We start from the raw sequence: 128,018 nt of genomic DNA, 5'->3' as shown, positions 1-128,018 counted from the left end.
GATAGATAGATATTTCATTTGCCTGTTGTAGTGCCTTTCGGCCTATGTAGGTCTGTTTCTATGTATTGTTTTTTGAGGTAGGAAACTAACTTAGTTAGTAAAAACCTCCCTCCTGTCCTATTTATAAGTGTTAATCTTCCTCGTTTCCTTGTTTTCCTTCCTCTAGGGTATACTAGTGTTATAGTTGTTACCCTCTAACTACCTTGCCTGCTGCCCTGCCCTTCTTTCCCCCTCTTCTTCCCTCCTTCTTATCTACTCCTTAGTTTCCCTTGCTAGTACGAATTGTTGTACAAATCCCTGTTTAATAATCCACTTTACTATCCTCTTTAGGTCTTCTTTACTCTAGATTAGCTTGTCGTATTCCCTTTCTATTGCTTTTAGTCTCTAATTACTTCTGCCTTCTAACTATTAAGGGCAGACTAGCAGTATATACTTAGGGTTCTAAGATTAGTAGCTATATTAGTAAGCTCTGCTTTCAATTCCTAGGACGTTTCTTCTAAATAGGTAAGATCTGAGTCTAATATGTTTAGATCTAATTTAGATAGCTAGGCTTGCCTCGACCCTATTTAGGTCCTTATAGAGCTAGTAGTTGTGTTAACTAAATTTGATTAGTGCCTTTAGGGTTCCTAGTCTAACTTGTATTTTGTTCTATTCCTACTCCTATAGGTATCTAGCAATTGATTCTACTAGGCTTTGTTTCTCTCCCTTTAGCTTGTCTTCCTTTAGCTTTATATTTGGTCCTTAAAGCTCTTTCTCTAGCATTTCTCTTATTAAGACTCTATATTGCTCTAGGTCTTTAACTTTCTAGGGAGTTATTTATAGTCTGTCTCGCCTCCTAGTCCTAATATACTAGGCTTTTATCTTGTCTAGTGCCTTTTAGATAGTCTATTAGGCTAGGTATTCTATTGTCTTTGCTATATATTAGTGTCTTAGTCCCTTAAAGTATTGTTTGACTAGTAGGATCCCTAATTCCATTTCTACTACCCTTATTAGTATAGTTTTATATACTCCTAGGATTTTCTTTAGGCTTTGGGTTTAGGACCTGCTAACTAGTTGCTTAATCCTCTTTAGTGTTTTCTCCTAGGCTGTCTATATCTGTACTCTATATAGTATTGCTAGCTTGACAATTGCTTTATATATAACTTTGGCTTTCTCGAATATAGCCCCCTATATAGAGGCTATAAGCCTATTAATAGATTGTATATTAGCATCTGCCTTCTACTTTGCCTTCTTTACTTATAGTCCCTAATTTAGTTTTGGATCTAGCTAGATCCCTAGTACCCTAAGCTCTGCTAATAGTTAGGTTTCAAAGCCTTAGATAGTGATTGATTGCTTTATATTATAGGTTAATTTAGCCTTACTAAAGTGGATAAGCTAGTACTTTTCTAGGGCGAATTTTGCTCTATACCTCCTTACCCATTTTTTATACTCCTAGTGCTTCTCCTCTAGGATCTTGCAGTTGGTTTCTATTGTCTTAGACTAGGCTAGGATGTTTGTATTATCTACAAATCCTAATGCTAATATGTTTTTTGATTCTAGGAGTAGGAGTAGGTCTACTATAAAGATAAGGAAGAGGATTAGGAAGAGTATAGATCCTTAAGGGATTCCCTTTTTAGTTAGTATTAGGTCTAATTTAAATTTGCCTAGAATAAGCTATGTTAATCTTTCCTATAGGAAGGACTAGATGAATTAGACTATCTAGTTTAGTATAGCTTTCTGTTTAAGTATATATAGGAGCCTTTTATAGGAGACATTGTTAAAGGCTCCTAAGATATCTAGGGAGAGGAGGGTTGCTACCTAGTTTTAACTATAGTACTAGATATGCTTGATCTATTCTATAATTAGTTCTATAGCTATTAGTGTTAACCTCTTCTTTCTTCCTCCTATCTAGCCTTTAGGAAGGATATTCCTTTCCTCGGCAAAGGTTGTTAGCCTTTTAGCGACAATTTTTTCTAGTACCTTGCCTATTATATTAAGTAGGGCTATTAGTCTATAGGCCTTAAGCTATATATAGTCTTCCTTCTAGGGCTTTCTTAGCACTACTATTAGGGACTTCCTAAATAGTCTTAGGTAGTGTCCTAGTACTAGGCTTTGTAAAAAGATATTAGCTAGTACTAGGGCTAACCCCTTCCTATATACTTTTAGAAGTTTACTATAGATCTTGTCTTCTCCTAGTGCCTTATTGCCTAGAATTTTCTTTAGGATCCTTTCAATGGTTTCGGGTTTAACCTAGGTGTCTCTTAGTGTACCTAGTAGTAGAGTCTCTTATTCTGTCTCCTTTATATCTAATAGGTCTGCTTGTACTTTTCTATAGAAGAAGTGTTAGCCTAAGGCTCTTACTTTCCCTTCTATTGTAGTCTGTATTTGTCCTTATTAGTCTATAATGTCCGGGAATTGTAGTAGTATATCCTTATCCTGTTTAGGTCTCCTTACCTATTTAGCTATCCTCTATATCTCCTCTAGTTTCTTTGTAATTATTCCTATTATAGATCTCTATTCTTGTATCTTGTCTTTCTTAATCTAGATCTTCTTTTCCTAGTAGGCTTTATTATAGTTGTCCTATACTTCCTAGGTATAGGTTTGTGTCTACTGCCTCCTAGCCTTCCTTACTACTTTAACCTTCCTTATATACTTACTAGTCTAGTATAGTTGCTAGTATAGTAAATGTTTCTTTGCTAGGGTATACTTTCTAGCTACCTGTTTTAGGATTCCTATTAGTTCTTCTACTGCCTTGTTAATGTCCTCTAGCCTTAGTAGGTGCTTTATTAAGAGTTCCTCTAGTTTTAGGTCCCTTTCTAGTTCCTCCCTAATCCTGCCCTATTAGGCACCTTTCTAGTTAAGCTTCTCCTCTAGTTCCCTTTCCTAATTGGTTTAGACATTTAGCTCAATCTATACTAGGAAGTAGTCTAATAATTCTTCTAGTTCCTAGTTGATCCTATATCTTATAATCCTGTTCCTAATCTAATATAATACAAAGTATAGGTCTAGTGTGCTACTGCTTCCTCTTACCTCCTAAGTAATTAGTCCCTTTAGGGTAACAATTTCTATTCCTTCCCTCTCTAATATATCAATCAGTCTTCCTACTAGGAAGTAGTAAGCTAGGGTAAAGTCTAAGCCCTAGAGGGGGTAGTAGAGGTTGAAATCCCTAAGTAGGATTTAGTAGGTATTCCCCTAGATAACTCTAGGTATTCTTTCTAGGGTTTTCAGTTAGGTACTACTTCTTAAGTCTAGTAGTAGGTTATATATATAGTAGACTTAGAGTATACCTTAGGATGTCTCTACTTAAACTAATATTAGGTCCCTATCCTCCTATAGTATAGCCTGCTAGATTTCTATATCTATCTCCTTACTAATATAGATACATATCCTTAGGGCTCCCTAGTTATAGATAATTAGGTAGTATCTTAGGTCTTTAACTGTTACTAGTCTCTTTATGTATAGGTTGAGCTAGGGCTCTTAGATTGCAATAATGTAATGTTCTTTTAGGTTTAGTACTTAAAGGAAGCTCCTCTATACCTTGTCTTTGCTCTTGTTAATATTGTACTATATAATGTTTAGTAATGTTGCAATGTTTATTAGGTTTTATCTATATCATTTCCCTATAGGTTTTCCTTTAGTCTTCCCTTACTTTAGACTAATATTTAACTAAGCTTTATCTGCCCTGCTTCCTTTCCTACAATATTAAGGTATCTTAGTCTCCCTAGTTGCTAGTAACTCTCTTATACTAGTAAGGCCCTAAATGTAAACCTATTATCTTGCCTAGACCTCTTTTATAGCACTTAGCTAGGTTGCTTCTGCACCTAGCTGCCCTAGCTTGTTGTATATCTTTTTAGTATGTTAATTCTAGCTTCCTTTGCTTTCCTAGCTACCTATATTCTTACTAGGCATTCCTTCGCCTAAGAGGGGTGTCTTTTAGTATAGTATATATATCTTGCTTCTCCCTTATATGCTTTGCATTCTTTAACCTAGTAATCCTCTATATAATAGGAGCAGGTATTAGTTGTCTTTATGCACTTAGCTACTAAGTGTCTATAGTGTTGATATTTAAAGTACTGTATTATCCTATAGTTGCTTCTATATATCTCTGTTTCCAATCTTTTAAAGTCCTAAAACAACCCCTAGTCTAGTACTATGTTAGCTTGCTCTATACTCCCTACCTAGATAATTAGGGAAGACTGCTTCTTAGTCTCTTCGATTTTCCTTTTAATCTATACTACTTTTGTAATCTTTAGGCCTAGGTATATAGCTTAGTTTTGTCTCTATAGGCTCTTAATATCCTATTCTTCCTTAAAGCTTCTTATTATACTATAGGCTATAATTATAAATTGCTATTAGGAGACCTTTACTGTTTTCCCTATCTTAGTTGTCTATTCTTTTTGTATTTCTAGCTTCTTTTTGTCCTGCTCTTATACTATAAATAGCTTAATTATCCCTTTACCTTCGTTCCTAGCCCTAATTACCTCTTTAACTGCAATTCTTTCTACGATCTCTTTCCCTATAAGTCCTTAGATTTCCTTTTGCTCCTATAGGTCCGTAATATAGACTCTAACTACTGTCCTCGGGGGTTTTAGCGCCTCCTAACTAGCTACTGCTGCCTAGGTGCGGTAGTTTAGGCTTGTCTCCTATTGTTTCTTCGTAATCCTTACTACGACTATATTAGCTACCTTTGTAATTACGTAGCTTGCCTAGTTGTAGATTGCTTTTAGTCCTCTAAGGAGTTCTAAGATTATTATCCTATATACCCTCTTAGGGGTTCTTCTATCTTCCGCCTTTAGCACCTCCTCTGCCCTAGTATATAGTGCTTTCTATTCGTCCTCCCTTCCTTCTTAACTGTCTTCCCTTTGTCTCTAATTGTTCGCTGCCATTTTTCCTCCGTTAATAATAATAATAATAATAATAATAATAATAATAATAATAATAATAATAATAATAATAATAATAATAATAATAATAATAATAATAATAATAATAATAATAATAATAATAATAATATTAATAATAATAATAATAATAATAATAATAATAATAATAATAATAATAATAATAATAATAATAATAATAATAATAATAATAATAATAATAATAATAATAATAATAATAATAATACTAATAATAATAATAATAATAATAATAATAATAATAATAATAATAATAATAGTAATAATAATAATAATAATAATAATAGTAATAATAATAATAATAATAATAATAATAATAATAATAATAATAATAATAATAATAATAATAATAATAATAATAATAGCGTCCCGTATATACTAAAGGTCGACGAGGTTATATTAGTAATAGTATTACTAGCTAAAGAAGGAAATTAGGAGTAAGGTAAAGTTAGCGCTAAGATAGCTAGCGCCGCTATTGCTAATATTACTTGCTATTATTACTATACCTATAGGAACAACCTTACCTATACTACGTGCCTAAGGCTAGAGCCTACTATACTAACTAAGCTAAAAGAACGACTATATTGAGGGTTTAGTTAAAAGAGAGAGAGCCGCCTAAGGACTAATTAGTTAATAGACTAACTAAGGGCAAAAATATAGAGCTAAGCTAGCTAGGGTCGATCTTGCAAATAATAGGTTACTTCTCGATCTTTCTAACCCTTTAAGTAAGGCGAACCTTAACTACTACGCTTATAATAGCCGTTACCTATAGAAACTAGACGAACTGTGTTTTAGAAGATTAACAATTAAAGGCTGCTAAACCTAACTAATTAGGGCTAGCGAAACTACGATAGTAAATAAATAGCCCTCGTAATAATAAGAACAATCCCTCGGAAGCGAATATTGCTAGGTCTTTTAGAGTAGACGTAAAGAACTCGAATAATATTACTTAGAACAGAGGCAGTACTATAATACCTCGTACGTCTACCTATTATAGTAGGGAAGACGCGCTCGTATTATAATTAGCGAATAGCCCTTAATTCTTATAGATATATATTACTTTATTGTATATAAGGATAGTGCAGTTAGAGTTGAGCATTGTATTACGTTTAGAAGGTAAGGTTTAATATAGTTATATAATTAGGTAGTTAAGTGTTTAATTTAGCGCGGCTAAGTAGCTTATTAGATTTACTAAGTTAGCAGTAATAGAGATCGAGATTAGAATATAGAAAGGCTACGAGGGCGCGGCCTTTAGAAGGGAAGCGTATATTAGGGCTAAAGAGGCTATACGTAATTAGTATATAACTAGGCCGAGTAAAGCTAGGGTCTCGATACCTTAGGTAGGGCTTAGCGCTTAGCGTTAGGCTAACTTGCCTGCCTTCCTCTCTCTCCTTCTAGATTCTTATCGAATACTACTTATACCTACTACTACCCTATCTACCTGCTAATATACCCTTCTTATAGATATCGTAAGAGGCTAGATTTACTAGCGGTAAGACCTTATATAGGCATTATCGTACTAAAAGGTATAAAGAAGTCTAATCTTCGAGATCTACGAGGATTACAAACCCGGGTTCTTAGTATTCTTAACCTTCTAAAAAAGTATAGTACTCGCGCTACCGCGCAATCTAAACCCGTAATAACTACCTACTAAAGGACAGAAACTAATACTACTACTACTACTACTACTACTACTACTACTACTACTACTAATAGTATAAGTTACCGAGGGTAATATAACTAATAGCAATATAGGCAGCTATACTTAGTAAGATAGGATAGCAAACTTAGCGTTTAGGCTAGTAACTAGAGCCCTATAATATAGGTACTATAGAATTGTAATAGGAATAGTATACTATACGAGGTTAATAATCTATCTACGCTATAGAAGGAGGCCTCTTTTATAGGCTTAAGGCTTAGTAACTAGCCTATAGGTATAGGGCCGGTTACTAGCTAATACTACTTAATAGACTTTACGGAACAAGCAAGTCGCTTTAGTAACTCGATCGGGTCTAGTATTAATAGAAGCGCATTTGTCGAGATCTCGGAATTTACTAGGAGCGTAGAAGAGAGGGACTTTTATAAGAAGAATTCTAAATCGTAGTAGTACGTAAGGCTAAAGAAAGAGGGATACGACGATACGCCGTAAGTAGGCAAGATTGTAGATACTTAGGTCGAGGTACGTACGAGATATTTCTATATCCTAATAGAAGGCTTATGCCTAAAGCAAAGAATAAGGATAACGTTAACGAGCTATAGAATATATACGGCGACCTATAAAGCTAGTATATTAGTCTTTAGTACGTACGTTTAGTATTTATCGGTTTAAAGCGCTATAGGACTCTTAGCTACGACGAGTCGATCCTAGTATAGATAGCGAGACGTAGATACTAGTATATATAGCCCTTAAAGATCTCGGGCTTAGTAATAGCTTCTTCCTAGATTTGTACGCTAGACAAGACGTCTATATTAACGGAAAGGATAGGATTATAGTACTACTAATAGGTAGTAGATTAGCAATATTGTTCTAGATTAATATTTAAATACGCTAAGTATAATTCTACGACCGAAGATTGTACTAGCGTTACGAACTTCCTCGTAAATATTACTACGGATTGTCCCTATAGTAACGATAGTATATTGTATCTCGCCGCTTAACGCTAAGACCTACTACCTACGCCTCGAAGTTCTCTACTCCTAGTAGAGTACTCCTAGTAGAGTACTCCTAGTAGAGTACTCCTAAATATTAACTCCTAGTAGCTTAGTACTTCTAAGAAGTAACCGCCTTAGCTATTGTCTTCGAAATAGCCTATGCCCTCTGCTACTAACCCGAATAAGCGATAGACTCGTTAAGATATACGAGCTAAAGCTATATAAACCTAGGCTCTTATTAATTAGTTTAACTAGTAGGGTCGTAGTAGAAACTAAGGTAGGTAAGGTCGTAGAGGAAATTAAGATAGAGCGATAGCTCGTAGTAGAAAGAAGTAAGTAGAAGGTGTAGTAGCTAGCTAGCTATAATACCTTTATAGTATGACTAGATCGGTTCTTATTCCTTTTTTAGACTTCTTAGTCCGGGAGGTAGAAAAAACATTAGTCTAAGAGTAGACTTCTTAGTCTAAAAGGGAAGATATAGTAGAGTAACCTAGCTTAGTATAGGCGTATACCCTATTTTCTTTTTGTGCTATGCTGTATATGTGTTAGTATATATATACGACTACGATTACAATATAGCGGTAGATATATATAAGAATAACACCTTATCCCGCTATAATACAGCTCTCGCTACTATCCTTCCGTTCTTATAAATACTTATAATACCGACCCTCGAAGGTATATAATACTGCGTAAAACCCCCCGCAGTTACCTAAGATATACTAAATATAAGGCTTATTAGTTTTATTAGTTTTATTAATTTTAGTTAGTAATTTTAGTAATTTTAGTAATTTTAGTAATTTTAGTAATTTTAGTAATTTTAGTAATTTTAGTAATTTTAGTAATTGTAGTAATTTTAGTAATTTTAGTAATTCTTATTTTACTAATTCTATTAATCTTATTTACTTTACTAAATTTATCTTCTCTAGTATTCTACTTATTAATTAATATATTAGTTATACTATTGCTTTCTTTATAAACCTTACTATATAAATGTTTAGCGCTCTAAGACTTAAAGTACTCTCTATATATAATTAAAATATATAAAGTATATTATATATATCTATAATGTATTACTTTTAAGTTATTTTAATTATTTTAAATAAAAGAATAAGCTATAAAAGCTAGTATATAGACTAGCTATAATATACTACTATATAAAAGCTAGATACCTAAATCCTTATTATACTATTAGTAATTTTTTAAAACATACCTAACGTTTTAAACTAGCGCTTTTAACTATTAAAGAGCTAGGTATAAATAAATTTACTAACTAGATACTAAATACTAATAGTAGTAATAGTAGTGGAAGCTATCTTAGTAGAGAGGAGGCTTTGCGTGTTTATCTGCGAAATTACTAACTATACTATCTTAGACGTCCTCCGTCCTCCGCTATCGGATTGCGGATTTCTATAGTACCGGACGAGGACGAGATACTGGAACAGTCGCGCCTACTACCCACTGATCCAACTACCGACAGATTACTGCTGCGACTAGCGACCGATCCACGACTACCGATCCACGACTAGCGACAGGAGCACTACCAGCGACCGGAGTCACCACCGGCGCCCGGAGCCACCACCAGCGACCGGAGCCACCACCAGCGACCGGAGCCACCACCAGCGACCGGAGCCACCACCAGCAACCGGAGCCACCACTAACAACCGGAGTGACCAGGAACCAGAGCCACGACTAGCGACCGATGGACGACACCAGCAACCAGAGCCACGACCAGCAACCAGAGCCACGACTAGCGACCGATCCACGACTACCGATCCGCGACCAGCGACCGGAGCCAAGGCCTAGCTTACCTGGCTATTCGCGTGACGACCTTGCTCTAGCTCTTCGAGCTACGATAAGCGACCGAGCTACGACCTAGCTGACCTAGCTATTCGAGCGACAACCTAGCTATTCGAGCGACGACCTAGCTCGAGCTCTTCGGGCGACAACGTAGCTATTCGGGCGACAACGTAGCTGTTTAGGCGACGTGGCTATTCGAGCGACGTAGCCATTCGAGCGACGTAGCCATTCGAGCGACGTAGCCATTCGAGCGACGTAGCCATTCGAGCGACGTAGCCATTCGAGCGACGTAGCCATTCGAGCGACGTAGCCATTCGAGCGACGTAGCCATTCGAGCGACGTAGCCATTCGAGCGAAGACCTAGCTATTCGAGGAAAATTCCTCGCTCCGGGGAGAAGGTAGGCCCTCGTAACGCACAGTCCCGTAACGCACTTTCGAGCGATCTTAGATTTAGGATATCTTCTTAGATCCTTGATATATTTAGCTAAAAATTAGTATAAAGATTATTTATTAGTAGGGATTTGATTTATAATAGTAATATAGTTCTATAGGTTACTATAAAAGTTATAAAATGCTCGTATTTAAAATACTACTTTTATATTATATTACTAATAGATTGCTCGTAATAGTAGACGAATATAGTATTATTTATTAAAACCTACTAGGTAAGGATAGGCTTAGTACTAGAATTTAATAGCTATAGAATATAACTAGCTAAAGAATATTATATAGCCGTCTAGTACTTTAATACTCTTAGTTAATCCTGCTATATTTTAAAGATTTCTTTATAGATTATACTTATTACTTTATTTCTATTAGTTCTATATACTAAACTAAGTACCTAAACTCTAGTTTACTATATAAAATTAGCAATATTTATAATATTTACTTACTATTAGGTTAACTTTTAGAGAAAAAAAGTATTTATAGTTTTAGTTAACTTTACGCTCTTATAATAGCTATAAAATTAGGTAATAAAATATTTTAAAGTATAGAAAGTAAAGTTCTTAGACTTTTAATATCTATATATTAATTTTTACTAGTATCTTTATATTATTAAGCGTATTTAGGTACCTAAAGCTAATAGAGATAATCTTTATTAAATTTACTAGCAAATTGCTATTTATTATATAAGGCTACGTATTACGTAGGCCTAGGCCCTAACTTCTAGCCTATAGGTAATCTATATAGACTAGAACTTATAGCAATATAGCCCTCTTAGGTTATCCTATATATTAGGTAGACCTGCTATATATACCTAGTAGTTTTAGATTTCTAGATTTTTTATTTAGTAGAACTTAGGGACTAGACTTCTTAGAGTTTAAGTTAGATATATTAAAGTATATAGGATTCTTCCTAGGTGCTTAGTATTATTGTTTAGTGTATTCTAGTAACTACAGAAGACTTACTAGAGCCTAAGCTAGATATACTAAAGTATATAGGATTCTTCCTAGGCACTTTGCACTACTACCTATATCCTAGCAACTGCGGAATGCTATACCTAAAGAAGGCCTCTAAAGGACCAAAGAGGTCCTCTAAAGAGGTCCATTTTCCGTACTAGAGGCAGATAAGGAAGAAAGTGCCCTTCGACGGGGGCAGAGCCCCAGAAGTGCTTACGCAGGTCCTTCATTCACCTACCACTGCAACGGCGCCGGACCTACTCGCCCTCCTATCGGAGTGTGCAGAGCACGCACAAACCGGTGCCAGCGGGGCCCTGCATGTGTTACATACATGCAGCGGCCTTCGCTTGCCCATTTCTTGCCCATTTATTTACCTGCCGTTGAGACCGTGTCGCTTAGAAGGTGGTATACGGTATGTAGTAGAAGGTAGACGGCGTGTGCAAGCCTACAAAGCGGGGCGGCGCCTGGATGGATGTAGAGTACTCTATCGATGTTCCTCGACCATCTCCTACTCCCCAATCACTTGGAGCCATTTCATGCAAATCACTCGTTTGACAGTGCTCTGCTCAGACGATCGGGGACAGCTGCTTGTCCCCTGTCAAAATTCGTCCGCGTCCGCTCGGGGCGTTAGTCGGCGCAACTGGGATGTCGACTAGAGTGAGTGATCTGATTGCACGGAACCATCAGATTTAAGCCGTACGCAGCCTCTACTTCAGTTCGTCGGACGTAACCCAGGACTTTGTTAAGGGGATACATCTCTTCGGGTCAGCCTTGTTCAAGGCAGGCTAGAATGTCTCTCTTCGACAATTCTGGGACCTTGCGTGGGAATAGAGCCGTTCGTTGCTCGAAATCGTCCGCATCAATAGAATCTGGCGCCCATGATCAAGAATGGATATATTCAGCACCGACAACAAGATTTGATCATGTTACGTCGTGGTTAAGCATTTCGCCGTCCACGAGTGCTGGAAGCTCTCAGCTTGACGTATCCATGCCCCTGGGTGATGAGGTCTCCCCCAATCAAAGTGTAGCCAAGAACAGCCAATGGCTAGAAACCGAGTTTGATACGGACGACACAGCACAAGGCTCCGACCAGGCTCGACACCACACAGTGTTCCAGTCTGAGAGCTTCTTCGACATCCCACAGCGACCACTCTTGAAGCTCAACCCCTTCAAGGCCACTTTTAATCTGGTGCTGGCATTCGGACTAATTGGCGCATTGATTGCCGGCTACGCAATCGGTCTTCAGGTCTTCGATCTTGGGATCACTTCTATCGGCCTTTACGGAACGGTTCTTCTTTCCGAATACTTCGTTCAAGTCGTCTGCGCAGTCTCCAATCGCTTCGATGTCAACCGGATTGCTACTCGACTGAGGGAAAGGGATCGCAGGTCCGATGCCACTATCGAATGCGAGAAAGGAGCCATGGGTATCTCACCGTCCATCATGAATCCTGGCAGCGAGGTATCTATAGCTGTGGTCGGCTACCGCGAAGACGAGCGAGCCTGGCGGCACTGCCTGCGAAGTTTGCAGATGCAAACCCTTGCGCCCAAATGCATCATCGGAGTCGTAGACGGCAACGATGAGCCTGATCTGGCCATGGCGGAGGCCTTCGTCAGTGAGTTCCGATCGTACAATGCACCACTCATCGACCTTCCCGTCTTGCTATCAGACTTGCATCGCGATGTCTATTTCGACAACGTACCTCATGACACTCGATCGCGGGTGGTCAAGTTCTGGCATTATCTCGCCGGCAAAGGTCGACCGGGCCATGCGCGAGCACTCTCTCTTGCCAGACAGGCCGTGGTCGATCAAGTGGTCGAATGGAATTGCAGATGGGGCATTGAAAAGCTCGATGCTGTTTGTTTCAGCCAACCACATGGACACAAACGCACGGCGATGTTCACGGCTTTTGCGATGAGCATGTACGCTGTACGTACACGAGACGCCGTTTTCACGACCGACTCGGATACTTTGGTGCAGGACAACGCTCTCGATGAAATGCTAGCACTCTTGCGCTCTGCTCCAGACATCGGCGGCGTGACGGCAGATGTCAAGATCTGGAATCGCGCCGAAGGCCTTCTCACAAGACTTTGCGCTGCGCGATATTGGTTTGCTTTCAACATTGAGCGAGCTTGTCAATCAACATGGCGATGCGTCGGTTGCCTGTCTGGCCCAATGAGCATGTACCGCACCTTCGATCTCGAGACCATTCTGGGACCTTGGAATCTTCAGACGTTTGGTAACAAGCGAACAACGTTTGGAGATGATCGTCACTTGACAAATCAGCTACTGGCTCACGGCCTCAAGACGCGCTACACTCACCGCACGTGGTGCGACACCGAATCCCCTACAACCTTCGTGCGCTGGGTTGCCCAGCAGACGAGGTGGAGCAAGTCATTCTTCCGAGAAGCCTTCTGGTTCCCAGCGAGTTTCGCATATCAAAGTGCATGGATGCTTGTCGAGATGACCATACAAGCACTCTATCCTTTCATCCTAGTCGCGACAGCTTTCCACCTCATCTTCGATGCATCGGATGAAAATAAGTGGCGAGCCTTGATATGGCTTGCTACCATGTTCGGCATTGCTCTCCTCAAATCTCTCGTGGCATTATTCATCTGCTGGGATCCCTGGCTGCTACTGTTCGCGTGCTACGGCTTCATCTACTTCTTTGGCCTCCTGCCCTCGAAGCTCTGGGCATTATTAACCATGAACAAGACCGGATGGGGCACTTCCGCGCGGTCTTCCGCTGAAAGGAAGCGAGGACAATCCTTCCTCCAGCGCTCATTCCACGTTGGCCATCTCGTCGTCTGGTATTTGGCTATCTTTGTCGGAATAGGTTTCTTCATGTACAAGATCTTGGGCAACGCACTCTTCTTCTTGATCGGCGTCACAGCGGTCCTGGCAAGCATCTCCCTGTACTGGAATCCCAATTGGATAGCGACACTCAAGATAATTCGGTGGAGCAGGACAAGAAAAGTAAAAAGTGCTGACGTCGAAACCATGGACGAGCGAAAACTTCCAGAGAAGCCATTGCCTGCGCATACGTCCACCAAAGTGAGTTCTGAGAGTGTCGATTCCGAGATGACGCCGGCAGTATCGATGATGGATTCTAGAGAGAGCATTGAAGTGCTGCCAAGAGTCTTCATATTACCTTGACGAGCAATCAGATGTAGAGTGGTAGAAGAACTTGGCTTGTGCGATGAACGTTCATTAAATCTTTAGCCTTTCCTTAGCCCTGTTTACGTGCAACCGACCCGAAATACAGTAGCAATCGTGGCAGACGCTGTGTAACCCGATCATTCCGAATGCACAACACAAGGTATCTCAGGCGAATGTTGAGCGCCACCACCCCAGCCACGGGACAAAAATGTAGCACATCAGGAGCCATCCGAGAGCCCCATTGCTTGTTCGAGACCCAGCATTCATGTGAGTTACTACAGGTGGTGGACTGGACGCAGAACCTCCTTGAGACGTTACGCTGGGGCCTCCTTGAGACGTTATGTTGGGGGCAAGGCTGCTCATAATTGCGCCATCGGCAATGAGACATGCAGATGAGCTGCGCTCACAAGGAAGGATAGGCATACTCGTGTCGTTGTAAATCGCCTGAAGGAAGGACACCGTGATCGTGGTGTTCTGTTTCGGGGGTCCAAGTGAGTAGTGTGGATCACCATTGGACCAATGACTGAGGGCGATGCGGCCAGGTGCTTGGGGCACATTGGCTGTAATATTTTTCAGGTAATTCGCATCGATGCCGAAATAGACGATGTCAGGAAGCCATGTCCAGGACCACTCATGGGGTTCTTCACGGAATTCGTCGTCTAGTCCTGACCATCGTTCCCGCTGGTACGTGCTATCGTCGGGGTTGCCGCTTGGTAAATAGACCTGCGGCTTGACGGTGTACAGTAATGTCGGCTCTGTCCAGGCGCTGAGATATTCGATGTCAATTTCTGAGCTGTCATTTTTGTAGATGTAGAAAGCTGCGACTGTCCCAGGCTCGGTCGCAACGCGTATTCGCGCACGATACGAGCCATAGAAGAACGCTTTCTCTTTGGTAATGATCTGTGCACAAGGTATGTTTTTGCCATCGGTGGAAGGCGAGACGGTGAGATCAAGTCCAGTACTGGAATACTGCAATTGGTCGACTGAGTAGTCCCGAGTGTAAGGCGCGACGACTTGGATCACATCGTAGTTCGCAGGCATGAAAAGATCTTCCAGTTGCTGAACTTTGGCGGACGTGAAGTTCACCGCGAACAGATTTGCAAAGATGCTTCGTGTAGGGTCTTTCGAATCAACGAAGCCACAGTCACAATCATCTGCATTCAATGTAGCCATTGGAGAGTGCATTAGCACGGAAGATCAGCCCAGAATGCACTCCGGGACACTTGGAGCCTCCGCCACTGCCGAGCTTTCATCCCTTTAACCGCCTCCGTGGTCAATAACAAGTCTGTATCCGGGGTTTCGTCAGTGTCACTTCACCCTTCGCCCAAGCTCGGTGTGAAGTGAGAACAACTCCTACCCTGGCAGTGCCCTTGTCCGGTTCGACAGAACATACCAAATGTAGTGTAGCGCTTATACAGAGCGTGCTTAGTGAGATAAGCGCAGCGATCGAGTCCGATTGGGCGAAGGGTTCGGCCGGAGTAGAGCTTAGGTTAAGAAGCCGACACTTTCACGAGTCGTGCTTCTATGGCGGCTCAAACTCGACCAAGTAAAGGTACAAGATACCCTGAGGACCATTCCGGTCTATATGGGTTGCCCGAGGGCCACCCGGAAACTACCAAAAGGTCGCTCGAATAGGTTGCTCGAATAGCAGTAGCTAGGGGGTGTCGCTAGTCGCTCGAACAGCTCGCTAGGTCGTGTCGCTGGTCGCTCGAGTAGCCAGCTGGCCGTATTATTAGCTGGTCGCTCGAACAGCCAGGTCGTATCAGCTAGTCGCTCGAACAGTCGTATCGCCAGGTCGTATTGCTAGTCGCTCGAACAGCTGGCTACAGTGGGCAATGTCGCTGGTCGCTCGAACAGCTACCTTGGTCGTGTCGCCGGTCGCTTAAACAGCCAGCTAGGTTATGTCGCCGGTCGCTCGAACAGCCAGCTTGGTCATGTCGCTAGCCGTGGCTCGCTCGCTGGTCGTAGGCCGGTCGGTCGGTCGTGGATCGGATGCTCGTAGATCGGTCGGTCGTGGATAGGATGCTCGTAGAGCGGTCGGTCGTGGATCTGTTAGTCGTGGATCGCTCGCTGCTAGTCGCAGCTCGCTAGCCAGTTGTGTCCGTAGCTTCCGTCCCTATCGCTACTCCTATAAGGTATTTATAAGCTATTTTAAAGTTCCTTCCGATATCTTACATTACAATAGCGAGATATACTATATAGAAGATATTTTAGTAACTCTACTATATATAAAAAACTATTTTTAAGTTCTTTTTCTATAGGACTAAAAATTTTTAAAAAAATATAATAAGAAAGCACCTATATAAAGAAAGCCTCTTTTTAGGGTTCTTTTACTTTTCAAATACTACTCTTATAAAATATTATAAAAGTATACTATATTCCCTATTTATAAGTAATATAACGTACTCCTATTTTATAAATATAATTTCTAGCTTATTATACTTATATAAGAATAGCGAAGAAATATTACTATAGCATATTGTCTTTAAAATAACTCTATAGATTTAGGCCTATATAATAGCTATACTAAGTTTACTATCTAGCTATAAATAGTAAATCCGATTTTTAGAAATCTACTATAGCGTCGTTCTAGCTATAATTTATTATAAAGAGCTTTAGACTATTTAAAGAGTTAGGAGCAACGCACAATCCGAGAAACTAGGGAGAAAGATAAGCGGACCGATATATCCGACTTCTTAACCCCCGGCCGTAATCCTAGTCCAGGGAGGCTGGGAGACCGCCCGCTATATTCTAGAATCTCGGCATCTTTCTTCACTTCGTAGTGGCTCGTACATGTAGTCGATGCAATGCTTGTCTAACGCACATCTTTTCCACAAATGTCGCAATATTCCCACCTCATCACTCCGGACTTACAGTACAAGAGCAAGTGGAAGCGTGCGTGCCAGTCAGCCTGCCTCCGGGGGCCGATCTCACTGATTCCTATGTGACGAGTCCATTGATCCACAATACCACTTCGCTTCAGTTCTCATCGAGCTGGGCGTCAAGATTCAAAAGCGTCTACGCAGGCGAGTGCTGTCTGCGCGGTGTTATCTTGGTTCATCTTGAAGTGCTTTCTGATCCCTCTTCTGAAGCCGAACGACAGCTACCCTTGCCCGTGGCGATGGCCGTCTATGCCGGAAGGTTCACTGGACCAGACCGAGCCTCGAGAAATTGACGAAGGATGGTGTCAGGAAGAGGTGGTATGAACCATGATTATGTTATGTGATCTGCACCCACCGGCCGTCTTGTGCCGATGGCATTGCGGTTCTGGTCACCTGTGTGTGGGTTGGTCTGCTTAGTGTGCAATCTTTCAAGAGCAATCTGTTTGGTACTGTCATCGCATGTGCGGCCTTCACGACGACAGCATGCTATCAGATCTGGATTGGCAAGACTTGATGTAACTGATGTATTCAGAAGAAGGACTATCTACGGAAAGTCCAAAGATGAAGTGCGTCAGTTGCAGCCTCAGGCATCAGGCACGTAATGGACCCTGACACCTGGACATACACTCCAAGTTACCCCCTCAGCACGTGCATATCGCCATAGAATAAAGCAAACCAAACACAATAGCCATTCAGTTAGCAAAGCAAACAGGGGTATTAGGTAAGCAGAAACAGGTAAACAAACTAGACTACTCTTAGGTTAAACAGACAAAGCAAACAAAGGCCCTTTTTTCTTAGTATTTAGTAGCTAGTTTTATAGCGCTCTTAATAGCGGCCTTATAATCTACTAGGTTTAGTTGTTTAACAAAGCGGCCGTACTTAATCCTATTAAGCGGCTTAGTAAAGCTATCGGCTATCTAATCGTATATACTAACCTATTAGACGATAATAGTACTATTAGCAATCTTCTCTCGAATATAGTAGATACGAGCATCTATATACTTTGTACGGCTATTAATAGTAGACTTAGTAATAGCGATAGCGGACTAATTGTCCTCGTAGAGCGTAACAGGCTTAATAGTGCCCTTATAACTAATCTCTTATAGTAACCGAGCTAAAGCAACGGCTTCCTTAGCGCTAGTTATTAACTAAATATACTTAGCTTCTATAGACGATAAAGTAACTAAGGTCTAGCGTCCTAACTTGTATAGTAGCGGTCTACTAGCGAGTATAAAGTAGAAGCCGCCTATAGAGCGGCGAGTAACTAGATCGTTAGCCTATAAGGCATTATAGTAATCCGCTAGATTAAGCTTATCCTTACTCTATATACCTTAGAAACATAGACTACGGCTTAGAGTGCTAACTAGGTACTTAATAAGCTAAAGAAGTGCGGCATAGTGTTCCTTAGTCGGGTTAGAAATATATCGTAACAATAGGCCTATAGTATAGCAAGCATTAGGCCGAGTAATTATCGCTAGCTATAGTGCTTTACTAACTCCTTCTTAATACTAAGTCTTAAAGGCAGCGCTAGCAGTATAGCCCTTAGGTGCACGCTAAATCGATATCTTAACGTATCGAGGTACTATTAGTATAGTAGGAGCTACCCGGCCCTATATACTATACTTCTTACTAAGCCTATTTAAATAGGCATCTTAAACGACGTAAATAGTACGCTAATCGCGGTTACGAATAATCCGCATACTAAGATAGTAGTGCAGGTCGCCTAGCTCTCGTATATTAAAACGGTCCTTTAGTAACTAAGCTACTGCCTCTAGTGCTAATAGAGTATAGGCGATAATAATTATATTATCTACGTAAATAACAATAATAGAGCCGCTAACAATGTGTTTAAACACATATACATTAGCTACTATCGGCACGAAGTCTAGGCTCTTTAGGTACTTTCGAAGCTCTTCGTACTATAGCATTAGTAACTGCTTTAGACTATATAGTACCTTTAGCAATAGGCAAACTATGCCCTTTCTACTACGGTCCTTAAAGCCGTATAGTTGTTCGACGTAGATCTTATACTTATTACCGATAAGTGCATTAAGGAAGGCCGTTAGAATGTCGTATTGCTTAGCCTCTAGGTCGTAATAAGCAATTAGGCCAAACAGTGCTCGCAGCGTAGACAGCTTAGCTATAGCCGTATAGGTCTTATTATAGTCTTGTCCTTTAACCTATATAAACCTACGGACGACCTATCGAGCCTTAAACCGGCTTACCTTACTATTAGCGTTACGCTTAATAGTAAACACCTATCGGCTACGGACAACCTTACGACCTCTAGGTACTTCTAGTCGAGAAACATATACCTATATATAGTTATCTATTAATAACTTGTATTTAGCCTTATAGGCCTCCTTCTATTATAGCTAGTACTACGACTCCTTAGCGGCCTTAAAGCTCTTCGGAATTAGAATAGTATCGTTAGGCTTCTGTTTAGCAATATAGCAGGCGGCTATAAAGCCCTTAATATAGGCTATCGGCATATTAGCAAGGGTGCGGCGCTCTTTGCGATAGAGAGCGCCTATATCGGCTAGATAACTACGTAGCAGTTTACGAGCGCTCTTGTTGCTTCGTATCTCACGTATAGAACGACTACTAACAGCCTTAGCAGGTCGCTTAAACTTAGGCAACTAGCCTAGCTCGCCCTTCTTAGCGTAAGGATCGTACGCTAGTTCTTCCTCGGCTAACTAGAAGCTATCTTTATTACTTAGAGGTTGAATAGTCGGTAGGTTATCCTCGAGCGGCAATAGATTAGCGACTTTATTAGCAACCTCCTAAGCTAGTTCTTCTAGAGCATCTTCCTATTAGACTAGAAGCTGCTAGACTATACTAGCGGCTTCCTATAGCGACGGTGCCTTATTGCTTGTAGAATTAAACAGAGCCGGTATAACGGACTCGAGTATAACAAACTCGTTCTTAGCTAGGTTATTAGGATTGGCGTATAGGTTTATACTCTCTAGAAGCGATAACTTGTTGTCCCCTAACTTAATAAACTAGACATCCTTCGAGGCAACAACCTTGTATTCGTTAGACAAGTAGATTATATATTTGCTAGAGTCTACTAAGTCCTTCGCATAACCAACTAGTTTGCTAAGCCTTCTACGAGCGTTAAACTTCTTACTACGAGCTATACTATAGTCGTAGACAATAGTAGTATAGCTATAGGCTCGAAGGTATTAAAGGCGTAGCTGCTTCCGAGACTAATTAAGCTCCCTAGCTATAATAGTATAGGGACTAAGGCCTTCTAAGGTTCTAGGAGTAATATTAAGAACCTGTGTTATAGTAGCGACTATATACGGCTATAGAGCCTTTAGCAAATTCGCATAGAGCATTATCTTCCGAGCGGTCGTATATACGATGTAGTTACTAACCTTAGCTAGGCTATTCTAAGTAGAAGAATAAGGTGCTATAACCTATAGTATAATGCCCTAATTACGAGCCTAGCTTAATAGCTAATTTCCGCTATATTTACCCCCTCTATCGAGGCGGTAGATTAGGATCGAATAGCTAGTTTATATACGGACGTATATACGATAATCTTTAATTACTACTATAGCCCCTAACTTTAGTAAGCTAGTATATTCGTGTCGATAGCCTAATTTGGCGTATATAAACAACGTGAAGTAGCGTTCTTATAGTAGACTAGGGTTAGTAATAGTAACTACATCTACATAGACAATATAGTAAATAGTAGATAGTCGTAGTCGTAGCAGTCGGTTATATTCCTTATATAACGTTGCTATACGACAAGCGATACAGTTTCGGAAGCCACTCTTATTCTTGTTACTAGTAATAATAATCTAACCCTTAGCTTCTATTCGTAACAGCTTACGGTAATAAATATAGCTATATCGTAGATGCTATTCTTCTATCGTACCTATTAGTACCCCCTTCTTCGATAGAAGCGTAACAACCTAGCTATCCGGACTAGAGGTTGATATATATAGATAGGGGAGACTATTCTTGCGGTATATCTAAGTAATAGTAACCTTAGAGCCGTTAATAACAGTAAATAGCACTCGCTTATCATTCCGATAGAAACAGCCCTTATCGGCAAGCTTCTTAGTAGACAGAAGGTTAGCTACTAGACCTAGCACATATAGTATATTAGACAACTTTATACTGCTTACACTACGCTTATTAACTACCTTAGTCTAAGCCATTCCGACTATCGTAGCGTGCTTCGTATTGCTACTAAACCGGACAGGAATATAATAGCCTTTATATTTAATAAGCAATAAAGGGTCGTTAACTATATATATACTAGTACCTAAGTCGACAACCTAATTAGTAGTACAAGTGCTAGCAGTAAGAGCCGTAGAAACTAGGTCGCTTATAGTAACCGTAGCTATAAAGGCGTAATTGTAGCTTAGGTCTAATAACACCCCTAGAGTAGCATTAGCCGTATATAGTCCCTAAGTACTATTCTAACTAGATAGTAGTTGCTATTGCTACTAAGCAGTTAACGCCTGTTATTGCTTCTTCTTAGCCTTCTGCTTCTCGCGACGAAGTCGGTCTTCCTCCTTTAGGTAAGGGTACTTAGTATAGTAGCAGTTAGAAGGGTATAATCCCTAATAATAGACGCACTTCTTATAGTTAGACTAATAACTATTCTAGTTGCTTCTACCGCGGCCTCGACCGTTGTTATTGTTTCCGCGGCTACTACGACCGCTACGGTTCGAGTTACCTCGACTATTGCTATTGCTATTACCTTATAGTTGCTAGCGCTAGAGACCGAAGAAACTATTATATTAGGCCTAGTTTAATTAAGCTACATTCTTATTAAGCAACGCGCTAATAATATTGTTAAGGGTACTGTCGTTAATAGTGTATTCTAAGGCGCGTATCTGCTTACGTCGCATCTATACGAAAGCCTCGTAGAATAGTGCGATTTATATAATAAACATATAGATAGCCTAGTATTAACTAATAGCTAATTTAGTATCCTTTAAGGCACCGAGCTTCTTCTTATATTCGTTATAGAACTTCTTAACGTCCTTGCTATTATAGCGAAGGGTAATATAGTCCTAGAAGAGTATAAATTTAGTAGACCTACCTTTACTAGTGTATTTCTTCTTAAGGAAGTCTTATACTTCCTAGGATATAGACAGACTAAGCAGTAATTATTAAATGTTACTAATATAATTAGCAAAGATCTAGGTACGTGCTGTTTAATCTTTAGAGTCCTATTTATCTTAGTAGTCTTTAAACTCCTTAGAAGACTTACTAGAGGCCTTAGAAAGGGGTCGCTAGTAGGTACCTTATATATAGCGCTAGACTAATATACCTTTAAGGGCGCCTTTAGCGGCGTACGACTATAATAGGTAATTCTCCTTATTCTTTAGCTTAGGAACGTTGCTTATATAAGCGCTAGAGGTTATAGAAGGAGCTATTATAGATAGCGACGGCGATAATATAGATAGAGACTATAGACTTGTTTTAAGGGGCAGCCGATAGGCGCGCCTATATTCTAGTATAGCGGACAGCTAACACTAATAACTCGAGTCGGACTAGCACCTACTAGAACCCTCGAGGACGGCGGCGACGATAATAGTATTAGCGCAATTTTTTAGTAACGAGCGCTATCTATATAGTAGTCGGATTAACTATTAGAAAAACGTATAGAATGCGTTAGAAACGCAGGGGGCTTATAACCACTTGATGTAACTAATGTATTCAGAAGAAGGACTATCTACGGAAAGTCCAAAGATAAAGTGCGTCAGTTGCAGCCTCAGGCATTAGGCACGTGATGGACCCTGACACCTGGACACACACTCCAAGTGCAAGAAGATGGAAGATTTGGAGGTTGATGCGCCTCAGCTGCTACTGAATCAGTGTGCGACTGTTGATTCCAGTCTCGTATGCATTCGACGTCTTCCCGGACTTTTGCAAGTCTGTGACGATCTCCTCGCATAAGAAAACCAGGCTGATGCTTTCCAGCCACCATCCCAGCCCAGACCCTTATGTTCCTCTTCGGAGGAGGCATTGTGGCCAGCTTCCTCAACCTGTCCCGATTCATGATCATCGGGCGAACATCTGCACTTACTGTGAGTTCATATCCAACTGAAACCATATCTTTGAGTGTACGTATTGACAAGTCGCAGTTCAACATCGTATCCAACGTCAAGATGCTTGCGATCCTCGCGTTGGGCTGGTATAGCGAGGGCAGGCCAGGTATGCTATTGCATTGCGTGCGTCCTAGAGGCCAACCGACATGACTTGATCACTTCCCGGCTCTGGGTGTTTCAAACCTGTTCCACTCAGCACCGTTGCCTCTTCGCAAGCAAGCATCGCTGCCCCTTCGGAGCCGTGACAAAGAAAGACACAGGCTTCATGTCATCCGCCGTGAACCCGTCCACCCACGCGGGCCTCATACCCTGGCTGAAAGTCCTGTAGAAGCTCGCCAAAGCGTGTCTCATCTCGAGCATCGCAAAGTGCTGCCCGATGCACACACGACTACCTCCTCCGAATGGCAAAAACGCGCTCTGCATATCCTTCGTCGCATCATTCCATCGCGAAGGATCAAACTTGTCCGCGTCTCGCCAGATCTGTGGAAGATGATGCATTGCGTACGCCGGAATGGCGACCGTAGTGCCTCCTGGAACGAAGTGACCTTCGAAATCGGCGCCCCCGTCTGGCACTATGCGTGGGAGTCCTTGGCCAACTGGTGGACGGATACGAAGCGTTTCCGTTATTACGCCGTTGAGCAGCGGAAGCTTGATGAGATTCTCTTCGGTGAAGTGTTGCGGGAGCATTGCAACTTCCTCCGTCAAGGCGTTTTCCAGATCGGGATCTTGGGACAAATACCACGCAGCGTACGTTGCTGTAATAGCGGACGTATCGGTGCCTGCAACGATGCTGGTCATATCCATCAGTAAGAAGCATTCAATGTGTTCCCAGACATTCCTTACTTGGTCATTGCATCTGATGTAATGGCCACTTTCGGAAGTGTTCCGTCTTCGACAGCAGAGAAGGCTTTGCTCATGAGAGTTGGCTTGACGTGATCAGGGTCAGCTCGATACGCTTCGAAGTATCGAGAGATACGATCTTCAGCATAGTTTTTCATCCTCTCCAAGCCGGCCGATACCTCGTTCGCAGAGCCAAACATCAGATAGGCGACCAGTTTGTTGAGCAGCGGCAACTCAGCTCGAATGAAGCCACGCAGGCCATCATTCTCCAGGTCAATGATGTACTGTGTTTTCTGGCGAACATTATGATTAGCAAGATACTTACAATCGAAGACTTAAATGCGCTGACTTCTCCACTCTGCAGAGTATCAAAGCTCTCTCCAAACGCCGCCTCAGAGACAATATCGGTGGCCTGGAGACTTGATCAGCGTCCTTCCGAGATCGTCGGATTTCCTTGCCTACCATGAAAGTAAACCACTTCTTGACATCTGTATATCCTCTCGCATCCAAGTCAGCGACCATCTTCTTCGCTGCGACTCGCGTCTTCTCAGAAATATACGGTTCCATCTGCTTAATCCAATTCTCCGAATAATTGTGTGCAAGGAGTCTTCGTCGAACTCCATGAGCTTTAGGATCTCGAATAGTGAAGAGAGCCATGTCGCCAAATCCTGTCGCAGTCCCGTACCAAGTAGGTTTGTGGTATGGACTGCCAATCTGGTACACGATCTTGGCTGCAGAGATAGATGCCAACGACACTTCTCCAAGTCCGATCCGCACCACAGGACCTGTTTAGATTTAGACTTTGATTCATTAGTCCTTTGTATTCGCTATACCATAGCGCTGATGGAGCGCGTGCTCGTAGCTTGCTCGCTCGCCAGTCATTACGGCCCATTGGAACCGCAAGTTGGTCCACTTCGAGATCCATGGTCCCGGCAAATGTCGCAATGGGTTGGTTAAGGCAGTATATGTCTTCCACTGTTTCCAAAGTCAGCGGTACTTTATCAATGATTCCGCAGTGGGTTGAAGCAACGTAGACCTACCGAGACGAAGGCAACTATTATGGTGATCAGTAGCGTCAAGGCCATGGTCGTTCCAGGATGTGTGAGGTCGTCCTGGAGTGCGGAATCGTGGCGACTCTCTTACAACCTCTGCAATGCAAATGCTTGACTGATGTGCCTCCGTCAGCAGGTCGTGGTCGTTTTCAGCCGCATAGGTGTGCCCCAAGACACAGGAAGTGGTATGACATGCATAAGTTTGATTGGCATAGCGTGAAAGGATCAAAGCCAAGTCGGTCCCTCGTTTGCATTCAGCTGGAGGGCTGATCCTTTGCCCGCGTTCGCTAGGCCGCATCGTTGAAATGCATGCATATTCGCTTCTTTACTGACATAGAGTAGACCCGAAGCCTCATCGACATGTGATGCAGCCTAACTTCTTCACGCGGCTTCTGCTTCTGATCAACCCAGTTTTCGGCCTTCCAGCAGTCATGTCCGTGTAGACGTTCGTTGGGTGCTTCTCTCAAACTTTCAGGTCTCCGCTCCTCACCTTCGCTCATACTCCCATTGGCATTCATAATTGTGGCCGAGCACCTGCAGTATTCCTGTCTATCATCCCATATTCCTCTTGCCAGTACCTGTGACACCGATCCAGGGACGCCACCGAAATTCTTCAGCTCCTGTCACAACGACATCCTGCCCTGTCCTGTGCCTCCTTTGTCTTCTCTTCAATCGCCTTCATGGTCTTCTGCGCTCGTGACATTCGAGCACGGGTCGAAGCCCTTGCGTAGACATCTTTGTTGGACTTCGATCTAGAGTAAGGATTCGGTGATCATCAGATCGTGGTAGCTCTGAAGAAACAAGTTCGCATGTGAAAGTCCTTGTAATGGGATTCGGAAAGAATGGATGTGGACGCGACCAGGTTCGCGACGCAGCTGAGTCAGCAGTGAACAGTGAAGATATCAATTCTTTTGACATTTTTCCGGGACTGTGATCTCTGCCCATGCTTCTATCGCTGCTTATCTACACATATCATTCATCGCTCATACGTATGCTTTATCGCTTTTTGATTCACTGAAAATCACTCGGAAACAATTCCACGCGCCGCCTATGTCTTGACATCTGGCTCAGTACGGCCGATGTACTCCTGCAGTTTGAGCAGACCAGTCGCGAGCTTGACATTGTCCTTGAGATAGTCCTGGGCGTCAAGACCGTAGGTCTTCTCGTCCGTTTCGTGCTTTTCGATGTATAGACGGATGGTGGCGCCAGACGAGCCGGTACCGGAAAGACGGACAACGATTCTGCTGCCATCGTCAAACTTGACGTAGATACCCTGATTCTTGCTGACTGAGCCGTCGAGATCAGTGTACGAAAAGTCGTCTGCCTCGAGCACCTTGCGGCCAGCGACTGAGGAGCCAACGAACTCGCTCTTCTTTGGTCCGATCAGCTCCTTCATGTGTGCCACAACCTTATTCGCACCCTCAGTCTCGCAGCCTTCGTAATCGTATCGAGTGAAGAAGGTGCGGCCGTATGTCTTCCAGAAATCGTGCTGAATGCTCTTGATGCTGGGCGTGCTGCCGGTCTGCTGGCCGACACCGGCAATGATGTTGAGCCAAGCGACGATGGCCCAAAGACCGTCTTTCTCACGGATGTGGTTGCTGCCAGTACCGAAAGATTCCTCACCGCAGATGTTCATCTTGTTCGAGTCGAACAGACCGCAGAAGAACTTCCAGCCAGTTGGCACCTCGTAGCTTTGAAGACCCTTCTTCTTTGCTACAAGATCGACAGCACCAGAAGTGGGCATGGAGCGTGCGAGACCGTACACGCCCTGCTTCTTGAAGTATGGAATGAGCTCGGCGTGGTGTGCGATGATTGCAAGCGAGTCACCAGGCGAGACGAAGGAGTTCGCGCCGTAGATCATGTTGCGGTCACCATCACCATCGGAGGCCGCACCGAAATGAATGCCCTCCTTATCTACACGCTCGACCAGCGAGTGTGCGTAGACCAGGTTGGGATCTGGGTGGTGGCCACCAAAGTCTGGCTTTGGTACGCAGTTCTGTGTGCTCCCCTTCTGTCCAAGCTCTTTCTCGAAGATGTCGACACCGTAGTTGCCAGTGACACCGCTGAGACCATCGAAGAGGATCTTGAAGTCCCTGTGCTCGCTGAGGAAGCTCTTGATCAGGTCAAAGTCGAAGATGTCCTTGAGCATTTGAACGTAGTCTTGAGTGCTGTGCACGATTTCGACCTCGAGTGGGCCGTAAGTCTTGGTACCGATGGTGGAGAGGTCAATGTCTGGAATATCGGCGATCTTGTACTCTGTCAAGCTCTTGGAGAATTCGTAGATCTTGTTCGTCACGCTCTCGGGAGCGGGGGCACCGTTTGCGAGGTTGTACTTGATACCAAAGTCCTCATCGGGACCGCCTGGGTTGTGCGAGGCTGTGAGAAGAATGCCACCAGTGGCCTTCTTGATGCGGATGATGTGTGATGCGGCAGGTGTGGAGAGGATGCCGTTCTGGCCGATCAAGAGCTTCTTGACGCCATATGCAGCTCCTATCTTTGCAATGATCTGAGTCACTTCGGGGTTCCAGTAACGACCATCGCCACCGACGACCAAGAAAGCACCTTGGGCGCCTTCCGGGATAGATTGGATGATCGAAGCCACGAAGTTCTCAGAGTAGTTCTTCTGCTGGAAGACCTTGACCTTCTTGCGGAGACCAGACTGTGAAGCACATTGCGTTAGCCTCGGAGCTTTGAAATTGGAGGGTGGAACTCAGATATGGCGGAAGTGGCTGTGATTGTTGTGCTGAAAGGACTGGATTTTGTCCAGCACCAAAAGCCCCAACTCTGCCGTAGCAATCTGAAGCTCACGGGGACATTGATGGCGACGGCAAGATACTCACAGTGCCAGGTTTCTGGTCAGAAAAGGCATGCGTCTGAACAGTAGAAACGCTCATGGTTGCGGTATGCTCAAGGAAAAGGCGGAATCGTTCAATCGTGAAGTTGGATGAAGGAATCAAAGTCCAATGGCAGCCGCTGAGGTTTTGTTTCCGTCACAACCAGATGAACAGAGGGCCCCGCACTAGTACGAAACAGGCAATGCAGACAGGGGTCAGCCAGAGATTGAGAGCTCGACGACTTTTTTGGTGGGCCGTCTGCATGGCATGATGATGATGTTGAGCTACATGGAAAAGGTACATTGGCTCGGCGTTTGACGGCCAATCGAGACTCTTGCTTGACTGCAAATTTGCTTGGAATGCTGCGAAGATGCAGAAGTACGGTGTGCAAGTGAGTGCTTCCGCAGTGGGGGGGGGGGTTTTCTACAGCGTTCTATTCGCTGGCTCAATGTGCCATTGCATTCGATATCAAGTGAGAATGCGCTCAACAATATTGCCGTCGCTTTTGCCACATGAGCGAGGTCAAATGAGACTTGCTGAGGTCCAGGGCCATGGCCGCAGCCCAACATGGAGCGCATGCTTGAAAGCTGTACACAAGAACAAACAATGTGAATGGCAATGCAATCCACCCCAGACCACACTAACGGGTACTTCAAGGTGCATGGTGTTGTTCCCAGCGAGCGAGGCCACCCTTTCGCTGGCCCTGCCACTCCACTCCCCTCTTGCATCCGAAGAGTACGGGTCATACTTCTCGCAACAATCCCAAACATGTTATCGAGGGTATGTGATGGAGGCTGATTCAGGTGGATGTGGATGCTTTGCGATATAGCGTTTGACCATCGATCCGTCGGGGCCACAATGTGTGCATCCGCGTACATAGGTTCGACTGCTTGTACTGGAGCAGACATGTATTCCTGAAGGAGTTCGGTTGGGGTGTAGGAGATTGAGTAAGTCTCGTTCTCACAGGTGAAACCAACGTCCCTTCCAGATCAATGGCTTCGCCAGTCATCGACTGGTATAGTGTGGCTTCTTCCATAGAAGCTGTGTATCCTGCGAGGCACCAGCGCAACACATTCAGTGCCAGCGTGCTGAGAAACCAGTTGGTCCTCTCGCAGGGCATTGGAAGCACCAAATACGAGGCTCTGGGCCGGCAGACCGACAGTCCGCATCACTGCCTTGAAGGAACGTGACCATGCTCAGTATTAGGTGCTTGTCCACAATTGACGTTGACGCATTGTCCGCGTTCCTACGTCGCAATATCAAAACTCGTCCCACAGCCACAACTGCTCTTCGCTCCAGGTATGCCAGTGACCTTGAACTGACTTCCAATCAGCTCCATCGTATAGTCCACCGAGCTTCCCTTCAGAAGTTCCAAGCTCGGTTCATCCATGATGACTTTTGCCTTGTACCCATCTCCACCTTCCGCACTGCCCTTCTGATTCACTCTTTCCTCATTCTCGAATATCGTATCCTCTTCTGGATCTATATCCTTCGTCGAAGTGAGAGACATGAAGTATTGGAAGCCGTGACATCCGCCGCTTTCGACGCTCACTCGTAACGCCAAGTCGGGGTTCTGATCCGTCTCAGCTATGGTCTGTAATCGATGCGCAGCTCGTGGCGTTATGGTAATCGTCATGTCATTACCGGAGTCATCTTGTCGGGGATTCGTGATGGCGACGGCACGTCTTTTGGCAGTGCTGCTTAGAGTCCGCCTCTGCGGTATTCGCTTTGATACAGGATTCTCAAGCGTCCCAGATATTCTTGCGATAGATCGGCATGATGGAGCGAGAAAGTCTAGGAATAGTGGCGCTGGTGTGTGAAAGCTGCGTTGTCTCGGAGGCTGAAGCCATGTCTTCGCCGTCCCAGAGCCCGCGAGGGTTCTTGATGATCGTAACGTCCGAGCGCAGCTTCTGCATATACTAGGAGTCGCCATAGTGGTATCGTGGTACCCCGTAGATGTTGTTTGCTTTGCGCATTCATTTGAAAGAGCATCAGCGTGAGCGAGCATTGGTAAGCGGAGCGGGTCCCGGAGGTTCGGCCCGAGTTTTGCCGATGTTTGTCTCGATCGCAGCTTGTTAAAGCACATGTTTCCTTGATCGACATGCCGCTGAGGCAAGAGACGCCACTGCTACGATTATCAGGATCTCATTCTCAAGACAACAGGTGACTATCCAGCTGCTATGGAGCGCTTGAGCACGGCCGGCAATGCTGAGAAGCTGTCACGTTGCCTCAGAACGCTGCCCATTTGCACAGGCAAATACTATTCGGCAATTAACTCGATAATATTTAGCAATTCTCAACCCTAATACGGACAAGAGTGCGCACGGACGATTTACAGTATACTTTCCGGGTTTCAGTCTCTTCTAAGTAAGCAGGTAGAGGTGCTTACAAACTACTACCTAATAGTAGTAGTTAGGGTTAAGAACGAGGTATAATTAGAAGCTATAGACTAAGTAGATATAGATTTTAGTGCTAGTTGCTATAGCCTATATACTAATATTGTCGTAGGTAAAGCCGTAGCTCCTACTACTATAATACTAGACCTTACTACCCTTACTAACCTTGCTAACCTTACTAACCTTACTAACCTTACTAACCTCCGCGGAGTAGAGCTATAGACGGTAGTAGAGCTATAGAACCTAGCATATGCTAGTTAGATAGCGGTAGATAGTCGAATATAGTATATTATATCGCTACCGGTAGACCTAGAGCCTACGGTAGTATAGGTTAACTACTATAGAACTAGACAAACTATCGCTCCGAGTAAGGCACTACTAGCGCTATTAGACGTTATCGATTAAGTGCTATAGCGGCTCTTTAAATACTAGCTAGATCGTTACTAACAAAGCCGTAGCGCTTAGTAGGTATATAGACTAGCAGAGCTAAAGGTCGTAGTTATTATATTGCCGTACGAGTACGAGGTTGTTATATTAATGCCCTCGTACGCCGTCTATAGCCTCTTTAAGAAGCTAGGTTTAACTAATCTACGTATTCGAAGCTAGAAGCCTCTCGTTAATTAGTACGTACGTATCTTCTAGCAGGTATAGCCGCTCTACCTCTTCTACCTCTTCTACGGCGGTTGTTTAGTAATACTAATAGCTCCTAAACTAAGCGATTAACCTTAATAATAGCTCGTAGCGGAGCTGCGGCTTTATTAATATACTAGTAGCGATTAAAGTGCGTATAGGGGTTAAACTCGAAGGATCTAGTTAACTCGATTAAGTCGATAATACTATACTTATAGACTATACCCTATACTATCCGGAAACAACCTAAGCACTAAGAGCGCTGTTTGCTAGGCTCCTTAGCAAGCTTAGCTATCTCTTCGTACGCTAACTTTAGCTAATCGAGTGCCTTCTATAAGCCCTTACGGTAGATCTTTGTATTAGCCTTAGCAAACTTAGGACGGCGGAGACAACTAGGTATAGCTATTCGTTTAATGCCTATATAGGCAGTAATCTTAGCATAGCAAATAGCCTACTATAGCTTTAATTTAAGGAAGAGGGTAAGGATATTATACCGCTTGCTAGCAAGCTAGCGCTTTATCGTTAAGTAAGCTCCTTCTGCCCTCGAAGTAACTAATTAACCGTAGAATAGAAACTTAGTTTGCTAGAAGCAGTGTACTAGCTTCTCTTTATAGGTCTAGTATTTACGGTAGATATATTCTCGGAGGGCAACAAAGTAAGGGTTCTCGTAGTTTGCTATCTAGCGGTCCTTAGTATTAAATTCTTCGAGAGTCTTAGTATAGATATACTACCTAAAGTTGTCGACGAATATAGTATAATCGGGGTTATCTTGCTACTTATTCTTGCCTATCTCTTTATTAAGAACCTGCTTCTATAGTATTAGCTTCCGGGCCTACGCCTATACGTTCTTAAAGATATGCTAGGCGCAAATAAGAGCCGGTATTCGAGGATAGGTCTTGTCTAAGGTATTTATATAACTACGGTCTCGGTCGGTAACCTATAGGCCTAGTAGAGGCAGGTTGTATATCTTATATAGAGCCTAGAATTGCAGCTTGCTTAGCAAACTACGTAAACGCAGCTTCGTTCTTATTGCCTATAATATAGTATCTAAAGGGGATAGTATTACTAGCTCTAGTGCCTGCTATAATGTTTAAAAGCGGTCGATTATAGCGGTTAGTTTTGTATATATTGTCGATAATTAAATACTCTAGATACCGCTTGTATAGCTCGGCCATTTATAGGTTAAGAACAAGGAGCTTGTCCAATTTGCTATTAGAATCTACCTCCTTTGCGAAATAGAAACCTAGCTCGGTTAGCTACTTAAATAGGGCCTTAGATATAGTTAGGTTACCTTGCGCTGCTTTCTTAGTATAGGCCCTAACATTATAAAGGTCCGACAGCAGTTGTATACCTGTTTTAAGGGTGTTAGTGTTAGTATACTGTCTTATAAAAAGATTAATATCGAATATAGAAGAGGGCTTAGTAACCGGCCGAGACTCGGCCGGTTACCTTTATATTCGAATAACACCTTTACACTTATATTATTTGCCTTCTATTAGTCGATATAACGTCGTATAGACACTCGTATTAGCATTTATATTATCCGTTATTATCTTCTTAATAGCGTCGTTACGCTTACGCTGTCGATGCGCCGCAAAATAGGCAGGCGCTTCTACTAGATAATTATAGGTACTATAGACTAATCTAACTTGCTAGCGGCTATCTAGATCCTTCGAGTTATAGGCGCTTAACGTAAGCGATACTAGACACTTCTTACGAGCAGAAGCAGCCTTTAGTCGCTTTGTATTTTTCGATAGATCTAATAGCTTGCCTCCTTAATTATAGAGCAACTAGCGAGATACCTACGGAGCCGTATTCTACGCTGTTTTAGCCCTCGACCTGTTTCCGGACTTAATAGCCTAGCAAAAGCCGGCTCTTATTAAGTGTTGTTATACTACTAGAATAGTAGCATCTATAGAGCGATAAGTATTCTTCGGTAGCGCTAATAATAGCAAGATAGTATCCTTATCCGACTTATTAACCTCCTCGCTACCTTTATCGACCTACTAAGAAACAGCCGCTATTTCGTCTTTCTTTTTAGCTTCTATTTCGAGCTCGTACTTACGCCGTTCCTCCTTATTTAGAAGCGCTAAATCTACCTCCTATTTATCTCTAATTCTACTATCTGTAGCTAGTATATTAGCTTCTACTTTAGCTTTATTAGTCTCGTTAATATCTTAGAATAAATCGTCCGGTTAGCGGTCCCTAATACTATTTCCGAAATATAGGCCTTACGATAAAATAGACGACTCGTAAAGAGCTTAAGAATATAAGGGCGGTAGAACCTCTGCTTATAAAGAGAGCGATATAGCAAGATAACAATACCTTAGTTTAGTCTATACTATTAAATTTCTATCGATATAAGATAAGGTTTCTAGTAGAAAACACGCGACGCACCGCATCCCTTAGCAAAGTACTATTTCCAGCCATTTACAGTAACAAGAACGCTAATAGCCGGGCAGTAGCGCGTTGCCCTTTATGGGTTGAGAATTGCCAAATATTATCGAGTCAATTGCCGAATAGTATTTGCCATTTGCACATAGCCATCCTCAGCTTCAGAGGACTAAACGCCAGAGACTTGCAATGGCCAGACCAGAACGTGAGCAACCGAGCAAGTCTATCCTGGATCGAAATTCCATTGAGAACTTCGTGAAGAAACATCTTGGAGATGGGCGTGGTGAGTAGAAACTCATCATTCAAGAAATACCTCAACCAACACCCGGGCACAGTGAAGACACAACACCTGCTTGGCGCCGTTGTCTTCTCAATGTATGCCGCCAAGCATGCGACTCCATGGAAGCTGGCAAGCTCAAGCTCAGCATGTCCGGCAGCTTTCGAGCGGCGAGATTGCACAGTACACAGGACATTGCTACGTCGACCACTACTGCGAGCGCATTGATAACACATGGATATTTGCAGGAATCAAACCGCACGCACCACTTCACCGCAAAGGTTGGAAAATTGGAAGACGTGATCGGGAACTTCAACTGGCACTCAACCACTCGTACATCAATCTCATCACTCTTTGATCAACCACCAATACCTCTCTCCTCCAAACCTTTGCCGATACTGCCCCTCCAGGCCTCCACCCTCGCGTTTGCCGTTCCCGCCGCCACTTCCTTCATCTCCCCAACCCTCCCATCCTCCAACTTCCCAAACTCCTCATCCCCAAACTCCTCAAGCGTCATCGGCGCCGGGAACGTCTCCGCCAACTCCTTCTGCGAAGCATCCAACTCCGTCCCCACAGCCAGCGGCACAATCTCGAGAACATGTACACTACTCCCCTCCAAACTCTGCCGAATGCCAACCACACACGCATGCACCGCCGCCTTCGTAGCGCAATAAACAGAAAACACCCCTCCCATCGGCACGAACCCCAATCCAGACCCAGAAATCATAAACGTCGTCTCAAACCCCTTGCGCCAAAAAATTTCGGAACAACATGTCTGGCAATCACCATCGGACTCGTCACATTTTCCCGGTTCATCCTCTCATCGGAACTCGTTTCAATCTCGTGGAGATTCGACGTAGACTGAATTCCAGAATTGACCCAAACGGTATCGATGTTTGGGTATCGCTTGAACAGCGTGTCAATGTGTGTGGGGAGTGCTGAGTTTTCCAGACCTGTGCCTAGCTCGGATTTGAGCTCCTCGAGACGTTCGGTGCGACGACCGGTGATGATTACGGTTTTGTTCTGTGCGTGGAAACGGCGGGCGAAGGACTCGCCTATGCCTGACGTGGCGCCGATGATGAGGTATGGTTTTCATGATTGAGAGTTGGGAAGACATGATGGGTTTGGCGCGCGTGTGTGTTGATGTTTGATTGTTTGTAGGTGTCAAGTCATGTTGAAGGCCGTATATATATATGTGTCTGAAATTCTGCTCCATCTGCGGACGTACAGACGACTACGTCCGCTGCGATCGACGACGAGATTCCCCAAAATGGCAACACGTTGTTTCAAAACGGATTTTGAGATTCTGGCGACCGTGCCAGAGGATGCGAAGCTCGCGAAAATTTTGGCGAATGCGCAGAAGAGCGGTATGGCTTATGGCTCGAAGCTTGTCCTGGGTTCGGTCTTGGTGTCCAAGCTGACATCTGAAGCCATTCTGCCTTTCCACTGGCACAAGATCAAAGGAGTCGCCTCCTATCGTTACGATCGCAGGACACTTCATCCCACCAGGATCTGAGCTGAGCATCAGCCCTATTGCCCATAACAGGTGCAAAGAGATCTTGGGAGATGATGCCGATGCCAATGCCTGGCGACCAAATCGCTGGATTGCAGATGGCAGCGACGCCAGTAACGAGTATTTCCGAGGAGTAGAGAAGTTCAATGCCCTGGTAAGTATCGTCTGATCGCCCAAGCAGCGATGACTGATGACTATATGCATAGTCCGGTTGTGGATCTCGAGCATGTACATGTACATTTGGCAATGATCGAGGTGCACAAATTCGTGGGCCAGCTGATCCGACAGTTCGACTTCATCGTGGAGAATCTTCTGGGCCCATTTATGAGATCTCTGCAGGAGAAGCTGCTAGTGAGGGAGCGATTTGTAGGCATCCATGTGGCGTCAGGACTGCTCGTTCATCCGGGGCTCGCTCTCTCATAAACATTCGCGAGACTGCGGTAGATAGCACCCATGCGTGCCACGACGCCCCAGACCCAAGTGTCTTCGTAGAAAGTGACCCAGAGGCGTAGCATGGATGCAGCCTTCGACCTACAGGTACTATCGCCAAAATCGCAAACAGCTGTTCTCAGTACGGTGATAATGTGGTCAAGCAGTTGAACCTCTTCGTCGTCCATGTCTTGGGGAGCGAGAAGGTCCATATGATGTAGCCATCTTGAAACAAGAAGGACCGTGTCCCAAGAAGCAATTGCATGCTCAAAGCTCCATGTCAACGCCACGGTCTTCCGCAATAGCAGCAGAGATCTTCTGTCTGACGCACAAAGCCCATCAAACACTCCAGCGATGGTCTCTGTCATGGTTTTACTTCGTGTCATCGGCGCTGTAGCGTATTCTTGAATAGCGATGGACGCATCTTCGGGCTGACCGCGAAGCAGAGCTGTTTTGTCCGGCTGAAGTAGCTGTGGATGCGATCTTCCATGGCATATTCGCAGTATACAGGATGCGTTGAAAAGAAAGCTTGGTTTCGCCTGTAGCCAGTCGCCACATTGAGCTTCACCGGTTGCTTTGATCAAGTCTCGACATCTTGCAAGGGTGGTCCCATACAGCGAAGTATTTTCTTGGTCGGCGTAGCCACCGTGCCACATATGGATCGCCATCGTGTGCATTACGACAACCACGGCGAAGTGAGACCAAGTGTACGCGCCAGGCGGAAGCTCTTTGGCCGTTGCTTTGAGAGTCAGGATGTTCACGGAGTCCCGAAGCGAGGGCAGTGTATGCTCAGCTGGGCGGAGATGGTGCCACTCATCAGCGCTCTCGGCCTGCCAGAGATTCTCCGAGCAGGGCAATTCTACATCGCCATGGTATGGAACGGAGAGGGCGGGAGTCACGCCATAAGTTGTGGCAATCAGATTGCTCAGGATCCAGATGCCGTGTAATAGGCTGTACACTTGTCAGCACGAAATGCTGCGAGGTTTCTTGAAGGCGTACCGTTTCATGGATTCATGCTCCACCCACTGGAGCCATGATAGCGTAGTGACAATACTGTTTGCGTTCTTGCTTCTCAACTTTCGCAGTAGCAGTTGATACGCCTGTCACGATATTAGTGGTCTGCCCAGCAATCAGAGATGGCTCGAGGCGTAAACGTAGCGTACATTCGAGAGCTTGCCAAGCCTACCAAATGCACTTTCCACGACTTCTTGGTTGCCACTGAACACAGCGAAGAATGAAAGAAGGAATTGAGTACGTGCAGCAGCCAGATCGACACCGCTGTCAGGGCCTGTATTGGGCTGGACCAAATCCCCTGAATAAAATAGCTCGGTATACGTCAGGTCAGGTGGCAAAGGATCCTTCAATGTCCGAGACTCGGCCGCAAGGTATACGTCAGGTCAGGTGGCAAAGGATCCTTCAATGTCCGAGACTCGGCCGCAAGGTATAGGTAGGTAGCCGTTTGACGTTCCAAGCGGTATAAAGCTCCAATCGCACCTATCAACAGCAGCAGTTCCGGAGGCTGGCTTGCGCAATCAAAGGTACGTGTGTGGAAAAGCGGAAGATGTACATTGAAGGTCTGAAAATAGGTGCTGATGCAAAGACGTAGCTCGTCCAAAGTAGGAGGTGGATATCCCGAGGTGCTTGAGAGAGTAATTTGGTCCAGTGCAGAAGACAGCGCGTGGTTTGAGATGTTGACTTCGGGGCAAGGCGAAGGTGGCTCAGGGGCTACACTCGGCGACATTGCTACCGCGGCGGGAATAACTTCGCCTTGCGCCTGAGCATCACCTACTGGTCCAACAGAAGTAAGTGCCGGATCAAGCAGCATTTCCACATGCTGTTCCCGTCGGTCGACAGTGTTGCCTTCATCGTGGTCAAGTTGGAATGGCGACAGAGAAGCTCCCGGTGCCAATTCTGATTTGTCCCATAGCGAGGGGTCTATCTCAATACCTAGAGCCTGGAAGTCCAGATCGTCCGCCGCTGCAACTCCCGGCCAGAAGCCATCAACGGCTTCTGAAGGCGTCGCTATCATGGCTGACGCTGACGATGACCTGCGTCGATCCGCATGCAAGGTCTTCTCATGCCTTGCGACTAGATCTTTTCGACTGTAGTATTTTGCACAGTACCGACACGCAAACGGCTTCTCGTTGGTATGGCTTCGCACATGTCGCTGATAGTGCTCTCGTCTTTTGAACGACTTGGAGCAAAGCGAGCAGTGATGAGTCCGATCGCTGCTAGTCTGCCGTTCGAGGAGTGAGCCAGGTGATCTCAGAGCTTCCTGTGCCGCTGAAGATGCCATGCTGCCAGCAAGATCGCCATGGGTGTAGTAGTAGCGTTATGCTCCTATATAGTGCGGATGTCAGCCAGACAAGAGGAGAGGAGAGGAGAGGAGGTACTTAGCAGGGCAGGGTCCAGGCGGCGCTCGGCATGCGGGTTGGCGGGATGGGAGCCACCCAGAAAGCGGGGATGGATACTGCCGGCTTAGCGGGAGGTTGAATGAACATTTGATGGCCGAATTGACGCTTTCAATCAAATGCGCAGCGCAGTCCCCTTCCCTCCAACATGGCTCATCTTTTGACTTCACACATCTGCGCTCGCAGCTTTGCAACTTTCTTGCGATGCCGAAAGCATTCCGGAAGGCCCAGGCGAAACGCTCCCGCTCTTTCGGAGGATGTGGAACGTGTCGACGACGCTAGGTGAAGGGCGACCACGTCGGACCGACTAGATTTGCCTGACTTGCAAAGCTGTCGGAACAGAACGCGAGGACTTTTCTGCTCAGATACGATAGAGGAAATCGTCCCACGACAGCAAATGAGCCGGAAGATGCGATGCTTGTGGGTCAACGCGGTGCCACACGCCGGCATCTGATTCTCTTCTCAGGCAAGTACTTATTGGTCGCGAGCTGGGAGAAGCTGGCCTTGAAACTTACTCGCAGATCAAGGCTGTATATATCAATATAGACAGCAAGCTCTAGATACCTTCACCAACAATGTGAGCCAATGCGATCTGGACATCGATGGCATTGTTTCGAGGCCCAAGTCGGAGCGTGGAGATGCTCTGTCTCACCTCCCAACGTCGATGTTTCCATGGAATCTAGCGCATTGCATGATCGCAAGCGAGATAACGCTCTGCTATGCTGAAGGTGCTCACGGAAGGATGATGTGGTTCCAAAAGCCCTCGATGATGCCAGGGACTCGTGGGTCTCATGGAAGTCCAATGATGCTGCCCATTGTAACCCCGCGATCCCGAAGTGCAGATGTTGTCAGTGTTCTGGATACTGTTTGTTTGGGGAACTTCTGGCCGCCAAGAAATGGCGCCGCAAGTGTGAACCTTCGTGCCATCCTCATCACAGCATGCTCTCTCATGAACAGCGCGTCGCCAAGTCATCACGAGGCTCCGAGCGCACATGGCGAACCTAGCAAACACAAGTGTGCCCGCAACGGATCCTTCCCACAAGATACAGCAGATGAAAAGGGGCACTTGGGGCCTGGATCATGTCGCCGAGTTGATGTCCAAGGAGGCATTGGCAGCATTGCTTGCCTATACGCCGCAGCCCTTCTTCCTGGACGTCGCCACGACACCGCCCCCCGTCTACCTCCAGATCATGGCACAACGACTCTTGGAAGCACTGGCCTGGATGTCCCCTAGAGACTACGAGATCGTGCTCCGCCTCTTCTGCCCTCCAACCTTTCGTTTCCGTGCAGCATTCCCGGAGACACATCTCATTGCCATGAATCTAGAAGACCACATCAAGAATTCTTACGCCTTTCGTAGGGCAAACCCGGATCATCGTATCGAGGTCAGGAACACCTCCATATTGCTGGACGAGAGAATGGGCAAGGCTGCTGTATTCATGAGTACCCGGGTCGGTGGCCTGTTTGCGAGCCACGGAACGACAAGGGAGTCGGTTAATAAAATGCATTGGCAACGACTGTCCAATGGGCGTTGGCATATCGTAGAGCTGTCCTCGTTGCGCGGTCCAGGCAATTTTCCCTTCTGAGATCACGCCTTCTATCGAGCCGAGCGTCACAGCCTTGTTGGGACCGACTCTCACCAGCAATCGACTCTCGAATCTGCAGAATGCGGAAACACTCTTCTCAATACCATCCTGCATGCCGATGAAGACTGCGCAAGAGAGCATCAATTCTCCTCCAGCGGAGACATTTATCACCACACCAGGATCTTTTTGGCAGAGAGCAAATTGCGTCAGCTCCAATGCTCCTCGTGCCTGCCGATCTCAGTGGGGCCTTCACGAGGTCGATTTATCCGCAAATCAAATACTAGCCAAACTTGACCTCCACGTCATTGAAAATGCGGAGAAACTCCAAGGATATCAACGAGGTCCACATGGTCGCGGAGGATCTCATCCGTGGTCACGCCATTACCCGGGCATCCTCTTGTCAATATATGGCGTGATATCTCACGAATCCCTCGGGATCTATCACAACTCCAACTATGGCCTTCTCGACTTTCGCAGCATCCTTGCTACTCGCAGCGGCCGCTCAGGCCCTCGACAATGGCTTTGGCAGAAGTCCTGTTATGGGCTTCAATACTTACAACGACGTGGCCTGCACGCTGAATCAGTCGTATGTGCAGAACACGATAAATGCCTTCTCTAGCAAAGGATTCGGTGATCTAGGCTACAAGTACTTTCAGATCGACTGTGGATGGCAGGGCCGCCAGCGGCAAAGCAATGGCTCCATCACGTATGATGCCAGCGTCTTTCCAGATGGCATAACTCCTCTTTCGAAGTTGGCGATCAGTAAAGGATTTCAATGGTCCATGTATACCGATCAAGGAATATATGCCTGTGACACGGCCAAGGAGTTAAGGCCTGGGAGCCTGAACTATGAGAAGCAGGACGCTCTCATGTTCGCAGCCTGGAACACTGCATACGTCAAGGTACATTCGAAAGCCTGTGGTCCAGTACATCAACTGACACAATGCACAGATCGACAACTGTTACGTGGATGGAGGAAGTTCCGAACAGAACGCACCCAAAGATCCTCGAACCGATTTTCCGTCGCGATATCAGGTCATTTCTTCGGCAATTCAAGACGTGGGCATCAAAGGCATCTTGATTTGCCAATGGGGTACGCCATACCAGAGCCCGAGTGGATTGCAGGGCCCTTCCGCGTGGACTCCCTCTTTGTCTAATTCCAATCGAGTGTCGGATGATATCATTCAAGGCTGGGCCAATGTCATGCGTATCATGAACGAAGCCATTCACGTCAATTTGCGAGGTCTGTCTGGGCCAAGTCATTTCGCTGATATGGATCTACTCGAGGTCGGCAATCCTGGGATGACGGTTGACGAACAGGCGAGCCACTTCGCTATCTGGGCATATTTCAAGAGTGCTCTGATGGTTTCGACCGCTATACCCACGATGAGCACTGCGACTCAGAACATCTTGCAGAACAAGGACCTGATCGCGATCAACCAAGACTCGCTTGGCGAGCCCGTGAAGCTCGTGCAGCGCTTCACCGACGATAGCGACGTATATGCTGGCTGTCTTGCAAATGGGGACCGGGCTGTCCTGCTTCTTGACCAGTCTAACCAGACTCGATCGCTGGCAATCAATTTTCCAGATCTTGGAATTGCTTCAGCGACGGTGAAGAACTTGTGGACTGGTCGCACGAGAACTGGCCAAACCTCGTATACAGCGCAGGTCAATGCGCATGGCTCGCTTCCACTTCGACTCAGCGACATTCAGACCGTTCCAGTTCCTGCACCTAAGCTCACCTGGATTGAAGCAGAGTCCGGCACACTCGCCGGCGGAGCCAACATTCAATTCTGCTCTGGCTGTTCCGGCTCTTCGAAAGCAGGAAACATTAGCGCAGAAGGTGGATCTCTCACCCTCAGCGGCATTCGAACGAGTCAAGCGACGCAGGACGTGCGATTCGATTACATTGACTGCGAGATCGGCTACTTGGCGGATCAGGGGACGAACGTCCGAGGAGCGAGTATCAGTGTCAATGGAGGTCCAGGGCAAAATGTCCTGTTTCCGCTGACTGGCTACAACTGGGACCGAGACGTCACGAGGAACCACTTGGTGAGGCTGAGCGGATTCAGCACAAGCGGCATAAATACGATCAAGATCAGCGGCCTCAGCGGAAGCTCGACGTACGCTCCAGATTTCGATCGTATTGGCGTTGTAGCTTGATAGAATCGAATGAGCTCTCTATGATAAAAATAAAATATTGCCATAGCTGCCTTCGCACGTTTGTGTCGTCCTACGAGCTGAACGCTTCCTATAATTCGTCTTGTAGCCAGACATTCTGACGTGCCACGCATCAGCCTGCAGTGGCGAGGAAGCTCGAGCCTCGCGTAACGCTTACTGATCCTTCAGAGTTCAGCTATAACTTCTATTTGTATGCCAGCTGACATACAAAGCTCGCAAAACTGCCAGCTTGATACAATACCGTCAAACATGCGACCATCAACATGGGGGGGGGGATGAATTCTAAGAAACGAAGCAACGACACAGTCTCCGCAACATTCAATCGTGTGGTTGAATGAGTGGATATAGGCCGGTTGCCTGAGTAGATAGCGCTTGAATGAGATTAAATAGCGAGCGACTAGCGTATAGTTGAATAAATAGACAGGCTATTACATGTAATAGCGTATAGTTAAGGTTGATTAACTGAATAATACAGGTTAGCGGAAATAAGTAAATACTAGCTATTCAACCTCGCCGTTGCTATTACGTCTACTGCTACTGCTACTACTATCGTCGTCTACTATTAACTAGGTTACCTATCTATTAGTAAGGCCTCGAATAAGCCAATTCTTTAGGCACTAGTCGGCCTTAATTGCCTATATAGTAAGGTAGTGTCTATAGTCTATAACTATTAATTTGCTATAGCTAAAGACTCGCTCGCATTCTAAGCTTATTACTAGAATAGCAAACAGCGTAAACGCTAGCTATACGAGTGTTAGATACAGCCCTTCGCTACGGTCTTGCTACTAGTCTAGCGGCCGAGTATTATAGAAGTTATTGTCTAGTAAGGTGCCGCTATACTTATAAGTTGTTAAGTCGTCGCTTAGATAGCGCTCTAGCTCATTTTCTATCGCCTATCGCCTCTTACTATTGCCCTTAGAAGTAAAGTCGGCGAAGGCGTCTTCGAAGAAGTCGAGGTCGTTGTCTTACCGGCGGCAATCGCGCTCGTTATTACGGAGCTCTTAAGGTAATAGAAACTAGTAAGAAGGCTTATCTTCTAGCTATAGAAGTGAGGCAATAAAGTCCGTATATAAGTCTACTACTGCTTGCTTTGCCTTAGCAATCTCCTTAACGGCCGTCTTCTTATTACCGTTCTCGTTAGTCGCGTCTTTGCCGTACTTAAAGCCTACCTATCTCTTTTTGAAGAAGTCGTATTTCTTTATAGGGTAAAGGATAACGGCGCTACGTAGAAGGCGGCTAGAATTAAGGTCGTTATAGAGCTGTTCTATGCGTAAGAAGCTAGCGTCGACCTTAGCTCTATAACTGCTAAAATTTAGTGTAAGGCGCTAAGAATAGCAAGAATAAGTACTTATACGTCGCTAAAGTCGTTACGGTCGATACTATAGGCTTCTTCTTACCGCCGAGTAAGCGATTGATATAGCGTATCTAATATAGGGTAAATCTCCTATAGAGCGCTAAATAAGCCGTATATTACGTTACCTTTAATCCGCTTCGTAGCCTCGAGGAAGGGGATTAATAGTCGCTCGTACTACTACAATTCTTTCTAGTTAGAGTTAGTTAAGTAGTCTTAAGCGAGGTTGTAGCTACTATCAGGTTTCTAGAGACGGCAGAAGCGTTAAATAACTGGCTTTAACTTTAAAGCGCGTTATATTATCCGGAGGGTTGAATTCTATCGTATACCGCTATCTTTAACAAGGCGAAGAAGGACGTTATTAGCTTCTAACTCTAGGTTAGCTAAGTCCTTCTAATACCGTACGAATAGCGCCGAGCGCTTTAGTGACCGTATAATGTATTTAACAGTGTTGTAAAGCCGTCTAATATTGCCTGCCTTCTCGCGCTATAGCCGGAAACTATCGTCGTCGCTCGCACGTTAGAGTTCTTTCTCCTATTAACCTATTCCTTTACTAAATAGCATTGCGCGGACAATAAGGTTAATACTGTAACCTATATATCTATAGCGAGCGTCTGCTTCGTAGAGTAGTATACCGAGAGCGATAAGCTTAGTAATAGTCGTATCGTTATTAGTTGCGTTATCTGTTTGAAACGCGGTAATTCTATCCTTAATCTCGTATTCTTAAAGGACTTCGTAAAGGACTAGAGCAATAACAACGCTATAGTAGCTTAGAAGCGGTCGAAGGGCGATAAGAGCGACTTAAAGTTGCCTATTCTCGTCGATCTAGTATACTATAATAGCTAGCAACGACAGATTATTAGGTATTGTCTAGATATTAAAGGAGATACTAATCTTCGAGACAGCCTTTAGAATAGCCGCCTTTACGTCCGGTTTACGCTCCTTATAAGCACGGAAGAGCTAGTTACGTATAGTACGCGGACAAGGCAAGAGATCCTTAACTAATAGACTACTAGTTAATATTATCTTGTATAGCTCTTTAGAAGCGGCGTCTTCGAAGGAGATATCGCGTCTTGCTATCTAGTTTATAAAGTCTTAAACCTACTAAGCGGCGTACTCTAGCGGAAGCTAGTCGTAGCTATTATTCTTCGGATAGTTGTCTTGTTTATCTGCAATCTTCTTCGCTCTACGTTTACTTAGAGGTTTATAGCCGTAGTAGACAACATAGTACCTTGCCGGAGTGCCTATAGAAGCTACGCTCTATACCTGTTTATCGGCGTTATTAAGATAGCATTGTTTATAGAGCTAGAAACGACCCTTATACTTCTGCTTCTTTAGACACTACTTTATAAGCTCTATACCGTACTTAAATACCTATAATATGCGTTTGCCGATAGAGTGTTTAGTACGTGTACGTAGTCGAAACTAGCCTAGTAGGCGGTCGTAGAATACGTTGAATTTGACGCGTTAAGAAGCCGCAATAAAGCTGCCTTCGTCTCGTTCTATAGCGGAAGAAGTTATAGTCGTAGACTCGGTCTCGTTGTCTCCGCCGCTCTCGCTGCCGCTCGATAAATCGATAGGCGTTTCTACTATCTCGGCGCTTCGTATCTGTCGCTATAATTGTTGTATTAGGCGAGGCTATAAGGTCTAGGTTACTAGAGGTATTTGTTAGCTAAAGGCGAGAGTACCTTGTAAAAGACGTGTTTTCTTTCGTAACGGCCCTAGTTTGCTATCCGCCGAGGAAACCGTAGCAGGTCGTTTTCCTAATAACTTCGGAGGCATATTAAATAATTTTCTAGATGCGTAGATAGTGTATAAAAAATGATAGTATACGTTAAATAGTAGTGTTTTAATTAGGAGTTACGAATTCGGAGGAGGAAGCGGAGATTTTAGGTGTATAGCTATAGTGGATTTACTTTAAACCGCGCCTAATTTACGTGTATCTATACGCGGAAAGCTTAATACACACTCTTTCTACGCGCGTCGAAAAATCGGCTGTATTTATAAACTTAAACTTCTACACCAACTTCTATAGCTTCTACTACCTTATAATCGACAACCTAACCTAGTATTATGCTATTTATAGCGCTAGCATCGACAGTTATATAGCTAAATCAATCCGTGTATCTTAGGCGTAGCTTTAAGTATTTCTAGCCTTTCCTCGGGACTTCTACTATCGTCTAAACCGTATAGAAACATACGGAATTAGAGGTCTAATAGCTTCTTGCTTATGCGAATGCCTAGTTTATAATACCTCTTCTTTAGATACTGCATTCTCTTATATAAGGACTAGCGCTTATATAACCCCTTCTTCTTAGCTTGCGCGGCTGTGTCTTTGCTGCTAGAAGTGGCCTATTGTTGTAGCACTTCTAACAAGCTATTAGCCTGCTTTGTCGGCTTTGCTAGACTAGCTTCGAGAACGATAGGGTTCTATTACACTACTGTTATTCTATATGCTTAGATTAACAAGGTTGCAATATAATACTAACCTCTCGAGATCCGGAAGCCATACTATACTGTTAGAGGTATAGTTATCGAGAAAGAGAGCCTCGCAGTATAGGTAGAAAGCTAGACCTATAAAGCCGGAAATTGGCTTCTCGGAAGAGGCCTTATCTACTACTGTATACAGCGATCTATATGCCCTCGGAGCCGTGGAACACTGCTGGATATTATATTACACTGTCTACTTAACCTATAGATTACTGTAGCTCTTAACCCTTAGTATATACTATAGGGTTATCGAGGACGACAACGAGGCGGACTAACTTTACTTAATAGACTCCAAATTCTTTATATAATTAACTGATTGAATGACGATATTATTACGTAGTTGTATGAGCTAGAAGGAGCATAATTGATTGAATAAAGACGTTGTTACTCATTCACATGCTCATGTAATTATTCATGTAATTGAATGTTGCGGAGACTGCAACGACATCCCCCCATCTTTTTTCATCGACCCACAAAATCAACAGACATAGAGCTAAACGTCAGGCAACACAATGGCGAAATCCAAAAAAAACCAGCTCCCAATGCAAGTGACGCATGTAGCCCTCAAAATCCACTTCCCCACGAGCTAAGACATGCACTCCAACCCCCGCAAGATACAGACCTGTAGCTCAAAGCCTTCCTTCGAAACAAAATCCTCCTCCAATGCACAAGTGATGACGGGACGAGATGATGCGCGAAATTTTTGATTCGACAGGGAGAGGATCTCGGTGCAAGGGTGATTTGCATTCCAAGGACGTACGTCGCCAGGCGGAAGGATGCGAGACAGAGTGTATCGGAGACATTATGCAGAGATTCGGGAATGGGATCGGGATGGGATGGGAGGCGCTTTGCGAGTTTTCTTGGGAAGCAGGATCCTGAGGTTAATGAGAGTGCTATGCATGATGAGATGCTACGGGTGATTGGGTTTATACTTCTCAGAGGGGCGATTTGGACGTTGGTGGTTTGGAGGAGCGCGGTGATGGTGGCAATGGTGATATTGTGGTATTTGAGGTGAGATAATTACTTGTAGGGACCTCAGGAATGATGATCACTATGCCTGTTCTTTTCTCACTCTTATCTAGCTGGAGGGTGAAGCCATGACTCCGCGTAGCCTGTCCATTGTGGCACCTCGCAGAATGATATGGAACGCTCCGAGGTGATATTGCTGTGGAAGGGACCTCTCTTACACTGATCCCAGGTGAAGCCCGTCGGCAAAGGTGCTTCAGGATCGCAGTCAGGATTCTTCTTTCACTCTCATGGAGCTGGAGTGTAGCAGGGACCAGGTGCGTTGGATCTTCGCGGTACTTCTTTTGGCGCTTCTGCCAATCGCGTGCGGCTGTGAGTGGCTCCGTCTCGCTAGGGATGTCTAACGGGACCTGCGAAATCATCGCCTAATCTAGGGAGTTGTCGATGGAGGTGGCCTCGACTTAGTGCGCTGCCTTGCGTCGGAAGACTGTACTGCCTATAAGGATGTATCGGCTACAAATCAGTGCGATCTTGTACTTGCCGTCCGCATTCGCTGGATAGTATAGGTATAGTAGTCCGATTAGCTTGCGTTTTGTGCATAGGAAACCGTACGCCTCTACTGAGCAAGTGTACTAGCTGCCGACCTCCTTTATCGTAATCGTGGTATCGTCAATCATTTGGAACATGTCGCCTAGCTTGACGTCGGCGAGTCGAGTGCCTGTAGGCGGCATGCAGTCGATTGTGACAAAACCCAGTGCGTTGTAGATTGGCACCGAAGTGTCGGCCTAGTAACTGGACTTCAGCCATTGCTCGACATCGGAGTATTCCATTCCGGAGCGCCAAAGGTGAGTATCCTCATTCACGTTCGTGGCGCCTCGGCGAACCTTCTTGTCTGCTTACACTGACCCCAGTCGAAGCCCGTCGCCAGCCCTAATAATGATTCACTCAGCAAATAACACCTGACGTTTACTAGTTCACTTACACTCGACCGATTCCTAGTATTAGAATTGTCTATCCACCCCACGGCTTCTCCGGCACAGTTTTCTGTTCCGTAGACTGCTATCTCACACCTGCCGTAATCACCAATTCTTTCCGCATCACCCCCAACGCGAGAAACCCAGCCATAAGAGAAACCCACGAAAGGCAATTGGTCTTTCCATTCGAAACATCCGCCTTCTCTGATCTTGACTCCATGTTTCCAATAAAATGGGTCGATTCTTTGTTCGTAGGATTTGTAGTGGCATGAAGTAGTGTCAAATCGACGGAAGGATATGCGGTAGTACCACCAGTCTGGGATCGCGTTTGTAAGCATGTACAAATACTCGGAGGGACAACTTGCATTTCCAGCCATTCTACAATTCTCTCCCGCCAAGAGGTCCTCAAAACAGCCAGTCCGATTTTGTTGTAGACGCCGACCAGTCGGCTGGTTGGCTACCAATCGTCGAAATGCTTCAATACTAAACTTCCGATTTGATATTGCAGTGTAGAAACCACCCGCGTGGCCATCAGCGTTGATCGGAGCGACTGTCTTCACGAGGTCCTCAAATGTCTTCGTAGGTCGGCGCCCTGAGGTCAAAATAGTCTGTCAATGTCAGCTCAACATTTGGGTAAGTCTCGTGTGACATGCCGATCAACTCCGATAGCAAAGCCGGATGTGCAGCCTCGCAGAATGACAGGAGCACCATCGCTTCATCCGCACCGCAGAGGCGAGACTCATCCACCGGTGTTAGCCCGCATTCGAATCTGTCTAGTCTGTTTTGGAGCTCACGACCATGGTTATCGAGACCTGTGAGAGCGAGAATCCAGCGAGAGCATTTTGAAGGATAATGATCAGTATTGGGGTCGATCCTGGGGCAGCCATCTCCGAGAGAGCCACTTCATCGCATACATTGAGATTTGAAGAGCGTGGCATGGCGGAGGCCGCACAGGCGAGTGATTTGGTCTGCCTCCGCAAATTACGTTAGCGAGTGAAAGTGGCGCAGAGATAAACGGCTTGTCGAAAGCTTACATCGTTATTGCGCTCCGAATTCGATGTCAGACTCCACGTACTAGAAAGGAGCTCGTTAGCGTAATAGAACATTTTGAGAGGAGCGCTCGTGTGAGTTTCATCCAATGTCACAGCCCGCACACCAAAGAATACCATTCCAAAAAGTAAACAAAGCTCGCAGCAGTGCGCTCGCCACGCGAGCTCTCAGTGGCCCTAGTGGCCATGGTGGCCATGGTGGCCAGGCCGATGCTGGAGTCATTAGGGCCAGCGCCCAAGTCCTCCTCCTCCTCCCCCACCCTGTCGCTTGGTCTGTAGTTCCAGGCAGTCCTGGCAGTGGCTCAGGTATTTCTTCAGTCGCTTGGCCAGCTTCCGGACATAGTACTGGTCGTTTATGCGAGCGTAGGCACGATGGAAGCCAATATGGTATTGATCGTCGTATACACTACTGAAGATGTCGCCTTCCAGTGCCTTCGGAATGCACAATCTTCGGTCGCCAGAGTGTGGCTTGTCGAGCCATACCAGGCCTTTGTCGTCGACAGAGAAACTTGTAGAGCCTGGCTCGGCGTTTTGGACCATCGCCTTGATGTTGCTCCAATACTCGTCTTCCTCGTACGCCTCGATTAGCTATTGCTTGAAGGCGTCATCCATTTGCAGCATCATCACTCCGCAGACCAGTTCCTCGAAGACGTCGCCTTTCGGCAGATGATCATCAGTCGTTTCCAAACGTGACAAGGCATCTGGCACGATGTGCTCTCGTCCTGGCTTGTAGACATCTTCCTCTCCACAACAGCAGCTAAAATCTGGGCCAGCGGCCCCACCCAACACAAAAACAACGTATTGATCAGGCCCTGGGTGAAGAGGGTCCTCGGCATGGCCGCGCAGATCGCAACGATCACCTCCACGGGAGTCTGAGCGCACGCATTTAGCAGGCTCACGGCCAAGCCGGCCCACTTCACCCAGGACCATGACTATTTCCCCCAAAACATGCGGCCAATCCGAACAAAGGCCTCCAGAGTGGCCAGGAAGCACAAGGCCGAAAAGAGCCAGCGGAAACCAATGAAGAGGCTCTTCTTGTCCTCACGACACATGGCTACAGAAAGTTAGCACAGTTTTGCAAACAACTCCAGATTGCAATATGGCACAGGAACATCGCAAAGACTCGAGGTCTGCACGGCTGCAGCTGTTCGGTGGAAATACTTCTTGGAAAGGGCACAGTCCAGACCAGGTAAGTGAGGTTGGTCAAGAGCAGAAGTGACAGCTCAGGTGGGCTGCAAAACAACCAGCTCTGTCGCTACGCCAGGATTTCATCTTCCCAGAAGTGAGATCGAGGGCGTAGCTATACTCCGATGTAGGAAGCGTCTCAAAGAAAGAGCGCAGTCCAGACCAGGAGTTGAGGCTGGGCAAAGGCCAGTAGCCACAGCTCACGTGAGGTGCAAATCGGCCAGCTCCGTCGCAGCAATCGAATCAGGGCCTCCGAGAAGCGAGATCAAGAGCGTAGCCGTTTGCGAAGCTTCGAAGCGCTTCGTGGATAGAGTCCAGTTCCAGCTGACGTGTGAGGCTAGTACGACAGCAGTGGAACCACCACACCTTGGGCAAAGTGCGAGTAGCTCAATCGCAGCATCATAGTTGCGGCCCCCTAGGAATGAGATTGAAGGCGTAGCCGCGCTCGAAGATAGGAAGCGTCCCCAAGAAGTACTCCTGTCTCGGCCGACAGGGAAGGCAAGCTGAAAAGTAGAAGCGCTCCAACTGGGCTGAGATCATCGAGCAGCTCGATCGTGTCGACGAGAGGATGACCCTACGGATGCCGCACGAAGGGCGTAGCCAGTGGGAGATTGTGAAGCCCGATTTGTATGATGTATGGCAAGTGAGACTGCGCGAAGATCAGGCTGCACTCTCACACTGCCTGCTAGAATACAAGCTCGATTGCGGCGTTCAGATGCAAACATCTTGGGAGTGAGAAGCTTGTTGCATAGATGCGAAGCGTCATCTGCTGAGTGGATAGGAGCGTGGCCTTGCGCTCCATCGAGGCGTACAGGTTCCCCTCTCGGGTCACAAGCTTCACCGCCGTGCCTTCTGGTTGGTACAGCTCGAAAGTCCGCGGCATCGAGGCAGGAGAGAGCTGCTAGCAGAGCTGTGGGCTCTGCTCGCTCGTATGCGGTGCTGCGATAGATGAGTTAGGCTCGCGTCGAAAGATGCGGCCGCGCAGGATAGCATGCTTGGCGGCCGTTTGCCACTCTGCAAAGTCGTCGACGGCGATCGTGCATTGCTGAGCCGTATAAGGCGGCAGCCTGTCGGGTTGGGTCTTGCTTGCCTCGTCCAGACATGCAAGCAGCTTGGGCAGCGGTACGGCATTCGTGTCTACGCCTGGCATTCCTAGCACGAGAGCAGCCACTGCGTTGACTGAATCCGCGCCGAAACTGTGACGCACCAGCACATGACTAGGCATAGAGTGTGGGCGAGATCTCATTAGCTCCCGGTGCACTGAAGCTCGACCGAAAAGACGGTGGTATCGTAGATGCGAAACGAGTCGAATCGCCTAGATGACTGCGATATTGAGAGTTGACACATGCCGGGTAGCCAGTTGCAAGGCCTTGCCGGCTCCAAAATAGAAGTGCTGAGCATGGCAACAAAGCTCGAACGGAGGGTTGGCCATGGATTGAGATGGCGATTCGCGCATTCGAACGCAGAGTTGTAGCCCGTTTCGAGCAACGTCAAGCCGTATGGAGACACGAGTCGCGACGTGGCGCGCACAACACCCAACCACAAAGCAGAAGCGTGGTGTGGGAAGAGGAGTGAGTAAGGGTACTCCGAGCCTCGTGGCGTTTCTGCCGGCGCTCCGGACGCTGACGACTCTAGGATAGAAGAGCTGGGTGTAGTACGGAGGATCGCAAAGGAGCGCGAACTCGCACCGGAGATGAGTGAGTATGCACTTTGCTCACGGATGGGTGCCAGTTGCCGTGTGCTTCAAGCCGATGCCTTTCTGGTGGAGGTCTCGGATCAGACGTGATATGCAACGCGCTGATATTGCGAGCGAGGCTGAAAGTCATGTAGTCTGTCGCTTCGAGAAATGCGGGCGCGCGAGCGAGCCCAAGATGGGAAATAGATCGCAGAGTGCCGATCGTAACGTGGAGTGAAGCCCAAGAGAGAGCATTGGTCTTTCCACCTAGACTCCCCTCTCGTATCAAGCTCTTCGCCGCTTCCACCAAGACGATGGTGACAAAAATGTCCAGAAAAGAAACCGATAGTACAGCCTCAATTCCAGGCGATGAAGCAAATCCCTGAGAGGAGAGAACAGGCCCTGTCATGCTCGCTCCGCTTGTCATATTAGGTCGGCCCATACTTCCACTCTTCAAGATGCTCCACCAGAGTCCAGAACCAATGCCAGTAGCATAGACACGGGTCCGCCTTGGAAGGAAGGCCAAAACCATATGAACAGCTGCATCGTGAAACCTCGAGCCTACGGGAAACGTCAATGTCACATGAAAGAAAGGGTCTGCGTATTTCCCACGGCGAATCGGGCATGGACCCAGTTGTCGGATGCGTGGCGTTTCCGCCCGCACTTGCCGTGCCAAAAAGTGAGAAAAGGTAAATCACTCCATACTATAAAGCGATGTTGCTATCTAACACTGATCGAATGAGGTTCAAGTGAGGTTTCTCCTCACTTTTCTCGGCCATTGGGGGAGGTACGAGCGCCTTTTTCTCCAGCGCTCTGCGGTGAGCTTGGCTCAATAAGAGCCGCAAAGCGAGGACGGCGGCTTCGCTGGCGTTGGAGTGCGGAAGCGACTCGTGTGAGGTGAGGTCGTCGAGTGGGGTCAACTCGACGTCCAGAGTGTGGTCGTGCAATGGAATTTTGATGCCGCTGCTCATCTTGACATCGTAGGAGCGGAGCGTGCGTGCTTCTCGGAGCATCTCGTGGTATAATTCTTCGTCGAAAACACTGTCGCGAGCATGGCGTATGCGGGATTCGAGAGTGGATTCGTCGGTGTCTGGTAGTTTCGGTAGTGTCGACTGTCCAATGACTTCTCCATCCTTCTTCAAGATTGCTCTGATTGCCTTTGGTTTCGTTCCCACGCCTCTCTCCAGCTTGATATTGCCCTCCGAATCGGTCATTAGTGCCGCGATGCCTCTTGTAAACTCTGGTCTGCATCCTGCAAATCCGAAATGTACTCCTAACAATCTCTGCTGTGCTCTCTGTCCCGTTGGTATGCGACTCACGCTCCATCCCTTGTTGGTGACATCCAAGATCTGATCCCAAAACATCGTCTCTTTCCGCACATTGTCTTCAAGGCGCTTGCTTGCTGTAAGAAGATCATCTGCGCTCTGCTGGAGGTACTTCATTCGTGCTTTGCTCGCCAATGCATCATCTTGCGCTTCTCTCGTCTTGTCCTGCGGCATGCGGTGCCAAACGTCTGCTGCTAAGGTTCCTGTTGGGGTAGCTGCGGAAAGTGCTGGTGACATGGTGGTCTTGGCCTGAGCTGGGGCATACTTGCTTTCAAGTAGGCTCATCATGTCGAGGGAGAGCAAGATCTGCTGGTGCGCGTCGCTGGCAAGGGTCCAGATGTCGGTCTTGAGAGTGTATAGCTCCTGCCGCGTGGTGGGTTGTTTCTTCTCCTTCACAAGGTCTTGATCTTCGTCGTCGTCACTGCTATCGGACAGCTCAATTCCGCCATCGGCAGCAAGCTCTTCTTGGAGCGAAGCCTCGGTGACGTTTCGAAAGTGGCCGCGCTCATTGTGAAGCTGGGCGAGGACGTCTTTGAGTGGTGGTGTCTGCGTACCATTGGTGGTGGCCCATGGCTTGATTGAAAGCACTCCAGTGGAAGCCATAGTATGGTATGACTGTCAGTGCACAAGTGTGGTAGAGCGTGTCGGAATGAAGTCGAAATTGAGCTTGTGAAGCAGTTTTGTATGGTATGGGTGTCGGTGCAGGCAAGTGCGCAGTGTCGTGGAGCGTATCGGAGTGAAGTCAAGGTTGAAGTCGAAATTGAGCTTGTAAAGCAGTTTTGTATGGTATGGCTGTCAGTGCATGCAAGTGCGCAGTGTCGTGGAGCGTGTCGGAGTAAAGTCAAGGTCGAAGTCGGAGGTTGAGGTTGAGGTTAAGCTTGGAGGGACGCGACTTGAGCTTTTCGCTTGTCGGAAACGCTATTCTAGTCTAATGCACGTCATCAGGCCCCTGCTCACTGCAGCAGCATGTGATAAAGTGGAACGTTATGCAGCTGCGCGGCCATCTCCGTCTCCGACGTTCCTTCACACACCGTCTTCGATATCATGAACAGTGACACCCTCATCAAAGGCTGCATAACGCTGCAGCAGAGTGCCCGGTATGACCACGAGATATCGCGTTGAGTGTGAGTGGTCGCAAGACTGGGTACAGACGGCTGGAAATCGCTAACATCATGGCTGCCCAGATGCACTCAAGACTCATCGCCGCGATCAATTCGTATGCAGAACCGCAAACTTCGTTGGTTCGATGGTGCTGATGCTTGGCAGATCGAATGGATCAAAGGCCTATTGGCCGTGCCTTTCGTGCTTCTATCACAACCTACGAACCTCCACGAAGATGACAAGCCTTCTGTGGACCAAATGGCCAAATCGGCGCACGAGCGATATGCTCAAATCATGAAAGACGTCGAGGAGCTCATAGTCGACCACATCGCTCACCAAAAAGGGGGCTTGGAGAACAAGTCGAAGTTGAAGCTGCTTGTGCCATCGATAGGCACGTTTTTCACGCCCCTTCCACTCCAAGCGGCATTCTTGCTGCAGGATCACAAACGCCGAATCTCCAGCCGTCGCTTCGTGGCACCCTCGTTCAATGACGTCCGTCAGGTCCTGAACACAGCCCAAGCAATGGCTTTGGTGAAAGCAAGCAAGCTGGAGTTGGTCACTTTCGACGGAGACGTAACTCTATACGATGACGGCGACAATCTGAATCCTGACAATCCTGTCATCAAGCGCATCTTGGCTCTAATGAGGTCGGGAGCTAGAATCGGTATTGTCACAGCAGCAGGCTATACTGAAGCCGAGAAATACTACCAGCGCCTTTTTGGTTTGCTCGATGCCGTGGCTGATGCAGACCTCAGTCACGATCTGGAAAAGAGACTTGTGGTTATGGGCGGGGAAGCCAATTTCCTTTTCACCTACGATCCCAACGTGGACTGCAAATTGGTTTCTGTGCCTACAAAAGATTGGCACTTGCCGGAAATGCAGACCTGGACGGAAGAGAATGTCAAAGCTCTGCTCGATGTCGCCGAAGTCGCACTACAGCACTGTATAGACTCCATGAATCTACCTGTGCAGGTGCTCCGGAAAACCAGAGCTGTTGGCATATTTCCACCTAAAGGTGTCAAGCTTGCAAGAGAACAGCTCGAGGAGACAGTCCTCGTTGTGCAGCGAATTCTGGAAATGAGCGAAGCCGGGCAACGCATTCCATTCTGCGCATTTAATGGCGGCAATGACGTCTTCGTGGACATCGGCGACAAGTCATGGGGTGTGATGGCCTGCCAGAGGTATTTCGGAGGCATCGAAGGAGGGAGGAGTCTACACGTTGGCGATCAGTTCTTGAGTGCAGGTGCCAATGACTTCAAAGCTCGACTTGCATGCACGACGGCATGGATAGCAAATCCTACTGAAACGGTAGCATTACTCGACGAGATATTAGAGCTCATCTCTTCGAAATGAACGACAGTCTTGACAGCTTCATGACTAAATGAAACGACTTACACGGCAATTCGCAACATTTCCAACATCATCGCAGGTCATGACTAAATGAAACGACCTACACGGCAATCCGGAATGTTATGTTATGAACCGACAGACATACTCCGAGCTATTTGTGCTTCGTCATATGCCCGGCAGCTTGCTTGCGATGTTCCTCTCATCATCTCCCAAACCCAAACCAGAACAGAAAATCCGCAAAATTTCCTCTGGCAACTCGAGTTCCAACGTTGCCGAGCTTTGATTGCCGTAGTTCTAACGTGCAGGTTCTGTTCAATATGAAGCCTTCTTCAGCCACGTGAAGGTTAACATGCTAGAATCCGCCTTGACCAACCCAGACGATGAATGAGTGCATGTGCAATGCTACAAGCCGAGACTTGTCGTGAATCCACGCGTCATGTTGCAATAATATCATTTGTCTAGCCTATCCTCAACATCATAACATCATTAGATATCAGAGAGCGTGAGCGTGAGAAAAGGAGCTCATCTCATCTCTGCATCAACGAATTCGACATCCGCTAACCATTCCATCGAAATTGAATCCACATATCATCTACCCGAACGCCAACCATCCCAATCCACAAACCACATCCACTATTACCATGTCTTCCTACGCACCTCTACCCAAACCCACACCCACACCCACCGAATTAGCACTCTCACCAACACGAATACTATCATCCTCCGGAATGCCGACGCCCCGGCGACTCGAAGCAGTCGTGCTCTGACTCTCAGATCTCTCGCGCGGACCGGCAACTCCACCCACGCCTCCATCCCAGACACCCAGGCCTGCTGAGTGCGGTGGCGAGGTGAAAGACGGCACACGTGTGAATTCGCGGCTGGCTCTCTCCAAAGTGTTCGATGGGGTCAGGTCAGCAGGGCGCTGAGCATCAACCGATTGCGAAGAATCACGTCTTCTTTGACGTAAAGCTCGTTCCAAATCCCGGACTCTCTGTCGAAGGGCGTCATTTTCTCGCTTGACATGCTCGAGTTCTTCCCTCTGAGCACGCGTGTCTGCGAAATGCTGCATGGCGTTCGAGACCGAGACTTGAGAAGCTGGACTCTGAGCTGGACTTGGGAGTGGGTTTGGCACAATATGATGGCTTGGCGCAGGGGAACCGGCTTGGGCGTGCGTACTGGAGATTGTGGTTTGGGATGGATCACGGGAGAGTGATGGTCGATGTGGGAGGGCATACTGTGCTGAGCGAGAAATCTCCATCGATCGTCGGGCAGGGGTGTTATTGCCGCTTGCATTGACGCTCGGGTTCCTGCTCAGCGAATTCCGTTCACCTCCCGCCGCAGCGGCTCGATCTGCGCTCGCTTGAGAGATCGAGCCGGGATGAGCGTGCGTAGAAGCGGATGTGCTTGGTGTAGGGATGCCTCGTGATGAAGCGCTCACACTGGAGGAGCTTCTGTGTCTCCTGCTGGGAGTGGGATGTGTTGCGCCCATGATCTGGTGGGTAGGGTTCGGATCGGTAATGTCGACGGGTAGCAGGGACGCGTTGGCGGAGGTCGAGGATACTGAGCTGGCATTCGATGCGACCGAGGCAGACTGAGCACGAAGGGCAGTCAGTTCACGTGTCAAGCGGTTGACCTGTAGTATAGTCTTCGGTCAGCGAATGTCCTGAATCCTTGCTACGTGAAATGTGTCCAGCAAGGCTGAGACATATGTGCAACTACTCACCACTGCCTCTTGCTCTTTCTCGCACTCCAAATATAGTTCCGCGGCAGTGAGAGGTCTCGGATGTCTGAGGGGCAAGCCGGGCATTTGTTCGCTGCTGGTCAATATCGGAGATTGGTTGGTTGATGGTGGCCTGGGTGCCGACGCGCTCGCGCTCGCTGGATGGGTTGGCGGCGGCATGATTGCGCTCGTTCGTCGTGAAGGATTTCTGCTGGCGTTTTGTGAAGGTCGATGAGATACGCGTCCGCCGTCTGCGCGGGGCGAGGTCGGGAGTGAATTAATGTCCTTTTTGCTTTGCGAGTCAGAAGAAAGCGTTGAAGACTAGGCTTCAGGTTGCGGTCTGACGCACCGGTGCCATGTTGCCTCCGCTACTTTGCTCTTTCGCAGCTCAACGAATACTGTCGTCGTCGTCAAAGGCGAATGTTTGTCCAAATTCCGCTTTTGTTCGGGGGAGTGGTTGGAATGGTCGGAGACGCGGTACCCAGCCAGTCACGTCGCTCTTATGTCCTCATGTTGATCTTATGGCGGCCTTGTTGTCGTCAGCGACCCAACAAAACTTCGCGGCACGGCACGGCGTGCTTGTGTGCACTGTGCAGTCACAAAACACTGCCTCCGCACAGAAGAAGGAGAGGGGAGGGGAGGTAGGTGAACGTGAAACAGCGGTAGCGGCAGCGTCATCCCTGCATTCACTCCTTTCGCGCCAGGATGCTCTTGCTAAAGAAATCTAGCCCCACTTGATTGCATTTGCATGTGAGAGCCTTGACTCCAAAAGATTTGATTTTATTACAGAATATTGAAAATTCCGAGGCTGGTTATAAGAGCCTGTATGTAGCGTATGTTCTCACTGCTGTCGTCTACATATTGGACACCTTGCGAACTCATCAGCCCGCATCTACTCACTCCGCAAATGATGTGGTGCAGCCAACTTCAACGCCCCCTGCAGCATCTCACCAGCATCGAGCACCAGCTGATCGTCACCAAACTGCCCAACGATCTGCATTCCCACACTTTTGACATCGGTTTCGTCCATCATCTCCGTAAGGTCGGGCGATAATGGAGTGGGAACACTCATGGCCGGCAGACCAGCAAGCGAGGCTGGCACCGTGAACACATCATTCATATAGCTATCCACCGCGCTCTGCAGCTTCAGATCCTCGATCGTTGGCGGTAGAGTCGGAGCTGTAGGCGTGAGGATGATGTCCACTTCTCCTGCTGTCCCAATCGCATCCACAAGTGGGTTCGGAGAAGCGAACACAGCATTGAATTCGTCCTGCACTATCCTTCGCACCTTCTGCGCCTGAATAAAGTAGTTGTCCATCGCCTCGGAACTCAAAGTGTACGCTCCGAGCAGAATTCGACGTCTAACCTCTTCCCCGAACCCTGATCTTCTAGTCTCCGCATACAGCGGCAGCGGAGGTTCAGCGTTGGGTGACGCGTCTGAATTCGTAGTTCGATGCCCGTACCGTATTCCATCGTACTTGGCAAGGTTCGAGGATGCTTCAGCCGGTGCTAGAACGTAGTATGCGCTGAGAGCTGAGCGGGTTGATGGCAGAGAGATGGGATGAAAAGTATGCCCCAGCTCCTCGAGTACAGAAAGCACCGCCAACCAAGCCTGGCGCACGATGGGAGAAAGTCCGGCAATGTTGTACTCGAGCGGGATGCCGATTCGAAGCTTGTCCGTGTCACGCTTGATTGCACCGGAGCTGATTCTCTGTCGAAGCGATTCTGACAGCGAAGTTGGATCTTGCGCATCATACTTGTCCAGGACCTCGAATACCCTCCTCACCGTGTCCACCTCTTTGCCCAGAATGCCTACCGTGTCCAGAGAATTCGCATATTGTATCACGCCCCATCTCGAGATCCGCCCATAGCTGGGCTTGAAGCCAAGAATTCCCGTATAAGCAGCTGGCAATCTCACAGAGCCACCTGTGTCCGTTCCCAGAGCTGCCACACAGTCTCCTGCTGCCACGGCAACTGCACTGCCTCCGCTACTTCCGCCTGGCGAAAGTGGTATGCCTCCTCTGCGATACATGCTCTCCACAGCTCCATCATGCGAGTACTGCGAATGAGAACCCATGCCAAATTCGTCCATATTCTGATGGGTCTGCAGGACGGCCTTGCGATCCTTGAGAAGTTTCACCGCAGTCGAATCGAAGGGAGAGTTGTATAGCGAAAGCATGCGAGAGGCTGCAGTAGATCCAGCGCCGGCCTCATCTTTGGCGACTATGTTCGCCTTGATACCAATAGGCTTGCCATTGAGCAAAGCTGGCTCATTCTGTCTTGCTATCGTGGAAGCACTGAAGCTTGCGGCATTTTGGATGTTTCGTCTCCTGCAGGCACGAAAAGTGCTCTGACGAGGACGCTGATGGCATAGCATCACATTGTCAATGCATTAAGAAGTTCAGCAACAGCAAAGCTTCGAAGCTCTGATCGTTCGGTTCAAATCGGCCCGGCGGTGGCCTGTTCCTCGCTGCTACACGTGTCATGTCAAAGCTCCTTGGCAATCTCGAAACTCCACTCCTTTCTTTCTTAGACCTAATACGAGCTAAATATCAGCTCCAAGTGGACTGTTGTCACGTTCTGCCTCATCATATCGATGGCTTCTAAATGCCTCTGTGCGCGAGGAAAGCAGCGGCGTGCGCACCCGGCGTGGACGGAAACCTGATAGCGCAAGCAAAAAGCGTCTGGCATACACTGACATAGGCTACTTGGCTACTTCTACGATCTAGCGATACTTGACCTCTCATGTCCAATCATGCAAGGTCTAGCCAACAACCTGTAATATCCTTCGCCCTTGCTGGAATTAGGGATCGCTACTCGTTGTCGCAACAATAATACTACGTTGTCTTCTCCCTTGATGATGGAAGCACATCGGGGACTCCTCTTTTGGCTGCTTCTCACAACTGTCTGTTCTTCCGGCTCCCATATCTAGCCGGTCTGGACTTCCTCACCGAACTTGGGCTGTCCATGAGTGCGTCAATCCTAGCCTGGTCTGACAGCGAAGCACGGTCATCGTTTGAACTGCGGCATTTTCGATTCTCAGCGTCGGATTCGTTTCCGGAGCAGAGTGAGCTTGAGTCGAAGGCTTTCACGCTCTGAGCTCGACCGTTACGAAATGTTGAAGCAGTGTCGACTGCCTGTTGCGAGGCGTTGTAGCTGATGTACATCTCAAGAGCGTCATCAAGGCTATCCTCCACGTGACTGGTCGACATTGGTGCGACCACTTCACCCGATGTGATAGCAACGGGATCTGGCTCTTCAATAGATTTCGCTCGAAAGGTGTAGACTTTGGAGTCTTTTGACGATAAACTTCCGGCGGCTGAGTCACTTCGCGGTGTCGGGCATGCAAGGCTTTTTGGTTCTGCTGCATCAACGTTCTCCTGGAAAGGCACGAAAGGGCTTGAGGTTGGTCCGGCAGCGCAAGCTTCTCCAAAGGAGTCGCTCAGATCTACTCCAGACATCGCAAGTTGGAAGGCATAGTTGTCCTGTATTGCCTCCTGCAGATCCGCCTCAATGCTGTCTGAACTCAACTCCTTGGAGTAGTGAAACTCATGGGCAATCTTCTTGCGATATGAAGAGGCAAGGCTCGGCGATGGTGCTGCTCGACCGTCTTCAAATCCTTCTGCACCACGCTCGCTACCTTCTTCGTCACTGGTAATCAACTGGAGGACAGGTCGCAGCGAGGAGGGGATCTCGCCCGGATCCGGCCAACCCTCTCTTTTCGGGGGCGGCGACTCATGTGCCGCCATTCTTAGAGCATTGTAACGCATGTTGCGATCCGACCTCCTCGCATCAAAGTCTAAGCGGTCACCCATGCTTGGCGTTATATTGGGGGTACTGTCTTGAGGACTAAGCGGTGGGGTAGTCCTATCCTCATCGATGGAAATCGAGACCACGTCAGGATACTCGTCAGAGTGCCGTGGTGAATGCTGGACCCCTGGAGTGCCCGCATCGGTTTGCTGAGTTTGCACCCATTGCTGGACTGTCTTTTTCCGCTCCTCCGTCGACTTCTGCGGAGTTGGCCCAGTCACTTCCTTCCAAAACGCCTTGCCCATATCTGGCGAATGCGTTGTGCCCGGACGGCTGCGATGCGGGCTGGAGGAATGCGATGAAATAAATTGATAAATGGAGGTAGCCACGGGGCTGTCTCCGGCTTGCTCCTGAGGGCGTGGCTGCTCTGCTTTCGTTGTCTCGGCATTCCCGCCTGATTTCTCGCGATGCGATTTGCTGCTCCGCTCTGCGTAACCCTTTTCAATATCGTTTGTGTGTTCCTGCAGCTGCTGCAGGCTATCGGCCACGGATGGCTTTCTGCGCAGCTCACGCTCAGATTCATCGAATGGGGTGTTGATGCAGATCTTGGTTGAGGCCTCTGACACAGACCTGGAATTGGCTCTCTGCTGTGCCAAAAGTGCGAGCGGGAAGTTGTCCTCCGCGGATGCTCGGTCTGGCGACATATCGATGGTATGTGGTCGAGACCCATTGACAGACTGGACGCGAATTTTCGGGCGCAGTGGTAGTTCAATAGTCCGTTCTGGAGATGGTACCCTAATACCTTTCACCGCCTTAGCAGGCGCAAAAGGGTCTCCGCTCTGCCATGGTCCACTGATTGGATCACGATGCTTGTTGCTTGGGCCTTGAAGTTCTACGATCCTTTGATTCATCTGTCGAGTAAGCGGTGGCATGTCCGAATGGCAGGCACTGGCCGTAGTCTGCCTTGACATTACTTTGATCTTATCACCCCGTCCTAGGCTTGTGTCGACTGGGGATCCAATAGCACGAGCGCATCGGTCGGCCAGGGCATCGATTGATCCCATCTTCTTGAGCTTTTTGTCTTTTTGCTTTGAGGCGCTGTGCTTGGACTCCACACTTCGTTCAAATACTGCAGTCTCGTCATTGGCGCCGTCAAGTCCTCTGTGGACGCTATTTCCAGGCAGCACTGTAGCTGGCGTGGCAGGCTCATCGGGCATGCTCAATCCGAAATCATCGGTGGGAAGGTCGAGTAATTCAGAGGGAGTCAGAGATGCATCGCGAGAGGACCTCGCTGACAAGAGCGGCCGATCTTCCGGGCCTTCGCCAGGCAGCTTGGTGTAATAAGTAGGGACTCTTTGGGTGTGCTTCCAGGGAGGATCGGTCAGTGCCATCAATTCACTGTGACGCTCAAGCCCCGGAGAGTGGATGAAGGTCGTGCTCATCGAGGCGGACGATGCCAAGTCTAAACGGTTCAAATTTGGTGCCGGGATCTTCACGGGCGAGGGGGGTAGTGAAGTTCTGGTGGCTTCTTTCGTCGTTGGCGACAAGGTGTCGTCCCACGCTGCCTTGGCTGGCGACTCGCACTTGGTCGACTGATTGCCTCGCCGACGGAGTGTACGAAGACTGCCGGCCAAGCTTCGAGCGACACTGGACTTCCTACGGTGCGCTTTGATGGTGGCGACTGGCGTCTTGGTTGTTTCAACGCCGTCCAGTGGATCATGATCAAAAGCCTCGGGTCCGGTGGGGGTGGGAGCAGAAGTGATGATTTTCGCCAGTGCTCCTTGCTTCTTGCGATCTGTCTTGTCCGTCTTTGCAGCACCTTGAAACAACTGAGCGCTCAAGCTCTCCGCTGCAGTCTTGGGCGTGAAAGGCGTTTCCCTCTCCGCGCCGGTTTGTCGCAGGGGCGTCGCCGTGGGCAAAGCGCGGGCCGAAGACGACTCTCGTGATGATGCGGCTCCATCACCCGCGTCTCGCAGTCGATCGCCGTCGCTTGTGATGTTGTCAGTACTGATGGATGAGTGGGGCATCCGAGGGGGGCAGCCGACTCACTCGTCAGCGTCGCTCAGATAGCTCTTGCCGCCCGCCACGTCCGCCCGCCATTGATCAACAGTCGTTCGCGCGAGGATTGCGCTACGAGCCACGCTGCTTTTGACACTGCTGAACCATGACTTCTTTTTCGCAAGTGACCGCTGGGGGCGGCCCTCGTGCAGTCTGGCCCAGTCATCCTCGGGAGCATGGCCGATGTCTTGGTCATAGTCGGGTAGCGTGGAGGCCGGCTCCTCCTCGACGGTGGAGGGGGTGACGTCTCGCCTCTTACGAAGCATCGCAAAGTCTGTATGGTGCGCCAAGCGCGCGATGCGGTGTCTGGAGTAAGGTATGGGTCTGATATGCGACGGGTGGAAGGCTTGGTGTTGTTGCGTTGTTGCGTTGTTGCGTCTTCTAGGGTGGCAATGCAATCAGCAGGTGACGGGACGGGGCAAGTAGGCACGGCGTCACGGCATCACGGCACAATGCCAGATGCATGCTGCTTCCCCGTACATGTAGTTGTGCAGAGCAGGCGCATCCAAGTCTGAGGGACCTGCGCGCAGAGGCAGCCATGACCGAGCGACAAGCCCACCGACACCGACAAGCACCCACGGTGAGGCTGAGGGATAGGCAACGGCAACGGCAACGGCAACGGCATAACGTGGATGGAGCGGCGGACATGGCCCGCAAGCACGCCATCATCGACGCTGAGACGGGAGGTCATCGAGAATGACGGACGTTGGGGCGGCAAAAAGAACTTCATCTCCGAATCCACCACCGGGTCTCGAACCCACGACCATCGACGCGCAACCCTCCCACAAAACGACAAAAGAGACGCCGCACTCCAAGCTCTCATAACCATCAAAGCCACCCAGTCCTCTAGAACCGAAGTTCATCTAAGAAGGACCAAATCCAAACGAACCCCACTCCGAAATGTGGTCAAGCAACTGCACTCAGGGGGACGCTTCCAATTTAGAGGAGTCTGACTTGATTGGATGCTGGCAATTCCATCAGCTATATGAGTGTTGCAGCTTTGATGCGGCACCTCCCGAAGGCAAGAGCGCGGACCCGCAGAAGTGATGCCGGCAGCCACGAACGTGCAGTTGGGCCTGAGGCAGACGCCCAGCGAGTGCATCGATTTATACGCCCGGTCTGTCATTTGGGTGCATCAGCCCTCCGCTCTGGTGGGACAGGGCATTCAGATCGGTCTCGACATGCTGCATCTCACCACTGATCGCCTCCAACTGCTGGATCTGCACGGCTTGGCCGTTCTGTAGCGCCTGCAGTGAAGCTTTTACTCCCTCAATCACGTCCATCTGACCTTTGGCTCTTGCCGTTTCGTCCGCGAGCCCTTGGCGCAAAGCAGAAAGCACTGCCAGCATCTTACACGCTGTCACGGCAACTGCTTACCATTGGACTCGCTTCGAAGGCAATACGCATCCCCCAATGAGCTTTGACCTGCGGAGATCGGCCCGTCTCAAGAGAGCAACAAAGTGGAACAGCAGCGCCCAATGAGGCTCATACATTCGCCAGGCAGGCAACTTGGTGTCAGAAGCAGCGATGCACGTACACGCGAACCATCAGCTAATCTCACCTTCTCTAAAGGTCGGGAGAATGGCAGTGAGCAGACCAGGACGTATTGAAGATATGGAGGTCGTTCAATCACAAGAACTACACGTGGTAAATTGAATCACAGCTCCCATGAGGCAATGGCTGGGTGATGTTTTGTTCAAAGCACAATTCGCCGCGGTCGCTGGCAAGCGATACGACAACATCATATCTGCATTTGTCCAGCTGAGCGGTGAAGAGAGGGCTGGCAATGCCAAGTGCAAGAACTGCGCGAAGGTTCCTATTTATCCTCAATGCATATCCCGTCCCGATATCCAAAAGGGCTCGTGTGGATGTTGCATCTACAACAAGAATGCCAGTCGATGCAGTTTGCGAGGTGAGTGATGTCCGGTGAAATAGAAACAAGGCGGGACTGATTCATATCTAGGCGATGACAACGATGCGCCATTACCAGGGCACGTTGAAAGTACAACGGCGCATGCTGCAAGAGATCCGTCGTATGAGCTCTTCAGTCCTAATGAAAGATCTGATGGCGGTTCCCAGAAGATATCTGGTTCTGTGAATGCGCCAGAGAGACACACAGCACGGAGTAGTGTCACTACCCTCAAGTCTCGCGTGTCGACCACAGGCTCCTCTCTAGAGGAAATTCCCGCAACCGGTCCTTTGAAACGTTCAAAAGCAGTCGAAAACAATTCTAGTCTGACGACAAGGACCGCGGCCAGTGTCACTGATGGCGTTGCACAGCAGGCCTCTGGAAGCACTTCCCACCATACCAAAGCCGCCGAGACCCTGCTTGCCCGTACCATAGGCGTATCATCCGACTCAATGCGTGTGCCAAGCAACGCAACCGCGAATCAAGACACCATAGTTGTTGCGCCTAGGCGATCTGCCTCATTCGAGCCTGGATCTAACACCGCTCAAGAGAATCTCGAGTCCCGGGCCACCACAACCTCTGAGGATCTATACACCAGCACCCCAGCACGCGTAAAAGATGTCTCCAAGGCAGAAATTCTTGTGAACAACCAGCGCTCTCCATCACCGGAAATCGAGATCATCTATCCCCAACCCGCTGCATCCAGCACAACTCTCGTCCCAAAACCAAACCACAACACTGCCTCAACATCTGGCACAGCACAGTCCCAACCCTCAAATTCTCACGTCATCCCCATCCTCAGCAAAGCAGACCAACGTCGCATCCTCTGTCGAGCTTTCTGCACGTTCAAGAAGGGCGAGACAAAGATCAGAAACATGAACTTCCGCGGCTGCGAAACTTTCGACCGCTTCGTCAGTCAACTAACAGAGACCAGAAATCGCGCACTCGACTTGAAACATTTCTGCTATAGCTTGCCACCACACGAGGAGGATTATGTCATTGATGCCGAGGACCTGGAAGCTTATCAGGATCTTCTTATGCAGGCGAAGGAGCTGCTGAGAGATATGCCAGACAATGAGATATTGCGGATACGTGTTAACGCAAGGCTTTGAGGGTTTTGATATTGGGTTTGGGGATGGAGAGTTGTTGCAGGAAAAGGAAGCGAATGAGGTTTCTTTCGAGTGTCTCGCCATGCGTGGCTATGGACACCTGTTTCAATGTACGTATGGGTTTAGCGAGCCAAGAAATATCAAGCAAGTCAAGTTCATACTCCATCAGTTTGAACATCCACGACATGTGAGTTTTCACAGAATATCGAGACGATGATCTGAGAGGCCTGGTGCTCGATTGTGTGAGGAGACAAGTTCAACATTCTGGATGGTGTGGAGCTAGCTGTGGTTTACGAACGTGCCTCTCAACTCGTGAGAAATAACATTGGAATTGAATATCGAAACAGCTTCAAGAATCAAGAATCAAGCTTGGGAAGGGTATTCTAGGGTCGAGATGAACTGTGCAACCAACCATATGCCATGAATCCTTTCTCTGCGTTGCGTGCTTCTGTACGATTCTGCATTTGAGCACGTCAAAAAAAATTCTTGATAGCCTTGAACGCGGCGAACGTGGCTGACTCCGACCTGTGTGTACTGTGCAGAACAACGGTATAGGACGTGAAGTCGGAGATCAGCACGTGCCACCGAGATAGTTCTAAGCTTTTGGACCCTGCCACAGCCACCTCTTGAAGAAGGAAGTCGCGAGTCGAAGCTGCTTTCTGAACCTCATCTTCGTCGAACATCATCACACTACACCACCCCTCACAAACGAAGGCACGCTCATATCCATTTTGGGGCCTCTGTTCATTGCTGAAGCGCGCACACCATGGCGAACAACAAGACCCCCGCGCCGTCCTTGGACTTCATGCTTCAGGAGAGTCAGTTTGACCCGACAGAGCGTCAATCCACCAGTAATTGACCCCATTGTTTAGGCCGAAAGAAGCGAGAAGCGCAGGAACTCGCGCAGCAGATATTTGGCAAGAAGAACCGCTCCCACACACCACAAGGGCCGCGCTCAAAACCGGGACCGGGCGCCAGCCTTGCGAGTCGAGTGGGTGTAGCGAAGGTATGGCACTTACGGTATGATATACCGCCAGCAGATCTGACCATCCCGAAAGCGCACTGCATCCCTACCTCGATCAAATACTGCACCGCCGCCGCGCAATCCACGTCCAGCTCCCGCGACAACGCGCCCGCCCCTAAACGATAACTACCGCACCAGATCCGCCTACAACCCACCCTCATCGGATCCAGTGAGCGATGCTAAGAGCAATGGTCGTTCGAGGTATGATGCGCCGCCTCCTGCAGCCAATGGCTCTGGTAATATCAGCTTCAGAGGTGCTGCTGCTAGCAGTGGGCCGCATGTGGTGATTGCGCAAAACTTCGCGCCAGGTACTTCGGCCGAGGACATTGCCAGCGTCATGTCAGATGTTGGTGGCCAAGTCACAGAATGCTTGCTGCTTTCAGAAGCACCCACTGTCATCGCCGAGATGACTTTTGCCGACAAAGCAGGAGCCGAAAGCGTCATCAACACATTCAACGGCAAGAAAGCAGATGGCCGAACTCTGAACGTATATCTGAAGTCAGGCGGCGGGGCGAAGCTCCCTGCGCCCGTGGAGGACGTTGTGCCCGCGGCGGAGGAAGTGATGGAGATTGACGAAAACGCCCAGGCTCGCGAGGCCGAGGACAGGTTACGGGAGGAGCGACGTGGTAGGAACGATCGTGGCGGATTCCCGACCGGCCCTCGAGTCGAGCGACCATATGAGGATGACTACTACGGACGCGGACCACGGCGCGCAGAGCCGGCATACCAAGACGGTCGGTATGGCTTCCAGGGCGGATACGGCAACGGCGGCGGGTATGGCAATGGAGGAAGATACCGTCACGACGGAGGACGTATGTACTCGGATCGTATCGGTCGCGGCTCTGGACAAACCTACAGGCCGTAGAGAATAACCAGGTGGGCTCAGGTCACTGATTATAGGCAAGTGGACACCTCCAGCAAGTCCACGCTAGGACAGATGCTACTACACGTTGAGCGTTCAGTGAGAGTAGACGCGAAGGCTTCCTGATGGCGATGGCGTTGCACGGTTGCGTCAAAATGGATGTTGTATGAATAAAATCCCTAAAGTTCGGGTGAAAGCCGATGGAAATAAACATTCCAATGCCTCTAGCCGACCTCGACTGAAGGCTACTGCCACATCTGCGAAGCGCAGTCTATAAGACATCTCAGCACTACGCAGTCGTCTGGACAATTCAGCTGGCCCGCGGTCCAAAGATCTTACTTGGTGTCTTGGACTTGAACAGATCGACATCCTCAGCCCACACAAATTGGGTTGAGGGGATCTATGCCGATTTGCTATGTTGACCCAGAGCGCATACTTACGAAATTCATCTGCCAGCATATCGATTCCTTGAGGGAAGTCTGCTCAGCATGTGCAATCCTCAGCTCACGGCTTCTGCTCGGTGACGATTTCCGAATCGGGAGCGTGTAAGCGACTACACAAGCTACATCTCTTGGCTGCCAACCCGCGTCGACCTTGACCAAAAATTTGACAGAATGCTGCTTTCCTGCTCGCCATTCGACAGATTCAGGCCAGGTGAATACTGTACTTCACATGCAGTGATGTATATGTCGTGGCTACGCAGCACAACAGTCCGATACGATTGCAATTTGCGCCGTTTCTAACACCCACGTGAAGCCCATGCTTCTCCACCACGCCAAGATGATACCCGGCCTTGGTCTGACTTGGCTGCTTGAAGAAAGACCAAGACCATTGGATACGATACTGGTAAAGTGCCACTACAGGACAATCAACCGAAGAATGCAGTGCCACACCTTGGAGTGCCGGCTGACTGACGACTTGGCGCGTAGGATACATAGTACGTGTGGAAGAGTGATAAGAGCTCACTACTTCGCATCGCGATCCTGGCTCGCTCTTTACAGCTCACAATTTCTTCAGCTATATCATAACATGACAAAGAATTCTCTCCTACTGACCGCTCTCGCAGCAACTCCAGCATGGAGTCGAACAGTTCACAGCGTGATCGTGTTCAATCGACATGGCGATAGTAAACACATCCTTCAACAATACAAACATCTTTGACGTCACTCACACGCATGACAGGAACATCGAAGTTCTTCCCCAATTACCAAATGACCTCGCTCGGGGCACAACAATGCTACAACTCCGGCTCCTACTACCGGTCCCTCTACCTAAACTCCTCTTCTCTTTCCCACATCTCCGGTATAAGCGAAGACACCGCAGACTTCAGTCAACTCTGGGCCTCAGCACCAGATCAGCCAGTTCTCTTCCAAACTGCCTTGAACTTCATGCAAGGCCTCTACCCACCTCTCGGTTCGAACCAAGCACAAGTCCTGGCCAACGGAACCACGATCGAAGCACCACTCGATGGATACCAATACATCCACATCCACGGCGAAGACGACAAGTCTCCAGATACGATTTGGCTAAAAGGCGACGACGAATGTCCCGCTTACGAGAAAGCTTCGAAATCCTATCGCCAATCATCCGACTACCTGTCTCTCCTGGACTCAACAAGAAATTTCTACTCCCAATTCTCCCCTCTCCTCTCCTCCATCCTCAGCGGCGCCCAGAACCTCACCTACAAAAACGCTTACAACATCTTCGATCTCCTCAACACAGCCAAAACCCAAAACTCTTCCATCTCCAACCAAATCTCTGAACAAAATCTCAACGAAGCACGATTCCTCGCCAATACCTGGGAATTCAACCACAACTACAATCCTTCGCAACCAGACCGTATGATCGGTGGGGAAGCGCTGGCCGGCGGAATTCTACGACAAATGGAATCTGTCGTTGCCGATCACGCGAGGACGAAATTCTCGCTTATGACGGGGAGTTATGATACTTTTCTCGCGTTTTTTGGACTTGTGGGATTACCCGACATCAATTCTGATTTCGAGGGTTTGCCGAATTATGCGGCTTCCGTGGCTTTTGAGATTTTCTCGGAGGCTGATGAGGCGGGATTTTTGGAGGAGGATTTGAGGGTTCGGTTTTTGTTTAGGAATGGGACGGAGGGGGGTGAGGAGTTGAGGGCTTGGCCGTTGTTTGGGACTGGGCGGGAGAGTTTGGGGTATGGGGAGTTCGTTGAGAGGATGGGGGAGATGGCTATTATGAGTGTTGGGGAGTGGTGTGGAAGGTGTCAGGCTGAGGCGGAGTTTTGTTTGGCTGAGGGGGAGGGGAAGGGTGCGGTGGCTGTGCAGGATGAAGATGGTGATGAGCGTGATGGTGACGGGCTGAGTCTTGCTGGTGCTGGAGGTATCGGTGCTGGTGTGACACTGGCAGTTGTCGCGATTGTTGGGTTGTTGGCGTGGATGGTCTTGAGAAGGAAGAGGGTGGCGCCGGTCATGGCGGAGCGGAAGATGAGTGATTCTGAGAGCGACGGTGGCAAGGAGAGCGTGTGAATAAGTGAGGACGTGGTAGTCATCCACCTTCAAAATTTCGCTCGCACTCCGCTCCGCACCGCTTTCCCAAAGTCATGCATTCATTCCTTCGCGGTGCCACTGCACCTGACGCCAACAAGAGTGATGCCTACCAAAGCTGACAGAGGAAGCCTGCGCATAACTACATCGATGAAGAATCCAAATTCTCAAATGTGCAAAATGGCTGGCAATCACTTCGCCGCCGACCCAGAGGACTTGTCCCAATTCAGAGGCTATAAATGCGACAGCGACGAGAAAATCATCGACATCGCTGCATGCTGATTTCACCGGCAAAGAAAAGAAAAAGGCCCAGGGCTCAAACCATTCGAGAGTCTTCATACACGAAGTCTTTGCTTTGTTCGTAAATGGAGAGCGGCGTATCGGTAGAAACCAATCCGATTATTCACGTTGGATTGTGGTGGCACCGATGTCGAATCGATCAAGTCGGAGCATAAGGACCAGCACGTGAAGAACTATGCAGAACTTTTCGTGCGTGAATAAAGCTCTTTCCGCGCTTCAAGAGCACACAGCTTTCTGGAATCAATTACGCTAAATCTGCACTTTTCCTGACAGTGATCAACGTCTATCGGTTCGATTACACACCACCAGACGAGGTCAAGGAAGCTTTCGGCAGACTTCTTAGCAGCATGGCGTCAAGCAGCAGACAGCCAACGCGAGCCAGCGTCCTTCCATCTTTGGAATGGGGTTCTTCTCTACCTGTCGCTAATCTAAGCACCGATGTATATTTAGCCGTATAATCTGTTTCTTTTTCCTCGATGCCTTAGACCTTAGTATATATAAATTTCTTATAGGTAGCTACGCGTCCTATAATATACTAGCGAAGCTACCGGTCTACTATAAGCTCTAATTATAATTATATTCTAAATTTTTACTATCGCTATATCGACTTTAAAGTATAATAATAGTAGTTGCTATTGTTTTCCTAAGACTTCTATAGTATTTAAGCTAGTAAAAATATATATACTAGTAACTCGAAACGGATTTCTAAATAGTTCTAAGTCTAGCCTAGTATTATTTAACTTGAAATTTTAGTACTAAATAGTAATTATATCTGCTACTATTAGTAGTATAGAAGTGGTAGTATAGTAATAGTAGTCTGTATTGCTATTTTCAAAATTCTATAGTAGTAGTAATTGCTAATACTAAAGGTTAGGACAGTGCCTCGGACCCTCGACTCCCGACTTGGAGCCTCTCCTTCCCTATCACTGGCTTAGAATACTAGCTAAACGGAATGTGGATTCATGATGTAGCCAGCCAGTGCCCAGTGGAGAACGGTATGCGATTTGCGATGGTGTAACACGAAGGCAGTGACAAGTGAAGGAGAAGTATTAATGTTTCGCTCTTGTTCTTGTTCTTTCCTCACATTCGACTTGACATGCAGCGCGCGCGTTGCCTAACCATTGAAGCACCACCACTGCGAAACACAGCACCAACCAAACCAACACCTACAATCACAGCCTACAGCAGCCATGCGCGCCATCACATTGACCACCGCCGCTCTCTCGGCCGCCTTGACCACCGCCGTACCAATAGCACAGCAGAACCTCACCAACTTCCTGCTCGTAACTACCACATCCTGCGAGCCAGCATCAAACTCCTCCCTCCTGCCGAATGTCAACGCGACATCCCTCTTCGACCCAGACAACACCGATGACGAGCTCTACCAGCTCCGTCTCATCCTCCCAGGCTACAACAGCTTGCCAAAATTCAATCTCAGCGACTCAACACTGCACACCTACGCGTATGGTCCAGTGGGCTTCAAGGAGTACGAGTACAACAGCACCAAGGTAGAGGTGGGGCAGACTCTGAACTTCGATCCGACGCCGGAGGGGAGCGGAAACGTGGCATTGAAGGATGATTACCTGCTTACTGTCAACGGGGACGCTGAGGGCTGGACGGTCTGCGAGGGAGACCTCAATCAGGCTGTGGTAGGTCACGCCTGTTCTCTTTCCCGTTCACATACATGATTCTGACTGTCCACAGATCTTCTGGAAGGGCAATGGAACCAAGTGCGAGAAGCGTTACATCCAAGCTGTGACGACTGCGCCCTACTAAAATCATATACCACGATGAAGACGACGTCGCTTAAGCGTACGATATGAGAGGTTGCTCCGGCATGATAAAGGACACTAATGATTACGAAAGCATTTGCATGGCATGGGACATAGCGTGAGCATGAGAAGAGGGGGGACGATGCCAAGTACGTCTCATAGATTAATAAATGAAAAGCAACAACTATCGGTTGCACAGCCACCACGCACTCGGGAAGCTGCTTGAAGGCGATAGTGATTCTCTCGGCATATTGCCACAAAAGACACATGACCAATCACATGCCACGAATTCAAAGCCCTCGCATGACCATCAATGTCACGGTCACGATATTAGGCGACCTCAACATTCACAACCTCAACTTCAATCATTTCACCATGGACACCGCAACACAGCCCACACATTCAAGAACGGGGATGAAGGCTATCACTTTCTTCTCGCTTCCACGAGAGATCCGAAGGATGATCTACGAAGAGATCTTGATGCTTTATTCCGAGCTCCGAAGGTCTTTCAAAGGACGCCATGTCGAAGATGTCTTACGAACTGCAAACGGGCGACTTGCGAGAGAGTGCTCGGAACACTTTGAGACAACGCTACCGGAGTTGATATGACCTTCCCCCTCCGACCTGGGCTACGGGATAATGGGAAGCCGACAGGATAAAAGCTTTTGGGGGAGTCCTTCCACGTACCCTTACTACCAGTGACCTTCAAACGCACTTTCTGAGATGGTTGCGTTTCTCTACGGGAAAGGAATCGTTTTCCGGAATTTGCACATTTCATGAAAATGGGACTGGGATGGTTCGAAATACACCGGGATTTCGGATGTCATTTGGTTGTTGCCTAGAAACAGCTTGAGCCGATGCTTGTCCTGTTATAAGCATCTGCAGCAACCTTGGAAAAAGCTTGACACAGACTTTTCCTACGTGCGGAGAATCCTTGGAGACCTTCTCAAATCCCCGCGCATACCAGGCAGGGAGAGAAAAGCCACTATACCGGCCCTGGCTAGGGAACTCAACATCCTCGACATGTAATCCACAATATGCGTGGACTATCAATTACTAGAATCATGTGCTCGCAAGATCGCCTGTTGTTCTCACACGGAAGGGTAGCAATGATTGCCAACAACGCTTGCTCGTTAAGCCATGAACCCACTCTTCCCTGCATCACGCTACCTGTATGTATCCCATCACACTCCACGACAAGGGCTGAGGCGCCACATCATGGTCTCTCGAACGGAGGATGTGAACATCCGGATGACACGGGCGCTTAATATGAGCGGAGACGTTTGGAACTACATCACGCTGTACTCTACGATAAATTCTCTGGGCAAGAAGAATACGGCCGTACGAAAGGCCCCAGGTCCCGAAGAAGAATCGATCAGTATACCTGGAAGTATCCTCTGGCTAGTGGCGACAAGGTCCTTGGAGGAGAAGGTTAATTACGTAGCTTCGAAGGGAAAGAGGGTTTTCATGGATCGCGCGAGAAATTCGGAGCAACATCGCATGTACGAATCCCTGGCTGAGACCTTTCCAGACTATACGATCGGATACGAGCAAAGGCTTTATGAGTTTGCGGCCAAGACGAATTGAGCTGTATACTGGTACTAGGGGAAGTAGGCATGTGAAGTCAGTCGTGCACAAGCGATAGGTGAACGAGGAAGCGCACTTGTCGCGCAACCCCAAAAATCCAATACACTGAGAAGCAGAAAAGGGCAAGGATGAAACAAGCGCCAAGAACAATTCGAATTTGGAAAACGTGCCATCTGGGACTGCAGCACACGTACGATCTCGCCCATCGGGACGAACACCTCGCGCACGCAAGAGATTGACTTGCCAGCAGATTTACGAGCATTGAGTCCAGACCTACACCTGGCGTTTTACTCACGCTAGGTGAGGACAAAGTCACTATCCGGAGGGCCATTCACAACGACTGCTAGCCGTCAAATGGCGACGTTTAGTAATAGGCGGAAGAGGAAGATAGTTTTCCTCCTTTATGAATTCAACTTCACGTGTGCTTCATACTCTTACTTAATACTACTATTCTCTATCTAAACCAGATTATAAAACGCTCTAATTGAAGAGCTAGCTAACATATTTAAAAGACCTCTATATTTACTTTCCTATTTGTATCCCTTATATAATCCTTAATTAATTCTAGCTCTACGTACGAATACTTCTAAATATAGCAATAAGCATATATACCGCTAACACAAACGTGCTAGCGCTACTTTTTCAAACCTTCTTTATATAAAACCTTTCTAGAAAAATCTTAGAATCGAACGGGAAAGGCTACCTCGGCAAATTTATATTACTATACTAGTAAGAAGAGGATGAAAAGGCATACGTATACGACTCCGTACCTAGGCAAGATAAGTCAGAGCGTGGGATGTGTGTTTACTACCTGCCTACCTGCCTAGCGAATAAGTCTCAAGCCTTGACAGAACATGAACCTAAAGATCACATGTGCGCGCTTGACAGAAGCTTACTGGTGGGCAGAGCTATATAACTTCACCTCAAGGGTCATAACTCTTTCCTACATGCGCACGGAATCTACCACTCATCATGCTTTCAATCATGCCCGAGCATCTCCGGTTTGCATAGAACCGCACCTACGGGACCAGGTTGAGGTCGAGATCGAGTAAAGTCAAAGTGTTGTTCACATTTCGATGATGGTATGCGTCTAGAGCATCCTAAAGCCTGGTTGCGCTTTCCCAATAACATGCCACCCACAAATCTCAGAAACTTTTTCGGTCCTTCCTATGCTCCAACGCTTATGCATGCAAACGCCATCCAGATCTTTATCTAATATTGTTCATAAGCTTTTCGTCAACTTGAAGTTTAGCGAACTCCTTCGCCTGCTCACGCAGATGCTTCATGCTCAACTCCTAGTCGGCACGTTCGCTCGCTGTCGCAATCAAGGATTTGACGGCACTGATCATGTGGTCCACATCGAATGCTTCGGCAGCCTCGGCGTACACGCGAACGACATCTTCTGTGCCGGAAGGTCGTACGAAGCAGCGACCGTCTTGGTACTTGGCGACTTCGCTGTCGATCTTCTCTTGAAGACCTGGTGGGCTTGCGAGCTTCTGCTCGGCAGTACCTGGGACGACCTTGAAGTCCTCCCGCTTCTTTACGCTGGCCTTGGCGAGCTTGTTTGGCATGTCGGTATACGTTGATAACCACTCCTTGACAGTCCACTGCTTGTGAGCGAGAATGGCTTCAACGAGGAGGAAGTCGGAGATGGCATCGCCAACGGTCTGGTTGATGAGATCGGTGGCGCCGCGAAGAACTTCCAGGTTTTCGAGTTGCGCGGGCGATTCTGGTTCTTGCTTCCAGATCGTTCTCAGCGCATTGTTGCTGAACAGAACGGTACCGTGACCGTTCGCTTCGAAGTAGACCCCAATATCGTATCGCGCTGCGACGTGGTGGAGATGCTTGACACCAGTTGGGGTAAGCTCCGACTTCAGCTTCAGTCGGTCCTTGATGTACTTCATGCTGGCACCATTTGCGTAGGCAGTCTGCACAACACCGACCTTGATCTTGTCCGAAAGCCCGCATTTACCGACCAGGCCGCCGAGGAATTCTGCAGCTAGCGTCGCGATGCGATCACCATCAAGCAGACGGAACATGCTGCCTTCCTCGTTGAAGTAGTATACAATGCGGTCGGCGTCACCATCGAAAGAACACCAGCGATCGTATGGTTTGCCGTTAAAGCCAGCTGGGACCTTCTGACCGGTCTTCACAAAGTCAGCACCGCAGTCCTTGTTCAGAACCTCAGCTTGTTCAATGCGGTCGTTCTTGACAGTGATCTTGAGCCCAGTCTCTTCCTCGGATGGAAGATACTCAAGTAGCTTCTTCAGCTTGGGAGCGCCAACGCCATTAGCGCAATCGACAGTGACTGGGCTGGAGGCTTTGGTGTTCTTCATAACCTGCTGGAAGGCAGCAGCGAGCTTCTTGTAGTATCCCTCCTCCGAGACCTCTCCATACGGGTTCTTGTCCTTCTGAGTGTTTGTCGCACGAACCAGGTAGTGCAGTTGTGGTGTGGTGAGAATGCCATAGTCCGTAGCAGACACACCTGTTGCCTTCATGCCCGCCTCAAGCGCCTTCACCAGTCGTGCACCTGAAGGTCTCGTGTCTCTCGCGTAGATGACATTAGCCGGCTTGCTCACATCGATCTTGAATTCCTTCACGACTTTTGCATATGCTTCCAGAGTCTCTTCTGGGTTCTGTCCATTGACGATGTTGGTGGCCCACTTCTCCCAATCTTGCTCTAACATGTCTCCCATCGGATCGACAAGCTTCACACCATTATCGACAGCGGGATTGTGGGAGGCAGTGATCATGACGCCGATTGTCTGGCCGTTCAGCTTCCTCGAGCGCAGACCAGCGAGTAGACCCATTCCGTACATGACATGGTCCAGCCAATCTCCCTTAGTACGGAAGCCAGCCGTGCCATAGGTAAACTTGTCGACGTCAGCGGGACGAGGATAGTCCTTCACGGTCTCGAGAATGGCTTGCCCAAGGCTGGACTTGGTGTCGAAATCGCCGGAAGGCATGGTCATGGGTATGCAGGGTGGTATTCGGAGTGAGTAGGTGTAGTCAGGCGAGGCTGACGTTCGTATCGGCGGGAGTCGTCACCTCTGCCTCCAGCAAATGGTCTCTCAACGAGAAGTGGTCTGTAACTCGAGTGTCTGGGCGCTGTTGATGTATGGCAGAGGATTGAGAAGCAGCGATGATGGCTCCGTGAAGGTGACGGTAGTTGTATACAGCAGTGTGAAAGACAAAGAGAGTGTATGGAGAAATTAGACGCGGGTGTTTTGAGCTCGCTATACAAGTTTCAGAAGGCGCTCTTGCACTTTGCCAGCTGCACCCCACGTAGAATAATGCGGCTGCACCTGCAGCGGGTGAGCCCGCGAGGCTCGATTTCCGCCCGATGCTTAGAACTATCGGCCATCCTTGCTTCGGGGAAAGAACTGTCGGAGGTGCCTCAACAACCACATCACACCGATTTCAATCAACAGCACGGCAACGATGAAAGCTCCATCAGTGGCTTTGCTACGCGCGTTTTCGCCGGTAGTACGGACTGAGACCTTGCCATGGACGGCCAGAGGGTGTCTCGCGCAGCAGCAAAGCGCACACTTCTCCAGCACGGAAAGGAGGGAGAAGAGCAAAGGCAATGTAAAGAGAGATCCTAGAATCAGTATGGCCCATCGCGTAGAACATACAATGTAAAGTGGCTGATAGAATTCGTGCAGCACAAATACGATACCATCTGCAACACCCTTTGACACCACGACCTTTGCGCTTCGGACGAAACAGATATCTTCGACATTGGACAATCCATCGCGCGTGGATGCGGTATCAGGACAAACTGCGGAACGAACGCGAATTGGAGTTGGAACGGCAATATAATGCCATGTCTGCGGCGTGTGAGGAATTGAGACTGATAGACCACGAGGGCATGACGGCGGAAGACAGAGTACGGCTTGGGCAAAGCCAGAAGGCGAACGATGCGAAGGAAACCGGAAGGCTCTACAGAATCGCAATGAAGAAGGATGGGATCTGGAATGGAGTGCCGATCGAGTATGCGCGAATACAGACAGACACGCCTCCGAGAGATGGATGGAATCATGCTTGGACGAGATAGAGGCCATACTTCGTGTACGAGACATGAGCTCATGCACCCAGATGCAAGGCACGCAGAAGACTCGAGGCTATATGTACAAGTCAAATGATGTTTCAGAGCTGGAGTGGCCCATGAGGTAGAGATCGAGAGGACCCACGACTAAGCTTGTCTGCGCTCTTTGCGCGCCCCAGGACAAGGCATCTGAAGCTACGCACTCGGAAATACTGTCATGGACTTATCGCCAAGTTGGCAACGCTCGTTTTCTTCATGCCGCATCGACTATCGCGTACGTGGGGACCTCCATACCGTCTAGATCTGGTGACTGCATTATACGTGTCGTCCCGGCAGCCGGCCTCAGCACCCAGTCTCGAGCCTTATCTCACTGAAGGCCACAATTTTTTACAAGATCAACGACGCCTTCGCCCCTGCAGGAGTAGCGATCGGATGCGCGGTCAGTCACAGGATGGATCGAAGCCTCGCATTGACACTTGAAAGATGCATGCAGACCGCTCCGATGGTGGTACGTATGATCGTGCTAATCGCTTGCGATCTCGATATCGGCGATGTGACGCTCGAATTTGATGGGGTCTCGGGGGGAATCGTTTTTGCATCTATCATCATTGTGAGCTACGTGGGTCAAGAAAGCAAATCAAACCGGTGAACACCCAAAACCTGCGGGAGAGCCTCCTTATCGTCTGGACGCTGACGTTGTTTATTGTTCAGGCTCGCTGGCGCACTGTTGCTGAAAGTGTTTGTTATCGTCAGCCTGGCGTCTTTCTACGTCAGTCCGTAATGTCTCTCCATTCCGGCTCTACATCCTGCAATTACTTCTCAACAAGGTCTCGCAACTGTGTTCACGTACCCTACTCGCAGCTTTTGTTCATTATTCGTAAGCAGTCAAGGTAGCGCACAGCTCTTAAATACGACGCGGTGGATGCCAAGGAAACAGCTGACTTTTGGATGCGCTCGGGCTATATATTTCCGAGCCTACCTACTCCACTGTACTTGCTGTTGGCTGAATCATCTCTGCTATTGTCTGCTTTGGTGAGTTACAAGAAATTTGGCAAATACAACCGATTGGCCTGCATAGGACTCCTCTATATGCACATTGGCGGTGCCGTGTGGCGCTGCGGGAGGATCAATGGCTGGTCTCCCCAACACCACCGCGACGCTGTACCTGCGCGTGCACATTCATGTACAGGTCGATGGCAGCCTATTCCGTGGTCCTCACACCTGCGTTCATTAGTGTCTCTACACCTACATCCAGAAGCACAAGGAACGCCTTCTAGCCAGTAGACTGGAATCGGACACAATAGCAGATTGGGAGGCTTCCAGTGCAGGAAGCGACACAGCCGGGGCATACTTAGGCATGTGGTCATCATGGCTGCAGTCGTTGGCGCACCGAATGTAGATACATCGACGATACCTTACGAATGCGAGCACTGCGGCAAGACTTTCACAGCCAAAAGGTCTCTTTTGCGACACAAGCGACCTGCCCTCCGATGTTCCAGCCATGAGAGTGGACAGGAGCGACATCATTGCCCATATTGCCAAGACACCTTTGCAAGGCATGACAATGTTGTTAAACATATCAGGCGTACGCATGCGGACATACAAATGACCTGCTCACTGCATGTTTCTCAGGAACAAGAATTGCCTCTGCCCGAATCTCACAGCTGGACCGGGCAACTTCCGTGGAGAGATGTAGACTTCAGTTCAATGCTTGGTAGTCTCAGCAATTCGTCTACCAATAGCTGCCAGACATCAACATCGAGCACCGCCGAGCACTCAGGCTCGTTCAATTGGGACGAGATTAGTCTTCTGCCAACGACGCCGCTTGATTCTGTATCCTGCATGTCATTCACCGACAACATCGCACAGGAAGGTTCCATGATCCATCACAATGTATTCCCAGATGACCTTGGCAGCTCCTACGATTCCTTCGACATTCAGGACGCATCTGCCTTTTCCAAAAATCCGTCTGGCGCTACAGGCCACAATCTACTGAGCGCGGAAAGTCTGCCGATTGCCTGTGTCGATAGCGACAATGGCAATGGTGGCGAAGACTACGCCTACAGTGATCATCCAGAACTCAAATGTCCTTCGAGATCTTTCGGACTCAAAGAGCAGATACTTGTCGCTATTGAACAGAATGACCCATGTCAGCCCCAAGAGCTTCTGGGGGTCTATAATGAGATATTTGTACCTGATGGGCAGTACTTGGGCGTATACCCCAGCTTTGACAATATCTCAGATGCCAATTACGCTGTTCAGCTGGCCAATCTGTATCATTACGTGGACGGTCGTGCAGCTGGACGAAATCTTTGCATGGAGCTAGTAGAAGCGGCGTACACCGGAGCTTTGGCTTGCGTTCAAGTTCTGCTCAACCACGGAACTCTTGCGAATAGTGCTGCCATGCTTGTTGCAGCCGAGGCTGGCAATCGAGCCATCGTTGACTTGCTGCTGGAGAACGCTCACATTTGGCAATTGATTTCGGATTCTTTCGACCCAGCTCTAAGAGCTGCCGCTTACAATGGTCACGCTGACATAGTGCGAGCTTTGCTTCTTGCTGGCGCTCGGGTCGACTCGCCTGCCGCAGATGGCAGCACTGCACTAGCCTTCGCAAGCAGGAAAGGCCATGTTGGCGTCATTGAGGAGCTTCTTGATTGGGAAGCAATTGTGACAGTCGGCTGCAAAATGTACAATGGTTCAATCTCGGTAGCCATACAGGCCGGTAGCGCAGCAATTGTCGAAATACTTTTGCGGCGAGCCCAACCTACAAGTGCTCAGCTGGAGTCATTCTTGGTGCAAAGCATCCGTCAAGGCTCCGCCGATGTAACACGGGTTCTACTTCAGCTCGACATATTCAGCCAAGAAAGGGCCAGCGCGATTTTGGAGGTTATTGGAACTAGCCTTGCAATGTGGTTATCACGGAATCATTCGAACATTACTTGATCATCAGCCTGGAAAAGACACTTTAGGCAATGTGGAGATGGGCATCGTGGACGCACTCCAGACTTGCAAAGACAGCGCAGTCATTGGCTTGCTTCTTTCTAGACACAGGAGAAGTCTTTTGCAAAGAAGCTGCAGCATACAGAACGGATCACCGATGGGAATGAATGCGTGTCCACATACATACGGCCTCGTCTGAAATTCTCAGGTTCCAGCCCACTTTCGGCCACCCAAGGCCATCTAGGGCTGCTGCAATGCGACTTTCTTGCACCGGTGGCACGGCAACACGATACTGAAATCTGCGCATGGCATCTGTTCCCGCAGACTCGAGAAATCTGCGGTGCGCACCAGAGGCACTCATGAATCCTGGAAGTCCAATCCGGGATCCAGCGCTTTGGGTGGACCGACTGTTCTTACACTCGAAATGCAAATCTAACATCTGCGTAGCCGAACTCCACGATACGACAGTGCCAGTATCCAGAAATCGTACAGCCGCCGAGATGAAGTCATTGCCATTCAGAACGAGGAGGACTGGGCAAAGACCACACTCCACAAGATTGGCCTTCACGATTCGTTTATCAAAGAAGTCTCTAGACACTTTCCTTTGGGCAATGGTGAGTCCCTGACTTCTTCCTGGCCCTCACACCAGCAAGCTAATGACCAACACCTGTAGTCGCCATGAGCCGTGTCGCGAAGAAGAAGATCATCTCCTCGGATGATATCAAGATTTCGAAGGGACGTACGGTGCAGGTCCTGAATGATGGCATATATGACGAGGACCTCAACCAAGACCCCGAGAAATTCCGCATTTGCAGAGTGATCAGCCCAGCGTCTTTCTATGGGCGCTTCAGCGCATCGCGATTGAGTCCCGTCCCTCCCAAAGGTCTTGTTCTATCTTCGTGCCACGTCACCGCTTCGGCAGACGACTCTTGCTCGCGAACGTTCTAATTGCGAGTCTAAGAGCATAGCGTTTGTGCGGTTGCGGAGTTCGACGTGTCGTGTGAGTGAGTGTCGCATTCCTCCCACCGCTACTCAGCGTGAACATGAAGACCCAGGACGGGGGCAACTCATTCACACCACGAGGCAAGATCAGTCAGTGACGAAAAAGAAATAGCAAGCACCCGATTCGGAGGACGTAAAGCCTCCTCTCATACCGTCGCTACCTAAAACGACTAAAATACAGAAACAGGCAGGTCTTAGTTTCCCTCTTCAGAGGTACTCACACCGCGCACCACGAGAAGGTGCCTGCCAAAACAGCGCAGCACCCCGGCGTAACAGGGCGGCACGGCTCAATGCAGGCGGGCACGCAGCCAATTGACCTCAAAAAAGAGCCGTACCTAACAAAAGAAATTCGTAACAGTCATAAGTCCCTTTCACCCTCGCTGCTGCCGACTCTCCCACAGCAGCTCTTCTCGGATCATTCTGACCTCGTCAGTCGATAACCCGTCCCATCTCTTGGCGGTAGCCCTTGCGTCGCGCTCAAGCTTCCGACGTTTAGCCCACTAGGCAAAAACGCTGAACAATCCGCAACAAGCCATCAGATCAATGCGTCGTCCCTTGGTCTTGTGAAATTGTTCTGGAGAGAAAAGGGAGAGGAGGAAGGGCGGGGGAGACGGGGTACTTATAGACAGCTTTCGAGCGTGCAATCACCATGGGAAGTGGAGTGATGATGAACACGGAGTGGAACTTGCTCATTGGTGTTTTGGGAACGTTTGGGTGTACCAAATTTGTGTTCGCTGAACGATAGGCTGTGGCTTCGAAGCTATGCCAAGACTTGTTGTGATTTGTCGCAGCCTGATCCGAGAACCAGTCTTCTTGCCAATGTGGTCCGATGCATGAAAAATTTCCGCATCACAGAACCGAATTCTCTGCCGAAGTGGTCTGAGAATGCATTTCTGTCTGTCCAAGATCTGGTACGAGTGCTTGTCAGCAGGTGCGCCCGACTTCCTACACGTCGCAGCCTTATCACAGAAGCGGCCTTGTCGACCAATAGCTGTTGGTTGTTGATTAATCACAATCACGAGATTAAGATCACAATCGCAATCAAATGGCTTTGATTAATCACAAATCGCAATCACAACAATAACATAATCACACTTGATAGGGAAGATAGAGTCTGCTGGCTGAGTAAGCACTAAATTCTCAGACCAGTTGTCCACGCATTTATACTGCTCAGCCCCCTTCGTGCCCAGTGAATTGTTCACGCCGCCACTTCCTGTTCACAAATCATTCCGAAGCCGCGGCCGCGGCGATGCTTACACATACTGTCCTCGAAATTGCTGCAGTTCGCATCGATCGTAGTGCACCAGTTCGGTGGCAATGAAGACTTGTATCGCGAAGGATCTTGTTTATCGATTGTGTCCAACAATGCGAACCACCGTTTCTGCAAGTCCCTATGATAAGAACATGCTTGTTCGTAAACATCAGTGTTGCGTTTAGCAAGACGTTCTTGCTTTGACGTCGCCTGGAAGCCGGAATGGAAAGCACTCTCGCGTCATGGAAGAGGGAATGTGCCTGCATTCGTAGGTGAGCTATACGCATCTACATGCTTTCGCCCATCTCGTTGGACCAATTTCCGATCTACATGGTAGTCTTTATGGGTCGACATGCCTTTACGCATCGCCCTTCTGCGCCTGCTTTAGATTCACAACGTGGATCTCCTCCGTCTTCCTTCTCGCCTGCGGCTTGGATGAAGATTGACAGTGGACTCGAACTCCAGATGACTGGGTCGAGTCGTATTGATCTCATTCCCGGCGAAGAAGCGACTGCAATCGAGTGTTAGCGGAGAGGTCCAGAAGAATGAGGAGCTTTACGGCAGAGGTATTGCCTTGGACAAGCATATTTGCCTGGAGGGTGTTAGCTTGTGATCCCCGCCCCGGTTGGGGGGGGGGGGGGGGATGGCTGCCTTCTAGAGTTGAGTTGAAGAGAGGAGAAGAAAAAAAGAAATTGGAAACCTCCGCGAGTGAGAATGTAGAGATCTGTTTGTTGTTGAAAACATCGAGGTTTTCATGTTCGTTTGCGGTCACCAGCTCAGCTCGCCAGATGCACTTCTTCGGAGCAGTCTACCACCCACCTTGCCTGACTTTTGCTTGCTGGTCAGCCGCCAGCGCCACTGCTGGGAATATTCACAGCGTGGCATGAGCGTGACAGTGGGCTTTGAGCAGGAATCGAGACGTGGAACAGGATGTTCTCGCCATGCATGAAAACCGGGCTGTAATTACTGTAGATCCGATTCTGGGGACATCTTCTTCGTATCGCAAACATGCATTTAATCTCATCTCATGCTTTCCATATTGGCAACGCTTCTCCACAGAGTTCAAAACACCAGCATTGCTTTTCTACATGCGGACCTCATGGATACCGCTTGGTCCTTGTTCGTTGTAATCCGTTCTCGTCATGTAACCTTTGCTAGCACCACCGTCTACGATGAAAAGGAGCTTGCCTGCAACTTGCGCACCTAGGAAGGCAGCTTCATCGTATCCGACCTCTTTCCATTCAGGGAAGTACTCTGGGATTTTCGCAGTCTTTATGCTTGTTGGCGTCTGACCGTGACCGCTCGAGTGCATACTATGATGGTGTGGCATCCCATGCATGGGTGTGTGCATGCCTGGTTGGGATCCCGGATGTAGTTGAGGGTTTTGTGCCGTCAAAGCAGCGTGCAAGAGTGGATTCACTCCAGAATGTGGAGGTTGTTGGCCGGGAAGCTGCGGTTGTGGAGTATTCGCGCCAGTCGCTATGGGTGTTGACATGTTGGATGGCAACTCCGAAGTGAAGATGGTCGCGGATGACGGCGAAATTATATACTTGGACTGAAGCGTTGCCAACAGGGCTTCCTTAAAGCCGCGCACCTTCGATCCGTTGCCAAGTATGATCAGCGAGTCCCAGAGCTCGCTTCTCTTTCCCATTTCACCACAACCTTGTATTGTTCGATGTATGGCATCTGCAAGGCGATCCAGTATTCCGCCCGAAGCAGCCTGGAATCGTTCTAGGCCAACCTCGATTTCGCGTCGGAAGCCGCCAGTCGGTGCTGTGTCAGTAGTGCCGTCGAATTTGTCGAAGCCGCCATCTGCTGGCTTGTCGGAGACTGCAGATTGAGGTTCAGGTGTCTTTTGTCGCTTGTTTGACCCTTCGTCCAACGCAGACTGCATGTCTTGCAATTCTTGGGCACTTTTGCCCGCCTTCTTCATGGCATCATGGAGCGCAAAGTCTTCGTATATGAAGGTATTTCGGCTGCGCTTTGCATTTGGTAATCGAGCAGGCCTGTTGGCTTGTGCGGCCAGCCCGGCTTCACTCGCTTTCCGCTGTTTCGCCGCAGCTTTCTCCTGCTTCTCCTTCTCCTTTTGAGCCAGATACTCGGCCATGTTACCGCTTGTTACGATACTCGCGACGTCGAGCACACCTTCGTCATCTTCCAGCTTCTTTTCTTCGCCGACCTCCGTACCTGGCCCGGGTCCTCGTGGCCGATCACCAGCTATCGATGCTTTCCTCTGGCCTGGTGCTGCTCCGTCGGCGCCAGTTGACGCCGCAGCAGCTGGATTCACAGGTCCTTCGGGGGCATCAGTGTCCGGCACTTCTGTGTCTGGAGGAAGAATCTCGCAAATGCTACTTTTTTTGAGCTGTTCGCAGACGTCTCGCGTGAAGCCGTTTCGTCCTTTCAACAACTCCATCAGGCCTTCGGTCATTGCATTTCCGCCGCAGTTCTCAACAGCAATGCCTCGTCCGACATCCTGCAGCATGAAGTCGACCACACAGGTGATATCTGCTTTGTTGAGACCCACGTCGACCACGGTCGCCGTCGGTATGCCGTATGCGTAGACTGTGGCCACGGCAGAGTCCATCATGGCCAGTGCGGGGGTCTTGAACTTTTCAAAGATGAACTGTGCGACCTTCTCGTACTCTTTGTGTGTCCAGACGGGTTCTCCAATGAGCAAGATGGGCGTGTGGAAGGGCGGATTCACAGTGTTGTGGACATGTTCGAGCAGTGCATAAAAGCACTGCCAGTCGACAATTGTGCCATTCTGTATGGGCCAGATGGCGCCTTCCTCTGATATGCGATCCTCCTCCCATTCTGGCTCCTCCCCATTTGCAGCGGCGAATGGTTTGTCTCTGCGTCGAATCTTGATTGGCTCGAATTCGCCTTCGTTCTCTCCAGGGAACATGCGCGACCTTAGGCGATAGCGTGCTGGTGTGAAGGATTCTGGCAGGCCGAGTTGCGCCAGCGTGGTTTGCGAGCCGGGCGCGATAATCTATGCCAGGTCAGTCGAAGGCGGAGGTCTTGGAGGGCACCATGCAGCCTTACGAAGATCTGGTCATCGCGAAAGGGAGGCATTATGTGCAGGCGATGGTGGGAGGTCAGTTCAATTATTGGCTTCGAGAACGACGCGAGTCGAAGCCCAGACGCGCCGCGCAAGGCAGCAATTCAGGCAGCACGCCATTCCCAATTCCCCGACATCTACGGCCGGCCACAATAGAGAGTTTTAGCAGCCTCGTACGCCAACACCTGAACTAACAGGTGGGTCTTCGGATATAGTCGTACGAGGACTCGGAATAGCCGTTTATAGCAGTGGACCGTGCTTTATATCTCTCTACGCGTATTACTATATAGATATCGCGTTTTGCGCCGCGCCTACCCTAGCTCTTTATATACTAATCGCTACTATATCGCTAGAAGAAGAAGAAGTGTTAATATTCCTTGTTCTCGTAATAATAGTGTTCGAATTAGATAAGCCGCCGAAGTAGAAGCGCGAGTTGCCTAAGTACGAGTTCTTCGACTAGACTATAGATATTATAAAGATAGATATAGGTATAGGTAGGCATAGGTATAGGCTAGGTAGGAGGCCCTAGCCTCCTATAGTATATACTTCTCTAAGCCTAGATAGACTTAGAATAATTATCTACTTTATAATATACGATATATAATAAAATAGTAGCTTCGCTTCGAGTACTAGCGTAAAAATACGTACTAACTATCTCTAAATAGACTATCTAAACTATAGTTTACTATTTCCCTCTCTAAGGCGAAAAGTCCTCCGCGCCGAAGGAGAATCCTAACGAACTACTCTAACACTACTTTCCGCACTATAGAACGCCGTAGCTACGCTATAAAAAAAGAGGCTATAATTTAGTATAGAATATACGAGATCTATAAGCGAATCGACTCGGAGATCGACGATAGACCTAGCCTAGCGCCGTAGCGCGCTTTACGCTCCCTCTATTAACACCTTACTTACTAAGGGTAGGAGCGTTAGTTCTAGTTAGTAAGAGCCGGGCACCTAACCCTCCTAACTTCCCTTTATAGTACAAGTATATAGAAGGTTCCGATTACTCTTACGGTAGCTACTACGTCTATACCTACGGTTAATATTAAGATAGTACCCTATTCCGTCTCTTAGTAGCAATATCTACGCCTTAATAAGGGAGCTTATAGCATTAAAGGACTAGGAATCTCCGAACGACCCGCCGCCTATAGCCTAGGAAGATTGCACTCTTCCCGAATTAAAGGAAGATAGATACTACCTAGTTTATATAATATATATACTATTAGCCTTCTCGAAACTAAGGCAGTATCTAAACAAGCTATTTAAGAAGGATCTTAGGTATAGAGTTATCGCTATTACCGAGTAGTACGAGAATCCGGAGGAGGCTAAACCTCTACGTCGCCTAAGGTTATAGTCCCGTATTCCGGATACAGACAAAGACGCGACTCCTAAACCTTAGATATGCGCTAAGATTATTAGTTCGTAGGTTAACGATAACTCCCTATCGCTTTCCGCTATACGATAAGTATATCGCCTAACTTCGTACTAGTCGGATAGCCTATACTTCGCTTAGTAGCTAGTAGAATACCTTAAGTCTACTAATAAGAATCCGGCTATAGGCGAGAATTAGCTACGTCGCCGTAAGGTTTATATCCCTCTACGACTAGAGAAGTAGGGCGTCCGTCGCTTAATTAAGGACGAGAACTTAGGCTAAGCTAAGCCTAATAGACGTAGGGAGTCTTTTAAAATCAACCCGCTAACGGGTAACGTTTTTAAGAATTTCGGTACCTTTCGTAAAGACGACCCGCCTCCTAAGCCTCGCGAGAGCTTATTAATCTCGGTGTCTAGTAGTTCGATACTTAGCTTACTACCGGATTCCTAGCTAGAGGGAGAAGATATATCGGGCAAGTAGGCTCTAGGATCTATAGCACCGGCGAACGGTATAGCCGGCGCTAAACAGCGAGATAAAATTAGATAAATAAAGTCCTAGGTAGCTTAGTAGCTAGCCGAGCAACGTACTAAGGCAGATAATAATCGAGCTACGGATCGTATACGTCTATAGAGGGCACTAGACGAGTAGCGCGAGGCTTACGAGATCGAGATATAGGCCTAAATCTAACAAGCGTTTAACGAAGGCCGTAAGGAGGCTATAAGAGCTAAGAACAAGAGTAGAGATAAGGATATAGAAGCTAGTAGAGCACTACCTCCGATAGCCTTAGAATAGCGCTATACTATCGATACGAATAGTATCCCTAAATTGTTCCTTACTATTATAGATAAGCGGTAAACCGATAGAATTGCTTGCTATTCGAACAAAGGACTTACTAGCTACTTATATACCCTAGCGCCAAGAATTACAAGCTATTACTAAGCCGTAAGTAAATAACCTCGCAACTTCCTTCTCCTTCTCTTGCTTATAAATCTAACTAGACTCGTACATTCCTAAGTATTCTAACACTCCCTCTACTTAGCTATTTAGCCGTAAACTAAATAGCTAAGTCCTAATCCTTCTTAATCGTTTTTATTGTCCCTAGGACTCTTTTTACGTTTTCTTCGAACTTCCCTTTTATTAGGGGCTTAGTAAGGAAGTCCGCGAGTTAGTCCTTTATCGGAATATACTTTATATCGACTAGCTTGTCCTCGACTAGTTCCCGTACGTAATGTGCCGCTACGTCGATATGTTTCGTTCTAGAATAAAATTCCGGATTTCGTACTAAAGCGATAGCCGCCTTATTGTCTCCGTAGATAATCGTAGGTTCTTTATAGTCGTCTTCCGTAAGGTATCCGACTTGCTTAAGGAAATTTCGGATCTAAATAGCTTCTTTTGCGGCGTAGGATAGCGCTAAGTATTCGGCTTCCGTAGTAGTAGTCGTTACGGACCTTTGTAGTTTAGTAGACTAAGATATAGGTCCTCCGGCTAGTAGGGATATATATCCTATCGTTGACTTCCTAGTTAAGTCCGCCGCGTAATCCGAATCGGTATAAATAACCGGTAGACGAGTAACTAGAGTACTCGTATTGTTTTCGTTCTTCGGGATAGGACTATACTTTATATAGTAGTCCCGAGTGTTCCCTAGGTATCTAAGGCCGTAGATATCTCCGTCGTAGTGTCTCCTAGCCGGATTTACCGTAGATTGGCTTAGTCTCTGCGTTAGAAAAGATATATCCGGCCTCGTAGCTCGTACGGTCTAATTTAGTTTTCCGATAAGTCGTTAGTATCTCCGGACGTCTACTACCTCCTCGTCCTTTGTTATAGGTAGTAAATTCGTATATCCGTTTGCCGGAGTCGATACTCGGAAGGTTTCGTCTAGATCTAAGCTCTCTTCTCTAAGCGTATTTTCGATATAGTGCCTTTGATCTAGTAGTATAGATCCGTCGGCCTCTCTCTCGATTCGTACGCCTAGTATAAACTTAGCGGGACCTAGATCCTTTATTTCGAACCTCTGTATAAGCCCGTCCTTTAGCGGTTTAACCTCCGCCTCTGTCTTCGCTAGTATAATAAGATCGTCGACGTATAACGCGACTATTAGCGTATAGTCGCTATTAACGAAGACCGATTAATCCGCGGGTATAGCGTAGAGGTCGTATTCTTTAAAGAAGGCCGTAATAGTCTTATTCTAAACTCGTCCGGATTGTTTTAGTCCCGGTACTCCTTTTAGGAGTTTAAGTACTTTATTAGTTCCGGGAACATCTAGGCCTTCCGGGATAGCTAGGTAGACTTCCTCCGTTAGTTCTCCTAGTAGGTAGGCACTTACTACGTCCATTTGGAATATAGTAAGTCCTTTACTAGCGGCGATAGCTAGGAGAAGGCGTAGGCTTTCGAGACGTATTACCGGAGAAAACGTCTTAAAGTAATCGATTCCGTAGCGTTGCGTAAAGCCCTTTCCTACTAATCTCGCCTTAAATTTATCGATTTGTCCGTTCGGTAGTATTTTTACTTTAAAAACCCATTTCGGAGTAATAACGTTTATTTGCCCTTTTCCGTCCTTCGGCTTAGGATAGTCGACAATCTCGTAGGTATTGTTAGCCGTTAAGGACTCGATGTGTTCTTTAATAGCGTCTTTCTACTATCGGGAGTAAGGGCCGGTAATAGCCTCCGTATAGGTCTCGGGGGTAGGTATTTCGAAAGCCTTTCGATAGTCGACTTTTAGAGCTACTAGCCCTATTTCGTCCCTTAGTCTCTTAGGTGCTTTAGGGAACCTCGTAGACCTTCGTAGTTCCCCTTCGTTTAAATCCGTAGTAGTAGAAGCCGTAGGAGTAGTAGACCTTTCGTCGTCGTTTTTATTTAAACCGTCTTCTTCGTCTTGCGGTTTCGTAGTATTATCTTCGGCTTCGGAGTCTCCCTCTACTTCCTCTACTTCTCGAGACTCTCCTTTATCTAGGATATCGATATCTCCGTCGTCGTTGTCCGTAATAGGCCGTAGGGTAGGTAGCTCTTCTCCGGATAGTAGGCTACTTCCCTTAGTCGATTCGTCGAATTTAACGCTAGTATAGATCCCGATAGCGTCCGTCTTAGGATTATAGATCCTATACTGTTTCGTAGACTTCGTATATCCGACGAAGATTCCTAGGAATGCCGTCTTTTCTAGCTTGTCTTTCCTTTTCTCTTTAGGAATAAACGGATAGGCTAGGTAGCCGAATACCCGTAAGTGTTCTCCGCTAGGCTTTCTTCCGGTATAGAGCTCCTCGGGAGTTATATCTTTTCCTTTAATAGGTAGCCTATTATGTAAATAGGTAACCGTATAGGCCGCTTCGCCCTAAAATCGTTTAGGTAATCCGGACCCTTCTAAAGCTACCCGTACCTTAGTTATAATAGTACGGTTTTGTCTCTCTACTACTCCGTTTTGTTCCGGAGTATAGGGCGTCGTTGTTTCGATTCGTAGTCCCGGATAGGCCTTAAGAGCTTTAATAAGCTCCGGAGCGTTGTCGATTCTTACGGCCTTTAGTTTCCTCCCGGTTTCGAGTTCGGCCTCGTTTTTCTAAGCCTTAAAGGCTTCGTATACGTCGCTTCTATAGCGAGTAAGACGGATATCTAACCGTCTCGTAGCGTCGTCCGTAATCGTTAGTATATACCTGTTTCCTCCTAAGGTACTATACTTATACGGACCCTAAAAATCGATATATACCCTATCTAGGCAATAGTCTGCCTTTTTGGGTTCTTCTCGACTTTGTCGTCTATCGGACTTCGTAGTAATACAAGTCTCGCAAGACTTATTTAACGTCGAAAGCTCCGGGACTCCTAGTAGTACTTTATATACGTTTCGTTGTTTTTCGTCTCCTAGATGTCCTAGGCGTCGGTGCTAAAGTAGCGTAGTACCTTTAGTCGTAGTAGTAGCTATTCTCGAAGTCTTGATAGACTCGGATTCCTTTAGAACATAGGACCTTCCGACGCGTACTCCTTTTACTAGTTCTTTGTTTCCTCTTCGAAGTATAGCCCCTTCTTTAGTAAATAGAGTCGTAATACCTCGTTCCGAGAGTTGGCTTATCGAAAGCAGGTTATAACCGATCTCCGGTACGTATATAACGTCCGGAATCGTAGTCGGAATTCCTTTAAACCGGACAAGGATTATACCGGATCCCGCGACCTTTATTGTTTTACTGTTCGCTAGAGTAACTTTTCCGGTTATTTCCTTATAGTCCGTAAAGTAGTTCTTGTCGTTAGACATATGTCTAGTGCATCCGGAGTCTAGGATCTAATCCCCTTTATTAGATAGTCGAGTCGTAGAATCGATAGCCGTCTAAGCCGCGATCTTAGATTCCTCCTTATTTTCCTAGACTTTTCCGTTCTTTTAGTCCCATTTATATTTCTTATAGTCCCGTTTAAAGTGCCCGACCTTTTAGCAATAGTAACACGTCTTTCTTTTAGCTTTGTTAGGCGTATTAGTCGTATTACCCTTCTTTCCGTTACTAGCCTTATCTTTCGCCGCTTCCTTAGTATATCGGGCTACTACTTCGTCGCCTTTAGAAGTAGTAATAGTATATTTAACGTCCCGTAGTCGCTAAACTAGTTCCTCGTAGGAAAGAGTAGATAAACCGGCCGCCTTTAAGGCGAATACGGTAGACGAATACTCTTCTCCTAAGGACGAAATAAGGACTACCTTCTTAGAGGCCTCCGAGGGAACTTCGTCTTTATCCGCGGCCTTAATCTCGGATTAGATTTGCGTAAGAGCTAAAGCCGTAGTATCGATATCCTTAAGTGCTTTAAAGGAATAGAAACGGGAGAGTAGCGTCGAAACCCGTTCCTTTGTCGATACCTCGCTTACTTCCTTTATCTTATCGATTACCTCCTTAGTCGTACGTAGTCCTAGGAGGTGTATACGCTTATCCCCGGCCGTAGACTTAATAAACGCAACCGCTTTTACGTCTTCTTTTTTAGCCTCTCTTACTTTAGCCGTATCTTAGCTTATAGATTCCGGTATACCGTACCTATACCTCTAAAGGCCTTGTCCGGATAGATAGTCTTAAATTAGATCGATCTAGATAGTATAATTCTTAGTAGTAAGTTGCGGAATTCCCTTTACCGCGCCGATAGTCGTCTCGGTAGTAGACATCTTTATCGTTAGATTTCTCGACTCGTAACGGTCGTATCGTTAATATTTTTAGATCGTTTGATTCGTATTAATCTGTATTACGGATCTGATTAGTTAGAGTCCTTATATAATCTTAGAGCGACGCTAAGACTAGTAGGCTGAGCTGTCGCTCTATCTTACTAGGAGCGATAGGAGCGGTCGAGAGCGATAGCGTCGCTTACGTCGCTTACGACTATAGATAAGATATCTCCTTTATATTTAGGAACGCCGGGATGCCCTTATAGCTCGAGGCGTTCAACTTATGTTACCTACTTACTAATTGGAATTACCTTTGTACTAATTATTCTATCTCTGCCTCCCGCTTATATTAGCCTCTCTAAAGAAGCCTCGGCTTATACGTAATAAGAAGTCACCTAACGATCTGTCGCGAGTAACCGTAATACTTTAAACGCCCTTAGGATAAGTGCCTTATTACAAGTCGGAAGGGGAACTCCCGCCCCTAGCGAGATAGGTAGTACTCGACGTACTACCTCTAGTGCTAGTAATACACTCGGAACCTATACCGGAAACGATTCTCTTAAGATCGGAAAGCTAGACTTTTATTACGGCGACCGAGACAAATTCGATACCTAGGTTAGCTAGATAGATATGTATTTTATGTTTAACTAGGTTTAAGATAACTTAAAGCTAGTCTTCGCAACGACGTTTATACGAGGCAGGGCTTAGCATTAGGTTAAACTATTTCTTAGGACCTATCTAGATAGCAACGGGACCGACAATTCGGATAGAATCTTTACAAGCTACGAAAATCTTAAGCGTACGATAAAGAAGGTCTTTGGATCTTCTAACGAAGTTGCTACCGTAGTTAGGGTTATCTAACATTTAACTTAGAAGGGGTTATATGCCGATTACGCCGCTAAATTTCAGGAATACGCCTAACTTACGGATTAGGACGATGAAGCTCTTATAACAATGTATCGGCGAGGTCTTAAGAATAACGTTAAAGACGAGCTTATACGCGACGGCAGAAAAATGGATAATATAGGAACATTAGTTAAGGTTACGATCGATCTCGACGATAGGCTCTACGAACGAGCTTTAGAACGACGTTACGATTCTAAGACTTCTAGAAAAGCTAGTTATACTCCTAGATACGATAATAGACGAAACTATAGTACCTACGATAAACTAAAAGGGAACAACTACTACGGTACGCAACTAATAGAGCTAGACGCTACCTAGAAGGGTCGAGCAATTAAAGGAAGAAAAGGCAAGAGTTCGCCTAAGAAAGTAGGAAGATTGACTTGCTATACGTATAGTAAGGAAGGTTACATAGCACGGAACTGCCGCGGCAAGAATATAGTACGACGCGAACAGTTTAATATAATACAACGAAAGGACTCGGGCAGAGAAGGCTACCGAATAGTAGTAGAGCTATACTCTATTAATAACGCGCCGAGGACCTACGTAGAGGTCGTAAAGGAAGAGCTACGACAAATCTGTATAATAGCACGACGACAAGAACCCGTATATAGAGCCCTTTACTAGAGATTCTATTACGACGACTAATGCTAAATTCATTATTCTGCTAAAGTAGAAGTAGGATTCTTCCCTTAGATTAGGCGACTCGTACGAGAAGATGCGAAATCCTAGTTAGAAGAAGAAACGATTAATAAATCTTACTTAGATGCCGACGATAAAGAAAACCGAGATCCGGAAGCTTCATTCCCTCCTAGGGAGGAGTTAGGAGCTATCCTAGAAGTACCGGAGTCCCCTTAGTAAGAGGAGGAATAGTAAGAAGATTTAGAAGGAAGTCTAGATACCGAGGAAGAAACTACGAATAAAGAAAGTAAAGACGAATTCGGGATTAACGACGATACGATCCTTACGTTTACAATAGATGCACCTATAGTAGCGCGAACAATCGCCTTACATCTAGTACGCAAATACGAGGAAATGTTTCTAAAGGTTAACGGACAACGGAAGGTCGATCCTATCTAATTTAATTATTTCTAGATAAGCTTACGGGCAAAATTCTAGAATCACCCCCGGATACCTATAGACTACGCGTACTATAACTTCATTACGGAGCGAGTACCGATAGGAAGTATAATTACGCCCTACGGATACGTCCTACCCGACGAAAGGACGATTATTACTTAAGATATGCGTTAGACGGTCTAGCGATTAAATTAGCAATACCGAAAGGCTATAGCAGCGTAGGGACGGGATATATACAACGATACCCTCGAGGAAAAATTATATACCGAAGAAGCACGAACGGTAGGACTACGGATCCGTAACTAGTTAGAATAACGTTAGGCTACTAATTAGTCGGGAAACGGACTAACTCTCTAGATTAGAGCGTTCTAAGAGAGTTCCTTAATACCGAAAGCGCTCAAGTATTAATAGTAGTCTTCCGCACGAAAGTTATCGTTAACGGGCACCCGACGAGTGTATTAATAGATTCCGGAGCGAGCGGGAACTTTGCCTCCGAATTATTCGTTAAAAGCCGAGGGATCGCAACCCGAAGTAGAAGAGAAGGAGCGTATAAACTTATAGTAGTAGATAGGTCACCGCTACCTAGTATAGAACGAGAAACGATACCGTTACTACTAGCTATCTAATAGCACTACGAAGAGATTGTCTTAGATGTTACTAATATAGCTAGTTATAACATTGTATTAGATATACCTTAGTTGAGAAAGTATAACCTAGTCGTAGACTAGAGAAGAGGAGTACTTACATTTAAGGAATGCGACTATATAATCGGCATTCAACCTATATAGCGGCAGCGTTCGTAGGCAGATAAGATTAACAAACGCAGGACGATTCGTAAGACGTTTGCGTCGATAGGAATTACGGAGAACCGTATTCAACCCGGATCGACACTACCGTTAGGTTAGGAGGGTTATAATAATAATTACGGGAAGGATAGAAGTTATACGCTATCGAAGAATGAAACTAGAATCTCGGACCTAGACATTCCTAAAGAGTATAGTAAGTAGAAGCGACTCTTTAAAGAGGAGAGAGGCAAGGCAGCCTTACCTAAACACTAACTATAGGATTATAAGATACACTTACAGCCTAGGAAAGAGCCTCTATAGGGACCCTTATACGCAATGTCTAAGAAAGAGCTCAAAACCCTAGATAAGTAGCTAAAAGAGAAATTAGAAAAAGGCTAGATACGGAAGTCGACATCCTCGGCAGCCTTACTAGTAATGTTCGTTCCGAAAGCCGGATTAGACGAAGGACGGCTAGTAGTCGATTTTAGACGACTTAACGACATTATAATTAAGAATCGGTACCTACTACCGAATATCGAAGAAATACAAGACCGATTAACTAGATTAGACTAGTATACGAAGATTGACCTACGCGATGCGTTTTACGCAATACGTATAGCAGCTAGATACGAATGGATAATAGCATTCCGAACAAGATATAGGCTTTACGAATTCTTAGTTATGCCTATAGGACTTACAAATGCCCTAGCGTTATATTAAGACCTTGTAAACGAAGTCCTCCGAGACCTTCTAGATATATACGTTATCGCATATATAGACGATATCTTAGTCTATACTAAAGGAGCTCTCGCGGACTATATACGAATAGTGCAGGACGTCTTTAAACGATTTACTTAAGTAGGATTTAAGACTATACCCAAGAAATGCGAATTCTATAAGAAGGAAGTCAAATTCCTAGGATTTATTATTAGTACTATAGGAATTAGGATCGATCTAGAAAAAACCAAGTTAATATAGGAATAGCTAACGCCTATATGCGTTAAAGACGTACAATCATTCCTAGGATTAGCTAACTATAACAGAAAATTCATCGAGGGCTACTCTAAGATAGCGGCACCCCTTACGGAGCTTACAAAGAAAGACAAGCAATAGAACTAGAGCACGAAGGAAGACGAAGCGTTTAGGCAGCTAAAGAAGCAATGCGTTTCTACGCTAACGCTACGATTATTCGATAGGAGTAAGGCGGTCTAGATAGAAACAGACGCGTCGGATAGGGCTATAGGAGCATACCTTATATAGGAGCATAACGGGAAACGATACCCGGTAGCCTATTACTCGAGAAAGATATTACCCGCGGAACAGAACTACGATATCTATAATAAGGAGCTACTTGCAATAGTTGCATTACTGCAATACTAGCGAGTATACGCGGAAGGAGTACCAAGTCTTACGATTCTTTCTAATTATAAGAATCTAACTTACTTTACTACGACTAAAGTACTAACCCGAAGATAGGCCCGCTAGTCGGAGCTACTAGGGCAGTACAAGTTCGAAATCCGCTATACCCTAGGACGCGAGAACGGACGAGCCGACGCACTAAGCCGCCGTAGCGACTATATAGAGGGTTACGAACTAGTATAGTAGCAGATATTAAAAGCAAACCAAGACGGAAGCCTTAGTACTAACACAAAAGAATTCAACTATATTATACGAGTTCTTTAGGACACAGAAGAACAGTTCCTAATCGAATATAGGAAATACTAAGTACCTAAGGAACGAGTTACGGAGTATATACGACAACACTACGACGGAATAGAAAATAGACACCCTAGAGTTTCAAAAACAATAGAACTAGTTAAGCGAAGCTTCGGATTCCTACACATGCGATAACGAGTCCTAGAATATATTAAGAAATGTCTACAATGCTAGCGTAATAAGGCTAATAGACACGCTAGATATAGACATATCCAATTTAGGACGCTACTAGATAAACTATAGGACGAAGTTATAATAGACTTTATTACGAAGCTACCGAAGTCTAAGGATCCGGTTATAGGACATAGCTACGACATAATACTTATTATAGTCGATAGGCTTACGAAATATACACACTTCATTCCTACTAACGAAGCAAGTACGGCAGAGCAACTCGGATACCTCGTACTAGATAGACTTATACGATACTACGGATTTCTAAAGACCTATATTACGGATAGAGACAAGCTCTTTACGTCAAACTACTAGAAGACGCTTATAGCGACACTTGGAATTAAGCACAAGCTATTAACGGCATACTATCTATAGACAGACGGCTAAACGGAAGTTAAGAATTAGGCCTTAGAGGTATACTTACGGCACTACGTTAATTACGTACAAAACAATTGGGCATCGCTATTACCTATAGCACAACTTGTACTAAACAACTAACAATCTGAGACTACGAAAGAGACACTATTCTTCGCTAATTTTAGGAAACATCCGTAGCTGTTCGGGGAACAGTATTTACAGCATCTATACGCGGATAAAGCGATAGTCGCTTTAGAAGACTTAAAGCAGGTGCATAAAGAATTGCAAAGGGCAATTGCCGAGTCTTAAGAAAAGATTACGGGACTATATAATGCTAAACGAAAAATAGCACCTTAGCTAAAAAAGGGGGATAAGGTCTACCTCCTAATAAAGAATCTGAAAACCCGGAGATCGACTAAGAAACTAGACTACGTTAAAGTCGGGCTATTTCTAATTAATAAGCCTAAAGGACTAGTTAATTACCGACTTAAACTACCGGACGACGCAAAAATCCACTTAGTATTCTATATCTCTATACTAGAACCTATAGACGCCGAAACACCGTATTAAGAAACATTTCACTTCTAACCTAAGGAAGAAAATAAGTTTAAAGTTGAAAAGATCCTAGATTAGCAAGGTTAGAAATACCTTATTAAATGGAAAGGATACCTACATTTAGAAAACACTTAGGAACTAAAAGAAAACCTACAGAACTGTTAGCAGATAATTAAAAAATATTAAAACTAGACAAAAAAGGAAATAACTAGTATAGGAATTAAACCTACGACCTCTTAGACCCTATCGATTATAGCGCCTTAGAGTTCTTAACGACCTAGGGCAGTGTAGCTCGAGGAGCGGGGACTCTAATAGTATACTTAGTAACTATGTCTTTTGTAGCTAAGAATTATACTACTAGACTAACTAGCTAGAAGATAAAATAGATAGGAAATATTAAAAATATATACCTTTAGGACACTAGACTCTCGGCACTCCTACTAGGAATTTTAGAGGTAGGCTAGGACGTCCTATTTAGACGACTCTAGTTATAAGGCGACATCTATAATCGGCTATCTAGGGGAAACGGCTCGTTAGTAGGCAACGAGAATATTATCGGCTCTATATGTTAGGATACGCTCTATAGAGCGGAGACGGACACGATTCTAGTATATAAAGATAATTGATTGTTCGTTAGTTACTAGCCTAGGAAACTATATACATTAATCGTCCTAATCTGCGGCAGGATCGATAGTATCCGGAGCAGGATCGGCCGCACTACTATCTAAACCGTAACAACCTCCCCCCTAAAAGGAAAGACTTATACGCCCTCGTATATAATACGCCGCCTAATGCTTCTTAGTACTATATCTGCTAATGCTGATGCTTATGCTATTTGTACTATATCCTATTAATCGTATACTAATGCTTATACTAATAGGTGACTTCTATACTATATCCTATTAATCGTATACTAATACTTATACTAATAGATGCTTTCTACTACGCTTAGGGGTAGATAGCGACCCGTCGTCGGCCTAGGCGTTAAGGGCATCGCGCTTGCGCTTGCGCTTCGACTCTAGGGTCTCCGTAGAGGGCTCTAGCCGAGTAACGGTCGGTGTAATAGTGGCCTTCTTACGGAGGACGTATAGATCTATCTCCTTAGCGATACTATTATATAGGCCTATAACCTTAGCTATGTGCGCCGCCGTCTCGTAGGTAGTGTCTAGCGCCGCGTTAGGCATTATCTTCTCCGTAAGCTCGCTAAAATCGATTAAGCCGTCGCTATAGCGGGCGTCTAGGTCTGAAGTGTATTTGCCTAGGTATCGATCGGTTACCTCCTATAGGCCGTTAATCTCCGCTTCGGTAGCATTACTAATGCTACCGCCGAGAATTGCTAGCGAATCGGCCGGAACTAAGGCGACGGTAGGCAGGTTGCCGGTAGCATCGCGGAGAAAATCGTCTACGAGGAGCGCTATGTTTTGCTTGCCGGTCTAAAGCGCGACCTATACTACTACGCGGTTCTAAGCGGCTATTACTAGCATTGCATCTCTGCTATCCTTTATCTACGCTATAAGGTAGTCGTAATGCTTAGCCTATCGATATACGATAAGTACGTTCTAGTTAAGGGAGCGGTTAGTAAGCATCGTCTAATTAACTACTAGTTATAGGCGGCCTCTAGCGCCGCTTAGAGCGTAGGGGGGCAGGGTCGGAAGTAGCGGCAATTTAAGGTCTACCTGCTCGATCGCGCTAGCAAATATAGCGGTATTTTTAGTATTATTGCTCTCCTTACGCGACGGCGGCGGTAGTAGCGGCATGCTATAGTTGCTGTCTACGCGTAGTTATATACGACTTAGCTTATCGGCCTCTAGCTATTTATTAACGCGGCCGCCTCGCGACCCGTTATTTTAGCTCTACGACGGAGGTAGGGCGGCCTAAGGTAGAATCTTGCCGAAAGTAACGGCGTTCGTAGTATTACCCTTATCTAGCTTATAGTCGTCGTTAGGAATGAGATAGGAAGATACCGGGTCCTACGTCTCGTCGACGTTATACTAACGAGCGCTCTCGTTACGATCCGCGAGCGAATTAACTACGTTATCTCTCGCAGCTGCCGGTACGAAGGCGTTAGGCACCGGTTGCTTATTTATCTTCTTCTTAGGCTAGTTCTTTAAGATTCCTAAGGGCACTCTAAAGCTAGCAGGTAGGTTCGCTATAATCTTGTCTATATAGGCCTTAAATGGGTTACTTATATAGTCCTTATCTCTAAAGGATAGCTATACGATCGCGTCCTAATCGACGGCGATCTTCTTATCGAGAGTAAGTATAGGGATCTTCTTAAGTTTAGCCTCGGCGTAGCTTATATACTCGCGATATCCTACTAGAACCTAAAGATATCCGTACGATTTGTATATTACTGTATCGTCGTATATCTTGTTAGGGTCGACTAGGTCGGCGGTATAGCCCTCTCCCCGTAGGGAATAGACGCCGTATACGCAGACATAGCGCTAATAGTAATCCTTAACGTCCTAAGTAACCGCCGGTTCGCCTAACTAGCGACGCTACGGCAATAGGAGACCTTAAGTATTAAACGTCGTTAACTAGTATCGCTATAGCTATTCGGCGCTAATAAGGCTAGCGACCTTTATACGTATTAGTATATAGACGCATCGGTCGCTAATTTGCGCGTTTTCTAGAGGAAAGCGAAGCGTAGAGAGTCGACCTATAATAGGGTCGAATAGGAATTAGTAGACTAGAGCGTTAGTAAGATCGGCCTTACTACCCTTTTCCTAGGCAATTCTCGTACTAACCTCGCGGTCGACGCCTCGGGTATAATAGGTAATATCCGAACCGTCGACGGCGCGGGTATACGGGGCGGGGCGTCTGTTGCCTATAATAGCGACGATGTAGTCGAACAGAAGTATCTCTTCGACCTAGTTATAGGCTACAATAAGCGGGAGCGCTAGTAGATGCTATGCGTTTCGCATAAATTAACGGACGGCGAGACCGATTGCGCGATATCGTAGAGGCGGTAGTTGCGCGAAGAAGCGGTAGTCGGTTAGAGGCTAATCGTCGACGGCGTCCGGTCCGTAGCGCAAGTACGCGGACTAAAACGTTACTAATCGCGGGAAAATTCCTCTAAATTTCGTATCTAACGTTAGAAAATCGAGTAGACGGCCGTCGGTATCGAGGGCTCTACGCGTATATAACCGAATAAGGGTACGTTCCGCTATAGGATCGGTATAATTAGGAAGATCGTACTTGTTATCCGGATAGTTACACTTCTCGATTAACTCTAGCGTACGGAAAATAGAGTAGTCGAGTTCTAGGCCGCTATCTAGGATACGGAAGGTCGTAACTAGCTTATCGTATTCGCGTTCCTAAAGGGTAGCGTTTACGTCGTATACCGGTTACGCGGTATAGTAATACAGTTCGGCAGGGATCTGTATCGGGTTGTCGTAATATAACAACTTCAGATAGAGCGGGTAGAGCTTTAAGCGCGCCTAAATATGTTCTACCTGCTAATCGTAAGGCTTGTTTAGGCGAAATAGCTCTAGTAAGGCACCGTTTACGTCCCGTTTAAATAAAGCTTAAAAGATGTATTGCGCTCTATCGTAGTAACGGTTACCGTAAAACTCCTTATCGCCCTTAATGCCTATAGACCGGATTCTAGCTACTAAGGAGTCGTACTCCTCCGCTTCTTTTAGCTAGCGGATGTAGGCGGCCTCTAGCGTTTCCGACTGTCCGACGAAGCCGCGCGTTCTTAACTCGTCGATAGTGCGCTAGTACTAAGTAAATTCGGCGTCGCGCCGGAATTAGTATAATTAGGGCTAACGACCGGGCGAAGGTAGGGCGAAATAAATGATTCGCTTAGCAATTATATCGTTAGTTAGTAGTCTCGATCGTAATAGTTAGAGCACCGGCGGTAGCGCCTCTAGGGACGTAGGTCGTAGGCGAGAACGCGTAGACGCCGGCTAAGCGCGTAATCGAGATATCGGTAGAGCCTACGAGTGCGAGAATAGCGCTTAAGATCGTAGCTACGGTATAGGTAATAACAATTTCGGTAGTACGGCTAGGAACTGCGGAGATAGCGGCGGTAAAGTCGATTATTATTACGCTAAAGTCGATTGTCCTAGCAACTTCGGCGGCAGCTACGGAGACCGCGGAGGTAAAGTTAATTGTTCTAACGATAATAAGATCGCCGGTAATACTCGTAACGTCGACGTACGCTCTACCTACGGTCCGTTGTCTATCGAATGTTCTAGGCCTACTAACCGAGCGCATGCTTCCTTAAGAGCCTCGTTAAGCGTCTTATATACGCTTTCGTATCTGTCCCTTAGAGCTTCTAGTACGTCTAGCCCTATATCGGCGGTAGGGTTATACTAATCGCAACGCAAATAATAGGTATCGCCCTCGGTATAGTCCCGTAGGTACGCGTAGTTAGGTCGATAGCGCTAGACGTACTCTCCCTCGATCGTATCCGTAGTATTAGCGCTCTTAGGTACGAAGTCCTACGTATCGAGGTATAGGTTCTACGACTAAGCTAGGTTATCGCGCTAGATAGCGTCGATCTTTTAGAAGATCTAATAGCCGCGAAGTAGCGGAGTATCCTACTAAGCGCCGTCGAATAGATAGGCCGCTAACGTCGCGCTCTAATTGCGCCTAGTCGTAAGCGATTCGATAGCGCTTCTCTAACTCGCTTTCGCAAAGGAGTAAGTCGGGTTAGCTACTACGATAACCGCTAGCGCGTAGGCGCGCAAGTAGGTAAAACTCGCATCGCGCGGTAGCTTAAGGGCTAAATTAGGGAGGATTAGTCTCGCGTTAGCGAACTAGCGACGCTAGGCCGTATTAAATTGTCTAATCGTTAGGCTAGTATTGTTTAATCCGGGCTCGTTAGGATAGGCCGCGAAGTAATCCTCTATTTCTATCCGGTCCGCCTTATTCTTACCTTAATCGTCCTCTAAGTTAGTACTGTCCCGCTACGCTTTATTCTCCTCCTAATTATTACCCGGCTCGCCCTTATCGGCGTCGTTTCCGCTGCCCTCTTCTTTAGCATTTTCCCGATCGCCGCTCCGCTCGTTACTATCGGCCCTATTCTCCCTAGCATCCTAACTAACATCTTCCTAACCGGCGTCGAGTTCGCTATCCTCGGGGTCTTCCGTAATCTCTAGGATGCGGCCGGTAACAAATAGGCTATCGCTAGGGGCGACGCGGCGCTTAGCCTTACGGTCGGCGAGTATCTAGCCGTAGTATTCTACGCCTCTATTAGTAATATAATAGTATACGCCGTTACGGAGAAAGACGTAGCCGTCTATAACGAGTGCCTCGGTAGCTAGGAAAACGGAGTAGGTCGGCTAAGCAAAGGCCTTAGCTACCGCCGAGTAGAGAGTAACGAGCTATAGGTCGCCTAATAAGAGATAGGCTAAGATCTGCCTATAGGCTTCGGCGGTTTCCTAGGGCATTTCCTTCTTCTAGCGCAAGTAATAGGGGGGATCTCGGCCTACTTCGTAGCAACGATAGCCTTCCTTTCCGGTCTCGGTAATTGCAAACAATCCGTTTCCTATATCCTTTAAAAGGCCGTCGGTATATATTAGGCTTATTCTAACGCTAACCGTCTAAGTCGGTAGGCCGGCAATTTTCGTAATATATGCTTTAACATCGTCTACTATAAACTATACGTCTTCCCTAAAGGAAACGCCTACTACGAGAACTTGCTTTTCTTGTACTTGCTATAACGGTTCTCCTAGAACCGGCTCTATAGTAGGCGCCTCTAATGTCGCGCTCGCCGAGCGAAACTAAATATCGACGTTCTACTATAAAAAGGCAAGGAATATATTCTAATCGAGAATCCGGGTTAGGATATTAAAATTAATGCTAATAGTATAGATAGAATAGCGACTATCGGTAACTCGGGCCGGTTGCCGTCTACGATAACGGTTAGGGTCTAAGATAGCGCGGTAGGAATAGGTTGTCTACCGGTATAAGCGCGTTACGACTCCGTAGGAGCCGTATTGCCGCGCTAGCGCTCGGACCGACGCGGCTACGTTTCGTCTAAAAAAGGCTAACGATAGCGTGTTTTCTTAACTACTGTTCTAATACTCTTCTAAGGCGGTTGCTCGTCTTCGGGATACGCTTACTCGAACGCCTCGACTAATTCTCGCGCGGCTTCTAGATTATCGATATCGTACTAAACGTTATAGGCGTCGCTATAGCCGAGCTACTTAACTAGAAACTAGCGGATCGGCTTGCCCCGGCGAACGATTATACGCCTATCGAGTACCCTCTCTATCTCGTAAGAATCTCCTTCGTTATAATCGCTAAGTGCTTCTTCTATAGCTACTAGCGGTAGTTCGTAATTAGCCTTTCGTCCGAAGGGATCTAGCTCCGATAGGGCCTTCTTAAAATACGCGATAGAGATTACTAGATGGATTTTCATAATCGGCGGTAGTTTAAGACGGTATGCGAGCCGGCCGATACGCTCGAGTATCTTAAATAGACCTTCGCGACGATAGCCGAACTTCCGTAATTACCCTAGAACCTTATAGCCCGAATAACCGAGCCTAACGGAGAGCTTAAGTATAACTTTGTCGCCTAGACGTAGCATTAATAGCTTGTGCTTAGCGTTATATCGTTCTTTTATCTTTATCGCTCCCTACGCTATCGTATCCTAGGCTTCCTTCTAGATTCTGCCTCGAGCCGCCGCTAATTCGTTAGGATAATCGTCTAAGTATGTAATCGAGTCTAGGTTCGTACGCTTCCCTATTACGATTTCGTTAGGCGACTAACCGGTTATAGCGCTGCGGGAATTGTTTAACGTAGCCTAGAGAGAAGCGATATACTACGTCTAATCTTCGCCTAGGTGCTCGGAGAGCTAGTATCGAAGTGCGGTTTCAACCGTCTAATTCGTTCTCTCCGATTACCTATCAGTTTAGGGGTAGTACGCTATAGAAGTTAGTAGCTTAGAGCGCAATCGGTCGAAGACACCCTTTATAAAGCCTAAGAGCTAACGCGGGTCTCGATCGGCAATTATTACTATAGGGAAGCTTATATCTATAAGGTAGAGGTAGTCGATATACGCTACGCCCTACCGCGCTGCCTCCTAATCTTTACGACCTACGACTATCGCTACCTTTTTAGAGAATTTGTACGTAGATATAAGGATAGCATCTATACTACTAGGACTAACTAGTAGCGCCGTTACTAGATCTACCGTAGCGGTATAGAAAACGCCTCTAGTCGGCGGGATAGGCTACAATTCGCTATATAGCGTATAACGCTACGTTTGGATTAAGAGGCACTACTAGCAATAGTCGATATACTTACGGAGTTTCCTGCTTATACCCTAGATATAAAAAGACGCTTAAAGCCGGTCGTAGTAGCGATAGAACCCTTAATAGTGCCTATCGTCGTACGCTTGCGTAAACACGTCTTTAACTATAGACTGCGGGATACATAAACGCTCGCGACCTGCCGTAGATTCGCGGTAGTAGAGCAGGTCGTCGCGCTTAAAGAACTTAATCCCTAAGGGGTTATTAAACTCGTCCCCGGCGAACGGGTCCTTACCTTTATCGTATAGAACTAGGTCTTTCGTAACGGTAGGGACATCTACTCTATCGAGATATAAGCGCTCGAGCGCGTTACGCGCCCGCGCGCGGCGTACTAGGCGCTATACTATCGACTAGTAGTCGTCGTACTCGTACGCTAGCGAAAGCTTATACTTAAATGCCGGATCTATCTCTACTAGGATTGTATAGAACGCCCCTAGACTAGATAAACCGCCGTGCCTATAGTACGCAAAGGGATCTAGATTTTCCGCCTCCGGATCTTTCTTAGAGGTTTCGAGGTCGCCGAGAAGGCGACTAAGAGCGTCTAGAACTAGGTAGATGCGGCCTAGGCGATATACTATACTAATACGAAACTAAGATAGGTATAGGGATGCCCGCACTAGCTTAAGGTTCTGTTTGCCCGTATCGGTCGTCGTAGTTAGCGAAACCGAGTTAGTAAGGCCTACTACGGCGTAGTAATCCGTAAAGATTGTAGTAGGATGCGCTAAAGCGTATATCAAATAGCCGATTTTTCTTACTATCTAGACAATCCCGGAGTATTCTAGCTTAGTTAGCTAGTACCTCTTCTCCGCGTTACTTAATCCTCGGCTAAGAAACAGAATCGGCTAGATACGGTAGCGAGGAAATAGTTGCGCCTTGCCATATTCGTCGAAGAGCGGCTCCGGATCGCCTTTAACGTAGTAGACTACTACGCTATGCCCGAACTCCCTCGAGGAGTCTATATTAGCGTAAAGTCGTCTCGAGTAGTCGAAGTAATAGAGGAATTCGGGCGATCTAAACATAGACTAGAGGTAATTAAATGCCTTAACTAATTCTAGGCGATGCTCTAGATTTTCCCCTAACGGAGTCGTCGCGATATGCCGTTGTCTCCCGTTGCCTATTAGTAGCGCTCCCTTAAGCAATCTAGTCTTCTCGGCCTATAAAGGCGCGGCTATCTACGCGTAATAGGGTATATGCTAACGGAGCTAGTTAGTTAAGCTAAGGTAGTGCTCTAACTTTTAGACGGACTCTAGGAACTAGAGCGAGGTAATCGCGGCGATTTTCTTATCGCTCGTCGCGAGACCTAGCCTACTAACGTATTAGCCTAGCAATGTCGCCGACGGGAAACCGAGAAACGTCTTCTTCGGACTAATGCTAATAGAGACAGTGTCTAGGAGGCGAAAAACCTCCTCTAAATAGCGTAGGTACTCCTCTAGCGTCCGCGAGAATACTACGATATTATCGATATATACTCGAGTAAAGCCCCGATAGTCGCGTAGGATGCGATCTAGCTTCCGCTAAACGAATTGTACGCTATTCGAGTAGCCTATAATAGCTACGTTAAACTGCTCCTATCTATAGTAGGTATTAATCGCTAGTTTATAGCGATCCTCCTTGCGTACTCCCTATTAGTAGAAGAATGTTAGGCAGTCTATAGTGCTAATATAGTTGCATCCTACTAGGAGGCTAAACAGGTCGGACTAGAGCGGAATCTAGTAACTGTCCGGTATCGATATACGGTTTAGAGCGCGAATATCTACTACCGCCCTAGGCTTATTAACGTTACCGCCCTTCCTATCGGGCACGCGCTTCTAAACTACAAAGACGGGGAACCCGAAGGGTATTAGTTCGGTAGTAAACTCTATTTTGCCCTAGTTATAGAGATCTTCGTATATCTTATCGACTACTTCCCGATCTCGCTTTCCTAAATTAATTACCTTAGGCGGAGGGAGTTTGTTAAGGTAGTCTAGGGTTGTAGGGATCGGTATATATTCAGACTCGGGGATGTTAACAATCGTACGCCGATCCGTAAAGAGCTTAGGATATTTTTCTACTACTGCGGCGATTGCGTTAGCCCGATCGGGCGCGCCGTAGATAGTTATACCTAAGTCGTGCTTCTACTCGAGCTCGGCTATTATTATTAGCGCGTTTAGATTTAGCGCGGCTAGCCTATAATCCTCGGCGTCTACGTAAAAAGCGCCTTCGAAGGTGGAATCTAGTAGCGTACTAATTCGCTAGCCGGCCTTTAGAAGTACTTCGGAGGTAGAATTATTGCGGACTTACGCGTACGAGAAGGACGCGTCTACTAACTAGTTATATACCGATACTAACGGCGGCGATCTGGCAGACAATCCCTAGGCAGATCCGTACGGTTGCAGTACTAATCCTGCTTCTAGTAAGAAGTCGCGTTATCGTAGTAGTTCGCCGGCAAAATTAATTAGGACTATAGTTACCGAACGAGGTAGAAGCTAGACATCGCTTGCTACGCGGATAGGGCGATTAAGGACCGGTTTACCCTTCTTCCGCTTTACGCTAACCTTAAAGGTAGCGTTGCCCTAATTAGTAACCGTAACCTTCCTTACTAGCACGTTAATCTTTATACCTTTAATAGCGACCGCGTCTATTCCCTATAGGATCTTAGCCTTCAAACTCGGAACAAGGTAAACCTCGCGGACCGTATAGGCTAGCGCTACCGTGCTATCCGTACGCTACGATAGTATATAAAAATCTAACTAAACATACTCGGATATAGCCTAAGCCCCTACAATACCCCTAATTTTAAGCGGCTCGCGAAGATAGAGAATCTAGATATCGGGCCGCTATTAAAGCACGAATGCTTTATCGGCGAGAGTTATAGTACAGCCGGTATCTAAATAAATCTACTCCGTAGCGCCCTAGGGCGAAAATCGGCAAGGAAACGTTATATACTAAAAGTTGCGAAAGGCGTAGCCGCGCTATACTAACGGCACCGCTATAGATCGGTAGACTATAGGGTTGTCTAGCAATCTTTGCTATATAGGCGGCGGCGGCGCTAATTTCTTCGCGTAGCCGGTACGAACGTAATAGTGTAAGAGATTTCTCGACGCGAATTCGTAACCGTATATCTTATAGGCGTAGGCGGACGAAAGATATAGACGAACACTAGAGAGGACCTTAATTTCTTAAGGGGCTTTAGCCGTAAGCGAAAGAGAAGTGCCGATGCCGCTAAAGTAGGCACTATACTCGGACTAATATAGGTCCGAATAATATACATCTTCGCCTAGGTCGCCGAAGTAACCTTACTTAACGGGCTAGGAGTCGTCCGCGTCCTGCGACCGATCCTATAACTGTTCTAGGTTAGCATCCTCGGCACTATAATAGGCCCGTTTAGAAGGAATTTGCTCCGGGGCTTCCTCGCTACCGAAGTGCGCTTATTAACGATTATTCTAGCGCGGCTTCGCGTTAGTAGCCCTATCGAGGCGCTTTAGATCCTTCTAAGGGAAGAACTTCTTCTATAGCTCGCTTCTGCTTACGTTAGGTTGCTAATTGTTCTAATAGTAGTTATTAGGACGATTCTACTATTTGTTAGTATTAAAACGGGCGCGATACTCGCCTAACGATCCGGTCTAGCTAGGATTATCCTTCTAATTCTAAGCACCGTCGGCTCTTCTTAGTAGATTATCGCGACCGCTTCCCTAATAGTTAGGCTAGCGACGATTCTTACCTCCGGCAGCTATCTGCTCCTATATATAGAACTTCTTCTCGTAGGCTATAACGAATTCGTCCGTCGTCGTATCCTCGTCTAGTTCGAATAGAGCCTCCTAGAAACGCGGCTCTAAACGGCGATAGGCCTATAGGATCTGCAGTTCTTTACCGAAGCTAGCGTCGCCCGCTAACCTTATCGTCGTAACGATATAGTCCGTAATCGACTTTCCTACTCTAACGTCCTTCTAGCTATACGATTGCTAGTTAAGTAGCTTTATCGCTTTTACCGCCGAAACCTTCTAGCGCTTACTAAGCTTCTCTTACTAACGCTTAATGCCGTACCTCTTGCGAAGATAGCGGCAATCTTAACTAGAAATCTGCGCCTAGTACTAGGTCTATATAATTCCGCGGAAACAAAGGGAAATATTAAGGCGAACCTCCTCTAATCCTACTATATAGGCGTAATCCTTAGCCGCCGAGATAAAGGCGTATACCGATCGGTAGGTTATTTTATTGCCTACTAAGGCGTAATCGCCGTCGCCGTGTTCCGTTATACTTAGAGTCGGGTCGAAGAATCCTAGACGGGCTAGATCGAACCTAGGGCGGTACCGATAGTCGGCCGGTTCTTCGGAGTCCGATTTAGAGGAGGAACGATCTCTATAATAGCGATAACGGCGAGCCCGGCGATGCGCGCCGTGTTTTCCGCTATAGTAGCTATAGTAGCTATTATCGTCGCTCGACGAGCTATTAGATAGCGAAGGGGAACTGCGAGCACGATGCTTTCTATTCCGGTTCTTACGCTAATAACCGGGATTTAGCTCGCTATACTCCGTATAGCTATCGTATCGGTTAGCGTCTTGCGGGCTACTATTTTGCATATAAGGGCCTAGGGTATAAGCTTGCTAGTAACCTTATTAGTAAGCTTATTAGTAATAGCGAGGGTTATCTAGGCGAAATTAGCGCGACTAGCCTATATTCCCTCTAGTATAGGTAGCGTAGCCTAGGGGCGGCGCTTATTAATAGCAGCGAGGGTTATCGGGAGCGAATTAGCGTATCTAGCTAGGAGCAGCCTAGCCCTAGGCGTACGTTTGCTAGTAATATAGCGGATCGGGAGCGAATCGGCCCGTCTAGCTAGCGTTTCTATTACGTTCGGGCTCCCGAGCAGCCTAGCCCTAGGCATACTATTGCTAGTAATAGCGTAGATCGGGAGTAAATTAGCCCGTCTAGCTAGCATTTCCGTTGCGTTTAGGCTTAGGAGTAGCCTAGCCCTAGGCGTACGTTTGCTAGTAATTGCGTAGATTATTAGGAGCAAATTTGCCTATCTAGCTAGTATTCCCTCCGCTATAGGCGGCGTAATTATAGCCTAGATTACTATCTAGACCTAACCGCGGGCCGCCGCTAGCCGGTTAGCCGTCGGGCGGGTCGTTCTAATCCTATAGCGAGTCGCGGCGGCTGCTCTCGGAAACCAAACCCGCTCTCTTAAGTCGCGACCTCTAACGCCGGCTAAGATAGTCCTCGACTTGCTCTCGGAACTCGTAGCTATAGTAGCCGTCGCGGTCCTCCTACCCTAGATCGTCCTAGCCGGCGTAGGAGCGATCGCTGCCTACGATACGTAAACGAGCGTCGCGACTATTATCGTAGTCTTTAGGGCCCGCCTAGGAACCGGTCTAATCCGGTTAAGGAGAAAGGCATTGTTCTATAAGAAATTAGGCGAGGCGATTATCTAAGATAATGCCTCGACGTAGTACCGACTCCCGTAAGGCATATAGGCGCTACTAGTCTAGTTGTTTACGGATCTCGCTACGATCTAGCTCTATCGTAGACCCTATAGATAGCGGACGCTAGTACCGGCTACGAGGCTCGCTATTGCCTAGATTTCCCTTCGTTAGCCCGCGGCCTCGCGGCGCGTCCTTATAATTGCGGTCTATCGGGCCTCGTCTATTATCTAGTAGAGGATACGGCGAGGATTCTAACGGCGAGGATTTATCGCTAGAGATCCTTATAGGTAACGGTCTACGTAGAAATATAAAGGGCAATATACTATCTATATAATTATTAGGACGTCGCGCGCGTAGTTGTTCCGAATAGATAGTAGCTCTAGGCGGTCGATGCCTACTCGGAGAGGGTAGTAGTAACGACGCCGCCTACTAAGTAATCGGCGAAAACTCTAGTGCCCGCGAAGAAGGCGAGCGATAAGTAGCCGGATCGGGCTACGGGCGTTGCTCTCCTACTCGTGCTCGTTCGATGTCCGCGGGCGAGTATACCTTAGGGAAAAACTGCTTATAATAGTACGAATCGCGAGTATTCGGAAAAGCTGCTTTTAGTTCCTTAACCGATCGTATTAAGGTACCTTTATCGACTACCTACTAGCTAGGGAAGTCGATTCCGTCGAGGATGTATAGGTATAGCTCGTCGATCTTAGCCTAAGACAGTAGTAGATTTCCTAGTCGCGGGTAGTGTTATAGGACGTAAGAGGCAAGTAGGTCTATACGGCCGTGCTTTGCTCTAAGTTAGACCGCAAAATTCTCGCTATACCGGACGTAGTAGCCGATAAAGGTACAAATGCGCAGGATATAAGACTTAGTATCTAGTAATCTAAGATTACGGTACTATAGTAGCGGTCGGACCGCTAGTTTAATAGATTTGTGCTTCTGTCCGGGTTAGAAGCGAAACGAAGCGTAGGATTAACGTAAAGCGTTATATAGTAGAGTATCGTTACGGAGGCTGTCCGGATTAGTAGCAAAAGGTAGTTTATTAACTAGTTAGGGCTAATCCTTCCGTTATTCCTCGAAAGGTGCCTTCCTAAGGATACGGGGAAATAGCTACCGGCCGCTAAAGTGCGGCTACTTACCGAATCCGCAGTTAGGCGATTCGGGTGTATAGTATATTAGTATCGGCGAGGCACTATAGTAGGTAGCCGCCGACTAGTGCGGAATAGTATAAATCGAGTAAATATCGGTCGTAACGTAGCGAGTCGAATCGTCGCGGTCGGCGCTAGATCGGGGGAATCCTTAGCTAATCGTCTCGGTTCTCGTCGTAATTAGGACTAATAGCTCGGTTCTAGTAGAGGAGTTAATTAGTATAGAAGCTAATTAGGTCGTAATCTTAGCGAAGCTACTAAGTTATTAGGATACGCTCTATAGAGCGGAGACGGACACGATTCTAGTATACAAAGATAATTAATTGTTCGTTAGTTACTAGCCTAGGAAACTATATATATTAATCGTCCTAATCTGCGGTAGGATCGATAGTATCCGGAGTAGGATCGGCCGTACTACTATCTAAACTGTAATACTATAGGCGAAGAGCCTAGCTCTCTTTCGAGCTCCTCCGCCTATTAAATAGAGGCTTCCTCTACCTTAAGAGCTTGTACCTCCCGATCCTCCTTTATACGTAACGACTTACGTAAGCGACGGACCTTTGCGCGGTACTCGAAAAGCTTCCGCGTAAGGAGGTCCTCCTCCTCTTCGGCCGCTTCGAGATCTTTAGCTATCTTTAGGCGCGCCTTCCGGATTTTTTCATACTCTATACGAGTAACTTGCATATTATAGGACTAGCCGTATAGGGCGTACTCGGAGTAGCGACCGGAACGGAGATCGACTTTGTAGGATTTATCGGCCTGTTCGTAATAAAAGCAGCAGATCGGTATTTCGAGGCAGTCGGCAAGGATGTTATTTGCGATATTTTCCTTACGCTAACGAGAAGACAAGTCCTTTAATAACTTTAGTATAGCAAAGAAGTTAGAATTAGAAAGTTCCGGAATAAGGGACTATCCCGCTTAAGGAGGGGGATAGTGTTACGGATCTAATTAGTTAGAGTCCTTATATAATCTTAGAGCGACGCTAAGACTAGTAGGCTAAGCTATCGCTCTATCTTACTAGGAGCGATAGGAGCGGTCGAGAGCGATAGCGTCGCTTACGTCGCTTACGACTATAGACAAGATATCTCCTTTATATTTAGGAACGCCGGGATGCCCTTATAGCTCGAGGCGTTTAACTTATATTACCTACTTACTAATTAGAATTACCTTTGTACTAATTATTCTATCTCTACCTCCCGCTTATATTAGCCTCTCTAAAGAAGCCTCGGCTTGTACGTAATAAGAAGTTACCTAACGATCTATCGCGAGTAACCGTAACAATCTGTTCTTTTCGCCTATAGACCGGCGTCTATAGCGGAGTAATAACCGTTATCTTATTATTGTTCGAAGTTAGTCGCTTTCTTCGATTTGCGGAGTAACGTCGGATAAGGTTTAACCTTGCGTAAGCGGGTTGCCTAATCGGGTAATTTCTCGAACTTTCTTGTTTCTTCACTTACGTTCCGGGCTTATAACTATTATAGATAAGCGGTAAACCGATAGAATTACTTACTATTCGAATAAAGGACTTACTAGCTACTTATATACCCTAGCGCTAAGAATCACAAGCTATTACTAAGCCGTAAGTAAATAACCTCGCAACTTCCTTCTCCTTCTCTTACTTATAAATCTAACTAGACTCGTACATTCCCGAGTATTCTAACACTTACCGACGAATAGCGACGTCGAAGGAGGAATGCTAAGTCTACTAGGCACTTTAACGACGAGGTTACCGCTAATAATAACGCTACTACTAATACTAATACTAGGAATAATATATAATATAGGACCCCTTAGTCGCGGCGCGCGAATTAGAATCGGAATAATATCGTATTAAGGAAGTCGCGGCCCGAAAGAGCGTTAGCGAATTCGTTATTAACGTTATACGTTTAGCGTAGTAAAGCGGTACGGAGTCTCTAGTAGGGCAAATTAACTATGCCTTCTAAAAGATCGTACTAGAGCTACGTAGCGATCTTAATACGCCTACGCTATTATAGACGTATTAGACGCTTATCGATATAATACAAGCCTATTATACGATATAGGTAGAGTTATATCCTCTAGGTAGCACTACTACCGGCTACTATAATAGTAAGTTAAACCTTCGACGTAGCGATTCGGTATAGGGTAGGTTCGTAGACCCTAGGTTCGCGTCTAGGTCTCGTTTTAATACTAGACGCTCGTCTTTTCTTAGAAATAACAATCCCTATAATCGGTAGTAACCTAATACATTCTAGTAACGCCGTTAGCCTAGATTATAGGTCTATAGCCGCTAGAGACTATAGAGCGTAAACGTAAGCGTAAACGAGAAAATAGTAGACGCCCGCGGTCTTCCGTAGTATCCGAATCCTTAGAGATAGTAGACGAATTTCGGAAATATAAAAGGCTAAGGCATTCCCGCAAATTCCTAGGCTCGTAGTAAAGCTACGTTCTTCTACGATTTAGTAGACCTAGGGTAGGAGACTAACTACTAAGAACTAGAATACGATAATGCTACCTAAGCCGAGGGCGGAGAGTAGGCCGAGGATTAGTATATAGCTAGCGAGGATATCGGCGGTATCGAGGTAGAAGAGGACTAAGCTCTTCCTCTTATAAATCTATAGTTAACTCTAGTATACTACGCCTAGCCGCAGGTTCGTAGACCTAAGGTAAATGCCTAGCCTTAACGCGATAAGACGCGACCTAAAGGTCGGTAGACGCGTTATAATATATACGGAGAGGTTTTCCGCTCGGCTAACGAGTTTTTTAATAGCTACCTCGATTATACGTATCCTAAGGACGCTACTAGGAAGCGTACGAATATTTTTTACGAGCTAGCTCCGGGAAACTCCTCGAGCTAGAAGTAAAACTAGTTACTACTAGCTAGTATAAAACCGTAAGTCTACCGGAAATTCTAGAATCCCTAGCGGTAGCGGAACTCCCGAAGTCGCCGGGTCGCTTACTATCGGATAAGTAAATATCTTTATACCTAGTAATAATAATTATAGTAGGATAGCCTAGCTAAATATCGATACCTATACTTCTAGTACTATAGCCTACAACCTCTAGTCTATTAATAGATGTCTAAGCCTAAATATTCTAGTCTATATCGGTATCGCGCCCCCTTATAGCGGATTATACGCCTACGCTAGCGGACGTAGCTTTTCCTATAGAAGATTCTTCCGCTACGATCGCTTTATAGTAGACTACGCCTAGCTCTATCTATATATTAGATTTGCTACTAGATATCCTAGCGGGCGTAGCGACTACTATCGGGAGGTCCCCGATTAATCTAGACGCGCTAAATGCTTAGAATACTATAATATTAGTTACGGAGCAGCCCTAAGTCTACTATATCGCTAAAACGGCTAAGGCTACGCCCTTAGTAGAAGAGGCGTAGGACTATACGATTTTATCGAGTACCTCGAAGATTTCTTCTCCTATCGACGATAGGAAGGCTCGCGTAGGGAAGCGCTCCTTCGGTACTATTAATAACCTTATACTATAGGTCTATTATATACGAGAACGCCCTTAATAGGAATTGCAAATTATACCCTACTTAGCAAAACTCCCTCCGGGAGACCTAGCTTATACCTTTAGATATTACGATATCGTCGAAGCGAACTACGCCCTTTCTCCGGAAGGGGATTTTAAGCGCGTTTACCTCGATACTAGTACTAAAGCATCTATAATAGACCGGGGGTAGCTAACTATATAACTAGGGCAGGACGATATTTAGTATCTTAAGCAACCTCTAGAATTCCGTAGTTTAGCTAGAAGTATATAGTACGAGTAATAGATTAATTTGTCGATATACTTTCCTATCTTCGCTAGGTATTCTTAGTTACCCGCTCTAGCCTATATTAAATAGCTAGTAAGGGTAATACTAAACTTACCCTATAATATACTCCTTAGGATAGATATTATAACGCCCGTAGGATTTATTATCTATACGGGCGCTAGATATATCGAGATAATAGGAAACGATAGCGCGCTTATACCGATCGCCTATTCGCCTAAATCTAATCGTTTCCTACGCGCTAATATTAAGTCTATAGATAGACTAAGAGTGCTACTATATATAGCCGTTATAGCTAAGGTATAAATCGATAAAGCCGACGCCCTAAAGGACGTAAATAAGGACTTCCTCTTCGCGCTAAATCTACTAGGCCTCTCTAATACGGCGGTAGTATACGCCTATATAGCTAGACTAGAGATACTAGCGGTATAGGTCCGTAACCTTAGCTACGATAACGACTTAATTATTTAGCGATATCGAAGTATAGGCGAATTATAGGAACTATAGCTAGATAACTTCTACTAGATCGACGAGTTCGATACTAACCCTAAGTCGATAGAGCGTAAGATTAGCGGCGCGCCTCTTAGACGAGATCTACGACTAATAAATAGGCTCTACTATATATCCGAATCGATAGACCTACGGTTACTAGCAGTTTTTTAAAGCGACGCTATAGGCTAGCTTTAGTTAATTCCGCTTCTAGCTAAAGACTCCGCAAATCGCGATTAGGCTAGAGTAGGCCTATAATTCCGGCAGATCCGTAAATCTTAACCTACTATTTACGGACTTAGCGAAAACGACGAGATAGACTTAATAGACCTAGACTACCCTTCCGATACTACGAAGATCTTAGTAGATATAGGGATAGCTACCGTTATAACCTCGGCTAGAGTAACGATCTATATAGCGAATCTAGATGCCGCGGTAGCCTTAGACATTAGGTCTATCGTAGAGAAATACCCCTAACTATAGATAGATCGGGGTACGACGATCGATCTTCCTAAAGATAGATAGCTAGAGCTCCTACTTAAATCGGGCTAGGAAAACGAGAAGTTTAGTAGTAAGGTCTACCGTATATCCGATAAGGACAATATAGAGGTAAATAAATAGTTTAATAAGCTTTATACTTAAGGTAAAATAGCCTATAGTAAAAAGCTATTACCGCTAGTATAGCTAGTCTTTATAGTCTAGAGAACTCTTTTCCGCGACGATAGTACTACGTATAGGAAGCCGCGCGTAGTAATCGATATCCGAGGCCTTAATAGTATATCCTAGAAGGACACCTACCCGCTACTACTCTAGGACGACATTATCGCGAAATTACGTAGCTATAAGTATATTTCTATTATAGATATAAGATCTATATTCTACTAGTTTGTAGTCGCGGAAAAGGATCGCTAGAAATTTACTATTAATACTACGTAGGGATAGGAATATCTAAAAGTCGCTACTATAGGTTACTATAATAGCGTATAGTATATATAAAGACTACTCGACCGTACCCTACGGGAATTTAGCGACGTAGCGAATAGGTATATTAACGATATAGTTCTCGGCTCGGTAGACCTAGAGTCCTACCGAGATTTGCTTAATCGCGTATTTAAAAAAATAGATAAGATACGGTTTAGTTTAGAGCTAGGGAAGGCGTTCTTAGGTTTCCCTTCTATAAAAATCCTAGATAGAGAAGTAGACGGAAAAGGCTTCGTAACGTAGGTAGATCGACTCGTAGCACTACGAGAATTAGAAAAACCTACTAACGCCGAATAACTTAAGCAATATCTCGGACTAGTAGGCTACCTTAGGTCTATAGTACTATACTACGGAAGAATTACTCTACCGCTATAATAGGCGAAAGTCGCGGCTATAAAGGATTATTAGGCTACCTAAACGAAAGGAGGCAAGCGACGCGCTTAAATATAGGGCGCGCGCCTCTAATAGACTAACAAAATAAATACCGCTTAGGAAATTATATAGTCGATATAGTCGGAAGAGTACCGAGGGTTTCTTTAGTATTTTAACCCTAAGTCTACCCTCTATATCGACGTTAATATATCTAAGGAATTCGGAATTAGGGTAATATACTACTAAGTCTACGGAGACTTAGATATAGAATATAAGGAGCCCGAACTAGTAACTCGTAGAGACGATATAGTTTCGGATTTCGTTAATAGTACTACCTAGTTACGGAGATCTAAGCAATTCTCGCGTAATAGACTTAAGGTCTTAGGATTTACTAGCTATATACTTACCGGGGCCGAAGCCCGCTACTAGCCTATAGAACTCGAATTGTTTAGGGTAGTATAGGCAATTAAGAGGGCCTCTTATATAGTAGATTCCGCGCTAAAGACTATCGTAGTTACTAACTATAGTATAGTTACTACGATAGCGAAAAAGATATAGATCGTAACGATAGTATCTATAGCTAGCCTTAACCGCCGAATTATCTAAGCCGCGGTATATATTTCCTAGTTTACAAACCTCGATATTATTTATAAGCTAGGTAGGAATTATATCGCTCCCGATATACTCTCCCGATTGTAAGGTACGAGCTCTCCTAATCGATATAACCTTAATATAAGCGGCCTCGACGAGATTCCCGCGATATTAGTAAGGGCGCCGATATTAGAAATGCTACGAAACCCTACGTCTATCGAAGATATCGGGAGTAGCGTAGAAAAGGTATATATTATAGAAAGATCTAGACGATATACGAACGATACCTAGAATCGGCCTACGCTAAAGACCGGTACTATACCCCCTTGCCTAGATCCTAGGCCGCGATTCTTAGCCTTTCCGAACTTCTATCTAAGCGTTCCTATTCTTCCTACTATAGCGTTAGTTAATATAGTATCCCTATCCGGGATCGACTATACTAAGTGTTTTCTTTTACGACTTAATAGATATAAATACTAGGCCTACGATAAGATCCCTATATTTTTCTATAGTCTCTAAGGGGAACCTAGCTATTATATTAAAACGGTTATATCGCTATCCGATAACTTTAAGACCTAGCTAAGATAGGCTTATTAGGAAGACCGTCCGTAGAGACGTTTGCTCTCCGTCCTTTAGTCTATCGAGATAGCGTATATATAGGAATAGTAGCCTTAGCCGGATCGAATATTAAACCGCTAGGCGAGGAGGAGGCAAAAGCGCGAGCGAGATAGAGAGCTTAAGCGAAGGTCCGCGTACCTCGAAGCCGCCTAGCGGAAAGATAATAGCTAAACACTATAGGTCTATCTAGAGGCAACGCCCGGCTACCTCCTAAAACCGCCTTCTCTCCGCTCTTCGGAAGATATAGCCGCTCGTAGTATATAGAACGCGCTTAAAAAACTAGACGACGTTCCTATAGACTTAAAGTCCTTATATAGTATTAGATTCTTTCGGGAAGACAGCCTTATCTACTACGTCGACCTAATTTTATATTACTTTCGATTATATATTCCTTTCGCCCTTACTTACGAGATCTTTAAAATAGTATATAATCTAAGGTACTACGCGGGGTTCTAGCGTACGCTCGATCGAGTTAACGCTAGTTTCTATATTAGGAACTGCCGTCGATATTTAGAACGATATATCGATTAGTATAATATATATAAGGCGAACTAATCGACTCGGTATAAGCCCTACGGCTAGCTTAACCTAATAGACTCGAAGTATCGACTTCCTATAGACGTCTAAATAGCAGATTAGATTATAGGGCTCCTACCTACTAACGAAGGTTTTAATACGCTTCTTATAGTAACCTATAAGAAGTCTAAATAGGTTTTGCTCCTTTCGGGCAAATGCTAGTAGACTATAGAAACGTAGGTAGCCTAATACCTTACGTCTATCTAAGAACGATCTTAGCGGGTTACTAAGGTATTTATTTGCGACCGGGACCCTAAATAGCTATCTAAGTTTTTTACTACGATAATAAAGCTACTAGGTATATCGATTCTCGCCTCTATAGTATACTACCTATAGACCGATAGCTAGTCTAAACGTATAAATTAGACCGTAGAAATCGCTATACGGTATTTCGTTATAGCTAATCCGGACGCGTAGTAGATAGACGTCCTACCCTCCCTTATATCCTACCTTAGAAGCGTTAAAAATACGAGCACCGGTATCTCGCCCGACGAGATACTTTTCGGATTCGATTTAAATATAGACGCTTTTATCGGGCTTCGAGAATTATAGCTAAAGGACTATATAACGCTATAATAGCAATTTCGTAACGTAGCTAAAGAATCGATAGCCTTCGTAGCGGTAGATATAAAATACCGCTACGACGCTAAGTATTAGTATATATTCTTCGAGCTAGGAGACTACGCTATACTTAGGCTATATTACGGATATCGCGTATACGGTTAGGCTTATCGTAAGTATAGTAACTAAGCTATAGGTCCCTTTAAAATTAAGAGGAGAATAGGTAAATTAGCCTACGAGCTTAAGCTACCGCAATTAGTTAAGTTCTATCTAATCGTATCTATAGCGTAGTTAGAGCTAGCCCTAAACCTAGTAAAGGACCCGTTCGTAAGGCTATACGACCGCATTCCCGTACTAATAGACCTATAGTCTAAGTAACCGGTAATAACTCTAGAACGCATTTTAGGGAAGCGTAGTTCTAGAGGAAGAACGGAATATCTAGTTAAGTAGAAGGACGAGTAGCCGATAATAAATAAATAGATCTAGGCAGACGACCTTCTAGAGAGCAACGCTTACCTAATCGACTAGTTCGAGGACTCCTAATTTACGGATAGACAGATTAACTAGATAAAACTATCCCTAATATTACGAAAGCCTATATAGGTTGCGCTAATAGTAAAGCGACTCTAGTCTAATAGTACTAAAAGGGATTAACTACGACGAGATACGTAGCCTATAAGACGCTAGCTACTAAGAGGAGGTAGAAGGCCGAACTACGCGGAAGATAGCGACCCTAAGTCTATTAAGGCGGTTACCTAACCCGATACCGGGGAAGCGTAGATAGGTTAGTCGGCTACCGATATAGATCCGAACTAGCTAACTTCGCTAGTAAGCAAAAATGCTACGTTAAGCGAATCGATTAGCTCCGATATATATTGCTCCTACGACGACGAGAACGGCGACGCCCGGAAATAGGCTAAGACCTTAGGTCTACTAACCGTATCTAACGCTAGATCGCGTAAACTAAAGGCTAGGGCGCTTATCCTAATAGTAAGGCGCCTTACTAAGGAGGAAATCTAGCGATAGAGAGATACTCCTATTCTACTAAATATATAAGTAGGGGCGTATCGTAGAATCCTCCGTAACGATACTTTGCCGTCCTTTTTTACTAGACTACGTTTCCCTCTAATTACTACGAATCGGTACCTCGACCTATAGCTATAGGTTTTTCCCCTATTAGGAGAAATCTAAGAAGTTTCTAAGAGAATTACTTAAATAGATCTTGTATATATTATAGACCTAGATATTAGGCCTAAGACGCTACTCTATCCTTCTCCCGTATTTTTACTTTCTAGCTATTCTAGCGCCTTCTATCTATTAGATATACGCGGCTAGAATAAGGTTTGCGCACCCGCGCGACCGTTATTAAACGCGGTATATAGAAGCTCGGACTATATCGCCGAAGTAATATTTCAACTATCGCTCGAATTAATAATAGTAATAATATATACGGCTACGAGGCGTAACAAGTATATAAGGCGTATAACTATAGCTATTCGTATTATAGCAATATTAAATAAGCATTATAAAGAAGTATTACTACCGATATAGCCGGAGGGTCGAAGCTTTAGTAGAAGCGCGGCGCGATAATATTCGGTTAGAAGGATACGCCTCTACTAGAGTATACGCCTCTACTAGGCGGCACCCCCGAAACGCCTCCGTCTAGCTAGGTAACGATATCGCTATAGCGCGGCGAAGACCCTAAGGGAATAGAATAAGGCAATAAAGTAGAGAATAGAGAGAATTCTAAGGCAATAGAAATAGATAGAGAAGATAGTAATAATAACTATAAGGGAAATAGAGGATAGGAGCCTATTCCCGAGAATAAAGAGAATAAGAATAAAGAGAATAAAAACGAAGAAAATAAAAATAAAAAAACTAATAATAAGGAAGGGGAGCCTATTCCTAGAACTAAGAATAAGAATACTACTAGAAATAGGGGAAATCCCGAGGATAGTTAATCTACTACTTTAAATAATAGGGGAGTAGTAGTAAGGCAGGCTATACCTACTAATAGGGAAGAGTAAGGATAGGATAACGACGAGGCTAAGAAAGAGGTTTCTAATAACGGCGGAGAAGAAAAGTAGGATTAATAGGCTACTAAGAGATAGGCGCCTAAGACGAAGCGTCTTATTGTCGCGCTACCTAAGCTAGGCGAAATTCTATATATACCGTACCTAGATAAGGTGCCGAGGTTTTCTAATATACTCTCGTATATCGATAGGGCTAGGTATAAGGCTAACGCCGTCTCGGACGTACTAGGTATACTAGTACGTTCTATTAACGGCATAATACGGCGCGAATACAAACTCCTATATAAAATTGTAACAAATAGTAGGCCGGAGAAGGCTTTAGTACTATAGTTACCTGTAGCTCCTATCTACGCCGAGTAGTATATAGCTTTCGGCACTCCTCGAATCGAGTATACGCTTATACCTTAGGTCTATAAGACGATTAGCGCCTTAGGCAATCGCCTATATTATACCTTAGAGACTAGCTATAACGCCGACGCGCTATACTATTACGATACCTACGATTAGTAGGGTCGCGAACGCCTCAACCTCTACGAATAGAAGCTTCGCGACGGTATAGAGACTAAGGCTAGACGCTAGGTCTATCGTAAGGAATCGAAGGAAGAGGGCCTTAGGGACGATAACTATAAGGCTCTATAGATCGAATCGGAGATAGAGGGCGAGCGCGCTACGCGTCTCGCCGATATTAAGAAGGCCTTAAAGGCTAAGGCTAACTAGTATAAGAGGAAGTTTAGGAAAAAGGATAATAAAGGCCGCGACGTATATAGTAACTACTTCTAGCTAGACCTCGCCTCTTTTAAGAATAAGTACGATTTCGACGCCGACGACGAGAAGCCTACCTAGGCTAGAAAGAAGGCTATCCTCGGCGCGCGCGTAGTACTATAGGCAGATTAGCTTATCGGTATTTTGCCTAACGGACTAGCGGTATACCTCGTATCGGTCTAGCTATTATATTTTAGCCTTAACGAATATAAGACGGCGCTTATTAACCTAGATTCTATATACGGTTTCGAAAAGTATATAAATTAGTAATATACCCCCCCGGCGAATAGCCTAAGGCGATCTAAAAGAGTACCGGCGAGATCTACCCTTCTAAATAGATAAGGAAAGGCTAAAGCGGACCGAGAAACCCTTACTATAGTACTAACGTACGCTTACTCGAGTAGGCGATAGCCGGTAATAAGCTTCTATACGATATTAACGAAGATAGCTTCTTTACGGATAACTTAATTATATACGCCCCTAAGGTTCTAAAGGACTTTACTATACCGGACTTCGCTATTCCGAGGTACGAGCGCGATAGTTTTGCTTACGTAACGGCTTTCTAGAAAACTTACTAAGGCGAGATAACGACTATTACCGTCGCCTACTATACGTTAGTATACTAGGTTACGGAGGGAGCGTATTGCCTCGCAAGTTACCTAGAGATAGCGAGTTACTTCGCTAGACTAATCGCCGACGTAGTCGAGCGCTATAAAACAGATCTAAGACAGAAAATAGCCGCCGACCTTAAGTCTATCTTCGATATCTTCTTCGAACCTTTCCTAGCGCCGGTACTTTAGGGCGAGTAGCTAAAAATATAGCGCTCGATATATATATAGCTAATTATAGTACTTATAGACGACGAGAAGTAGCAATTAGAATATAGCGATATTACTAAGGACTTCGAGCGCGTAGTCCGTAACTTTTAGATATAATTAGGCCGTTTCCCGCTAGGCCTACGCGTCCTACTAATAGACCTAATATTAAGTCTTATACCGGCTACCTAAGGCATAGTCTTTTAGGATATTCCTTTAGCCTACTATAAAGAGAAGGCTAAGGCGATAACGAAAGACGGACACTAACGCCTAGCGATACTACTATATTCCGACTATATAAAGTAGAAGAAAGCAATCGACTAGAGGATATCTATATAGACTAAGAAATTTAAGGCTAAACTCTAAGAATAGAAGGCCTAGAAGCAGGCCGACGTAAAGGCTTAGAAAGTAGCCTAGAAAGCCGCGAAAGTATAGAAGGCCGCCTCTGCCTCGATAGCTAGAAAGCGTAAGAATACGCCTACGTCGGCTCTAATCGCTACTAAAAAGGCTAAGTCTACTAAAGCCGATAATAGTAGAGCCGACCCGCTAACTACTACTAAAAAGACTAAGTCGACTAAAGCCGACCTACTAACTGCTACTAAAAAGGCTAAGTCTACTAAAGCCGACGATAGCAAAGCCGACCCGGGTACCGGGAAAGGCAAATCTATAAAGGCGCCCGCCGGGAAGGCCGTAATAGTAGGAAAGGCTAAGTCTACTAAAGCGCAAACCGCGGCGCTAGAGAAAGCAACCGATAAGAGCAATTTAGACTTAAGTAAACCTATAACTCGCGTAGATAAGAAGATCGTAGACGCTACTATCTATATAGGACTAGCTCTCTAAGGACTCCTTACGGATTCGATAATCCGCCTCCCTATAAGCCGTTTCGACTTCCCGAGACTTATAATAGCCTTCTATAACGTAGACTTAGAGCGGGTACTACCCGGTAACAAGCTACGTCTATTAAGGGAGTAGGAGAAGGATTTTATCCGCCGCTTTATAGCTTTTTGCGAACTTAATATCGATACTAGCTAGCTTATTCTTACGATATTCCTAGACGAAGAATAGAAAGCCTACCTCTACTATCTAATACTAGTCGTATTAAATTTTAACTACGAGTGCGGAAACATTTACTTCTAGGTCTCCTAAATGCTAGTATCCGCTTAGGACAAGATCGAGAAAATTAATAAAGCCGACCCTTTCCTAAATCGAGATTTCGTTACTAGTATATCTAGAGACGATAGAAACGTAGATATAAACGCTTTCTATAACTAGACGAACTAGATACTAAGTTACGCCTCTAAGCAAATAATAAACGTTATTTAACAAAACAGCGACCGCTTAATGCTTTACCTAATAAGTAAGCTCCTTATATCGGCGGTACCCTTACTATTAAAAGCCGCCGTCCTTCGATACTAGATAAAGGCGCTCGTCCTAATAGACGGGAATAACGAGATCTAGCCTATACCCTAGGCGACTATCGTTTACTATAAGGGAGATAACAACGTTAGATAGCTACTTAAGTACTTCGCGTAGGAACTCGACGATCGAAGTAGCGGACGGCCGCTATAGCAAATCGCGACTAAGGATACCGGGTACTCTAGGTCTACTATAGACAACGCGTTTCGGCCCCCTAGGGAGGATATTCTCGATAAGCTCGAGGCCGTAAAACAGCTATATTTCGCGGAGCTAATATATACCTGCCCCGTAAAGATAGTCTAGTAAATTCCGCCGGAGCCTACGTCTATCGACGATAGCCGTACTTTACTAATCGAGGCGATACGCGACTATAGATAGGACGACGACGGCTTTCGGAAGGTATTAGCTATATTATAAGGAAATTAGTAGGAGGATACCGACCTATAAGAATTCAAGCAATACGTCGGCCTCCTTATAAGAGCCGTCGGCGACGCGCTCGAAGATAGCGGCTACGATTAAGTAATAGACGACAAAGACCTCGCCGAACTAGACGCCGACGAGAGGTTATAGTATAAGAGATATATCGCGCTATATTAGAAGTTCGGTACCGCGTTTGCCTAACTACTAGAAGAGAATTAAAGAGAGGTTATAGACTACGGCAACTAATTCGACTAGGAAGGTACCGAATAGGACGGCAAATTCGACCCTACTAACCTTAACGATATTATAGAGTTTATAAATACACTCGCCGATTTCTAGTTAGAAGACGGCACTATTAAATACGATAACGAAGACGAGCCGACCCTAAGTCTACCTCTAATTATCGATTCTATCTAGCGTACATCTAAAGAACCTAACTCCGCTACGAATGCGATTAAGGCTATAAAAGACCTACCGCTACTATAGTACTTTAGATAAGAGGAAAGCGACCTTTTTAAACTGCTTACCGCGCTCTATAGATTAGTACGACCGAGCGGCGATAAGGGCCTATATAAGGCGCTCGGAAAACTTACTATAGAGACTTTTAATAGTCTACATCCTACTAATAAGAAAAAGGGCCTCTGCTTTCTAGAACTACGCCCTCTATAGTAAGGAGAACCCGATAACGAGTATCCTAGAGACCCCGTAGTTAGCGAATAGTAGTGCTTCTTATACTCTCGCGCGTTAACGACCTAGCTAGAGGAAATAGGATATTAAGCATTAGCGGGCAAGGAAGAATTAGGATAGCGAGACGAAAAATAGGGGCATATAGCTAAAAATCTCTTTTGTTATACATACAGATACTAAGTCTACCGTCCGCGTAGTCGCGGACATTTCGGGACTAGGGGATTCTATTACGAAGGCAGGCATAGGCATAGGCAGGCACAGGTATAGGCTAGGTAGGAGGCCCTAGCCTCCTATAGTATATACTTCTCTAAGCCTAGATAGACTTAGAATGATTATCTACTTTATAATATACGATGCATAATAATAGATAGCTAGATAGAGTCGTAGTTTCCGCTATATTACAGGTACGTAGAATATTAGTATAGGAAGTTAAGTTAGACGTTAAAGTGCGAGGGCATCTTATTGTTACCGGCGCTAACTAATCGCTTACCTTAGGTTTAGTAAATCCGAGATTATAGAACTCGTAGAGGCACTCGATATAATATCGATTAAGTACCGTAACTATATTAAACCGAGCCCGGAATATGCCCTCTATATCGTCTTATAGCGCCTATATTAGCCTTATCGATAGGCTCCTGCCTATACCCTCTTCGGCAACTACGAGTCCTACCTATTAATAATTTTTACGAATACTATCGACTTCCTAGCGCATAGGTTTAGTAATATAGTCGCCTAGCATCTACGATTAAGAAGTTATCGTCGTCTTACTTAATTCGCGAAGGTAGTAAGAAGAGCCGGCTTAGGAGGGTAGATTTAGGGCTTTGTAGACGGTTATTTCTAAGGCTTCTATAGACCTACGGTCGGGTAGAGAAAGCAATATTCTAGATATAAGAAAGAGCATAGTTCTAAGTATTAAGCGATTGTTATACCGGATAGCATTATATTATTAATAATCGGTCTATATAATAGTAGCGACAACGACTAGAATATATACAAAGATTTAGGCGTTATACGCCGGCTTCGAAGAATAATAAACCCTCGTACCGGACGTCGAATGCTATATCTTTATAGCGACCTAGTATACTATAGTGCCTTCGGAATAATAGCTCCTTATAAGTATTATCTTAGCCGCAAGATGCTAACTCCTAACTAGCGTTAATTTAATAAGAAACTAGCTACTCTACGGATATTAGTTAAGTACGCATTTAGACAGACTATACGCCTTTAGACATACAACACATTCGCTAAGGAGTTAAAGATAGGTAAATAAGCAGTCGGCGCCTTTATAATAGTAGGCGTATTGCTTACAAACTGCTATATTTATATAAAGGGACACAATTAAACAAGCTAGAAGTACCTAATGCAGCCGCCGGACTTATATAAGTACCTCGATATTAACAATCTATACGAGAGCGATAGCGATAGCGACTAAGTTCGCTTTAGTACTATAATTTGCTAGGCGGTCGAACTCCGGACTATTCTATCGTCGCCGCCGAATAGTAACGGTATATTAGAGGCCTCTCGAGATTATATTCTTCGCATTTACGGAGTTTCTCGGAGGTGCTAAGACTTTTATATTTAGATACCGAATTTCGCTTTCTATATTTTTTTATATACTATATATATGCTATATAACAAAACTAATTATAGGAGGTCTTTTACATATATCGAAAGTATATCTTAAAATTATTTAAGTGTTATATGTCTAAAGTTGACTATATTCTCGCTATAATCCTAAAGCTAAGGTAAGCTAGGCTTAGATTAGCGGACCTAGCGCTAAGACATTAAACTTACTAACGCTCTACGCCTATAACTCTTTCCTTTGTTTCTATATAATCTACCCTATTATTACGGACAAGTTACCTTATATCTTCTATATACTTTTATTAAGCTTTGTAATAGCAATATTCGACTATATAATAGCTCGTTCTTCCGCTTCGTTACGAGAAGCTATTCGAGATAGGACCTTCTTTAAATTCGGTTAGAAATCGATCGACTCGTCCTTAACTAGCTTCTTACGCTTCTTCTGTCTACGTACTAACATTTTACTCGTTATAGGCTTCCGTCTTAATATAGTAGAAGGCGTAGGACTTTCTAATAGCGTACGACTATTGCGTAATAGCGTTAGGGTTAGCGTAGCGCTCGAAGAAGATCGATTAAACTACGAACGTTGCGGCGGCAGCATTAACTAAGAAGCGGAAGCCTCGTCTTCGTTAGTAGCGTTATCGAAGTTACTTACGTCTTAGTCCGGATAGTCTATTATT

General features: G+C 46.4%; 25 protein-coding genes across 25 annotated transcripts; 13 read left to right on the top strand and 12 right to left on the bottom strand.

The window, feature by feature from the left end:
* Positions 1-11,738: 11,738 nt before the first annotated feature.
* On the top strand, positions 11,739-13,904 carry MYCFIDRAFT_126498 (glycosyltransferase family 2 protein; the record flags this gene model as incomplete). The annotated part of the gene is made up of 3 exons (XM_007923525.1): positions 11,739-12,136; positions 12,206-12,363; positions 12,418-13,904. The coding sequence occupies 3 exons, from the start codon at positions 11,739-11,741 to the stop codon at positions 13,902-13,904; spliced, it is 2,043 nt and encodes a 680-aa protein (XP_007921716.1).
* Positions 13,905-13,942: 38 nt separating this feature from the next.
* On the bottom strand, positions 13,943-15,080 carry MYCFIDRAFT_213424 (glycoside hydrolase family 16 protein; the record flags this gene model as incomplete). The annotated part of the gene is made up of 1 exon (XM_007923524.1): positions 13,943-15,080. One exon carries the CDS (start codon positions 15,078-15,080, stop codon positions 14,073-14,075), a length of 1,008 nt encoding a protein of 335 aa, XP_007921715.1. The 3' UTR covers positions 13,943-14,072.
* A 1,664-nt stretch (positions 15,081-16,744) lies between these two features.
* MYCFIDRAFT_170405 (uncharacterized protein) lies at positions 16,745-17,133 on the top strand (the record flags this gene model as incomplete). The annotated part of the gene is made up of 3 exons (XM_007923523.1): positions 16,745-16,794; positions 16,818-17,048; positions 17,088-17,133. The coding sequence occupies 3 exons, from the start codon at positions 16,745-16,747 to the stop codon at positions 17,131-17,133; spliced, it is 327 nt and encodes a 108-aa protein (XP_007921714.1).
* A 27-nt stretch (positions 17,134-17,160) lies between these two features.
* Positions 17,161-17,453, top strand: MYCFIDRAFT_170404 (uncharacterized protein; the record flags this gene model as incomplete). Its single annotated transcript, XM_007923522.1, has 3 exons — positions 17,161-17,196; positions 17,225-17,304; positions 17,357-17,453. 3 exons carry the CDS (start codon positions 17,161-17,163, stop codon positions 17,451-17,453), a joined length of 213 nt encoding a protein of 70 aa, XP_007921713.1.
* Positions 17,454-21,885: 4,432 nt separating this feature from the next.
* Positions 21,886-24,791, bottom strand: MYCFIDRAFT_185345 (uncharacterized protein; the record flags this gene model as incomplete). Its single annotated transcript, XM_007923521.1, has 7 exons — positions 21,886-21,894; positions 23,080-23,656; positions 23,710-23,999; positions 24,056-24,118; positions 24,169-24,464; positions 24,540-24,681; positions 24,747-24,791. The coding sequence occupies 7 exons, from the start codon at positions 24,789-24,791 to the stop codon at positions 21,886-21,888; spliced, it is 1,422 nt and encodes a 473-aa protein (XP_007921712.1).
* A 265-nt stretch (positions 24,792-25,056) lies between these two features.
* On the bottom strand, positions 25,057-27,693 carry MYCFIDRAFT_58070 (uncharacterized protein). Its single transcript, XM_007922024.1, has 2 exons — positions 27,599-27,693; positions 25,057-27,417 (listed from the first exon to the last, which is right to left on the bottom strand). Exons 1-2 carry the CDS (start codon positions 27,650-27,652, stop codon positions 25,807-25,809), a joined length of 1,665 nt encoding a protein of 554 aa, XP_007920215.1. The 5' UTR covers positions 27,653-27,693; the 3' UTR covers positions 25,057-25,806.
* A 1,145-nt stretch (positions 27,694-28,838) lies between these two features.
* MYCFIDRAFT_80188 (uncharacterized protein) lies at positions 28,839-29,525 on the bottom strand (the record flags this gene model as incomplete). The annotated part of the gene is made up of 1 exon (XM_007922368.1): positions 28,839-29,525. One exon carries the CDS (start codon positions 29,523-29,525, stop codon positions 28,839-28,841), a length of 687 nt encoding a protein of 228 aa, XP_007920559.1.
* A 4,122-nt stretch (positions 29,526-33,647) lies between these two features.
* MYCFIDRAFT_80187 (uncharacterized protein) lies at positions 33,648-34,016 on the bottom strand (the record flags this gene model as incomplete). Its single annotated transcript, XM_007922367.1, has 1 exon — positions 33,648-34,016. The coding sequence occupies one exon, from the start codon at positions 34,014-34,016 to the stop codon at positions 33,648-33,650; it is 369 nt and encodes a 122-aa protein (XP_007920558.1).
* A 1,184-nt stretch (positions 34,017-35,200) lies between these two features.
* On the bottom strand, positions 35,201-37,527 carry MYCFIDRAFT_192899 (uncharacterized protein; the record flags this gene model as incomplete). Its single annotated transcript, XM_007923520.1, has 4 exons — positions 35,201-36,155; positions 36,231-36,331; positions 36,395-36,543; positions 36,726-37,527. The coding sequence occupies 4 exons, from the start codon at positions 37,525-37,527 to the stop codon at positions 35,201-35,203; spliced, it is 2,007 nt and encodes a 668-aa protein (XP_007921711.1).
* A 2,240-nt stretch (positions 37,528-39,767) lies between these two features.
* MYCFIDRAFT_185343 (glycoside hydrolase family 27 carbohydrate-binding module family 35 protein) lies at positions 39,768-41,391 on the top strand (the record flags this gene model as incomplete). The annotated part of the gene is made up of 2 exons (XM_007923519.1): positions 39,768-40,130; positions 40,180-41,391. The coding sequence occupies 2 exons, from the start codon at positions 39,768-39,770 to the stop codon at positions 41,389-41,391; spliced, it is 1,575 nt and encodes a 524-aa protein (XP_007921710.1).
* Positions 41,392-50,325: 8,934 nt separating this feature from the next.
* On the bottom strand, positions 50,326-53,027 carry MYCFIDRAFT_192897 (uncharacterized protein; the record flags this gene model as incomplete). The annotated part of the gene is made up of 4 exons (XM_007923518.1): positions 50,326-50,620; positions 51,143-51,239; positions 51,544-51,660; positions 51,866-53,027. The coding sequence occupies 4 exons, from the start codon at positions 53,025-53,027 to the stop codon at positions 50,326-50,328; spliced, it is 1,671 nt and encodes a 556-aa protein (XP_007921709.1).
* A 496-nt stretch (positions 53,028-53,523) lies between these two features.
* On the top strand, positions 53,524-54,878 carry MYCFIDRAFT_35210 (uncharacterized protein; the record flags this gene model as incomplete). The annotated part of the gene is made up of 3 exons (XM_007921745.1): positions 53,524-53,548; positions 53,609-53,640; positions 53,691-54,878. 3 exons carry the CDS (start codon positions 53,524-53,526, stop codon positions 54,876-54,878), a joined length of 1,245 nt encoding a protein of 414 aa, XP_007919936.1.
* A 28-nt stretch (positions 54,879-54,906) lies between these two features.
* On the top strand, positions 54,907-55,436 carry MYCFIDRAFT_170398 (uncharacterized protein; the record flags this gene model as incomplete). The annotated part of the gene is made up of 6 exons (XM_007923517.1): positions 54,907-54,954; positions 55,015-55,135; positions 55,181-55,212; positions 55,253-55,263; positions 55,290-55,308; positions 55,338-55,436. 6 exons carry the CDS (start codon positions 54,907-54,909, stop codon positions 55,434-55,436), a joined length of 330 nt encoding a protein of 109 aa, XP_007921708.1.
* An 88-nt stretch (positions 55,437-55,524) lies between these two features.
* On the bottom strand, positions 55,525-56,682 carry MYCFIDRAFT_90142 (uncharacterized protein; the record flags this gene model as incomplete). The annotated part of the gene is made up of 2 exons (XM_007923516.1): positions 55,525-56,508; positions 56,599-56,682. The coding sequence occupies 2 exons, from the start codon at positions 56,680-56,682 to the stop codon at positions 55,525-55,527; spliced, it is 1,068 nt and encodes a 355-aa protein (XP_007921707.1).
* Positions 56,683-57,532: 850 nt separating this feature from the next.
* MYCFIDRAFT_3543 (uncharacterized protein) lies at positions 57,533-58,783 on the bottom strand (the record flags this gene model as incomplete). Its single annotated transcript, XM_007921437.1, has 1 exon — positions 57,533-58,783. A coding segment is annotated over one exon (1,251 nt), but the record flags the coding sequence as incomplete, so codon positions are not given.
* Positions 58,784-59,492: 709 nt separating this feature from the next.
* Positions 59,493-63,094, bottom strand: MYCFIDRAFT_80180 (uncharacterized protein; the record flags this gene model as incomplete). Its single annotated transcript, XM_007922366.1, has 4 exons — positions 59,493-62,334; positions 62,395-62,709; positions 62,884-62,923; positions 62,983-63,094. The coding sequence occupies 4 exons, from the start codon at positions 63,092-63,094 to the stop codon at positions 59,493-59,495; spliced, it is 3,309 nt and encodes a 1,102-aa protein (XP_007920557.1).
* Positions 63,095-64,071: 977 nt separating this feature from the next.
* On the top strand, positions 64,072-65,424 carry MYCFIDRAFT_192894 (uncharacterized protein; the record flags this gene model as incomplete). Its single annotated transcript, XM_007923515.1, has 2 exons — positions 64,072-64,315; positions 64,367-65,424. The coding sequence occupies 2 exons, from the start codon at positions 64,072-64,074 to the stop codon at positions 65,422-65,424; spliced, it is 1,302 nt and encodes a 433-aa protein (XP_007921706.1).
* A 2,972-nt stretch (positions 65,425-68,396) lies between these two features.
* MYCFIDRAFT_3846 (uncharacterized protein) lies at positions 68,397-69,577 on the top strand (the record flags this gene model as incomplete). The annotated part of the gene is made up of 2 exons (XM_007921438.1): positions 68,397-68,433; positions 68,490-69,577. Coding segments are annotated over 2 exons (1,125 nt in total), but the record flags the coding sequence as incomplete, so codon positions are not given.
* Positions 69,578-71,319: 1,742 nt separating this feature from the next.
* MYCFIDRAFT_80177 (uncharacterized protein) lies at positions 71,320-71,905 on the top strand (the record flags this gene model as incomplete). The annotated part of the gene is made up of 2 exons (XM_007922365.1): positions 71,320-71,778; positions 71,834-71,905. 2 exons carry the CDS (start codon positions 71,320-71,322, stop codon positions 71,903-71,905), a joined length of 531 nt encoding a protein of 176 aa, XP_007920556.1.
* Positions 71,906-73,119: 1,214 nt separating this feature from the next.
* Positions 73,120-73,488, top strand: MYCFIDRAFT_192891 (uncharacterized protein; the record flags this gene model as incomplete). The annotated part of the gene is made up of 1 exon (XM_007923514.1): positions 73,120-73,488. The coding sequence occupies one exon, from the start codon at positions 73,120-73,122 to the stop codon at positions 73,486-73,488; it is 369 nt and encodes a 122-aa protein (XP_007921705.1).
* Positions 73,489-73,891: 403 nt separating this feature from the next.
* MYCFIDRAFT_170393 (uncharacterized protein) lies at positions 73,892-74,704 on the top strand (the record flags this gene model as incomplete). The annotated part of the gene is made up of 4 exons (XM_007923513.1): positions 73,892-73,907; positions 74,273-74,286; positions 74,355-74,519; positions 74,549-74,704. 4 exons carry the CDS (start codon positions 73,892-73,894, stop codon positions 74,702-74,704), a joined length of 351 nt encoding a protein of 116 aa, XP_007921704.1.
* On the bottom strand, positions 74,539-76,460 carry MYCFIDRAFT_213421 (uncharacterized protein; the record flags this gene model as incomplete). The annotated part of the gene is made up of 1 exon (XM_007923512.1): positions 74,539-76,460. One exon carries the CDS (start codon positions 76,458-76,460, stop codon positions 74,784-74,786), a length of 1,677 nt encoding a protein of 558 aa, XP_007921703.1. The 3' UTR covers positions 74,539-74,783.
* A 422-nt stretch (positions 76,461-76,882) lies between these two features.
* MYCFIDRAFT_58068 (uncharacterized protein) lies at positions 76,883-77,605 on the top strand. The gene is made up of 2 exons (XM_007922023.1): positions 76,883-77,098; positions 77,154-77,605. The coding sequence occupies exons 1-2, from the start codon at positions 76,930-76,932 to the stop codon at positions 77,543-77,545; spliced, it is 561 nt and encodes a 186-aa protein (XP_007920214.1). The 5' UTR covers positions 76,883-76,929; the 3' UTR covers positions 77,546-77,605.
* A 2,367-nt stretch (positions 77,606-79,972) lies between these two features.
* MYCFIDRAFT_124977 (uncharacterized protein) lies at positions 79,973-80,314 on the top strand (the record flags this gene model as incomplete). The annotated part of the gene is made up of 1 exon (XM_007923511.1): positions 79,973-80,314. A coding segment is annotated over one exon (342 nt), but the record flags the coding sequence as incomplete, so codon positions are not given.
* Positions 80,315-83,683: 3,369 nt separating this feature from the next.
* Positions 83,684-85,822, bottom strand: MYCFIDRAFT_58066 (uncharacterized protein). The gene is made up of 2 exons (XM_007922022.1): positions 85,776-85,822; positions 83,684-85,722 (listed from the first exon to the last, which is right to left on the bottom strand). Exons 1-2 carry the CDS (start codon positions 85,803-85,805, stop codon positions 83,815-83,817), a joined length of 1,938 nt encoding a protein of 645 aa, XP_007920213.1. The 5' UTR covers positions 85,806-85,822; the 3' UTR covers positions 83,684-83,814.
* Between the last annotated feature and the right edge of the window lie 42,196 nt (positions 85,823-128,018).

The sequence above is a fragment of the Pseudocercospora fijiensis genome (assembly GCF_000340215.1).
Source record: "Pseudocercospora fijiensis CIRAD86 unplaced genomic scaffold MYCFIscaffold_1, whole genome shotgun sequence".
In the NCBI taxonomy this organism is placed as follows: Eukaryota; Fungi; Ascomycota; class Dothideomycetes; order Mycosphaerellales; family Mycosphaerellaceae; genus Pseudocercospora; species Pseudocercospora fijiensis.
Note: the sequence above shows the minus strand (reverse complement) of the source record. Positions and strands in the feature narration are given on the sequence as shown.

Bases quoted from the DNA above. Each gene is read 5' to 3' on its own strand.
- MYCFIDRAFT_58070 (XM_007922024.1), bottom strand. From the start codon at position 27,652: ATGAGCGTTTCTACTGTTCAGACGCATGCCTTTTCTGACCAGAAACCT. The intron at 27,418-27,598 runs GTGAGTATCTTG...TGTGCTTCACAG, and splicing joins CTGACCAGAAACCTGGCACT to TCTGGTCTCCGCAAGAAGGT.
- MYCFIDRAFT_58068 (XM_007922023.1), top strand. From the start codon at position 76,930: ATGAAAGCTCCATCAGTGGCTTTGCTACGCGCGTTTTCGCCGGTAGTA. The intron at 77,099-77,153 runs GTATGGCCCATC...GAATTCGTGCAG, and splicing joins AAAGAGAGATCCTAGAATCA to CACAAATACGATACCATCTG.
- MYCFIDRAFT_58066 (XM_007922022.1), bottom strand. From the start codon at position 85,805: ATGCCTCCCTTTCGCGATGACCAGATCTTC. The intron at 85,723-85,775 runs GTAAGGCTGCAT...GACCTGGCATAG, and splicing joins TTCGCGATGACCAGATCTTC to ATTATCGCGCCCGGCTCGCA.